At 48.6% G+C, this 144179-nt stretch overlaps 4 protein-coding genes across 23 annotated transcripts; all 4 read right to left on the bottom strand.

The window, feature by feature from the left end:
* Positions 1-18792: 18792 nt before the first annotated feature.
* On the bottom strand, positions 18793-20712 carry LOC121868908 (sporozoite surface protein 2-like). Its single transcript, XM_042369926.1, has 2 exons — positions 19395-20712; positions 18793-19290 (listed from the first exon to the last, which is right to left on the bottom strand). Exons 1-2 carry the CDS (start codon positions 20710-20712, stop codon positions 19007-19009), a joined length of 1602 nt encoding a protein of 533 aa, XP_042225860.1. The 3' UTR covers positions 18793-19006.
* Positions 20713-28086: 7374 nt separating this feature from the next.
* LOC121868909 (collagen alpha-4(IV) chain-like) lies at positions 28087-33871 on the bottom strand. 20 transcript variants are annotated; one of them, XM_042369935.1, is made up of 8 exons: positions 33618-33871; positions 32512-32708; positions 31423-32367; positions 31194-31242; positions 29812-29906; positions 29270-29449; positions 29107-29196; positions 28087-28974 (listed from the first exon to the last, which is right to left on the bottom strand). In XM_042369935.1, exons 1-8 carry the CDS (start codon positions 33797-33799, stop codon positions 28232-28234), a joined length of 2481 nt encoding a protein of 826 aa, XP_042225869.1. In that variant the 5' UTR covers positions 33800-33871; the 3' UTR covers positions 28087-28231. The 20 variants fall into 20 exon arrangements, with proteins under 20 accessions (XP_042225869.1, XP_042225874.1, XP_042225876.1 ...); XM_042369940.1 differs by having other exon boundaries at positions 31194-31728; positions 32047-32367; XM_042369942.1 differs by having other exon boundaries at positions 31194-31773; positions 32143-32367.
* Positions 33872-33975: 104 nt separating this feature from the next.
* On the bottom strand, positions 33976-45951 carry LOC121868911 (muscle M-line assembly protein unc-89-like). Its single transcript, XM_042369949.1, has 10 exons — positions 45870-45951; positions 42261-42347; positions 41725-41841; positions 40713-40892; positions 39797-40096; positions 38542-38820; positions 37169-37600; positions 36929-36994; positions 34509-34657; positions 33976-34171 (listed from the first exon to the last, which is right to left on the bottom strand). Exons 2-10 carry the CDS (start codon positions 42283-42285, stop codon positions 34040-34042), a joined length of 1680 nt encoding a protein of 559 aa, XP_042225883.1. The 5' UTR covers positions 42286-42347; positions 45870-45951; the 3' UTR covers positions 33976-34039.
* Positions 45952-45953: 2 nt separating this feature from the next.
* LOC121868907 (titin-like) lies at positions 45954-85065 on the bottom strand (the record flags this gene model as incomplete). Its single annotated transcript, XM_042369925.1, has 9 exons — positions 85055-85065; positions 76482-76520; positions 69882-69974; positions 64150-64362; positions 57643-63867; positions 57302-57509; positions 54932-55366; positions 46369-46560; positions 45954-46072 (listed from the first exon to the last, which is right to left on the bottom strand). Coding segments are annotated over exons 3-9 (7479 nt in total), but the record flags the coding sequence as incomplete, so codon positions are not given.
* Between the last annotated feature and the right edge of the window lie 59114 nt (positions 85066-144179).

The raw sequence follows: 144179 nt of genomic DNA, 5'->3' as shown, positions 1-144179 counted from the left end.
TGCCACCATTCTTATGGCCTCCCTGTCATTGCGACCGCTGTGAAGGCGTTACGCCACTCATTCTTTTGGCTCCCCATACTGCGACCCAGCCGTAGGCGATTGCCGCCACTCATTCTTATCGCTTCCCTGCCGCCGTTAATCGTTCAGAAGACCATTGCCGCCACTCATTCCTATCGCCTCCTGCCGCCGTTAATCGCCCGTAAGATTCCGCCACTCCTTCTTATCGCCCCCTGTCACTGCTAATCGCCCCAGAAGGCGATTGCCGCCACCAACCTTATCGACTCCTGCGTTAATCGCCCTCAGAAGGCGATTGCCGACCACCATTCTTATGGACTCTCTGTCACCAAGTTAATCGTCTCAGAATGCACACTGTCACCCACCATTCTTATGGCCCCTCAGCCGCCGCTAATCGCCCGTAAGGCGATTGCCGCCACCATTTTATCGCCCCCAGCCGCCGTTAATCGCCCGTGAAGGCGATTGCCGCCACTCATTCTTATGGCCCCTGTCGTTAATCGCCCGGCAAGGCGATTGCCGCCACTCATTCTACCTTGTCACGTTAATCGCCCATAAGGCGATTACCGCCAATTATTCTATGGCCCCTGCTGCCATTAACGCCCGTATAAGGCGATTGCCGCCACTCATCCTATCGCCCAGCCGCCGTTAACGCCCGTAAGGCGCATTACGCCACCATTCTATGGCCCCCACCACCGTCAATCGCCTGCAGGCGATTGCCGCCACCATCCTATGGCCCCTGCCACCGCGCACCCAGTTCAAGGCGATTGCCGCCACTATTCTTCCGCCCCTGCCGCCAAGAGTTCGCCCAGAAGGCGACTTTCGCCGCCACTCATTCTATGGCCCTGCTGCCCAATCGCCCGTAGGCGATTGCCGCCACTCATTCTATGGTCCCTTTGCCGCCGTTAACGGCGTAAGGCGATTGCCGCCACCTTTCCCTATGGCCTCTCCTGTCCGCTGTTCGCCCGTAAGGCTATATTGCCGCCACCATTCTATGGCCTTTGCACAATCGCCCGAAGGCGATTGCCGCCACTCATTCTGGCGGCCTCCTGCCGCCAAGTAATCGCCAGTCGATTTCGCCACTCATTCTTATGGCCCCCCTGCCGCGAACGCTCACAAGGCGATTGCCGCCACCATTCTTATGGCCCCCTGCCGCCGCGTTAACGCCCGGTGATTGCCGCCATCATTCTAAGGTCCCCCCTCAAGCCGCCGTTAATCGCCCGTGAAGGCGATTGCCGCCACCATTCTTATGGCCCCAGTCGCCGTTAATCGTCTGTGAAGGCGATTTCGTCGCCAATCATTCTTATCCATCCTCCACGTTAATCGCCCAAGCACGCAACTATTCTATGGCCCCCGTCGCCGCGAATCGCCCAGAAGGCTACATTTTTCACGCCACTCATTCTTATACCCCCGCCGTTAATCGCCCGTAAGGCGATTACGCCACCCATTCTATGGTCTCTACCAAGCGGTCGTCTGTGAAGGCGATTATTGCCGCCACTCATTCTATCGCCTCGCCGCCGTTAATCGCTCAGAAGGCGATTGCTTCACCATTCTTATGGCCTCCTGTTTCGCCGTTAACGCCTGTAAGGCGATACTGGCTAATGCGACACTCGACAACGTGACACCGATAAGACCTGACACTGCTGACGACACTGGCTGACGTGAGACTGCGCTAACGTGATACCACAACCCGACATTGGCTGACGCACACTAAGGACAAGGAGCAAAATGATCCATTGAGGAGGTGATTTTATTAATGAGCCTTAACCATGACTGAACACCCCCTCTCCCACACAACACAGCACACGGTGTGGCTACACTAGGCAACACATGTGGGCTACAATCAGGTAACACATGTGTGGCTACACTAGGTAACACACGTGGGCTACACTAGGTAACACATGTGTGGGCTACACTAGGGACGCAGGTGTGGGGCTACACTAGGTAATACATGTGGGCTACACTAGGTGACGCAGGTGTGGGGCCACACTAGGCAATACATGTGTGGCTCCACTAAGGTAACACAGTGCGTACACACTCAGGGTAACACATGTGGGGTACACTAGGTAACATGTGTGGGCTACACTAGGCACACATGTGTGGGCTACACTAAGGTGACGGTGTGGCTACACCAGGGTAATACATGTGGCAGCACTAGGGTGACGCAGGTGTGGGCTACACTAGGCACATTAGGAGGGCTACACCAGGCGATACAGGTGTGGGCTACACTAGGCAAACATGTCCACACTCAGGGTGACGCAGTGTGGGCTACACTCTGCACACAAGTGTGGGCTACACTAGGGACGCAGGTGTGGGCTACACCAGGGTGAACAGTGTGCACACACTAGGTCCGCAATGTGTGGGGCTACACTAGGTAATATGTGTGGCTACACTAGGTGACGCAGGTGTGGGCTACACTAGGGTTACACGTAAGGGCTACACTAGGTGACGCAGGTGTGGGCTAACTAGGTAATACATGTGTGGGCTAAGCACTAGGAATACAGGTGGGCTACACTAGTGACGCAGGTGTGGGCTACACTAGGTGACACATGTGTGGGCTACACTAGGTGACGCAGGTGTGGGCTACACTAGGTAATACATGTGTGGCTACACTAGGGTGACGCAGGTGTGGGCACTAGGATGCCACATGTGTGGGCTACACTAGGGTGACCAGGTGTGGGCCACACTAGGGCAATACATGTGCATACACTTAAGACACATGTGTGGACACTAGGCACACATGTGGGCTACACTAGGGTGACGCAGGTGTGGGCTACAACTAGGTAACACATGTGGCTGGCACTAGGGAAACACATGTGGGCTACACTAGGTAATACATGTGTGGGCTACACTAGGTGACAGGTGTGGGCTACAACAGGGTAATACATGTGTGGGCTACACTAGGTGACTAAGTGAGGGCTACACTAGGTAATACATGTGTGGGCCACACTAGGCAGAGAGGTGTGCACACTAGGGTAATACATGTGTGGGCTACACTAGGTGACGCAGGTGTGGGCTACACTGACACAGTGGGGGTGACACAGGTGTGGGCTACACTAGGGTACACATATGTGGGCTACACTAGGGTGACGCAGGTGTGGGCTACACTAGAACACATGTGTGCTTACACTAGGCGACGCAGTGTACACACTAGGTAATCACATGTGCTACACTAGGTGACGCAGGTGGGCAACACTAGGAAATATGTGGGCTACACCAGGTGACGCAGGCACACCAGTGCAATACATCACACCAGGGTGACGAGGCTACACCAGTAATACATGTGGGCTACACTAGGTGACGCATGTGGGCTACACTAGGTAAGACTGTATAAAATCACTCAGCGACGCAGGTGGGCTACACCAGGGTGACGCAGGGCTACACCAGGTGACACAGGTGGGCCACACTAGTGACGCAGGTGTGGGCACACTAGGGAACTGCAGGTGTGGGCTACACTAGAGTGACATGCAGTGGGCCACACTAGGGTGACGCAGGTGTGGCTACACTAGGGTGAAGCAGGTGGGCTACACTAGGGTGAGACGCAGGTGTGGGGTTACACTAGGGTGACACATGGGCTACACTAGGTGACACAGGTGTGGGCTACACTAGGGTGATACATGTGTGGCACTAGGTGACGCAGGTGTGGGCTACACCAGGGTGACGCAGGTGTGGGCTACCCTTAGGTGACACAGGTGGGCCACACTAGGGTGACGCAGGTGTGGGCTACACTAGGGTGACGCAGGTGTGGGCTACACTAGGGTGATAAATGTGTGGCCAGCACTCTAGGTGACGCAGGTGTGGCTACACTAGGGTGACGCAGTGGGCTACACTAGGCAATACATGTGGGCTGCACTAGGGTGATACATGTGCTGGCTACACTAGGTGACGCAGGTGTGGGCTACACTAGGCAGTGTGGCTGGGCACTAGGGTGACGCAGGTGTGGGCTACACTAGGGTGATACATGTGTGTGGCCACACTAGGGTGATGCAAGGTGTGGGCTACACTCAGGTGACGCAGGTGTGGGCACCAGGGTGACGCAGGTGTGGGCTACACTCAGGGTGATACAGTGTGGGGCTACACCAGGGTGACGCAAGTGTGGGCTACACAAGGGTGATACATGTGGGCCACACTAGGGTGACGCAGGTGTGGGCTACACTAGGTGACGCAGGTGTGGGCTACACTAGGGTGATACATGTGTGGGCTACACAAGGGTGATAAATGTGTGGGCTACACTAGGTGACAGGTGCTGGCACTAGGCATGCAGTGTGGGCTACACTAGGATGACACAGGGGCCACTCAGGGTGACGCAGGTGTGGGCTAACAGTAGTGAGACGTGTGTGCACTAGGGTGACACGTGTGGGCTACACTAGGGTGACCCAGGTGGGCTACACTAGGGTGATACATGTGTGGGCTACACCAGGGTCGATGCAGTGTGGGCCAAGAATGCGTGGACAGGTGTGGGCAAGCACTAGGGGCACACAAGTGTGTGGGATACACTAGGGTGACGCAGGTGTGGGCTACACTAGGTGACGCAGGTGTGGGCTACAATCAGGTGACAGTGTGGGCTACACTAGGGTGACAGGTGTGGGCTACACTAGGTGACACAGGTGTGGGCTACACTAGGGTGACCTCAGGTGTGGCTACACTAGGGTGACGCAGGTGTGGGCTACACTAGGGTGACGCAGGAAGGCCAAGCACTAGGGTGACGCAGGTGTGGGGCCACACTAGGTGACGCAGGTGTGGGCTACACTAGGGGTGACACAGGTGTGTGGCTACACTAGGTGACGCAGGTGGGCCACACTCAGGGTGACAGGTGTGGGCTACAGTAGGGTGACACAGGTGTGGGCTACACCAAGGTGACCAGGAATGGGCCACACTAGGAAGAAGGTGTGGGCTACACTAGGGTGACACAGGTATGGGCTGCACTAGGTGACGCAGGTGTGGGCTACACACAAAGGCATAGTGTGGGGTTACACTAGGTGATGCAGGTGTGGCTACACTAGGTGACGCAGGTGTGGGCTACACTAGGGTGACACAGGTAGGCTACACTAGGGTGACACAGGTATGGGCCAAGCAACACGTTAGGGTGGGGTGGAGGACAGGACTTCTACCAGCCTCGGTGGCGCCCATGCGTGAGAGGATGCCGGTGATGCCCGTCACTTTAGTACGGTCGTCCAGGAGCTGCGTCCCTCCTTCATGCGTGTCGACGTCCTCAGTGATATGCCTGCCTGCCCGCCTTTGAGATGTGGAAGGTCGCCCTGACGACTGATCGGACGTGGCGCTGGAAGAGGAGTGAACCATACGAGAACTCAGCAGGAGAGGAGGAGAGAAGTAGGGATTAGTTAGGTGGCAGTGTACTGCGGACCCAACATTATACAAAGGTTCGTATGTCTGATGGCTCTTACTATCAAGATATCCCCACCAGTACTATAACGGCGTCGAAACTTCCTGAAGACGGTAACTTTATTTATGTTCAGTTATTGGAGGAGAGAAAATGTGAAATGAACCTTTGGTAATGTGATCCACTGCTGGTCTAACACAAGGCGCCTGTGTGTGTGTCGCGGGGACAACTATTCGACTTAAACAACTATAATATCAAGATTTGTGTAGTGTCTTATCTGTAGTGTGGTACTCTTAACTGTAGTGTGGTAGAGTGGTGCTTTTAACTGTACTTGGTAGTGTGGTGCTCTTAACTGTACTGTAGTGTGCTCTTAACCGTACTGTGGTAGTGTGGTGCCTAACTGTACCTGTGGTAGTGTGGTGCTCTTAACTGTACGTGGTAGTGTGGTGCTCTAACTGTACTGTAGTGTGGCACGCAGAAGACAACGTGGCTGCCTCAGACACAACAGAGGGAATATTTCATCATAAGATCTCAAGGTCGGGAAGGTTACACAGAGACACACGTATATGTTATGGTTACATCCGATACCAAGAACCCCGTGGCGACAGTATACTGAAGAAACACTCACGACGTTCTCCACGGTCAGGGAAGTGTTCCTGGTCACTTATAAGTACTGGAAACATCATTAAGTATTGGTCACACACACACACACACCCTGCCCACCGTATATTGTCCACATACGTCTGGGTAATTCATTATATCTATATAAGAAAAGTCAGGTGATGGGGGCAAGAGTTGTTTGTAGTGTGTAAATAGAGTACAAGAATCCAGGTGTTGGGAGAATATATTATTATTCTGATACATCGGAATTATTGCCTAAAGATACACCATGAACGTCTTATTTATTTACACACACACACACACACACACACACACACACACACACACACACACACACATCAACCAAACTTGACCAAATTTTTCCCCAAAATAATTTAACACCATTAAGTTAGGTTTGGTGGGTTCATTTTGTCTACGACCAGCACCCAATCGTCTACACAGGTCAACACAGGTCAGCGCAGGTCAACACAGGTCCCTTAATACTGAGGTGAAGCAATAAACCAAGGTACGAAGCCCTGTGTATTATTAACCCAACTTAACCAATTAAACTAACCTAACTTAACCTAACCTAAACATTCTACCGAACTTAACTTAATCAAAAGGACTTGATCTGATTCACCAGTCCGTAACCGATCCAAACCTACGTCATTAACCTACCATACAATAATCTACGTCATTAAACTAGCTTACATTAATCTACGCCATTAGTCTTATCTAACCTACTGTAACCTAAGTCAGTGACCTATCAACCAATGTCGCTTGACCCAGGGGGAGGACCGAGCAGTTATGGCAGAAGGAGATGCTGTGTAAGGTAGTGGGTGTTGATCACAATAGACGGGAGGGTGGTGGTGTAACAAGCAGAACAGGAGGTAGGCAGGAACCACGACACCCACCTACTCACCCACAACAATGGTGCGCGCGCTCAGTGACGTAAAGGAAAGAGTTCTGTCCATATACCGTCAAGCCCACTCCATGACATTACAACCACGCTCACATGACCCCAACGCCCACGTAACCCCTACACGCCCACCTTTGTCACATCAAAAGTGGTTAATTACACAACTCCTGTCTACCAATCAAATTATCTATTCACAGCTTCCCTGGTGGTCAGAGAGAGAGAGAGAGAGAGAGAGAGAGAGAGAGAGAGAAAGAGAGAGAGAGAGACCCCTGGACGAGCGCAGAAGGACACGGGCAGAGGAACGTAACACACACACACACACACACACACACACACACACACACACACACACACACACACACACACACACACACACACACACACACACACACTTTGTGAGAGTGATAGAGATGACACAGCAGGTGAATATAACATGAGGGTGTGTAGTAACAGGTCGGTAACTCACTGTGAGATGAGTGACGGTAACTCAGCTAAATGATGTTAAGTGTTAGCCAGTCAACACAAGTAACTTAACCTAACTTATCGCAGCAATCATAATTTAGCCTAACCAAATCTAACTTAACCAAACCTAAAATAACCTAACCTATCTCATGAAACGTAACCTAAAGTAACTTAGCCTAACTTACCTCAAGAATCATAACCTCTAACCGAGCCTAACCTAACCTGGCGGTGACTCACACCTAAACTGGTGCATGAATATAGTGGTATCTCGGTGTGGCTTCCCTGTGTGTTATATTATCACACACACACTACAAGAACACCCTTGACCTTTTACACGACTAAATGACCTTCATCTGGTAATGGACGCCCTCCCCCCGTGGTGACCTGACCTCCCTTATTAACATCTCTCTATTTATGTATCTAACGAGTGTGTGGCTGTGAGGGGTAACACGGAGGACAGGTACAGTAGCTATTACAACATCCTGTGTTAACATGAGACAACGGAAACTTAACTGAGAACACACACACATAAAGTTCACTCTCAAGGTGTTAACACAAATTATTTCCTCAGAAGCCAGTAAACAGTGGTGTTGTAATAGGAAGTTTAATATGGAAATATTTTTACAGAATTCATGGTACTATTAAACAGGAACTGAACACGGAAATATTGCATCCTAAACCTTATATTTGTCACTCAATTTTATGTTTAAGGAGTAAAGTAATCATTGTTTTATCTCAAGAGGCAAATGCCCAGAGAGCAGAGGTTGGCAGGAACAACATACCAGAGGGATAACATTACTACGCCTGAGTTATTAGGTTAAGTAAGTCTTAAGGCAGGTGATGGTTGTGTTGACATGTAGGTTACCAAGTTAGTCGTATAATGTTGAGATGACTATACCTGTACCTTATACCTGTACTTTATGTCTATACCTGTACTTTATACCTGTACTTTATACCTGTACTTTATGTCTATACCTGTACTTTATACCTGTACTTTATACCTGCATTTTATACCTGTACCTTATACCTGTACTTTATGTCTATAATTTTATACCTGTACTTTATACCTCACTTTATGTCTATACCTGTACTTTATACCTGTACTTTATGTCTATACCTGTACTTATGTATATCTGTACTTTATACCTATACTTTATGTCTATACCTGTACCTGCATTTATGACTATATCTGTATTTATATGTACTTTATGTCTATACCTGTACCTGTACTTTATGACTATATCTGTATTATACCTGTACTTTATAACTATATATGTACTTTATACCTGTACTTTATGTCTATACCTGTACTATATACCTGTACTTTATACCTGTACTTTATTATATCTGTGCTTTATAACTATATATAGCTTTATAATGCATTTCTTTTATGTCTATACCTGTACCTATATATCTGTACTTTATACCTGTACTTTTTATGACTATATCTGTACTTTATACCTGTATCTTTATAACTATATATGTATTTATACCTGTATTCTTTTAGTCTATACCTGTACTATATACTGTACTTTATACCTGTACTTTATGACTATATCTGTACTTTATACCTGTGCTTTATAGCTATATCTGTACTTTATACCTGTAATTTTATCAACTATATCTGTACTTTATACCTGCACTTTATAACTATATCTGTACTTTATACCTGTGCTTTATGACTATATTCTGTACTTTATACCTGCATTTATAACTATATCTGTACTTTATACCTGCACTTTTGAACTATATCTGTACTTTATACCTGTACTTTATAACTATACCTGTACTTGCACTTCATGACTATACCTATATTTCATGCCCATATCTATATTGATGTAGAGAGAGGCCGACAGTGCAGGCGGATGTGTGACTAGTGATTACCCGTTAATCTTACCTAAGAAGATAATCAACATTATACGGTAAGTGAAGCCACACTCTTCACACACGTCCACACCTCCACACACGTCCACACTCTCCATACACGTCCACACACACACACACACTCCATACACGTCCACACACACACACACACACTCCATACACGTCCACACACACACCACACACACACACACACACTGCAGAGGTACTACTGGTGACAAAGGTATGGGTTGCGTGGTACACTTTACCTGTGTGCTGGGGTGGAGACAGGTGAGGTAAGGTGTTCCACGCGATAAACACACAAACACAAGTCCTCAGATGGCAGCGTGGCGAGCAACACTATATATGTACGTGTCAGTCAAGCTTCCAGGCAGAACTGGTGCGGGAGTGTGGAGTCAGCGGCTGCCTGGAAGATGGTTGAGTGAGCGTGTGCGTACGTGTGTGTGTGTGTGTGTGTGTGTGTGTGTGTGTGTGTGTGTACGTGTGTGTGTGTGTACGTGAGCGGACCAACGGCTTGTCGTCATCCAGCTGATCTGCCGCACTGCTGACCACAGTTTCTTCCTTCCTTCACCTAACTCTCTCACTGCACAGTATCTCCTCACCGGTATCCCTCACCGTGTACACTCTCCCTCACCCTCACTGATAACTCATCCCCCAACATCACAATACAACACAGTCATACTAAAGAAGACCCGGGGAGTCAGAGAAATAACACCACCAGCAAGTGTGAACGATACTATAAGAGAAGGTATGAACCGCGGGAACAATTTAGGCAACACTACACCAGGCAACGTGGGGGCAACACTACATATTATACTTAGGAACACTTCACCTTGGAACACTACTATTACTGGAACACTACAATTGGAATACTACAATTTGGAACACTACACCATGAAATACTACACCTTGAACACTACACCTTGGAACACTACACCTGGAACACTACACCTTGGAACACTACACCTTGGAACACTACACCATGAAATACTACACCTTGAACACTACACCATGAAATTACACCTTGGAACACTACACTTGGAACACTACACCATGAAATTACACCTTGGAACACTACGCCTTGGAACACTACACTGAACACTACACCTTGGAACACTACACCAAAATACTACACCTTGGAACACTACACCAAAAATACTTCACTTTGGAACACTATATTGAACACTACACCTTTAACACTACACTTGGAACATTACACCCTTAACAATACACCCTTAACAATACAACCTTTAACAATGCACCTTAAGACTACACCTTTAACACTAACCTTTAACACTACACCTTTAACACTACACCTTTAACACTACACATTATACCAGAAGCACAACACCTTATACTGTCTTTATCAACCCAGAGAATAACTACCATGTTCTGGATGTAGTCACCACAGAGGGTGTAGTCACCCACAGAGGCAGTCACCACAGAGGGTGTAGTCACCACAGAGGGTAGTCACCACAGAGGGTGTAGTCACACCACGAGAGGTGAACACCACGAGAGGTGTAGTCACCACAGAGGGTGTAGTCACCACAGAGGGTGTAGTCACCACGAGAGGTGTAGTCACCACTGAGGTGTAGTCACCACAAGAGGTGTAGTCACCACAAGAGGGGTGAGTCACCACGAGAGGGTGTAGTCACCACGAGAGGTAGTCACCACGAGGGTGTAGTCACCACGAGAGGGTGTAGTCACCATAGAGGTAGTCACCACAGAGGGTGTAGTCACCACGAGAGGGTGTAGTCACCACTGAGGTGTAGTCACCACAAGAGGGTGTAGTCACCACTGAGGTGCAGTCACCACAGAGGGTGTAGTCATCACGAGAGGTAGTCACCACAGAGGGTGTAGTCACCACTGAGGCAGTCACCACAGAGGATGTAGTCACCACAGAGGGTGTAGTCACCACAGAGGGTGTAGTCACCACGAGGGTGTAGTCACCACTGAGGGTGCAGTCACCACAGAGGGTAGTCATCACGAGAGGTGTAGTCACCACAGAGGGTGTAGTCACCACTGAGGGTGCAGTCACCACAGAGGATGTAGTCACCACAGAGGTGTAGTCACCACAGAGGTGTAGTCACCACGAGAGGGGTGTAGTCACCACTGAGGTGTAGTCACCACGAGAGGTAGTCACCACTAAGGTAGTCACCACTGACGGTGTAGTCACCACGTGAGGTGTAGTCACCACTGAGGTGTAGTCACCATGACGGGTGAGTCACCACGAGAGGTGTAGTCACCACTGAGGGGTATCACCAGAGGTGTAGTCACCACGGAGGTGTAGTCACCACTGAGGTGTATCACCACGAGGTGTAGTCACCACGAGAGGGTGTAGTCACCACGTGACGGTGTAGTCACCACTGAGGGTGTATACACCACTGGAGGGTGTAGTCACCACGTGACGGTGTAGTCACCACTGAGGGTGTGACACCACTGAGGTGTAGTCACCACGAGAGGGTGTAGTCACCACTGAGGGTGTAGTCACCACGTGACGGTGTAGTCACCACTGAGGGTGTAGTCACCACGAGAGGGTGTAGTCACCACGAGAGGGTGTAGTCACCACTGAGGGTGTAGTCACCACGTGACGGTGTAGTCACCACTGAGGGTGTAGTCACCACGTGACGGTGTAGTCACCACTGAGGGTGTATACACCGTCCCCGGTAGTGAGGGAGATACACACACAGCAGCCAACAGATAACGCGACACTTGAGGAACAAACTTCACAAAAATCCTCCTTTTGTCTTGTGTTATCGGGAGTAATGGCGACACCCTGCCCGTACACCTCTCTCACAGGTGTACTTTAGGTGTTCTCTAACTCATGTAGGCGATAGCAGGTGTAGGTTGGGTGTAGGAGTATAAATTTCTCAACAAGTGTATTAAGCGGTGTGTAGCGTCGCCTCAACGTCTGGCCGGATTCTGTAACCGTTGAAATGTGGACGACCTTGTGTGTGTACCGCCTACCACACCTACTTACCTACACTTGCCTACTCTCACATCTGCCTGCACGCACACTTGAATACACTTACACCTGCATACACTTAAATCCACACCATCCACACCTATGGCCACACCTCTACCGGCATACACCTACCTACACCTACACCTTCTCAACACTTAGGGCTATACAAGACGGAGAGTATCCTGCTAGGCCCATGACATTGGTTGGATAGATAATGGTTGGGTGTAAACATGGCTGCCTCACACATATCTGCGGTTTCCTTCATTCTTATGATCTTTATGTCTGCAAGTATGAATGTTTGTACGTAAGTGAAGAAAAAATACACGCACACACAGGGAGAAATTACTACACTTGTACAGATGACCATCACACACACACACACACGAACGAGGGTACACAACATAAAAGGTCTCTCTGACGTCACCAAGAAAGAGAAGAATGGCTTGACGGAGATCCTACACCCGGGGAGGTCCTACACCCGGAGGAGGTCCTACACCCGGGGAGGTCTTATACATAGGGAGGGTCCTACACCCTGGGAGGTCTTATACACGGAGGAGGTCCTACACCCGAGGAGGTCCTACACTGGGAGGGTCCTACACCCGAGGAGGTCCTAGACTGGGAGGGTCCTACACCGGGGAGGTCTTATACAAAGGGAGGGTCCTACACCCTGGGAGATCTTATTCACGGAGGAGGTCCTACACCCTGGGAGGTCCTACACTGGGAGGGCCCTACACCCGGGGGAGGTCTTATACAAAGGGAGGGTCCTACACCCTGGGAGGTCTTATACACGGAGGAGGTCCTACACCCTGGGAGGTCTGATACACGGAGGAGGTCCTACAACCGAGGTCCTACACTGGGAGGAGGTCCTACACCCTGGGAGGTCTTATACACATAAGAACATAAGAACATAAGAATGGAGGAAACTGCAGCGGGCCTATTGGCCCATACTGGGCAGTCCCGTTTACACCCAACCCCTATTGCTCATATAAGCATCCAACCTATGTTTGAAGCTATTCAGCGTATTCGAGTTAATGATGATATTTGGTAACTTGTTCCATTCATCCACTACTCTGTTTCCAAACCAGTGTTTACCTATTTCACGCCTAAATCTAAATTTGTCTAATTTAAAACCATTGTTACGAGTTCGCTCCTGGTTGATAGTTTGATGTCTCTCGAGGGAGTGCAATTAAGATGCTTTAGCCTGTCTCTATATTCAAGGTTCCTAATACACGGAAGAGGTCCTACACCCGAGGAGGTCCTACACAGGGAAGAGGTCCTACACCCGGGGGAGGTCTTATACATAGGGAGGGTCCTACACCCTGGGAGGTCTTATACAAGGAGGAGGTCCTACACACGGAGGAGGTCCTACACCTGGGAGGTCCTACACCCGAGGAGGTCCTACACCCGGAGAGGTCCTATTCCTGGGGGAACTTTATGAGGAGGAGATCCTATACACGGGGAGGGTCCTACACCAGGGGGAGGTCTTACATCCTGGGGAGGTCTTATACACGGGGGAGGTCCCCACCCGGGGAGGTCCAACACCCAGAGGAGGTCCAACACCGGGGAGGGGGTCTTATACACGGAGGAGGCCCCATACAACGGGGTCCTACACCTGTAGGTCTTACGCCCGGGTGAGGTCCTATACACGGGGAGGTCCCATACCCGGGAGAGCTCCCACACCTGGAGGAGGTCCCACACCAGGGGAGGTCCTCCACCCGGGAGGTCTTACGCCCGGGAGGTGTCCTATACACGGGGTGGTCCTCACCCGGGAGGTCCTACACCTGGAGGAGGTCCCACACCAGGGAGGTCCCACACCTGGAGGAGGTCCCACACCTGGAAGAGGCCCTCCACCCGGGAGGTCTTACGCTCGGGGAGGTCCTATACACGGGGAGATCCTACATTTGGCGAGGTCCTATACACGGGAGGTCCCACACCTGTTGGAGGTCCTACACCAGGGGAGGTCTCACCTGGAAGAGGTCCCACACCTGTTGGAGGTCCTACACCTGTTGGAGGTCCCACACCAGGGGGAGTCCTCACACCTGGGGGAGGTCCCACACCAGGGGAGGTCCCACACCAGGGGAGGTCCCACACCTGGGAGAGGTCCCACATCTGAGAGGAGGTCCTACACCAGGGGAGGTCCCACACTGAAGAGGTCCTCACCCGGTGAGGTCTACGCCCGGGTGAGGTCCTACAGCGGGGAGGTCCTCTACCGGGGAGGTACTACACCTGGAGGAGGTCCCACACCAGGGGAGGTCCCACACCTGGAAGAGGTCCTCCACCCGGGGAGGTCTTACGCCCTGGGGAGGTCCTACACAGGGGAGGTCCCTCACCCGGGAGGTGCATTCACACCTGGAGGAGGTCCCACACCTGTTGGAGGTCCCACACCAGGGGAGGTCCCACACCAGGGGAGGTCCTACACCTGTTGGAGGTCCTACACCAGGGGAGCTCCACACCTGGAAGAGGTCCCACACCTGTTGGAGGTCCCACACCTGTTGGAGGTCCCCACCAGGGGAGGTCCACACCTGGAAGAGGTCCTCCACCCGGGGAGGTTTAAGCCTCAGGAGGTCCTATACACGGGGGAGGTCCCACACCTGTTGGAGGTCCTATACACGGAAGAGGTCCCACACCAGGGGAGGTCCCACACCTGGGGAGGTCCCCCAACACCTGGGAGGAGGTCCTATACACGGGGAAGTCTTTCAGGATGAGGTCCTATACACGAGGAGGTCCTACACCCGGGAGGTCCTATACACAAAGAAGATCCTACACATGGGAGGTCCTTCAACGGGATGGTCCCACACCAGGAAGTCCTATACACGGAGGAGGTCCCACACCTGGGGAGAGGTCCCACACCCGGGGAAGTCTTTCACACGGAGGAGGTCCTATACACGGGGAGGTCCTATATCCGGGAGGGTCCTACACCAGGGGAGGGTCGTAAGCCCGGGAGGGTCGACACCCGGGAAGGGTCCTACAACTGGGGAGGGTCCTACACCAGGAGGTCCTATACACGGGGAGTCCCTACACCCGGGAGGTCCTACAACAGGGAGGGTCCTACACCCGAGAGGGCCCTAAACCGGAAGGTCCTACACCCGGGAGGGTCCTCCCGGGAGGGTCCCACATCCGGGAGGATTCTACACCCGGGAGGTCCTATACACGGGGAGGTCTAAACCGGGGATGTCTTATACCAGGGGAGGTCCCACACCCAGGAGGGTCACTACACCCGGGAGGGTCCTACACCCGGGGAGGGTCCTACACCCGGGAGGGTCCCACACCGGGAGGGTCCTACACCCGGGAGGATTCGACACCCGGAGGTCCTATACACGGGGAGGTCTTAAACCGATTTTATACCAGGGAGGTCCCACACCCAGGAGGGTCCTACACCCGGGAGGGTCCCACACCCGGGAGGGTCCCACACCCGGGAGGGTCCTACACCCGGGAGGATTCTGACACCCGGGAGGTCCTATACACGGGGAGGTCCTATATGCGTGAGGGCCCACACCCGGGGAGGTCTTATACCCAGAGATGGTCCCACACCCGTTGAGGTCCTAATCCCGGGAGGGTCCCACACCCGGGAGGGTCCTACACTGGGGAGGTCTTATACCCGGGAGGTCATACACCATGGAGGTCCCACACCTGGACAAGGTCCTACATCCGGGTGGGGGGTCTTACATGCGAGGAGGGTCCTATACATGGGGAGGTCCTATACACGAGGAGGTCGTCTACCCGGGGGAGATCCTACACCCTGGGGAGATCCTACACCCGGTGGGACATCCTACACCCGGGGAGGTCCCCACACCCGGGAAGGGTCCCACACCAAGGAGGTCCTATACACGGAAGGTCCTACACCTGGGGAGGATCCTAAACCCGCGGAGGGTCCCACACCCGTGGGAGGTCTTACACCCGTGGGAGGTCCCACACCCGGGGAGGTCCCTACACACGGGGAGGTCCCACACCTGGGGAGGTCCCACACCCGGGATGTTCCTATTCCCCTGGGGGCCCTATACATGGGAGAGGTCCTATAATGGGGAGGTTCTCTATACACGGGAGGTCCCACACCTGGGGAAGGTCCCACACCCGGGAGGTCCCACACTGGGAGGTCTTACACCCGGGGAGGTCTTACACCGGGGAGGTCCCACACCCGGGGGTATCCCACATCCGGGCGGGGCCCACACGCGAGGAGGGGTCCTACACCCTGGGTGTTCCTATACCCGGGGAATGTCCTATACCCGGGGAGGGTTCCCACACCGGGGAGGCCTATACCCGGGGTGGTCCACAACCGGGGAGGTCCCATACCTAGTGGAGGTCCCACACCTGGTGGGAGGTCCCACACCTGGGGAAGGTCCCACACCCAGGAAGAGGTCCTTCACCTGGGGTAGGTCCCACACCTGGTGGGAGGTCCCACACCTGGGGAAGGTCCCACACCTAGGGGAGGTCCCACCTGGGGTAGGTCCCACACCTGGTGGTAGGTCCCACACCTTGGGAGAGGTCCACATCTGTGGGAGGTCCTACACTTGGTGGTAGGTCCCACACCTGAGGAGGTCCTACGCCTGGGAGAGGGAGTCTGGGGAAGGAACCGTATAGTTGTGGTGGTCACAGATAAACTTGGACAACATTGTGAGCGTCGTGTCGTGACAGTATACCGTATAAAGAACTTATTTGCAACACACACACACACACACACACACACACACACACACACATGGCGGCATCTTAGAGAATATGGACAGGTGGGAGGGCAAACGAGACACCTGCTAACACCTATGACCTCCAGCTGCTAACACCTGCTAACACCTGTTCATCTCCTAGATGGTGGTCAAACAGGCTTCTTGCCCATGTGTGCACGCTGAGGACTGAGCAAGTCAGGGTGAAAGCAGTAGGTGAGGATGAAGGCAGTAGGTGAGGATGAAGGCAGTGGGTGAGGATGAAGGCAGTGGGTGAGGATGAAGGCAGTGGGTGAGGATGAAGGCAGGTGAGGATGAAGGCAGTGGGTGAGGATGAAGGGGTGTGGGTGAGGATGAAGGCAGGGGTGAGGATGAAGGCAGTGGGTGAGGATGAAGGCAGTAGGTGAGGATGAAGGAAGGGTGATTAGTAATGTCATGGTGAAGACGAAGTCAGTGGTGAGGACGAATGCAATAAGCAAGATGAAATGCCAAGTATATCAGACGAATGAAGTAAGATGATCGACGAACAAATAAAACCCTGTGAACAAGTCACAGCATGAAGACTTACAGTGGAAGTGATGACTTAGTCACAGCGATGAAGACCATGATGAATTTAAATGTTTTATGATGACGTTAAATATGATGACAAGATGATTCTTAGTCATGAAGAACGTGATTTTGTAATGCCATATATTCCAGAAGAAATGATGTTATAACGTGATTTATCGCAATTATGAACCGTTGAACCCGATCAACCAACCGTCAAAGACCATTTGACACTACCGTTGCCATATAAGAAAGGCATGGTGATGGTGTGTTGACTATATGTTGATAGTCATGGATTTTAAGTAAGGGGTTTTGACCCAAACCAGTTTGCCTAGCTACCAAGAACCCTGCTGCCATAAACCCATTTTATGAAAAACGCCCATAAATACAAAATGACGTAAAGGCAAATGACGGATGCCAACCCAAAAACCCTGATCAGTCCCCATGATCAAAACCCACTGCCAAACGAACCAAAGTGTCATATGACAAAGGAGCCATCAACTACATCCAATGCACAGCCCCACACCCAAACACATTTACATGAGTCAAATTGTGTAAGGTGGTTAAGATTGTTCTTGTGGTAAATGTCAGTGTTGGAGGCGACCCGCAACCTGGAGCATACAGTACAATACAGCAGCCACAGGGAGGTGCCACAATGTACACCCACAGTACACCATCACTTAGTATTAAAAAGTTTGAGTATTACCAGTAATATACACCTGGAGGAGCTACTCCACGTCTGTAACAATGGAAGAAGTTAAAGCTTAAGGTGGAGTCACAGCGTCGCTGTTGGGGGAAAGTAACTTATCATTAGTTGTACCACATCATGTACCTGTGGTCGTCACTTCCACCAAGGACAGATTCTCAAGGTTTGCTAAAGGCAGTTAGGTAACGTGAAAAGCAGTAATGGCGATGCAGAGAACGGTGGCAGCAGGTGAGGGCGGCAACACCTTCCCGCTACAACAGGTGACCGACCACTTACGACGCTCACTAGTGGCTGATCGCTGCTGCTCCTGTTCCCAGCTGCTGGACGACAGCTGGGCATCACGGCGGCCGCCTACGACACGCCACGACCCCTCGCCATCATACCAGACCTGACGTACCCAGCAGTGTCGTGCGTGGGTCGTCCGTCAGAAGTCATTACTGTGTAGTCACCCGCGACCCGGCTGTCTCCCTCCAGCCTTCTACTACCTGTACTGTCACGCTGGAGGGTGATGTAGTCCCCACGAGTAATGCTGGTGGCGGGCTGTGTGTCCCCCGCCACTCTGGTCCAGCTGGTGGCCAACCGCCTCACCACCACCGTCTGTGGCACACGTGGAGGTCATCGTGTTGGTGGAGTCAAACACTCCTGATTCATATTGGTTTGTCTTATCAGTCTGTGTAGAGATTTTCATCCTGTAGTGACGATGAGATATGGTGTGGCGCGGGTCGCTCTTCCCCGCTACTAACGTGGGGACGCTCCTGTATGGGGCCTTCGTCACGACCCACACTTGTCCGGTAGATAATAGGTGTTATGTCCTTGTGTGCCTCAGAGTGATGTGTGGAATACCTGTGTGTACGGCGCGTGTCAATACTACCGCGCACGTCAAGCCTTCGGGTATAGTGGTCGTGCACGGCGGAGTCTACGAGTCTGATGGTTCACTTGGTCGACGCTCTGATGGTTCACCTGGTCGACGCTCTGATGGTTCACCTGGTCGACGGTCTGATGGTTCACCCGGTCGACGGTCTGATGGTTCACCTGGTCGAGGGTCTGATGGTTCACCCGGTCGATGGTCTGATGGTTCACCCGTTCGAGGATCTGATGGTTCACCTGGTCGACGGTCTGATGGTTCACCTGGTCGACGATCTGATGGTTCACCTGGTCGATGCTCTGATGGTTCACCTGGTCGATGGTCTGATGGTTCACCTCCATACACAATCCAATCACATGGTTGACGATCTGATGGTTCACCTGGTCGACGATCTGATGGTTCACCTGGTCGACGGTCTGTCGATGGTCTGATGGTTCACCTGGTCGACGATCTGATGGTTCACCTGGTCGACGGTCTGATGGTTCACTCATAAACAATCCAATGACCTGGTCGACTGCCTGATGGTTCACCTGGTTGACGGTCTGATGGTGCACCTGGTCGACGATCTGATGGTTCACTTGGTCGACGGTCTGATGGTTCACCTCATAAACAATCCAATCACCTGGTCGACGATCTGATGGTTCACCTGGTCGATAATTTGATGGTTCACCTGGTCGACGGTCTGATGGTTTACCTCCATAAACAATCCAATCACCTGGTCGACGATCTGACGGTTCACCTGGTCGACGGTCTGATGGTTCACCTGGTCGACGGTCTGATGGTTCACCTGGTCGACGGTCTGATGGTTCACCTGGTCGATGGTCTGATGGTACACCTGGTCGACGATCTGATGGTTCACCTAGTCGACGGTCTGATGGTTCACCTGGTCGAAGGTCTGATGGTTCACTTGGTCGACGGTCTGATGGTTCACCTGGTCGAAGGTCTGATGGCTCACCTGGTCGATGGTCTGATGGTTCACCTGGTCGACGGTCTGATGGTTTACCTGGTCGATGGTCTGATGGTACACCTGGTCGACGATCTGATGGTTCACCTAGTCGACGGTCTGATGGTTCGCCTGGTCGAAGGTCTGATGGCTCACCTGGTCGATGGTCTGATGGTTCACCTGGTCGACGGTCTGATGGTTTACCTGGTCGATGGTCTGATTGTTCACCTGGTCGACGATCTGATGGTTCACCTGGTTGACGATCTGATGGTTCACCTGGGCGACGATCTGATGGTTCACCTGGTCGACGGTCTGATGGTTCACCTGGTCGACGGTCTGATGGTTCACCTCCATAAACAATCCAATCACCTGGTCGACGATCTGATGGTTCACCTGGTCGACGGTCTGATGGTTCACCTGTTTGACGATCTAATGGTTCACCTGGTTGACGGTCTGATGGTTCACCTGGTCGATGGTCTAATGGTTCACCTGGTCGACGGTCTGATAGTTCACCTCCATACACAATCCAATCACCTGGTCGACGGTCTGATGGTTCACCTGGTCGACGGTCTGATGGTTCACCTGGTCGACGGTCTGATGGGTGGTGTGGTGTTTCCCGGGAAGGTGATGGTCGAGTGGCAGATTCTGCAGGGACAGGTCCTTCCTTTGGACCAAAGTAAATGGAGGACCCACCACTCACCACCACCACCCACCACCAGCAGTGTCCATGACGGTGTACGTGTAGTGATAGGTCACGCGGGCTTGGAGATCTTCTTGGTGCAGCGGATGTATTGATAGGCATTAAGAAGGGCATTCTCTACTTCGTGAATATCTCTCTCAGGAGTATGGCGGCGGCAGCTGCACGACTCCCCCTTTGGCCTCATGTAGCTGGGGACAGAGCTGGTAGTGGAAACGCCTGATAGTGACTGCATGCTGTGTGTTCTCGTGTCCATGTCCACACTAGGTGTTCTTCGACGGACACGACTGTCGTCGATGGATGACTTCCTGGGTGTAGAAGTTCTGCAAGCGGTGTTTAGTGTCGTCTGGTTCTGGGGTCGAGTCCCTTCCTGAGAACGGTGACCTTCTGCTTGTGATAACATCAGTCCTGTCAATACTTGTGCTGCTTAAACGCTTCTCAGTTCTCTTGACACGGCTCGGTTTCTCTCTCCGGTTCTTTGTCGAGTGGTTTACCAGGTTTGGTGATGGATTTAACAGGTTCTGGATCCCCTTGTCGAATTGGCTTTCTACAATTGGTTTCCGGCTCTTTGTCGTTCAGTTTACTACGTCTCCTGACAGCTGTCTTCTCGGGAAGGTCATCACTGGGTTTCTGCGGCCTCCTGCTGGGGTACTCCGGCATTGTAGAACCAGGTTTGCTGGACTTTCTACTGGGTGTCTTCATGTTAACATCGGACTCCCTACTAATAGGCCTAACGATTCTTCCTGTTTCATCATCACTTGTCCTACCTGGCCTCCTCTTAGTGGCCTCTGGTTCATGATCACCTGACCTGCCTGGTCTCTTCTTAGTGGACCCTGGTTCATGATCACCTGGCCTGCCTGGTCTCCTCCTAGTGCCCTCTGGTTCATCATCACCTGGTTTGCCCGGTCTCCTCTTCGTGGCGTCTGGTTCATCATAACCTGGCCTGCCAGGTCTCCTCTTAGTGGCCTCTGGTTCATCACCTGGCCTCCTCCTGCCAGTGTCTGGTTCATCACCTGACCTCCTCCTCACAATCTCTGGTTCATCACCTGGCCTCCTCCTGCCAGTCTCCGGTTCATCACCTGGCCTCCTGACAATCCCTGGTTCATCACCTGGCCTCCTTCTGTCAATCTCTGGTTCATCACCTGGCCTCCTGACAATCTCCCATCACCTGGCCTCCCTATCAGTCTCCGGTTCATCACCTGGCCTCCTCCTGAGAGTCTCTGGTTCATCACCTGGCCTCCAATGACTCCGGTTCATCACCTGGCCTCCTCCTGCCAGTCTCTGGTTCATCACCTGGCCTCCTCATGACTGTCTCTGGCTCATCACCTGGCCTCCTAATGACTTTCTCTGGTTCACCACCTCCTCAGTCTCTGGTTCATCACCTGGCCTCTCATGACTGTCTCTGGTTCATCACCTGGCCTCCTCCTGACTGTCTTTGGCTCATCACCTGGCCTCCTAATGACTTTCTGGTTCATCACCTGGCCTCCTCCTGCCAGTCTCTGGTTCATCACCTGGCCTCCCTCATGACTGTCTCTGGTTCATCACCTGCCTCCTCCTGACTGTCTTTGGCTCATCACCTGGCCTCCTAATGACTTTCTCTGGTTCATCACCTGGCCTCCTCCTGCCAGTCCCTGGTTCATCACCTGGCCTAGTTGGACTCTTCCCTGTGTCTGGTTCATCACCTGGCCTCCTCCTGACAGCCTCTGGTTCATCACCTGGCCTCCTCCTGACAGTCTCCCGGTTCATCACCTGGCCTCCTCCTGACAGCCCCTGGTTCATCACTCCCTACTTGGACTCCTTTCTTCCTTGCTTCTGGTTCATCACCTGGCCTCCTCCTGACAGTCTCCGGTTCATCACCTGGCCTCCTCCTGACAGTCTCTGGTTCATCACCTGGCCTCCTCCTGACAGTCTCTGGTTCATCACCTGGCCTCCTCCTGACAGCCTCCTGGTTCATCACCTGGCCTACTTGGAATCTTCTTCATTGGTTCTGGTTCATCACCTGGCCTCCTCCTGACAGTCTCTGGTTCATCACCTGGCCTCCTCCTGACAGCCCTGGTTCATCACCTGGCCTACTTGGACTCTTCTTCCTTGCTTCTGGTTCATCACCTGGCCTCCTCCTGACAGTCTCTGGTTCATCACCTGGCCTCCTCCTGACAGTCTCTGGTTCATCACCTGGCCTCCACCTGACAGTCTCTGGTTCATCACCTGGCCTACTTGGAATCTTCTTCATTGGTTCTGGTTCATCACCTGGCTTCCTCCTGCCAGTTTCTGGTTCATCACCTGGCCTCTTCTTCCTTGTGTCTGGTTCATCATTTGGCCTAGTTGGACTCTTCTGCCTTCTGTTAGGTTCATCACCTGGCCAGTCTGGTCTCATCTTACTGATCTCTGGTTCGTCAAGATTTCGTTCATGTGGTTCAAGAGCACCAGTAACACCAGAAGTTTTCCTGATTGACCCAGAAACAGGTATAAGAGATTTCTTCCTCGGAGTTCCACTTTCGGGAAGATTATCTTGAAGAACCACTGATGACTCTCAGTTGGTTCATCATCACCTGGCCTGCCTGGTCTCCTCATAGTTTCTGGTTCATCATCACCTGGCCTGCCTGGTCTTAGTGGCCTCTGGTTCACCTGGCCTGCCTGGTCTCATCCCAGTGACTCTGGTTCATCACCTGGCCTACCTGGTCCTCTCTAGTGGTCTCTGGTTCATCATCACCTGGCCTGCCTGGTCTCCCTGTTAGTCCTCTGGTTCATCACCTGGCCTGCCTGGTCTCCTCTTAGTGACCCCTGGTTCATCACCTGGCCTGCCTGGTCTCCCAGTGGCCCCCTGTCCATCACCTGGCCTGCCTGGTCTCCTCAGACCCTGGTTCATCACCTGGCCTGCCTGGTCTCCTCTTAGTGACCTCCTGGTCTCATCACCACCTGGCCTGCCTGGTCTCCCAGTGTCCTCTGGTTCACTCAACTGGCCTGCCTGGTCTCCTCTTAGTGGCTCCAGGTCCATCATCACCTGGCCTGCCTGGTCTCCTCTTAGTGGTCTCTGGTTCATCATCACCTGGCCTGCCTGGTCTCCTTAATGGCCTCTGGTTCAACATCACCTGCCTCCGTCTCCTCTTAATGGCCCTGGTTCATCATCACCTGGCCTGCCTGGTCTCCTCTTAGTGACCCTGGTTCATCATCACCTGGCCTGCCTGGTCTCCCTCTAGTGACCTCTGGTTCATCATCACCTGGCCTGCCTGGTCTCCTCTTAGTGACCCTGGTTCATCATCCACCTGGCCTGCCTGGTCTCTTCTGTGACCTCTGGTTCATCATCACCCCTGCCTGGTCTCCTCTTAGTGGCCAGGTTCATCATCACCTGGCCTGCCTGGTCTCCTCTTAATGGTCTCTGGTTCATCATCACCAGGTGCCTGGTCTCCTTAGTGGCTCAGGTTCATCATCACCTGGCCTGCCTGGTCTCCAGTGGTCTCTGGTTCATCATCACCTGGCCTGCCTGGTCTCCTCTTAATGGCCTCTGGTTCAACATCACCTGGCCTGCCTGGTCTCCTCTTAATGCCCCCTGGTTCATCATCACCTGGCCTGCCTGGTCTCCCAGTGACCCCTGGTTCACCATCACCTGGTCTACCTGGTCTCCTACTAGTGGTCCCTGGTTCATCACCACCTGGCCCGCCTGGTCTCCCAGTGTCCTCTGGTCTCATCACCTGGCCTGCCTGGTCCCCTTAGTGGCCCTGGTTCATCATCACCCGCCCACCTGGTCCTCCAGTGGTCCTGGTTCACACACCACCTGCCTGGTCTCCCAATGGCCCCAGGTCACATCACCTGGCCTGCCTGGTCTCCCTCTAGTGACCAGGTTCATCACCCTGGCCTGCCTGGTCTCATCTCAGTGACCTCTGTCATCACCTGGCCTGCCTGGTCTCCTCTTAGTGGTCTCTGGTTCATCATCACCTGGCCTGCCTGGTCTCCTCAGTGGCCCTGGTTCATCACTCACCTGGCCTGCCTGGTCTCCCCAGTGGTCTCTGGTTCATCATCACCTGGCCTGCCTGGTCTCATCTCAGTGACTCTGTCCATCATCACCTGGCCTGCCTGGTCTCCTTAGTGGTCCTGGTTCATCATCACCTGGCCTGCCTGGTCTCCCCAGGCCTCTGGTTCATCATCACCTGGCTTCACCTGGTCTCCTCTTATGACCTCTGGTTCACCTGGTCTGCCTGGTCTCCTCAGTGACCTGGTTCATGATCACCTGGCCTGCCCTGGTCTCCTTAGTGGCCTCTGGTTCACTCACCTGGCCTGCCTGGTCTCCTCTTAGTGGTCTCTGGTTCATCATACCTGGCCTGCCTGGTCTCATCTCAGTGACTTCTGGTTCATCATCACCTGGCCTGCCTGGTCTCCTCTTAGTGGTCTCTGGTTCATCATCACCTGGCCTGCCTGGTCTCCTCTTAGTGGCCTCTGGTTCATCATCACCTGGCTTACCTGGTCTCCTCTTAGTGACCTCTGGTTCATGATCACCTGGTCTGCCTGGTCTCCTCTTAGCCTCTGGTTCATCATCACCTGGCCTACCTGATCTCCTCTTAGTGACCTCTGGTTCATCATCACCTGGTTGCCTGGTCTCCTCTTAGTGACCTCTGGTTCATCATCACCTGGCCTGCCTGGTCTCCTCTTACTGGCCTCTGGTTCATCATCACCCTTACCTGATCTCCTCTTAGTGATCTCTGGTTCATCATCACCTGGCCTGCCCGGTATGCTCTTAATAGCCTCTGGTTCATCATCACCTGCCTGCCTGGTCTCCTCTTGTGGCACACTGGTTCATCATCACCTGGCCTTCCTGGCCTCCTCTTAGTGACCTCTGGTTCATCATCACCTGGCCTGCCTGGTTTCTTCTTCGTGACCTCTGGTTCATCATCACCTGGCCTGCCTGGTCTCCTCTGAGTGACTCTGGTTTATCATCACCTGGCCTGCCTGGTCTCCTCTTAGTGGCATCTGGTTTCATAATCAACTGTCCTGCCTGGTCTCCTCTTAGTGGTCTCTGGTTATCATCACCTGGCCTGCCTGGTCTCCTCTTAGTGGTCTCTGGTTCATCATCACCTGGCCTGCCCGGTCTGCTCTTAATGGTTTCTGGTTCATCATCACCTGGCCTCCCTGGCCTCCTCCTCTGTGATTTGTGGTTCATCATCACCTGGCCTCCTCCTGACTGTCTGGTTCATCACCTGGCCTCATCCTGACCGCCTCTGGTTCATCACCTGGCCTAGTTGGACTCTTCTTCCGTGTGTCTGGTTCATCGCCTGGCCTCCTCCTGACTGTCTCTGGTTCATCACCTGGCCTAGTTGGACTCTTCTTTCTTGTGTCTGGTCCATCACCTGGCCTCCTCCTGACTGTCTCTGGTTCATCGCCTGGCCTCCTCCTGACTGTCTCTGGTTCATCACCTGGCCTAGTTGGACTCTTCTTCCTTGTGTCTGGTTCATCACCTGGCCTCCTCCTGACTGTCTCTGGTTCATCACCTGGCCTCATCCTGACCGCCTCTGGTTCATCACCTGGCCTAGTTGGACTCTTCTTCCTTGTGTCTGGTTCATCGCCTGGCCTCCTCCTGACTGTCTCTGGTTCATCACCTGGCCTAGTTGGACTCTTCTTCGTGTGTCTGGTTCATCACTGGCCTCCTCCTGACTGTCTCTGGTTCATCACTGGCCTGTTGGACTCTTTTCCTTGTGTCTGGTCCATCACCTGGCCTCCTCCTGACTGTCTCTGGTTCATCACCTGGCCTCCTCCTGACTGTCTCTGGTTCATCACCTGGCCTAGTTGGACTCTTCTTCCCTTGTCTGGTTCATCACCTGGCCTCATCCTGACCGCCTCTGGTTCATCACCCCCTTCCTCGACTGTCTCTGGTTCATCTGCCTGGCCTCCTCCCTGACTGTCTCTGGTTCATCCTGGCCTAGTTGGACTCTTCTTCCTTGTGTCTGGTCCATCACCTGGCCTCCTCCTGACTGTCTCTGGTTCATCACCTGGCCTCATCCTGACCGCCTCTGGTTCATCACCTGGCCTCCTCCTGACACTCTCTGGTTCATCACCTGGCCTCCTCTGACTGTCTCGTTGTCCTTAGCCCTAGTTGGACTCTTCTTCCGTGTGTCTGGTTCATCACCTGGCCTCATCCTGACCGCTCTGGTTCATCACCTGGCCTAGTTGGACTCTTCTTCCGTGTGTCTGGTTCATCGCCGGCCTCCTCCTGACTGTCTCTGGTTCATCACCTGGCCTAGTTGACTTTCTTTTCTTGTGTCTGGTCCATCACCTGGCCTCCTCCTGACTGTCTCTGGTTCATCGCCTGGCCAGTTGGACTCTTCTTCCGTGTGTCTGGTTCATCGCCTGGCCTCCTCCTGACAGTTTCTGGTTCATCACCTGGCCTAGTTGGACTCTTCTTTCTTGTGTCTGGTCCATCACCTGGCCTCCTCCTGACTGTCTCTGGTTCATCGCCTGGCCTAGTTGGACTCTTCTTCCGTGTGTCTGGTTCATCCTGGCCTCCTCCTGACTGTCTCTGGCTCATCACCTGGCCTCTCGTGACTGTCTCTGGCTCATCACCTGGCCTCCTCGTGACTGTCTCTGGCTCATCACCTGGCCTCCTCTGACTGTCTCTGGCTCATCACCTGGCCTCTCGTGACTGTCTCTGGCTCATCACCTGGCCTCCTCGTGACTGTCTCTGGCTCATCTTGGCCTCCTCGTGACTGTCTCTGGTTCATCACCTGGCCTCCTCTGACTGTCTCCGGTTATCACCTGGCCTAGTTGGACTTTCTTCCGTGTGTCTGGTTCATCACCTGGCCTCCTCCTGACTGTCTTGGTTCATCACCCGGCCTGTTGGACTCTTCTTCCGTGTGTCTGGTTCATCGCCTGGCCTCCTCTGACTGTCTGTGGTTCTTCACCTGGCCTAGTTGGACTCTTCTTCCGTGTGTCTGGTTCATCGCCTGGCCTCCTCCTGACTGTCTCTGGTTCATCACCTGGCCTCCTCCTGACTGTCTGTGGTTCATCACCTGGCCTAGTTGGACTCTTCTTCCTTGTGTCTGGTTCATCGCCTGGCCTCCTCCTGACTGTCTCTGGTTCTTCACCTGGCCTCCTCCTGACTGTCCTTGGTTCATCACCTGGCCTAGTTGGACTCTTCTTCGTTGTGTCTGGTTCATCGCTCAACCTGCCTGGCTTGACCTTAATTCCTTCTGGTTTCTTGTCTGACCTTGAAGGTGTTTTCCTGGTAGTGTCTGGCTTATCATGAAATCCAGATATCTTTTTGAGTGGCTCTGTTTCATCACGTGGTTTTCTCATTATTACTTTTGGTTTTTCATCGACAGGCTTTTTAATATTTTCTGGTTGACCGTGTGGTCTACTTCTAGGTTTCTTATTGGTTTCTGCTTCAAGATCGTCAGGTCTTACAGGTTTCAAATTTGTTTTTTCTGGTTCAGAGACATCGGGCTTACCTGGTTCTCTCTTAGTTTTCTTTGGTTCTTTATCACCTGGTGTTTCTGGTCTCTTTAATGAGGCTTTAGGTTCTCTGGCAGTCCTCTTCACCTTGTGGGGTTCATCTACAGTTCTTTTCTTTTCTGTGCTCTCTGGCTCACTCTTACGAACTCTCAATTTTATTTTATTTTCCGAGTCTTTCACCCTTTTCTTGGTTGTACTTTCACTTATTTCTTTTGGTTCTCACCAACTTACTCACTTTTTTCTTCTGATTTTTCTTTTTCTTTTCTTTGTCACTCTTGCCCGAATCACTTGTGTCAGACTCACTACTAGAACTACTTGTACTACTCGAAGACTCGCATGTCTCATAGTAACAAGCTTCTTCCTTAACAAAAGAACTTGACATATTGCACGACAAATCAACTGTTGCGCTAGTCACAAAAGTCTCATGATATGTACTTGACATTTCACTGTCAGTAACAGTCAACACAGACTCCTCAGTTGATTCTGGTTTATTATCATCTGGCCGGCCTGGTCTCCTCTTAGTAGCCTCTGGTTCATCATCACCTGGCCTACCTGGTCTCCTCTTAGTGGCCTCTGGTTCATCATCACCTGGCCTACTTGGTCTCCTCTTAGTGCCCTCTGGTTCATTATCACCTGGCCTACTTGGTCTCCTCTTAGTGCCCTCTGGTTCATCATCACCTGGCCTAGCTGGTCTCCTCTTAGTGGCCTCTGGTTCATCATCACCTGGCTTGCCTGGTCTCCTCTTAATGGTCACTGGTTCATCATCACCTGGCTTGATCCTCTTAGTGGTCTCTGGTTCATGATCACCTAGCTTGCCTGGTCTCCTCTTAGTTGTCTCTGGTTCATCATCACCTGGCCTACCTGGTCTCCTCTTACTGGCCTCTGGTTCATCATCACCTGGCCTGCCTGGTCTCCTCTTAGTGGCCTCTGGTTCATCATCACCTGGCTTGCCTGGTCTCCTCTTAGTGATCACTGGTTCATCATCACCTGGCTTGCCTGTTCTCCTCTTAGTGGTCTCTGGTTCATCATCACCTGGCTTGCCTGGTCTCCTCTTGGTCTCTGGTTCATCATCACCTGGCCTACCTGGTCTCCTCATAGTGGTCTCTGGTTCATCATCGCCTGGCTTGCCTGGTCTCCTCTTAGTGGCCTCTGGTTCATCATCACCTATTTTCTCCAGTCTGGTTCATCATCGCCTGGCTTCCTGGTCTCCTCTTAGTGGCCTCTGGTTCATCATCACCTGGCCTACCTGGTCTCCTCATAGTGGTCTCTGGTTCATCATCACCTGGCTTGCCTGGTCTCCTCTTAGTGGATGCTGGTTCATCATCACCTGGCTTGCCTGGTCTCCTCATAGTGGTCTCTGGTTCATCATCACCTGGCTTGCCTGGTCTCCTCATAGTGGTCTCTGGTTCATCATCACCTGGCTTGCCTGGTCTCCTCTTAGTGGGCTGGTTCATCATCGCCTGGCTTGCCCGGCTGTTTAGAGCTTATCTCCTTTCATTGGCATCTTCTTTGGCTCATCTGTTACCTCTTCTGTTTCAATGTATCGACTTCGTCAGCATCTTGGTTGTGCTTGTAAGGTGACTCACTGTCGAATGTTTGATCACACTAGTTTGGTAAGTTTCACTTAGGTTTCATTAATACTAACCTTTTCTCTTTCATCTGTTGTTGTCTTTACCATTAATTCTGGCATCATATCGACTGGTCTGAATGATTCTGGTTCATCATCACCTGGCCTGCCTGGTCTCCTCTTAGTGGCTTCTGGTTCATCATCACCTGGACCTGGCCTACCTGGTCTCCTCTTAGTGGTCTCTGGTTCATCATCACCTGGTCTGCCTGGTCTCCTCTTAGTGACCTCTGGTTCATCATCACCTGGCCTGCCTGGTCTCCTCTTAGTGGCCTCGGTTCATCATCACCTGGCCTTCCTGGTCTCCTCTTAGTGACCTCTGGTTCAGCATCACCTGGCCTACCTGGTCTCCTCTTAGTGGCCTCTGGTTCATCATCACCTGGCCTACCTGGTCTCCTCTTAGTGGCCTCAGGGTCATCATCGCCGGGCCGCCTGGTCTCCTCTTAGTGGCCTCTGGTTCATCGTCACCTGGCATACCTGGTCTCCTCTTACTGGCCTCTGGTTCAACATCACCTGGCCTACCTGGTCTCCTCTTAGTGGTCTCTGGTTCATCATCACCTGGCTTGCCTGGTCTCCTCTTAGTGGTCTCTGGTTCATCATCGCCTTGCCAACCTGGTCTCATCTTAGTGGCCTCTGGTTCATCATCACCTGGCCTACCAGGTCTCCTCTTAGTGGCCTCTGGTTCATGATCACCTGGCTTGCCTGGTCTCCTCTTAGTGGTCTGTGGTTCATCATCACCTGGCTTGCCTGGTCTCCTCTTAATGGTCTCTGGTTCATCATCACTTGGCCTACCTGGTCTCCTCTTAGTGGTCTCTGGTTCAACATCACCTGGCTTGCCTGGTCTCCTCTTAGTGGTCTGTTTCATCATCACCTGGCTTGCCTGGTCTGCTCTTAGTGGCCTCTGGTTCATCATCACCTGGCCTACCAGGTCTCCTCTTAGTGGCCTCTGGTTCATCATCACCTGGCTTACCTGGTCTCCTCTTAATGGTCTCTGGTTCATCATCACCTGGCCTACCAGGTCTCCTCTTAGTGGTCTCTGGTTCATCATCACCTGGCCTACCAGGTCTCCTCTTAGTGGCCTCTGGTTCATCATCACCTGGCTTACCTGGTCTCCTCTTAATGGTCTCTGGTTCATCATCACCTGGCCTACCAGGTCTCCTCTTAGTGGCCTCTGGTTCATCATCACCTGGCCTACCTGGTCTCCTCTTAGTGGTCTCTGGTTCATCATCACCTGGCTTGCCTGGTCTCCTCTTAATGGTCTCTGGTTCATCATCACCTGGCCTAACTGGTCTCTCTTAGTGGCCTCTGGTTCATCATCCCTGGCCTACCAGGACTCCTCTTAGTGGCCTCTGGTTCATCATCACCTGGCCTACCTGGTCTCCTCTTAGTGGTCTCTGGTTCATCATCACCTGGCTTGCCTGGTCTCCTCTTAATGGTCTCTGGTTCATCATCACCTGGCTTGCCTGGTCTCCTCTTAGTGGTCTCTGGTTCATCATCACCTGGCCTACCTGGTCTCTCTTGCCTCTGGTTTCATCACCTGCCTGGTCTCCTCTTAGTGGTCTCTGGTTCATCATCACCTGGCTTGCCTGGTCTCCTCTTAGTGGATGCTGGTTCATCATCACCTGGCTTGCCTGGTCTCCTCATAGTGGTCTTTGGTTCATCATCGCCTGGCTTGCCTGGTCTCCTCTTAGTGGATGCTGGTTCATCATCACCTGGCCTACCTGGTCTCCTCATAGTGGTCTCTGGTTCATCATCGCCTGGCTTGCCTGGTCTCCTCTTAGTGGCCTCTGGTTCATCATCACCTGGCCTACCTGGTCTCCTCATAGTGGTCTCTGGTTCATCATCACCTGGCCTACCTGGTCTCCTCTTAGTTGCCTCAGGTTCATCATCACCTGGCCTACCTGGTCTCCTCTTAGTGGACGCTGGTTCATCATCGCCTGGCTTGCCTGGTCTCCTCTTAGTGGTCTCTGGTTCATCATCGCCTGGCTTGCCTGGTCTCCTCTTAGTGGTCTCTGGTTCATCATCACCTGGCTTGCCTGGTCTCCTCTTAGTGGTCTCTGGTTCATCATCACCTGGCTTGCCTGGTCTCCTCTTAGTGGTCTCTGGTTCATCATCGCCTGGCTTGCCTGGCTGTTTCACGGGCTTATCTCCTTTCATTGGCATCTTCTTTGGCTCATCTGTTACCTCTTCTGTTTCAATGTATCGACTCGTCAGCACATCTTGAGTTGTGCTTGTAAGGTGACTCACTGTCGAATGTTTGATCACACTAGTTTGGTAAGTTTCACTTAGAGTTTCATTAATACTAACCTTTTCTCTTTCATCTGTTGTTGTCTTTACCATTAATTCTGGCATCATATCGACTGGTCTGAATGATTCTGGTTCATCATCACCTGGCCTGCCTGGTCTCCTCTTAGTGGTCTCTGGTTCATCATCACCTGGCCTACTTGGTCTCCTCTTAGTGGCCTCTGGTTCATCATCACCTGGACCTGGCCTACCTGGTCTCCTCCTAGTGGCCTCTGGTTCATCATCACCTGGCTTGCCTGGTCTCCACTTAGTGGTCTGTGGTTCATCATCACCTGGCTTGCCTGGTCTCCTCTTAGTGGTGTCTGGTTCATCATCACCTGGCCTGCCTGGTCTCCTCTTAGTGGTCTCTGGTTCATCATCACCTGGCCTACTTGGTCTCCTCTTAGTGGCCTCTGGTTCATCATCACCTGGACCTGGCCTACCTGGTCTCCTCCTAGTAGTGGCCTCTGGTTCATCATCACCTGGCTTGCCTGGTCTCCACTTAGTGGTCTGTGGTTCATCATCACCTGGCTTGCCTGGTCTCCTCTTAGTGGTGTCTGGTTTATCATCACCTGGCCTGCCTGGTCTCTTCTTAGTGGCCTCTGGTTTATCATCACCTGGCCTACCTGGTCTCCTCTTAGTGGCCTCTGGTTTATCATCACCTGGCCTACCTGGTCTCCTCTTAGTGGCGTCCGGTTCATCATCACCTGGCCTACCTGGGCTCCTCTTAGTTGCCTCAGGTTCATCATCACCTGGCCTACCTGGTCTCCTCTTAGTGGCCTCTGGTTCATCATCACCTGGTCTGCCTGGTCTCCTCTTAGTGGCCTCTGGTTCATCATCACCTGGTCTGCCTGGTCTCCTCTTAGTGGCCTCTGGTTCATCATCACCTGGCCTGCTCATTGTCTTTGGTTCAACCACTGGTTTTGCCTTGCCCACCTTCGTTTTATTCGACTTGGGTTCATCAGCTTGCCTTCCTGGTTTCTTCTTTGTCACCTTCACATCTTCCTCCGTACTTCTCGGTTTCTTTGCTGTATCTTTGGGTTTTTCCTCACCTAGCTTTCCTTCCTTTTTCACTGGTTTCTCAGGCTTAAGGGTATGTGGCTCGCCAGGTTCTAACGTTTCCCGGATATTAGCAGTAGTGGTAATGAGGTGATCCTCATGGAAAGACTCTTCAGCTCTCAATGTCATGGTGGTGTGTGACGTGTGCCTCACAGTACTGCTTTGGAATGATTCACTCGACACTTTCCTACCATAGATTCTCTCATCTACATCATATGATCTTTTCACGGTTACTTCTGCTTCATCATCACCTGGCCTACTTGGTCTCCTCTTAGTGGTTATTGGTTCATCATCACCTGGCCTGCCTGGTCTCCTCTTAGTGGCCTCTGGTTCATCATCACCTGGTCTGCCTGGTCTCCTCTTAGTGGCCTCTGGTTCATCATCACCTGGTCTGCCTGGTCTCCTCTTAGTGGCCTCTGGTTCATCATCACCTGGCCTGCCAGGTCTCCTCTTAGTGATTTCTGGTTCATCATCACCTGGCCTGCCTGGTCTCCTCTTGTGGTCTCTGGTTCATCATCTGCCTAGTGCTGCCTGGTCTCCTCTGGCCTCAGTTAATATGCCTGTATTTGCCCAGTCTCCTGCTAGTGATTTCTGGTTCACATCACTGTTTCTTGGTCTCCTCTTAGTGGTCTCTGGTTCATCATCACCTGGCCTGCCTGGTCTCCTCTTAGTGACCTCTGGTTCATCATCACCTGGCCTACCTGGTCTCCTCTTAGTGGCCTCTGGTTCATCATCACCTGGCCTACCTGGTCTCCTCTTAGTGGTCTCTGGTTCATCATCGCCTTGCCAACCTGGTCTCATCTTAGTGGCCTCTGGTTCATCATCACCTGGCCTACCAGGTCTCCTCTTAGTGGCCTCTGGTTCATCATCACCTGGCCTCCTCCTGACAATCTCTGGTTCATCACCTGGCCTCCTCCTGACAGTCTCTGGTTCATCACCTGGCGTCCTCATGACAGTCTCTGGTTCATCACCTGGCTGCCTCCTGACACTCTCTGGTTCTTTACTTGGCCTCCTCCTGACAGTCTCTGGTTCTCACCTGGCTTAGTTGAACTCTTCTTCCTTGTGTCTGGTCATCACCTGGCCTCCTCCTGACCTCTGGTTCATCACCTGGCCTCCTTCTGACAGTCTCTGGTTCATCACCTGGCCTCCTCCTGACTGTCTCTGGTTCATCACCTTGCCTAGTTGGACTCTTTTCCCTTGTGTCTGGTTCTGGCCTCCCCCTGACAGTCTCTGGTTCATCACCTGGCCTCCTTCCTAACACTCTCTGGTTCATCATCTGGCCTCCTTCTGACAGTCTGGTTCATCACCTGGCCTAGTTGGACTCTTCTTCCTTGTCTGGTTCATCACCTGGCCTCCTCCTGACAGTTTCTGGTTTCATCACCTGGCCTCCTTCTAACAGTCTCTGGTTCATCACCTGGCCTCCTCCTGACACTCTGGTTCATCACCTGGCCTCCTCCTGACACTCTCTGGTTCATCACTGGCCTCCTCCTGACTGTCTCTGGTTCATCACCTGGCCTAGTTGGACTCTTCTTCCTTGTGTCTGGTCCATCACCTGGCCTCCCTTGACAGTCTCTGGTTCATCACCTGGCCTCCTCCTGACACTCTCTGGTTCATCACCTGGCCTAGTTGGACTCTTCTTCCTTGTGTCTGGTCCATCACCTGGCCTCCTCCTGACACTCTCTGGTTCATCACCTGGCCTCTCCTGACTGTCTCTGGTTCATCACCTGGCCTAGTTGGACTCTTTCCTTGTGTCTGGTCCATCACCTGGCCTCCTCTGACAGTCTGGTTCATCACCTGGCCTCCTCTGACAGTCTCTGGTTCATCACTGGCCTCCTCCTGACAGTCTCTGGTTCATCACCTGGCCTCCTCCTGGCACTCTCTGGTTCCTCGCCTGGCCTCCTCCTGACACTCTCTGGTTCATCCACCTGGCCTAGTTGGGCTCTTCTTCCTGTGTCTGGTTCATCACGGGCCTCCCTCCTAATCTCTGGTTCATCACCTGGCCTAGTTGGGCTCTTCTTCCTTGTGTCTGGTCCATCACCTGGCCTCCTTCTGACAGTCTCTGGTTCATCACCTGGCCTAGTTGGACTCTTCTTCCTTGTGTCTGGTTCATCACCACCTGGCCTCCTGCTGACAGTCTCCTGGTTCATCACCTGGCTGCCTCCTGACAGTCTCTGGTTCATCACCTGGCCTAGTTGGGCTCTTCTTCCTTGTCTCTGGTCCATCACCTGGCCTCCTTCTGACAGTCTCTGGTTCATCACCTGGCCTAGTTGGACTCTTTCCGTGCCTGGTTCATACTGGCCTCCTCCTGACAATCTCTGGTTCATCACCTGTCCAAGTTGGACTCTTCTTCCTTGTTATGGTTCATCACCTGGCCTCCTCCTGACAATCTCTGGTTCATCACCTGGCCTCCTCCTGACAGTCTCTGGTTCATCACCTGGCTGCCTCCTGACAGTCTCTGGTTCATCACCTGGCCTGCTCCTGACAATCTCTGGTTCATCACCTGTCCTAGTTGGACTCTTCTTCCGTGTGTCTGGTTCATCTCCTGGCTTCCTCCTGACTGTCTCTGGTTCATCACCTGGCCTCCCTCCTGACAGTCTCTGGTTCATCACCTGGCCTCCTCCTGACAGTTTCTGGTTCATCACCTGGCCTAGTTAGACTCTTCTTCCTTGTCTCTGGTTCATCACCTGGCCTCCCTCCTGACAGTCTCTGGTTCATCACCTGGCCTCCTCCTGACAGTGTCTGTTCATCACCTGGCTCCTCCTGACAGTTTCTGGTTTCATCACCTGTCCTAGTTGGACTCTTCTTCCTTGTGTCTGGTTCATCACCCCCTCCTGACTGTCTCTGGTTCATCACCTGGCCTAGTTGGACTCGTCTTTCTTGTCTGGTTCATCACCTGGCCTCCTCTGACCTCTTGTTCATCACCTGGCCTCCTCCTGACAGTGTCTGGTTCATCACCTGGCTTCCTACTGGCAGTCTGGTTCATCTGGCCTACTCCTGACCTCTCTGGTTCATCACCTGGTCCCCTCCTGACAGTCTCTGGTTCATCACCTGGCTAGTTAGCTCTTCTTTCTTGTGTCTGGTTCATTACCTGGCCTCCTCCTGACAGTCATTGGTTCATACCTGGCCTCCTTCTGACAGTCTCTGGTTCATCACCTGGCCTAGTTGGAGTCTTCTTCCTTGTGTCTGGTTCATCACCTGGCCTCCTCCTGACAGTCTCCTGGTTCATCACCTGGCCTCCTCCTGACTGTCTCTGGTTCATCCTGGCCTCCTCCTGACTGTCTCTGGTTCATCACCTGGCCTCCTCTGACAGTCTCTGGTTCTTCACCTGGCCTCCTCCTGACTGTCTCTGGTTCATCACCTGGCCTAGTTGGACTCTTCTTCCTTGTGTCTGGTTCATCACCTGGCCTCCTCCTGACAGTCTCTGGTTCATCACCTGGCCTCCTCCTGACTGTCTCTGGTTCATCACCTGGCCTCCTCTGACAGTCTGGTTTATCACCTGGCTAGTTGGACTCTTCTTCCCTTGTGTCTGGTTCATCACCTGGCCTCCTCCTGACAGTCTCTGGTTTTATCCACTGGCCTCCTCCCTGACTGTCTCTGGTTCATCACCTGGCCTAGTTGGACTCTTCTTCCTTGTGTCTGGTTCATCACCTGGCCTCTCTTGACAGTCTCCTGGTTCATCACCTGGCCTCCTCTGACAGTCTCTGGTTCATCACCTGGCCTAATTGGATTCTTCTTCCTTGTGTCTGGTTCATCACCTGGCCTCCCCTCTTGACAGTCTCTGGTTCATCACCTGGCCTCCCACAGCAGTCTGGTTTATCACCTGGCTGGTTGGATCTTCTTCCTTGCGTCTGGTTTATCACCTGGCTAGTTGCTCTTCTCTTCCTTGTGTCTGGTTCATCACCTGGCCTCCTCTGACAGTCTCCGGTTTACCTGGCCTCCTCCTGACAATCTCTGGTTCATCACCTGGCCTCCTCCTGACAGTCTCTGGTTCATCACCTGGCCTCCTCCTGATTGTCCCTGGTTCATCACCTGGCCTAGTTGGACTCTTCTTCCTTGCTTCTGGTTCATCACCTGGCCTTCTCCTGCCAGTGTCTGGTTCATCACCTGGCCTCTTCCTGACAGTCTCTGGTTCATCACCTGGCCTCCTCCTGATTGTCCCTGGTTCATCACCTGGCCTAGTTGGACTCTTCTTCGTTGTCTCTGGTTCATCACTTGGCCTACTTGGACTCTTTTTCCTTGTGTCTGGTTCATCACTTGGCCTACCTGGACTCTTTTTCCTTGTCCCTGGTTCATCACTTGGCCTACCTGGACTCTTCTTCCTTTTCTCTGGTTCATCATCACTTAACTTGTGAGCGATTTTTTTCTTTCCTGGATCACTATCATTTGGTTTGTGAGGTTTACCCTCGGTTGGTTGTGGTGGTTTTGACAACTCACCAACCCTCAAGCCTGATACAGATGTTGTTTTCCTAACACTACTTTCCCTAGAGGACTTAGATATCACCTGTGAAACATGTCTGCGAGTGTCTATTTTGTCATGCTGTGTTGTTTGTCTTTTGTCATGGTCACGATGTTCATGATCGCTGAGATCATCATGACGGGTACCTGGGATTTAACAGACTCAAAGTAAAATTTATGACAAATATATGATTATTTACTACTCACCTTAACATTGAAACTCCGCAAACGTTTAAGGGGTTCCTTATTAATCTAATGAACTATTTACAAGACAAGTTGCCTATTGGGCATGCATTCTAAAAGTCAAACATACACACATACCCCAACTCTGTGATATGCATCAACTATTACACTTTCTTTCATAATTCATCAATTAGAGGGAGACTACTGTATATATCAGCTCTTTACTGGTTATAATACAATTTGTACTGAATAACTTAAATATCTTTCTCTTAAATATTTGTTTGAGTCATTTTTGGTCTCAAGGATCACTAGATGATTTCATGTCTTGAGGGATTATTTGGGGAGCCAACAAAAGTAAGTAAACATGTTCGGGGAGCCAACAAGAGTAAGCAAACATCTTAGGGAGCCAACAAGAGTAATTAATATCTTAGGGAGCCAACAAAAGTAAGTAAACATATTCGGGGAGCCAACAAGAGTAAGCAAACATCTTAGGGAGCCAACAAGAGTAAGTAAATATCTTAGGGAGCCAACATGACTAAGTAAACATCTTAGGGAGCCAACATGAGTTAGTAAACATCTTAGGGAGCCAACAAGAGTAAGTAAACATCTTAGGGAGCCAACATGAGTTAGTAAACATCTTAGGGAGCCAACATGAGTTAGTAAACATCTTAGGGAGCCAACAAGAGTAAGTAAACATCTTAGGGAACCCAAAAGAGTAAACATCTATGGATATTAGAAGAAAAACTTTCAAACAAGTGAAAAGGGGTTAAGTATTGAAGTTATTCAGTACTGTACAACACAATGACAGCCTCTCTACCTACACTGTACTAATATTCATCGATATAGTCAACTCGATGCACAACACAGAATCAGAGCCACAAACTTTACTCCAGGTGGTCACTTACCCTCCTCAGTGCTAGGCTGCTGGAGTTTGATCTCAGTGTATGAAGTTTTTCTCACAAATTTTGAACCATCTGTATGATCCTCCTCCTTCCTGGAAGTCACTTGGTACCCACCACTCAATTCCTCCATCGACTCCTCCTCTGTCTTGATCACTCCGTCATCTTGCGCCCGGAGGTCAAACTCCTCAGAGAGTCTGGTGATCTGATCCTCAGTGAGTGTGTCCAGGATATCATCTGTAGAGTTCAGCTGTTGTTTGACGGTCACATCCTCTTTAGTTTCACCTAAAAGGTCAACTATTTTGAGAAATACAATTTAAAATAAAGCTACTGTATATTAATAAAAAATATATAAACAAAAGTGTAATGGAGCAGTACCCCATGATACCCCATAGCCTGACCTTGATGTTCTCCTTACCAATGCAAATATGTGTTTGAATCTTTTACATGTAAATGTGTGCATGACAACACCATGTGCGAGCTCATTCAAGATCAAATTTCACTAACAATGGCATAGGTACAAATTCATTCTGCAGCCAATACATGCCCAGTACTTCCTAAAAAAAATTAAAGGAGAAGTGACAGATCACCCGATCAGCTAACAGGTTAATCAGTGGCAAAGAAGATGAAGAAAAGTAAAAATTTATTTCCTCACATTTTGTTTCTTGACATCAGGTAATATGTGAATATTAGAGAACATACACATATGAGCTGGGCCTATCACAGTTGGTTCATATCTGCTGCATGTGTCTGGCAGCCATCCACACCTCTTACTTGTCCCAAAGTTCACACACTCTTGGATGAACTTTATGTGTTTGCAAATATCTCTCCCATTTTTTTTATTATGGATTTGTTCTCATACTTTAATATAAAATGATATCTTAATGAACAATTTTGATGGCATAGAAAAATATAAATCCTCAACATAAAATATGTGTCAAATGTCTGCTACATAGTGATGAGAAGTTCTGGGTTTAAAGGTGCTCGAATGTATCTGATCATGTTGTGTTTGTCAAGTCTGGACTTAAAGCTCACAGTTGGTGCTAATAAAACATTCCCTTGCAGGTTATCACAAAAGCTCCCAACTATTACCCAAAAGTGTTAGCTGTGATCGTTTTCTGTACAGATTAAATCTTTAACTTACCAGTAAAAATAGAACGAATGTATTCGCTTTATTTTATTATGGTCATCCTGTGCTATATCATGTAGTGGGAAAGGCTTAAAAGAGTAACAAAAAATATTTTGAGCACCACAAACTCACTGTCTGTAGTAGTTTCAGCAGTAACTGAGGAACGTGTCTCTATGCTCAGAATGTTCGAACTTGATGTTTTCTTCAGGATCCCAGTCAGTTTCTTAGGCTTGGGTGTGTCATCTGATGTGATAGTCTCGTGCTGGGCGATAATGTTCTTCATGTTGAGTGACCTGGTACTGAGGTCAGTCTGCATGTCCCAGGTCTTGTGGACGCGACTCTCCTGTTTCTCAGACGTTGTCTCAAAGTTCTCCCGGAGCCTCTGCTTGGGCTTGAGGCGCGGGGACTCCTCCGCAACTGCTGGTTCTTGCACTGAAATAAATTAGCATTGCAAAAAGGTTGGATACATTCCTGGGTTTGGTTAGGTTAGGTTACATTAGGTTTGATTATGTTACAGGTTGATTACAATACTGGGTTAAGTTAGGTTAGGTTACATTAAGTATGATTATGTTCGTATTTGATTATATTTCTGGGTTGTTAGGTTATATTAAGCTTGAATAGTTAGTTGGTTAGAGTAAGTTAAGTCAGTATGTTGATTAAATTTCTAGGTTAGGTTAGATTAGGTTAAGTTAGGTTTGGGAAGGTGTGGCCTACTTACATTTCCAATACACGAGTTTTATTCTTATCTAGGATATAAAACCGACTTTATGCTGCATTCATAAATAAAGATACAGTAGTACATTAGTTAGCAGCAACTCCGTTTAACAATGCATCATGGAAGTCTATCGAGGTAAATTTTATAATAGATATAATTCTTGTGCAGGAGCTTTTAAACTATGAGTAACAGTATAAATCTGTGAGAATCAAGATCTAGAACATAATTGGTTTATTCTGTTTATCATACATTTGGAAGACAGTACTGTACTGTACTGTGCTGAGTAGTGAGCTGACCAGGAGTGAAGATGATAAAATAAAGTGAAGTACTGACCTTTAGATTCATGGAGTTTGAGAATGTCTCTGAGTGGCTGTGACCTTCTGCCGATGACCTCATCATCTGGTGACTGACTGGTCGTGGTGTCTTTAGGCCGTGATGTGACCTTTGTTGTGGGCTGAGGTTCCTTCTTAAAGGAATCTCTGAAGTTTTTAACTAACCCAGGAGAAGTTTCTTCTGTGTGAGGTGGAACTGAGACTTAGGAGAATATCTTGAAATTTTTAGCAAGTAGTTTCCATACTCTTTCAAGATTAAGACCAAGTTTAGTAGAGCAACAAGTAAAGATGATACAAAATAATGTATTTAAAGCAAAATTAGACAACATGTATAGTAAGCATACACTTTTTATAGAGTATAATGATTAAGTAGTTTGTTTAAATCTAGAATAAAACATTAATTACACAGTGAACATAGGGGACCTCTCACACTTGCATTGTATCACACATCTAAATCTGTCCTTTACTTAGTTTCATAACATTTGGTTGTGATCTTGTGGAATAATAGACCAAGAAATGTGGCAACACCAAATGTTAACTCTTTAAAGTCCAGGCTAGACCAGCAAGTTGGGGTACAGTCTCGTTCAAGATTCTTCGAAAACTGTGGGAGACAGCTGACAACCCAAGGCCGTTTCTTTACTATAGTACATAGTACAAGATAATACGAAACAACAGAGCCCAACCATTAAATTAAGCAACAGGGAACTAAGTAACCAATCACCGATCACTTTTACATTTATTCATAATTTTTACTATACAGTATACTATCGTAAACAAACGGCCTCAAGTTTCCAGCTGTTTCCAGCAGTGTTTGAAGAATCTTGAATGAGATTGTACATCCAGACCTTGTGTAGTGTGCATACCCAGTTCCTGCCAGCAAAGAACTGACGGCTAGTAAGCTGACAAATAGCAAAGGGATTAAGTAAGTAAATTAATCTGAGTATTGTGCAGTATAGTGACTTCCAACGTGAGCTGCTTCTTGAGCTGATGTGAAGGAGAACTGTTAGTGTTACCTTCATCAGAGTAATGTTGGAGAGCTTCCTCATCTTCCTCACTATCACTCTCCTGGTCCTCCTCCTCGGTCTCCAGACTGTCAGAGTCGTGGGGGGACTCTGTGCTGACCACCTCAGCTAGCATGTGTGGTAGTGGGTAAATATCATGTGTTGACTACACTGTGTCTGACCTCATTAACTCCATTATATTACTAAACGCTGATTTTTAGAAAAGCTTGTAGAAATGGTAATGTATATGATGTATTAAATTCTTTGTTAAAAGTTTTATAAAAGCATCATTAGAGTAAATTAAGTAAAAAGGCATTGTTTTGGAGATGATATAAGTAAGCCTTATCATGGAAGGTTAAAAAGCACAATATAGTAACTATATTAAAATGTTTTCATCAAACTGTATAGTGGGTAATAACTGCTGCCCCACATCAAGTATTGGCGAAGACAGTTCTATATCCCAGTTAGTAATTACTCTGTTAAATAATTAAATATAGGTGAGACAGTCGTCTCTCTCAAAAGAGTTAAAATAAGTAATAAAGACATACTTGCATGAGTAGCACGCTGAGACATGACACTAGACACCAGACGGCTGCTCTCCACCACAGATGAAGCAGTATCCCGTCTCTCAACAACTGCCAGAAGAAAATGGATCACATTGAGGTAACACCTTCTCTGGGGTGACTACAGTACTGAGGCTAACTTAGCATTTATTACAAATTTACCTATAACTAATTAACTAAAGATATAGTTAGCCTCCAGGTATCATTCAGATGAAATATCCTGGGTGGATAATCTTCATGAGATACTAAAACATATTTTCCTTGATACAGGTAGAGAAGATGGGTGGCACCTTGTTACTAACAATTTCTTTGTGGGATCCTGATCATGTGATCACTTACAGTTCCAATGTTGGAAAAAGAGGTGAAAATTTAAAATACAGAGAGTCTACATTACTGAACATACTGAATGGCTACCAATGCGAGGTATGCCTTTTGGGCCTTTATCAAAACCTTAGTTCGTGGTGTCATTTTGTTTCACAAGATTTGTATAGATAGTTTTTTACCGGGTGTACCAGTGAGAGCCTTACATACTGTGTTACCAGTGTAGAGCCTTACATACTGTGTGTACCAGTGTAGAGCCTTACATACTGTGTGGAAGCATTACCTGTGTGCCAGTGTGAGCCTTACACACTGTGTGTACCAGTGTAGAGCATTACATGTGCCAGTGTAGGGCCTTACATACTGTGTGTACCAGTGTAGAGCATTACATACTGTGTGTACCAGTGTAGAGCCTTACACTGTGTGTGCAGTGTGAGCCTTACATACTGTGTGTGTACCAGTGTGGGCTTACATACTGTGTGTACCAGTGTAGAGCATTACATACTGTGTGTACCAGTGTAGAAACCTTACATGCTGTGTGGTGTAGAGCCTTACATACTGTGTGTGCAGTGTAGAGCCTCATACTGTGTGTGAGTGTGGAGCCTTACATACTGTGTGTACCAGTGTAGAGCATTACATACTGTGTGTGCCAGTGTGGGGCCTACACGTGTGCTAGTGTGGGCTACATACTGTGTGTACCAGTGTAGAGCCTTACATACTGTGTACCAGTGTGAGCTTTCTGTGTGTGTCCAGTGTGAGCATACATGCCTGTGTGTACCAGTGTAGAGCCTTACATACTGTGTGTACCAGTGTAGAGCATTACATACTGTGTGTACCAGTGTGGAGCCTTATACTGTGTGTGCCAGTGTAGAGCCTTACATACTGTGTGTACCAGTGTAGAGCATTACATACTATGTGTGTACCAGTGTAGAGCATTACATACTATGTGCCAGTGAGAACCTTACATGCTGTGTACCAGTGTAGAGCATTACATACTGTGTGTACCAGTGTAGAGCCTTACATACTGTGTGTACCAGTTAGGCCTTACATACTGTGTGTACAGTGTAGAGCCTTACATACTGTGTGTACCAGTGTAGAGCCTTACATACTGTGTGTACCAGTGTAGAGCCCACATACTGTGTGTGCCAGTGTGAGAGCCTTACATACTGTGTGTGCCAGTGTAGAGCCTTACATACTGTGTGTACCAGTGTAGAGCCTTACCTATGTGTGTACCATGTGGAGCCTTACATGCTGTGTGTACCAGTGTAGAGCCTTACATACTGTGTGTGCAGTGTAGAGCCTTACATACTTGTGTGTACCAGTGTAGAGCCTGTGTGTGTACCAGTGTGGGGCCTTACATACTGTGTGTCCAGTGTGAGCCTTACATACTGTGTGCAGGTGAGCCATACTGTGTGTACCAGTGTAGAGCCTTACATACTGTGTGTACCAGTGTGGAGCATTATACTGTGTGTACCAGTGTAGAACCTACATGCTGTGTGTGTGCAGGTGAGCCTTACATACTGTGTGTACCAGTGTGAGCCTTACATACTGTGTGTACCAGTGTGAGCACATACGTGTGCAGTGTGAGACCTTACATGCTGTGTGTACCAGTGTAGGGAGTCCATATAGTGTGTGTACCAGTGTGGGGCGTGTGGTAGACCTTACATGCTGTGTGTGCCAGTGTAGAGCCTTACTGTGTGTGACCAGTGTAGAGCCTATACATACTGTGTGTACCAGTGTGAGCCTTACATACTGTGTGTGTGTACCAGTGTAGAGCCTTACGCTGTGTGTGTACCAGTGTAGAGCCATACTGTGTGTGTTGACCAGTGTGAAGCCTTACACACTGTGTGTGTACCAGGAACCTCACATACTGTGTGTCCAGTGTAGGCCTTACACACTGTGTGTCCAGTGTGGAGCCTTACACACTGTGTGTACCAGTGTAGGGCCTAACACACTGTGTGTACCAGTGTAAGACCCTAAACTGTGACCAGTAGACCCTTGTGTATGCAGGGCCACACTGTGTGTAACCAGTGTAGGCCTAACACTGTGTGTACCATTAGTAGAGCCTTACACACTGTGTGTACCAGTGTGAAGCTCACTGTGTGCAGTGTAGAGCCCTAACACACTGTGTGTACCATTGTAGAGCCTTACACACTGTGTGCAGTGTAAAACCCAACTTGCACTACAACTCTGCCATTGGTACCCACACAGTATGCCTGTTGTAAGCCTAACACACTGTGTGCAGTGTAGAGCCTAACACACTGTGTGTGTGTAGAGCCTAACACACTGTGTGTACCAGTGTAGAGCCTAACACACTGTGTGCCAGTGTAGAGCCTAAACACACTGTGTGTACCAGTGTGAGCCTCACACTGTGTGTACCAGTGTAGAGCTATACGTGTGTACCAGTGTAGAGCCCCACACTGTGTGTACCAGTGTAGAGCCTTACACACTGTGTGTACCAGTGTGAGGCCACACACTGTGTGCAGTGTGAAACCTACACACTGTGTGTACCAGTGTAGAGCCTAACACACTGTGTGTACCAGTGTAGAGCCTAACACACTGTGTGTACCAGTGTGAGCCTAACACTGTGTGTACAGTGTAGAGCCTTACACACTGTGTGTACCAGTAGAAACACACTGTGTGTACCAGTGTAGAACCCTAACACACTGTGTGTGTACCAGTGTGAGCCTAACACACTGTGTGTACCAGTGTGAGCCTAACACATGTACCAGTGTAGAGCCACTAACACACTGTGTGTACCAGTGTAGAGCCCCACACTGTGTGTACCATTGTGAGCCTTACACTGTGTGTACCAGTGTAGAGCCTAACACACTGTGTGTACCAGTGTGAAGCCCACTACATACTGTGTGTACCAGTGTAGAGCCTTACACACTGATCACAGTTATAAACAAGTGTCACTGCTCCACCCCTTCAGTGGTCTCTCTCTCTTAACCTGTTTACCAGATTAATGAATACCATTCAAGACTACTGTAGTTAGGTGACTGGTTGAATGAACGGGTGACTGACTGGGTGACTGGCTGGTTGATCAAATGGCTGACTGATTGGCTGAATAAACTGTTGATTGACTGTATGATTGGTTGGTTGAATGAAAAGCTGATTAACTGGATGATTGGAAGGTTGTATAAAAGGTTGGATGACTGTCTGGTTGACTACTGTATAAACTAAAAAGGATGGCTGTAAGGCTGAGTGACTGGGCGAGAGCAGATTATAACTAACATGTAATATCTATTTTATTTTTACTACACAAGAACCTACCTGATGTGGCTCTCTCAGGTGCTGACTCTGTGGTGGTCAGGGCAGTGGTGACAGGCGGTGACTTCTTCAGAGCTCGAAGACCAAGAAGTGTAGAGGAGTCCTTAACACATCCTCATTGGGTTCATCTACTTCTGAGGTAGGCCGAGGTTCCTCCTGGGGTTTTGATTCTTCAGCAGGAGTTGATCCTCTAGGAGTGGTCACACCTGCAGCAGGAATAATACTACCATGAAACACTTGTGGTAAGTAATAACAGTAATACCATGACACACCTGTGGTAATAACAGTACTACCATGACACACCTGTGGTAATAACAGTACTACCATGACACACCTGTGGTAATAACAGTACTATAACATACTTGAGGAACTTGGCCAAAAAGGAGATCCTGGGGGGAGGGTCTTGACAAATTAGGGGCATCAGTTACGGTCACCTTGCATTAAGAACCTCAGATAAATATGCCATTAGTTAAAGAACAAGAAAGATGTGTTCAATTCTCACATGTGGTGGGAGGTGAGCGTCTCTTCAGAGCTCTGAGACCAAACAGAGGTAAGCCATTCTCATCTGTGGGTCCAACACCGTAAGCGCTGACGATCTTGTCCACGTCGCTCTGTTCTGTGGCAGGTTTGGACGGGGTGCGGCTCTGTCCTTTCTGGTACCGCAGTGGCTCTGAGTACGGCTCATTCGATGGTGCTGGGGGTGAGGACGACAGAATGAGACACACAGAGAGATGATAGAGACACAGAGCGGCAGCAGGCATCCAAACAGGGAGCATAATGTATTGTCTAATGGTAGACCCTGCTGCTATATGGCATCACGAAAATTGTGACACACAATTGCAGGGTCTCAATTATTTCTCTAACTATTGACAACACAACCTACATATATTGTTTCTCACTTTTGATCTTTTTTTCGTTTTTGTATTTATGGTTCTTTAATAATAATAATAATAATAATAATAATAATAATAATAATAATAATATATATATAATATAATTAATAATAATATATATATAATAATAATAAATAATAATATTTATATCATTATGTGTCTTATTATTATTACTTGAGCCGATGTGGGTCAGTAACCTGTGCCCGGGTGGGCTAATACTAAAAAAAAGTGACACACAGGGTGACAAGGGAAATAGTGACACACAGAGATAGTGACACAGTGATAGTAACACATAGACAGTGACACACAGAGACATAGTGACACAGGGAAATAGTGACACACAGGACATAGTGACACAGGGAATAGTGACACATGAGATGACACAGTGATAGTAACACATAGACAGTGACACAGAGACATGACACAGGAAATAGTGACACACAGAGACATAGTGACCAGGGAAATAGTGCACACAGAGATAGTGACACAGATGATAACACATAGACAGTGACACAGAGACATAGTGACACAGGAAATAGTGACACACAGAGACATAGTGACACAAATAGTGACACACAGAATAGTGCACACAGTGATAGTAACACATAGACAGTGAACATAAACACAGAGACATAGTGACACAGGAAATAGTGACACACAGAGATAGTGACAGTGATAGTAACACATGACACACAGAGACATAGTGACACAGGGGAAATAGTGACACACAGGATAGTGACACAGTGATAGTGACAACACATAGACAGTGACACACAGAGATAGTGACACAGGGAAATAGTGACACACAGGACATAGTGACACAGGATGTGGAGATGATAGTGACACAGAGACTAGTGACACAGGGAAATAGTGACACAGAGTGAATAGGCACAGGGAGACAGTGACACACAGGACAGGAATAGTGACACACAGGACATGTGACACAGGGAGCACACAGAGATGGTGGTAACACATAGACAGTGACACACAGAGACAGTGACACAGGAATAGTGCACAGAGACATAGTGACACAGGGAATAGTGACACACAGAGATAGTGACACAGTGATAGTAACACAGACAGTGACACACAGAGACATAGTGACACAGGAATAGTGACACACAGGACATAGTGACACAGAATAGTGACACATAGTGATAGTAACATAGACAGTGACACAGAGATAGTGACACACAGGATATAGTTGCACACAGAGACATAGTGACACAGGAAGATGTGACACACAGAGATAGTGACACACAGTGATGGTGACACACAGTGATAGTGACACACAGACAGTGACACAGAATAGTGACACACAGATATAGTGACACAGGAAGATAGTGACACACAGTGATAGTGACACAGAGACATAGTGACACAGATATATAGTGACACAGTGATAGTGACACAGGAAGATAGTGACACACAGAGATAGTGACACAGTGATAGTGACACAGAGATAGTGACACACAGACAGTGACACAGGAGATAGTGACACACAGTGATAGTGACACAGGAAGAAGTGACACACAGTGATAGTGACACACAGACATAGTGACACAGGGAATAGTGCAGATATAGTGACACAGGAGATAGTGACACACGTGGTGATGACACAGAGACATAGTGACACAGAATATATAGTGACACAGTGATAGTGACACACAGACATAGTGACACAGGGATATAGTGACACACAGATATAGTGACACAGAGACATAGTGGACACAGATATATAGTGACACAGTGATGACACACAGAGACATGGTGACACAGGAAGATAGTGACACACAGTGATAGTGACACACATAGAGACATAGTGACACAGGGAAATAGTGACACACAGTGATAGTGACACACAGACATAGTGACACACAGATATATAGTGACACACAGTGATAGTGACACACAGACATAGTGACACAGGGAAATAGTGACACACAGAGACATGGTGACACAGGAGAATAGTGACACACACAGTGATAGTGACACACAGACATAGTGACACAGGGAAATGGTAACACACAGATAGTGACACAGGAAGATAGTGCACACACAGAGACAGAGTGACACAGCGAGATAGTGACACAGAAGATAGTGACACAAAGAGATAGTGTACACAGGGGAAGAGAACACAGGAGAGTGTCAATAGGAGATTGTGCCACATTGGGAGAGTGTACACATAGGGAGAGAGTGTCACACGAGAAGAGTGTCACACACAGGGTGAGTGTCAAACAGGGGAGAGAGTGTCAAACAGGGGAGAGCACACAGGGGAGATGTCACACAGGAGTGAGTGTCCAAACAGGGAGAGAGAGTGTCAAACAGGGAGGTGTCACACAGGGAGAGTGTCACACAGGAGGGGTCACACAGGGAGAGAGTGTCACACAGGGAGGAGGTCAAACAGGGAGAGAGTGTAACAGGAGAGGTTAAACAGGGGAGAGTCACACAGGAGAGTGTACACAGGAGAGAGGTCAAACAGGGAGAGGCACGGGGGAGGGGGAGAGAGTGTAGGGAGAGTGTCACACAGGAGAGTCACACAGGAGGTGTCACACAGGAGAGTGTCAAACAGGGAGAGAGTGTCACACAGGGAGTGAGTGTCAAACAGGGAGAGTGTCAAACAGGAGAGTGTCACACAGGGAGAGTGTCACACAGGAGGTGACAGGGAGAGAGTGTCACACAGGGAGGAGTGTCACACAGGAGAGTGTCCACAGGGGTGATGTCAAACAGGGAGAGTGTCAAACAGGGAGAGAGTGTCAAACAGGGAGGTGTGCCACAGGGAGAGGTGTCACACAGGGAGTGTGCACACAGGGTGTCCACAGGGTGTCACACAGGGAGAGGTTAGCACAGGGGAGGAGAGTGTCACACAGGGAGAGAGTGTCGCACAGGGGTGTCACACAGGGGAGAGGTGTCCAGGGGAAGGAGTGTCACAGGGGAGAGAGTGTCACACAGGGGAGAGTGTCACACAGGGGGAGAGTGTCAAACAGAGGTGTCACACAGGGGGAGGTTGGAGTGCCACACAGGGGAGGTGTCAACAGGAGAGTGTCACACAGGGGAGAGTACAGGGGAGAGAGAGTGTCACCCAGGAGAGTGTCACACAGGGGAGAGGTACAGGAGGGCCCAGGGAGAGAGGTCAAACAGGAAGGGGAGCACACAGGGAGTGTGTACAGGGGAGAGTGTCACACAGGGGTGTGTCTGCAGAGAGTGTCACCCAGGGGGAGAGTGTCACACAGGAGAGAGTGTCACACAGGGAGAGAGTGTGTCACAGGGGAAGTGTCCCCAGGGAGAGTGTACAGGGGAGAGTGTCACCCAGGGAGAGAGTCTCCAGGAGAGTGTCACACAGGGGAAGAGAGTGTCACACAGGGAGAGAGGAGTGTCACACAGGGGAGAGTGAAACAGGAAGAGAGTGTCACCCAGGGAGAGAGAGTGTCACACGGAGGTGTCACAGGGGAGAGTGTCACACAGGGAGAGAGTGTCACCGAGGGAGAGAGTGTCACACAGGAGAGGTCAGGGAGAGGGTCACACAGGGGAGAGAGTGTCACACAGGAGAGTGTCACACAGGGAGAGAGTGTCACACAGGGGAAGTGTCAAACAGGGAGAGAGTGTCACCCAGGAGAGTGCAGGAGGGTCACACAGGGAGAGAGAGTGTCACACAGGAGAGGTCAGCAGAACAGGAAGAGAGTGTCACCCAGGAGAGTGTCACACAGGGGAGAGAGTGTCACACAGGGAGAGTGTCACACCAGGAGGTGTCACCCAGGGGAGAGTGTGCACACAGGGAGAGAGAGAGTGTCACACAGGGGAGAGAGTGTCACACAGGGAGAGTGTCACACAGAGTGTCACCCAGGAGAGAGATGTCACAGGGGAGAGTGTCACCCAGGAGAGAGTGTCACACAGAGGGAGAGGGGGTGTCACACAGAGGTCACAGGGAGGTGTCACCCAGGGGGAGAGCGGGGAGAGTGTCACACAGGGAGAGAGTGTCACACAGGGGGAGGTCACCCAGAGAGAGTGTCACAGGGGAGAGTGTCACCCAGGGAGAGAGTGTCAAACAGGAGAGGGGAGGTACGGGAGAGAGGGTCACACAGAGGTGCCACAGGGAGAGAGTGTGTCACAGGGGGAGGGAGAGTGTCACAGGGGAGGGGAGTGTCACCCAGGGGAGAGGGTCACACAGGGGAGAGAGTGTCACACAGGGAGAGAGAGGTGTCACAGGGGTGTCCCCAGGGGAGGTGTCACAGGGGAGAGAGTGTCACACGGGGAGAGTATACACGGGAGAGAGTGTCACACAGGGGAGAGTGTCACACGGGGGAGTGTCCAGGGAGAGAGAGAGTGTCACACACAGGAGAGTGTCACCCAGGGGAGAGTGTCACAGGGAGAGAGTGTCACACAGGAGAGGCACACAGAGAGAGTGTCACGGGAGGTGTCAGGAGGTGACACACAGGGGGAAGTGTCACACAGGAGGTGTCACACAGGGGGAGAGGTGTCACACAGGGAGAGAGTGTCACACAGGGGGAGAGTGTCAAACAGGAAGAGGTGTCACACAGGGGAGGCGTGTCACACAGGAGAGTGTCACCCAGGGGAGAGTGTACACAGGAAGGTGTCACCAGGGAGAGAGTGGCACACCAGGGGAGAGTGTCACACAGGAGAGAGTGTCACAGGGGAGGAGTGTCACACAGGGGGGTGTCACACAGGGGGGAGAGTGTCAAACAGGAAGAGTGTCACACAGGAAGAGCACAGGAGCAGAGAGGACAGAGAGCCAGGGGAGGTACACGAGGAGAGTGTCACACAGGAGGTAGCACGGGGGAAACAGGAAGAGTGTCACACAAGGAGGTTCACAGGGGGAGTGTGTAAACAGGAAGAGTGTTACACAGAGAGTGTCACACAGGGGAGAGAGTGTCACCAGGGGAGAAGTGCGCGGGAGGTGTACCACACAGGGAGTGTCACACAGGGGGTCACACAGGGGAGGTGCGGGAGAGTGTGTGCCACACAGGGTGTCACACAGGGGGAGAGTGTCAGGAGGTGTGCCACACAGGGAGTGTCACACAGGGGGAGGTGTCACACAGGGAGAGGTACCACACACAGGGAGTGTCACACAGGGGAGAGGTGTCACACAGGGAGGTGTCACAGGGGAGTGGCACCACACAGGGAGTGTCACAGGGGAGAGGTGTCACACAGGGGAGAGAGGTCACACAGGGAGGTGTCACACAGGGGTCAGGGGAGAGGTGTCACACAGGGAGTGTCACAGGAGGTGCACACACAGGGAGGTGTCACACAGGAGAGTGTCACACGGGAGAGAGGTGTCACACAGGAGGAGTGTACCACACAGGGGTGTCACACAGGGGAGAGAGTGTCACACAGGGGAGGGTCAGGGGTGTACACACAGGGAGGTATACACAGGAGGTGTCACACAGGGGAGAGTGTCACGGGGAGGTACACAGGGGTGTGCCACACAGGGGAGAGTGTCCAACAGGGAAGAGTGTCACGGGAGTGTCACAGAGGAGGTGTACACACAGGGAGTGTCACACAGGAGAGTGTCACACAGGGGAGAGGTGTCACACGGAGTGTACAGGGAGAGAGAGTGACACACAGGGAGAGAGTGTCACACAGGGAGAAGTCACAGGGAGGTGTCACACAGGGAGAGAGTGTCACACAGAGTGTCACACAGGAGAGAGTGTCACGGAGGTGTCACACAGGGAGAGAGTGTCACACAGGGAGAGTGTGTCACAGGGGAGAGAGTGACACACAGGGAGAGAGTGTCAAACAGGGATAGAGTGTCACACAGGAGAGTGTCACCTAGGAAGGTGTCCCAGAGGAGAGAGTGTCACCAGGAGAGAGTGTCGCACAAGGAGAGGGTGTCACACAGGAGAAGTGTCAAACAGGGATAGAGTGTCACACAGGGAGAGAGTGTCACCTAGGGAGGAGAACATGCACAGGGAAGTGTGACAGGAGGTGTACAGGGGAGAGAGTCCGACGGGAGAGGGTGTCACACAGGGAGAGAGTGTCAAACAGGGATAGAGTGTCACACAGGGAGAGAGGTGTCACCGGGGAGAGGGTGTCACACAGGAGAGTGTCACACAGGGATGAAGAGTGTCACACACAGGGAGAAGAGGTGTCAACAGGGGAGAGGGTGTCACACAGGGGGAGAGTGTCAAACAGGGATAGAGTGTGGGAGAGAGAGAGTGTCACACTAGGGAGAGAGGGTGTCACACAGGGGAGAGTGTCACCAGGGAGAGAGTGTGTCCGGGGAGAGAGAGAGTGTCACACAGGGAGAGGGGTACACAGGAGAGAGTGTCACACAGGGGGAGAGAGTGACACGGAAGAGTGTCACACAGGGAGAGAGTGTCACACAGGAAGAGAGTGTCACACAGGGAGAGAGAGTGTCACACAGGGAGAGTGTCACACAGGAAGAGGTGTCACACAGGGGAGAGTGTCACACGGGAAGAGAGTGTACACAGGGAGAGTGTCACACAGGGGAGGTGTGTCACAGGGAAGAGTGTCAGGGGAAGAGTGTGCACGGAGAGAGTGCTAGGGAGAGAGTGTCACACAGGGGAGAGTGTGCAGGGAAGAGGTACACAGGGAGAGAGTGCAGGAGGAGAGAGTGTCACGGAGAGAGTGTCACACAGGGAGAGGAGTGTCACCAGGGGAGAGAGAGTGTCACACAGGGAGAGAGAGTGTCACAGGGGAGAGTGTCACACAGGGAGAGGTGTCACACAGGGAGAGAGAGTGTCACAGGGAGAGAGTGACACAGAGGGAAGAGTGTCACACAGGAAGAGGTGTCACACAGGGAGAGAGTGTCACACAGGGAGAGAGGTGTCACACAGGAAGAGAGTGTCCACAGGGAGAGAGTGTCACACACAGGGAGAGAGTGCACACACAGGAAGAGTGTCACACAGGGAGAGGTGTCACACACAGGGAGAGAGTGTTACCCAGGGAGAGTGTCACACACAGGGAGAGGTGTCACACAAGGAGAGAGGTGTCACACAGGGAAGAGTGTCACACAGGGAAGAGAGTGCCACAGGAGGGAAGTGTCACACAGGAGGTGTCACGGGGAGAGAGGTGTCACACAGGAAGAGAGAGTGTCACACAGGGAGAGAGTGTCTCACCCAGGGAGAGTGTGTCACCCAGGGAGAGAGTGTCAAACAGGAGAGTGTCACAGAGGAGGAGGTGTCCACAGGGAGAGAGTGTCACCCAGGGAGAGGTGTCACACATGGAGGTGTGTCACAGGGAGAGGTGTCAAACAGGGAGAGTGTCACACACAGGGATAGAGTGTCACACAGGGAGAGAGTGTCACCTAGGGAGAGAGTGTCACACATGGAGAGTGTGTGGCACACAGGGGAGGAGTGTCACACAGGGAGAGTGTTACACAGGGAAGGTATACAGGGAGAGAGTGTCACACAGGGAGAGAAATTTACACAGGGAGAGAGTGTCACACAGGGAGAGAGTGTTACACAGGGAGAGAGGTCACACAGGGAGAGAGTGTTTCACAGGAGAGAGTGTCACACAGGAGAGAGGTTTCACAGGGAGAGGTCACACAGGGAGAGAGTGTTTACAGGGAGAGTGTTTCACAGGGAGAGAGGTCACACAGGAGAGAGGCAGTCACAGGAGAGAGTGTCACACAGGAGAGAGTGTTTCACAGGAGAGAGTGTCACACAGGGAGAGAGTGTCACACAGGGGAAAGTGTCACAGGGGGAAAAGTACCCAGGGAGAGAGTGTCACACAGGGAGAGAGGCCACAGGAGAGTGTGTCACACAGGGGAAAGTGTCACCCAGGGAGAGAGTGTCACACAGGGAGAGAGTGTTACACAGGGAGAGAGTGACACACAGGGAGAGAGTGACACACAGGGAGAGAGTGACACACAGGGAGAGAGTGACACACAGGGAGAGAGTGTTACACAGGGAGATAGTGACACACAGGGAGAGAGTGTCACACAGGGAGAGAGTGTCACACAGGGAGAGAGTGTCACACAGGGAGAGAGTGTCACACAGGGAGAGAGTGACACACAGGGTGTCACAGAGATAATGACTTCGTGAAATATTGAGATACCTCATGATTACAGACACCTGAGGATTACACACTCCTCGTGATTACAGACAAACTTTTAAAAACGTAAGTGATCATAAAAGTGTTGGTGAGGGACCCTGGCTGACTCACAATTACAGGTTTAAACAGGAGACTCACCTGCTTTCTTAGGTTCCGTCTGTATCCTTCCGAATCTGCTGGGCTCCGGAGTCTTAGTTGTAGGCTCCACTTTCTTCGGTTCATCAGGTTTGGTAGCTCGGCCAAACCTTCTAGGTTCCTCAGGCTTTACTTGTCTGTCAAACTTCCTGGGTTCCTCAGGCTTTACTTGTCTGTCAAACTTCCTGGGTTCCTCAGGCTTTACTTGTCTGTCAAACTTCCTGGGTTCCTCAGGCTGCTTATGCCTCTCTGGTACTTCTTCCATGTATTTCTTAGGTGATCTTGCAGGATCCTTATCCTCCACAGTTGGTTCTCTAGAAGACTCCCTGTAGGAGTCTCTAGAATGCTTTCGGGAAGGCTGCGTGGTGGTGGGTGTTGTGTTAGGGACGGGTTCCTCCTGCTCCTCGGGTTGTCGCGGAGCATCTTCAGGCTCGTCGGCTGTCGGGGTGAACATCAAGTCATAACACCGAACATACAGTGACAATGATAGTTTTATTAAAAAAATTGCACATCAGCTGATAAGGAATAACACTTCAGATTTATAATAAGAGTATATTTTTGGGGCTCTAACATGCAATTAATATGACGCATCATGTCTTGTAGCTAACTATTTCTTATGTCCAATTCAATATGTCACAACTGACCAACTTCAGTATATGAATCTAAATTCTATTATATAAACAGTGCTTTAATGCTTTCTAATTTCATCTTAATCACACATCATTAATAGTTGCTTCTGTCAACACAACTGCCAATATTATTTAAGGCTAGGCTTTTATATTACTGGTGCATGAGGGAAACTTTGTTATTATTATATCCATCATTAACAATATGATTTTTCCATTACTGTTTTATTTTTTGAAAGAATGTAACAAGAGGTGAAGGTAAGCATAGTACTCCATACAGGACACTGCAGCCTGACAATGTCTCTGTACTCAAGACAAAGTGAACCTCATCTGACGTTTACCATTATTAACATCACAGTTAACAGTAACGAGCATAAGCAGAGTAAAGGCATGCAAGCAGGAAGCCGCAGGCAGCATGACAAGCACACCCACCAAGAGAACCACAGCAACACCATCTTGGCGATATGGCAACAACCTCTGAATGTTGGTCACACACTTACAGATACAGCAGTATATTCTGAGAATTACAGAAACACTTGAAAGTTACAGCAACACCTTCAGTTACAGCAGCACCCTGGCTATGTGGAAGGTTACAGTCTGGCTATGTTCCTCATGCACCCACCAGTATCTAATGTGGCCATCTCACACACACACAATCACGCACGCACGCACGCACGCACAAAGAGACCAACCTGTTTTACATGCTGTGGGTCTTTTTGACTTGATCATCATGAACAACCAACACATTACGTTGAAGCACCTAATTGAATTGTCTAAATCTTTAATTAAAGATTACATTTCCTAATTATCCCAACAGTTTAACTCAAGAATTCATCTCTCATATGGCGAGATTTATTTGATTTTCTTAAATAATGTATTAAGGAGATGAAGACAGATAGGTGTACAAGCTCTGAGACCACATCTTCAACAACACTTTCTATCATACAACATTGTGATCGTTACCTTGATAAACTCGTCTTAAGCCTCACTAGAGGACAAGACCTAAAGTACATTCGAACTATATGTTGCCTTAAGTTGGTACTTTACTACTATAACTACAGGCACTTGTTCTCTCCTTCTACTGTTTTACCACATGTTGCCCAAATCTCTCTACAGAAGAAGGTATCCTCGGGACAGTCAGGTGGTGCAGTACTCACACTGAAATATTTTGATCTTATGTGTGATTCCCTTCACTCCCACCATGGGGTTGCCATCTTTATCTCTCACGGGAGACAAGACAAACCCGTCAGAGTCAGTTCGTGAGTTTTGCCTCCTGAAGGGACGTGGATGCCTGGGGTTTGGGTGTCCCTCACTGGTGGAGGAGGTGCCTGAGGAGGTGATGTCCGCGTTCGAGACAGTAAGAGAGGTCTTGAGGTCGGAGGAGGTGCTTATGGAGAACAGTTTGTTGGCGTGGGACAGGATAGACAGCGAAGGGAGTGCTAGCGTGGACCAAAACTTGTGTGTTAAAAAGTTAGTTTGAGAATTGTTTTAGTTCTTTCTTTTATTAGTATTAAGTGTTCCTGTTTTGGGATAAACTTGAGAAAGGTATCAGAATTTAGATAAATACCTGCAGCTTTCTTTAGCAGAACAGATTGCAGACTTTAAACTTTCATCTTACATTGAAGATAAAACAAGAACGTAATGAAGCTTAAATAGGCTTAACGATATTAGTGACAATAAGTAAGCTGTTAGACATAAGCGACACCCGAGCTTTATCTTACAACACACTACAACAAATTCAACTTACATTTTGAGAGAGGTTTTCGTGTAGTATCACCAAGACTCAAGTCCTCAGACACCACAGGTCTGGTTGGCCTGGGTGCTGCAGGCTGTGCCCGGGTGGTGGTGGTGGATGGTCTGGATGGTGTGGTAGTTTGGTGAGCTCCTGGGCGTTTTGCTAGCCTTAACTGGCCTCGGATAAGACGACGTTCCTCATAAGACTCGGCCTTCTCCAACTGTAAATTAACAAAGACTTACATAAGAGTGCCCCTAGAACTTATGTCCTATGTCCTTTTAAATCCTCAATTCAACTCATATCTGATAAATACATTACAGGAAATATTTACATCAAATGGCAAGAAAACATACCAAATTTTCGAGAATTGTGACGTCAAAAATGGTCTCAATAGTGGAGAGATAGTGCGGCAAACTCTCTCGTGATACCTCGAGGTCCTCCAGGAGCTTCTTGTTGCTACCAGTACGCTCAATGCGGCGGATTTTGTTGGAGTTGATCCCACTATCTATTGGTTTCCCTGTAACAAACCTACTGGGGGATCCTTCTTTTGAGAACGGTGCAGGAGACGACTCCTTGCTACGTGGAACAGGGGATCCTTCCTTACTACGTGGTGTGGGGGATCCTTCCTTGCTGCGAGGCGCTGAAGAGCTCTCCTTCATGAAGGGTGAAGGAGATCGATCCTTCTTCAGTGGCACCAGCGTATCACTTTCTTCTGGCCTATCTTCGTCAACAACATACGGTGTGTAAGTAGTACTTTCCTTACGCACCTCTGTCGTGCGAGTCTGGTTGGATGTGGCCATGGCACTCATTACAAGCTTGCTGGAGGTCATCTTAATGTCTTCTTTCACTGGTTCTGAGGCAGGTTGTTCTGCAGGTTCATCTTCATCATCACCAAGTGGGTAGATATGCTTGGGCACAATAATAGGTTCCTTGACAGGTTTCCGCTCTTCTGGTCTCTTAGGTTTGTCGTCCTTCTTGGTTGTGGTTTTAAGTAGAGGTCTTCTGGTGGGTGACGGGACTGGCTCTTGTTTGGGCTGCTCAAACAGTGACCTCTTAGAGAACACGGATTCTTTCATTTCATAAGACGGTTTTCTTGAAGGTTTGTCTTTCTTGTTGTCTGGCTGGGGGGTTCTATAGTTGAATGCTGACCTTCTAGCTGTGATGTCTGACGTGGTAATGTTTTTCTCGTTCTTCTCTGTGATGATCTGAGAAGTAACCGACTTTTCCCAGTCACTTAGTTTTGTAGTTATTTCTCCTGTCTTCTTTGTTGTTGGCTTGTCGTCTTGAGGAGCCTCGTGAACAGGGGCTTCATGAACAGGGGCTTCATGAACAAGGGCTTCGTGAATAGGGGTCTCGTGAACAGGGGCCTCGTGAACAGGGGCCTCGTGAACAGGGTCCTCGTAAACAGGGGCCTCGTAAACAGGGGCCTCGTGAACAGGGGCCTCGTCCGTGGTTATTTCTTCCGGAGCTCCATTCTCCTTACTCTCACTATCACTTGGTGAATCACTTTCTTCAGTGGGAAGAGTTTCTGATGGTTTTTCTTGCTTTAGTTTTTTAATTGGTTCTTCCTTTGGTTTCTTAATTGTTTCTTCACTAGGTTTTCGCTCATATGGTTTCTTTCTCTCAGTCTTCTTGTCATCATTAGGTTTCACAGGTGATAACTTATGTTCACTTTGTCTCTTTTCAAATGAGTTACGTTTCTCTGTAAGCCATGGTCTGTCTCTTGTTGTTCGTCTCGTCTCTGGCTGTTTCCTTCTTGCAGGTTCACTGTCTCTGGGAGAAAGAGATTTGTCACTTGGCCGACTTTCCAAAGGTTTAGTTTTTCTTGGCTTGCTGACATCTTCTTTTACTGGTGATGTTTCTTTTTCCTGCGGCTTCTTGCTGCTCTTCCTCTCTGGCTTTGTGTCTTTTAGCTCAGTGTCAGATGGTTCCTTGGAACGCTCAGGGGAAGAGTCTGACGCCTCCTCCTGAGAGTCAGGGGCGTGATACTCTGATGGTTCTCGGACAATAGAAGGCCTGTGAATAGTGTGGTAAGGCAGGTCTGGCTCACAGGATACATCTTCAATTACAGGTCCAACTTCGTTGTCATCAGGAAGAGGCTTTATGTCCTCTGTCATGGGAGTTTCAGGAAGTGTGATCACAGGATCTTTTGATTCTGGGACAGACAAAGTTGATTTGGGTTTTTCTTTGGGTTCAGAATTTGGAGACCTACTCTTAGGACTCTTCTCAGAGGGTTTAGTTGGACTTTTTCTGTCAGTCACCCTGGAGGATAATGGCCTTGTTGGCTCCCTCTTATCGGGTGATCTTGCTGTTGGAGTTTTCCTGGGAGTCTGTGAGAGCCTTGATGGTCGCACAGCAGGTCTTTCTGGTTCACTTGGCTTCTCTACTGTCCTCCTTGTCCTTGGAGCCCTGTCCTCTGGCTTCCTGTTTATATCACCATTCACTCTTGGCTCTGCTGGAGTACGGCGGACATCACCATTCATTCTTGGTTTTCCCTCGGGAGAAGTTGTCTTCTTGGCTGATGGAACAGTTGATCGAGGCGTTGTCTTTTGTGTTCTAGTTGGACTAACAGGTTCTGGTTCATTTGCTTCCCTGTGTTTCTTACAGCACTGACGATCTGTCGGTGTCACCTCCCTCGGGGTCGACACTCCTGACCTGTTGGGTGAACGTCCGCGGTGGGGAGAGCTTGGCACCCGCTGTGGGGACGTGTTGGGTTTGGGAGCACGCCTTGTAGAATCCCTAGTTGGGATGGGTTCCCTCTGGGCTGGAACACGACGAGTTGGAGAGTCATCCTTGCCTGGCAGTTTCCTAGAAGCAGGAGCTCTACGCGATGGTTCCTCGGTCTCAGGTTTCTTCCTTGGGCTTACTTCACGCCTCTTCCTTGGTTCTTCTGTTTTCTTCCTTGGTTTCTCTTCTGTTCTCTTTGATGTTGTTGGCGTTTTCTTTGTTGCTTGACGCTTCTTCTGTCGGGGCTCTTGAGGCTCTTCTTCTGATGGTGATGAAACCTCTGCTTCAATCTCTACTTCATCAGGTGAGACTTCGTCTTCAGGTTCTTCTGTACCTTCTGGTTGTCCCTGTCTGTAGCGCTCCTTCTCCTCCTCTTCCAGCTTTGCTATTTCTGTTTCTAGATCTTTAATGTCCACATTCTTTGTTTCAGCAACACCATCAAGGTCTTCAGGCTCTTCCTGTGGGGCTTCATCAGCATGGTAAGTCACTTTGTGTGTCTCAACATTTTCAACAGTTGCCTCATCTTTTTCAACACGAAGTTTTACTTCAATTGAAGCCTTATCGTCTGAAAATGCAGGAAGTAGATCTCTCTTAGCGTCTCTATCAGGTTCTCGAGGTCGATCTTTGGGTTCAGATTTTCTGGGCGATGTCTTGGAACTCGGGACAGTTACTGCTGAGGTCTTAGCTGCATCTTCAAAGAATCTCTTCTTGTTTAGTGTGTTTGCACGGTCAGGCTTGCCAGTCTTATCACTTGACTCTGGCTTCTTAGATGGTGCAGGAGCAAACCTATTCTTCAGGGCTGAGACAGACCCATAAGGTACATCGTCCTGATCATCCTCTGGCTCCTCAGTAGGTTTGTCAGGCTTCTTGCTGCCGGGAGCAGGAGCAATGTTGGCAACTAAAGTGGATTTCATTACTGCCTTTGGAATCTCCCTTTCTCCTTCCTCGGTCATAACGACATTGGTAGTGTGAACCCTCTTGGTGATGTTGTATTTCTCCCCAGTAGTTTTACTCTGTCGAGTCTCGATAATGACGGTGATAGGTTGTCCATCTTCACCAATTTCCTCTTTCTTACGTGTGTAAACAACTTCATCATCAAGTGAAGGGAAGAAGCCAACATCCTCATCCTCATCTCCTCCTTCAGGCTTGATAACCACGTAACTTGTTTCTCGCTCAGGGACCAACACAGGCGTGGACCTTAACACTGTCTTGGTGGTGTACTCGGTACTGTCTACCCTGCGTCTGATCTCAACAACAGTCTTAACGACTGTGCCGTCCTCCTCCTCGTATTCATTCTCTTCACAACTCACTACAGTGTCATCTGGACTTCCGACCTGAACAACATCTTCTGGTTTCTTTGAACGATCATTGCCACTAAAAGTGATGTGAACTTCTGGACCAAATTTGGATGTTTTCTCTGTTCGTTCCACAGTATACTGCATCCCATCAGCTCTCCTGCGTGTTTCTGTCACCGACTTGATGACATAACCATCTGCAGTTTCCTGTTCATCAACAGACTGGTCGACAAGTTCATCATTTTCAGTTCCAACAAATGTTACAGGAGCTGGTGAGCTGAACGTCCTGTGGATGTTGTGAGTTGTGTACACGGAGCCATCAGGCCTCTGGTAGCGCTGTATGACAGTCTTGACCACAGTGCCGTCATCTGTTTCTTCCTCAGTAACATTCTCGTCCAGGATCTCGTCTTCAGAGGACTTGGGATGATGTGTCGGCTGCTGGTAAATTTTAGACATTCTACGGAGTGTATACTGAAGGCCAGACACGCTGCTACGGCGTCGTTCCGTAACAGCCTTGTAGTGTGTGCCGTCATTAAGAGTTTTCTCCTTCACCTCCTCCTGCAGTACTTCATCCTCAAGGTTGGCCACCTGTAGCACAGGCTCTGGCATCTTGGGAATCCTCATGATGCGGTGACGTAAGTATTCAGTGCCATCCTTAGCACGTCTTCTCTCAATAATGGTCTTTACTGTTGAGCCATCTTCTTGAACATCTTCTTTTATTTCTTCATTAATAAGTTCGTCATCAGCACTGACGGCAATATTAGAAGACTTGGAACCACCTACAGGCATCTTCTTCACATCATCTTCTGTGCCCTGGAAGCTGCGGAGTACATATTCGAAGGAGTAAGTTGATCCATCCTTCCTGCGGCGAGTCTCGGTGACAACCTTGATGGTCATGCCACTATCATCCATCTCCTCCTTTTCATTCTTATCTATCACCTCATCATCATTGTGGATGGTGGGGAGACCCCTCTGGAGATCCACACCTGATAATGTCATCCTACGAGACCTAAACACCTGCCTGTGGGTGTACTCCTCGCCTGTCTTGGTTCGACGAATCTCTATCACTGTGCGAATAATTGAACCATCGTCTTTCTTCTCTTCAGTTTCTTTGGTGTCAATCACTTCATCATCGTCAGAAGGAGTAATGTGTGTGCTCTTAACCTTAGAGGTCTTGTACACCTTCTTCGTTGTGTACTCCATGCCGCTGGGTTTTCGCCTCGTCTCTGTAACAGTTTGGATTGTAATTCCATTTTCATCAGTTTCCTCAGTTTCATTAGTGGAAATAAGTTCATCTTCTTCATTATAAGCAACATCTTCAGGATGGTCATAGTCAAAGATCTTTGAAGTTTTTAAGATGTTCTTAGTAGTATAGGTAATGCCATCAGGTCTTTGTCGAGTCTCAGTAATTATTTTGATTTTGTTGCCATCTTTATCTTCTTCTTCAGCCACTTCTCGTTCAAGCACTTCATGGTCTGGATTGCCAATAAGTATTTCATCAATCTCACTCTCACTGTTGACTACCTTGGTCGACCTGGCCACTCGACGAGCTGTACACTCTGTACCATCCTTCTTACGACGTGTCTGTACCAACATCTTCACCACGTTGCCTGCCTCATCCACACAGTCCTCTTCCTCTTCCATGATGACCTCGTCATCATCGTTAACACTCGCACTCAAGTAAGAATCCAACTTGTCTAACTCAGACATGATAGAAGTCTCCATCTTTGACTCAACTTCAGCCAATTTTGATTTCCTTGAGGATGGTACAGCCTTGGTACCTGTCCTTGTAGGAGACTTGGCGGGTGAGGTAGGAGCCTCCTTCTGAGCTCCTGTCCTCCGTGGCATGTGGCTTCTGGAGGAACTCTCACCTGGGGTACGTTTTGTGGGTGATGTTGGCGATGATTTATCTCCACTAGTACGTTTAACTGAGCTAAAGTCTAATTCCTTGGAAGTTTTTCTCTCACTAACTTTACGAGATGATGAAGACTCTTTACGGACCGGTATTTCTGACTGTCTGGATTTTGTGGTTCTTGTTGTTGTTCTTTCATCCCTTGAAGTCTTTCTGGAGGAGGATGTCTTGGGCGGTGAGGTCTGTAGAGCCTCTATCACATGTTCACTTTCAGCTTTGAGTGCCGCCTCGTCGTCAGAGGTGAGACGCCCCTCGTTGGCTGATGTGTCGTCCTCAGCAGACGACCTTCGCTCTCTCATAATGCGGGTGGGAGACACGGAATCTCTGACTTCTTTATTCTTCATGGAGAGATAACCTTCACCAGCAAGGGCGTTGGACTGAATAGAGTATGTAGACTTTGTGATGGATACGACCGAATCGCCCTCATTATTGGCCTCCGTGTCAGAGAGCTCACCGATGATGCGCTGGAACCTGCTGGGGCGGTCCTCACTGGCCTTACGGATACGTTCTTGTATGACGTCCCCTGGCTGGAGACCCTCAACGGAGATATTGTCCACCCCACGCATGGTGAGGCCACCTAGGCGGACATTCTGAGTAGAGATGGACTCCGTCACGGCCGAGTCTCCGTCCACATGCATCGTCACCTATACAGACAAACCAACATATAAAGGTTCCCAATAAGTGCTTCACGTGTTGGGTGACATTGTTAACTACTAAGTTGTTGAGAGAGAGATATTAGATGAGTTATCAGCTAAGTTCTACACTAATATACATGACTGTCTATGCGTTACCACCGTTAACTACAACAACGGCCGAAAATGAGAAGAGTTATATACAAACAAAAAATAAACAAACAAACAAACAAACTAACTAACTAACTAACAAACAAATAAACAAACAAATACACAAAGAGAAAACCAATTGACCTGTATGTTAGAGGAGCGTCGTGAGGTGTTATTACCGTCACCACCAACAGTGATGGTGGAATACTCGGTGAGGCCGCCGCTGTCATCAGTAACGTTGAGAGTACCAAGGGCCTCTTCGTCGTTCTGCATCATCTCTCTCAGTCGTTGCTCCCGTAACTTGTACATCCTCGCCCTGATGCGCCGACGCTCTCCGAAGTCCTCCGCTTGTTGCCACTGTAGGTACGTCAGGTGTGTTACTTCTGGTACTGGCATAGTGTGGCTGTGGTACTGGCATGCGTGGTTGTGGTACTGGCATGTGTGGTTGTAGTACTGGAATAGTGCCGTTGTAGTACTGGCATGTGTGGTTGTAGTACTGGCATGTGTGGATGTGGTACTGGTATGTGTGGCTGTGGTACTGGCATGAGGTGTGGTTGTAGTACTGGCATGATGTGTGGTTGTAGTACTGGCATGATGTGTGGTTGTAGTACTGGCATGATGTGTGGTTGTAGTACTGGCATGATGTGTGGTTGTAGTACTGGCATGATGTGTGGTTGTAGTACTGGCACGTGTGTGGTTGTGGTACTGGCATGATGTGTGGATTTGGTACTGGCATGTGTGGTTGCGGTACTGGCTGTGTGGCTGTGGTACTGGCATGAGGTGTGGTTGTGAGTACTGGCATGATGTGTGGTTTATTAGTACTGGCATGACGTGTGGTTGTAGTGCGGCATGATGTGTGGTTGTGAGTACTGGCATGATGTGGTTGTAATGCTGGCATGATGTGTGGTTGTGGTACTGGCATGATGTGTGGTTGTGGTACTGGCATGATGTGTGGTTGTGGTACTGGCATGACGTGTGGTTGTGGTACTGGCATGATGTGTGGTTGTGTACTGGCATGATGTGTGGTTGTGGTACTGGCATGAGGTGTGGTTGTGGTACTGGCATGACGTGGTTGTAGTACTGGCATGACGATGTGGTTGTGGAACTGTGGCATGACGTGTGGTTGTAGTACTGGCATGATGTGTGGTTGTGGTACTGGCATGATGTGTGGTTGTAGTACTGGCATGATGTGTGGTTGTAGTACACTGGCATGACGTGTGGTTGTGGTACTGGCATGACGTGTGGTTGTAGTACTGGCATGACGTGTGGATTGTGGTACTGGCATGACGTGTGGTTGTGTACTGGCATGGCGTGTGGTTGTGGTACTGGCATGAGGTGTGGTTGTAGTACTGGCATGACGTGGTTGTGGTACTGGCATGACGTGTGGTTGTAGTACTGGCATGGCGTGTGGTTGTGTACTGGCATGATGTGTGGTTGTAGTACTGGCATGGGGTGTGGTTGTGGTACTGGCATGGCGTGTGGTTGTAATGCTGGCATGGCGTGTGGTTGTACTGGCATGATGTGGTTGTAGTACTGGCATGAGGTGTGGTTGTAGTACTGGCATGATGCGTGTGGTTGTAGTACTGGCATGACGTGTGTTTGTGGTACTGGCATGAGGTGTGGTTGTAGTACTGGCATGACGTGTGGTTGTGGTACTGGCATGACGTGTGTAGGTACTGGCATGACGTGTGGTTGTGGTACTGGCATGATGTGTGGTTGTAGTACTGGCATGAGGTGTGGTTGTGGTACTGGCATGACGTGTGGTTGTAGTACTGGCATGACGTGTGGTTGTAGTACTGGCATGATGTGTGGTTGTAGTACTGGCATGAGGTGTGGTTGTGATACTGGCATGATGTGTGGTTATAGTACTGGCATGACGTGTGGTTGTGGTACTGGCATGAGGTGTGGTTGTAGTACTGGCGAGTGTGTTGTGGTACTGGCATGAGGTGTGGTTGTGGTACTGGCATGACGTGGTTGTAGTACTGGCATGATGTGTGGTTGTAGTACTGGCATGATGTGTGGTTGTAGTACTGGCATGACGTGGTTGTGGTACTGGCATGAGGTGTGGGTAGTACTGGCATGATGTGTGGTTGTGGTACTGGCATGACGTGTGGTTGTGGTACGGCATGACGTGGTTGTAGTACTGGCATGACGTGTGGTTGTGGTACTGGCATGATGTGTGGTTGTAGTACTGGCATGAGGTGGTTGTGGTACTGGCATGACGTGTGGTTGTAGTACTGGCATGACGTGTGGTTGTGGTACTGGCATGAGGTGTGGTTGTAGTACTGGCATGAGGGTTGTAGTACTGGCATGACGTGTGGTTGTAGTACTGGCAGACGGTATGGTACTGGCATGATGTGTGGTTATAGTACTGGCATGAGGTGTGGTTGTGGTACTGGCATGACGTGTGGTTGTAGTACTGGCATGACGAGTGGTTGTAGTACTGGCATGACGTGTGGTTGTAGTACTGGCATGATGTGGTTGTAGTACTGGCATGACGTGTGGTTATGGTACTGGCATGACGTGTGGCTGTGGTACTGGCATGACGTGGTGGTTGTGGTACTGGCATGACGTGTGGTTGTGGTACTGGCATGACGTGGTTGTGGTACTGGCATGATGTGTGGTTATGGTACTGGCATGACGTGTGGTTGTGGTACTGGCATGAGGCATGACGTGTGGTTGTGGTACTGGCATGGCGTGTGGTTGTGGTACTGGCATGGCGTGTGGTTGTGGTGCTGGCATGATGTGTGGTTCGTGGTACTGGCATGATGTGTGGTTGTGGTACTGGCATGACGTGTGGTTGTAGTACTGGCATGACGTGTGGTTGTGGTACTGGCATGACGATGTGGTTGTGGTACTGGCATGACGTGCCGTGGCTGTAGGTATGCTGGCATGATGTGGTTGTGAAGTACTGGCATGATGTGTGGTTTAGTACTGGCATGACGTGTGGTTGGCAAATACTGGCATGACGTGTGAGATTTGTAGTGATGCTGGCATGACGTGGTTGTGTGCTGGCATGATGTGGTTGTAGTCCTGTGATGTGTGGCTGTGGTACTGGCATGATGTGTGGTTGTAGTACTGGCATGATGTGTGGTTGTAGTACTGGCGTGACGTGTGGTTTGTAGTACTGGCATGAGGTGGTTTGTAGTACTGGCATGATGTGTGGTTGTGGTACTGGCATGATGTGTGGTTGTAGTACTGGCATGATGTGTGGTTGTAGTACTGGCGCGTGTGTGGTTGTAGTGCTGGCATGGCGTGTGGTTGTAGTGCTGGCATGATGTGGTTGTGACCTTTGGCACGGTGTGTGGTTAGCCAGCCTGGCGCGACGTGTGGTTATGTGCTGGCGCCAGTGTGTGGATTTTGTGAGCGCTGGCACGGTGGTTGTAGTACTGGCATGATGTGTGGTTGTAGTACTGGCATGACGTGTGGCTGTAGTACTGGCATGACGTGTGGTTTGTGGCCACTGGCATGATGTGTGGTTGTAGTACTGGCATGATGTGTGGTTATGATACTGGCATGATGTGTGGTTGTGTTACTGGCATGATGTGTGGTTGTAGTGCTGGCATGATGTGGTTATACTGGCATGATGTGTGGTTGTGGTACTGGCATGATGTGTGGTTGTGGTACTGGCATGATGTGGTTGTAGTACTGGCATGACGTGTGGTTGTAGTACTGGCATGACGATGTGGTTGTAGTACTGGCACTGACGATGTGGTTGTAGTACTGGCATGACGTGTGGTTGTAGTACTGGCATGATGTGTGGTTGTGGTACTGGCATGATGTGTGGTTGTGGTACTGGCATGATGTGTGGTTGTATAAGTGCTGGGACATAACTGTAGTTACTTAAACGATATGCACAGACATTATAAGTGATATAAGTAAGTAAGTTCTGTTACATGATACTTTTAACATGATCTAATCTATTTCACATGACCACTGTTACTTATGACTTAACCTCATTGTATTACCTTATTTAACATGACTTTATTTAATCAAATAATGACCAATCTTACTTATAATGTGTCGTATCTTACTTAACGTGACTTATCTTACTTTGGCTTAACCAAACTTGCTTACAACATGACTAGACTTACCTAACATGACTTACTTACTTACAACAGATTTGTTATAACATGCTATATCTTACTTAACATGCCCTAACTTACAACAAGACATAAAAGTACATTCTAAATTCGAATATATATATATATATATATATATATATATATATATATATATATATATATATATATATATATATATATATATATATATATATATATATGCACTCAATAGGATGTAAGAAGATATATAAAGTGCAAATTAAGACTAGGTAAGTACACTTGAGAACACGTAGATGCAGGTAAGTAGAATATAAGTGCATATTAGAAGATTTAGGGATATATAAACAGATAAAAGTACATGTAAGTATAAAAATGAACAGATATAGAAGTTTATATAAAACCACATAGGTGTATATAGCATCTATAAATGCATACAGGATACATGCTCAAGTGCATATACGTATAAATGTGTGTATATCTGAGAGCACATAGCTGTGTATAAACACATACATACACATGCAAAGTGTTTTAGAGAAAGAGACAATGCAAGTACGTAAATGTTAATGCGTGCATGTGTGTAGGTGCGCATGACTGCATACAAGACCAAGGGGGAGGGGGGAGAGGGATGGGGTTGGGTGGGAGGGAGAGGGGAAGGAGGGAGGGGAGTGGATGGGAAGGGAGTGGAGAGTGGAGAGGAGAGAGGTTAGGTAAGGTTAGTTTTGGTAAGGTTAAGTTAGGTAAGACTAGGTCGGGATAATTTAGGTTAAATTAAGTCAGGTTAAGATTAGATTAAACGAGATTAGGATTGGGTTAAGTTAGATTAAGTTAGGTTAGTAATAGATTGGGGTAGGTTAGATTAAGGGTCAAATCAGGCGAGGTTTGATTAAGTTAGGTCACGTTAAATTAGGTTAGATTAGGTTAGGTTAATTGGTTTCAGTTATATTCTCTGCCACTGATTTTCAAGGTGAGGAAGAAAGAGATGACCAGGTGAGCAGACTACGGAGATACGGACACAAGTATAGTGACTGACTGGTTCAGGTGGTCATCAGATTAATATTTCCTTAACCACTTACTGCACAATATTGAAATAAATGCTAATGGTTTATTGCCAGCAAGTATTACCGGTATCTAATCCTAACCTAACCTAACCTAGCTTAACTTAACCTAACATTAACCCACCAAGCCCAACCTAACCTACCCTAACCTACCCTAACCTACCCTACATTACCCTACCCTAACCTAACCTAACCTAACCTACCTTAACCTAACCTAACCTAACCTAACCTAACCTAACCTAACAAAACATAACATAACCTAACATAGCATAACCTAACCTAACATAACCTAACCTAACCTAACCTAACAAAACATAACCTAACCTAATATAACCTAACCTTAGCAATCCTAAGAAAATCTGACCCAGTTTAAGGTAATGCTAGTTTGGTTTAGTTGCAACTTAAGATTTTAAATATCTATCAATTCCTTCACTATTAAACTTCTGCTGAAGAAAGAAAATCCTTGCGGTGTATAAAACTGATTTCTAGAAGTTGTATTGTGAGACATTTGACTGACTGATGTATAACAACCCTGGTAGTTGTAGCACTTGAGACAACACCACCACAACCTGATTCTTGCTTGTGATCAACTTCCTGCCTGGTCTGTTGGTAAGGGTTTATATTTGGTGCCTTCAGGGGTTGAGGGGATGTAGGGTGTGTTGTAGGGAGAGGGGTGGTCTAGAGGGAGGGAAGGGGTAATGGGTGATCAAAGGGGGGAGGGGTAAGAAGTGATCCAAAGGGGAGGCGGTTGACTCACCATGATCCTCAGTCGCTCCTCATCTGTGATAGCGTCGAGGTCGGCCAGGGCGGTGGTAGCCCCGAGGGGGGCCGCCACTGAGCTCATCCCCGCCTGCGGGAGACATGACACCTCATCTCACTGTTCTCATCTTGTTTAACTAACCTATATAGTCTTACATAGATGAAGAGGCCAATTTGACGTGACATATGAAGGTATACACAGTCCGCGTCAGTCATTTGTTTAGGTAACATGCCTGTCCATAAAAGCGCTTCTACAACCGAACACCCTTGGCTAACTGTCCCGTCTGTTTATAAACGCATTGTAAACTTTACAAGTGTTCCTACACAAAGAATCCAGATTCTGATTTTTTGTGTATTTCTCTTACGGTTCACTCCAGCTGAGGAGAGCCAGTCAAACATTACACACAAACCAGAATGGTTACTCCGTGTTACTCCAGCTGTCAATAACTGTTTTGGTGTTGCAACACTGACTGGTAGTGCTAACGGTACCCCAGACAAACACCATCACCAGGATTCGTTGTAGAAATCCAGATTTAGTCTCCCAGCGGTACTCATCCACGCTAAGCTTCTCTCTAATTCAAACATAAAGTTCTATCTCTTATATTTTCTGATTGTTGATGGTTATACAATGACTAGCGACCTAGTTATTGAAGGTCAGTAATAACGTCAAACTCAACACCAACACCTCAAAATTCCTTACCGGGTTGAGATACAAACCTCACATCCCAAGACCTCGTGTTTTCCATCTCCCAGGATTAATTCCCGAGACGGACTGTACAATAACTGTGTCCCGCCCAGACTCACGGAGACCTATGGGGGCATCACTCCTCCCGAGATAAGATGCATCAACACCTCCAACTGCTTCACTTTAAAAAAAAAGTAAAATAAATAAATAAATTGCCAAACAAAACACTAACAATAAGACACCACCATAACTCGATAGGTTCCATTTACCATCAGCTAAAAGACACCATTTGGTGAGGATATCTGTCTGCCTGGTGTGAGTTGAAGGTTAAGGAAGCCTCGAGTTATTTGTTTGCACTGATTTCACACATTAGTTTATGTGGAGCAGATACATGTGTCTCCTCTTACTTACAAGAAGCATTATCTGATATACTGGAACACAGTTCCCGCCACAGGAGGAAGACTACACCAGGTGACTCTCGCGTCCTGCAGCACCACCAACTTACATCACAGCGGTAATGAAATTAATCATTTATATTGTTGACAGGTTTTAGGCGAGCGCGTGCACACACACGCGCACACACAATAGTACAGGTGAGTGGTGGAGGGGAGACAACTGTACGGGTGTGTGGTGGAGGGGAGACAACAGTACAGGTGTATGGTGGAGGGGAGACAACAGTACAGGTGTGTGGTGGAGGGAGACAACAGTACAGGTGTGTGGTGCAGGGGAGACAACAGTACAGGTGTGTGGTGCAGGGGAGACAACAGTACAGGTGTGTGGTGGAGGGGAGACAACAGTACAGGTGTGTGGTGGAGGGGAGACAGCAGTACAGGAGTGTGGTGGAGGGGAGACAACAGTACAGGTGTGTGTGGTGGAGGGAGACAACAGTACAGGTGTGTGGTGGGAGGGGAGACAAATAGTACAGGTGTGTGGTGGAGGGGAGACAACAGTACAGGTGTGTGGTGGGAGGGAGACAGCAGTACAGGAGTGTGGTGTAGGGGAGACAGTAGTACAGGTGTGTGGTGGAGGGGAGACAAGAGACAGGTGTGTGGTGGGAGGGGAGACAGCAGGCACAGGAGTGTGGGGTAGGGGAGACAGTACAGGGTGTGTGTGGTGGAGGGGAGACAACAGTACAGGTGTGTGGTGGAGGGGAGACAACAGTACAGGTGTGTGGTGGAGGGGAGACAACAGTACAGGTGTGTGGTGGAGGGGAGACAACAGTACAGGTGTGTGGTGGAGGGGAGACAACAGTACAGGTGTGTGGTGGAGGGGAGACAACAGTACAGGTGTGTGGTGGAGGGGAGACAACAGTACAGGTGTGTGGTGGAGGGAGACAACAGTACAGGTGTGTGGGGTGGAGGGGAGACAACAGTACAGGTGTGTGGTGGAGGGGAGACAACAGTACAGGTGTGTGGTGGAGGGGAGACAACAGTACAGGTGTGTGGTCTCAAGTGATTCACAATCCACTTTCACCTGTTGGGTACTTTTTTGCTCCCTCCCGTCCTCCCTCACCTCCTCTCCCGTCACCACCTCTCCCTTCCCCTCCCCTCCCGTCCACTTCCCTCCCGTCGACCCTCCTACCCGTCTGTACCTTATGGTCCCATCTACCTTTACTCTCACTCTCTATGTCTGTCTGTCTGTCTGTCTGTCTGTTGCACTATCAAACAAGACATACCCTTTAGTGTAGTTTAGTGGTGGTGGGCTGTGGTCAGGTACATCAAGCAGGTGTAGGTCAGGTCAGGTACATCACAGGTGGTGTAGGTCAGGTCAGGTACATCATGAGGTGGTAGGTCAGATCAGGTACATCACAGGTGGTGTAGGTCAGGTCAGGTACATCACAGGTGGTGTAGGTCAGGGTCAGGTACATCACAGGTGGTGTAGGTCAGGTCAGGTACATCAAGCAGGTGGTGTAGGCCAGGTACATCACAGGTGGTGTAGGTCAGGCCAGGCACATCACAGGTGGTGTAGGTCAGGTCAGGTACATCACAGGTGGTGTAGGTCAGATCAGGCACATCACAGGTGGTAGGTCAGGTCAGGTACACAGGTGGTGTAGGTCAGTAACATCACAGGTGGTGTAGGTCAGGCCAGGTACACAAGCAGGTGGTGTAGGTCAGGTCAGCATCACAGGTGGTAAGTCAGGTCAGCACATGACAGGTGGTGTAGGTCAGGTCAGGTACATCACAGGTGGTGTAGGTCAGGTCAGGCATATCACAGGTGGTGAAATGGGGGTCAGGTACATCACAGGTGGTGGGTCAGGGTCAGGTACATCACAGGTGGTGTAGGTCAGGTCAGGTACATCACAGGTGGTGTAGGTCAGGTCAGGTACATCACAGGTGGTGTAGGTCAGGTCAGGTACATCACAGGTGGTGTAGGTCAGGTCAGGTACATCACAGGTGGTGTAGGTCAGGTACATCACAGGTGGTGTAGGTCAGGTACATCACAGGTGGTGTAGGTCAGGTCAGGTACATCACAGGTGGTGTAGGTCAGGTCAGGTGTAAACTGTGACCGTCAAATCCTCCTCGGAACACACGCTCATTATGTGGCTCCCTTGTTCTACTAATACAGTTTCTTAATGGAGCACTATTATACGGTGTTCCGTGCTCCCTGTGTACACTTGAGGTGTAGTACGAGTGTATGGTAGTGGCAATTGTGGTGGAAGGCGTCGTGGTGGTGGTAGGGGTCGTGGCGGCGGTGGGGCTCTTGGTGGTGGTAGTGGTAAGGATCATAGTGAAGGTAGTAGTTGGGGTGATGGTAGGGGTGGTAGGGATAGTGGTGGTGGTGGTAGTGGACAGCACTAGGTGGCCCAGGTAGAAGGAACACGGCACATGTGTTCGTGCCTCAGGGTAGTGCGGCCGATTACATGGTGGTGATGGTGAGGCCACGCCTCTCACCACACCTCTCACCACCACCACAACAACACCTCCTCATAGGGAGAGAGGTATCATCACACAGGTAAACAGCTGTTGTTATTGCCGCAATCACCTTCACGGCCGCACACCTTCACTGCCGCCCATCTCCCTCCACACGCTCAAGAAATTCTTACAGAATGTTATTTTTCCTCCTGGCGAGAAGAGTCGAGTCACAGCATAATTCTGACGCTATAATGACGACCATCTTTGTACTGTAGGTTGAGAGTCCAACCCAGTTAGATGAGTTCTCACGCCACTTAAGTGGAGTTCTTACGCCAGTTAATGAGTTCTTACGCCAGTTAAGTGAGGTTTTACGCCAGTTAAAGAGTTCTTACGCCAGTTATAGTACCTCCTTCTTTCCTCACACATCCAAACTGTGAAATGCTCTGCTTTCTTCTGTGTTTCCATACTCATACAATCTGTCTCACTTCAAAAAGCTGGTTTTCCGGCATCTTCGTGGTGTAGATTAATATAATCATTTTATTTTCTATTTATAATTTCTTTTTACCCCGTCACTAGTTATAGCAATCTCTGTCTCTCTCACTGTTCGCTAGATTAATCTATTTTCTCCTGACTGTTCACTTAATAACACTCGCTATGGATAAAACAGTACATGACCGCATAATATGACAACTCATGGTGAACTGCGGTCATGAGAGTTGACCTTACCGTTTGTATGGTTCCGTCCGTTCGTCCGTCAGTTAATCAGTAGCCGTACTTCCCACGTACAGCTAGTACATCAGTGGCCTTAACACAAAGATAAGATATCGTATTACTGCCCCACACCCCTGTATGCCCCCATAACCCCCGTTCGCCCCCACCCCCCACACACCCCTCCCCATACCCACACCCCATACCCCCCACTCCCCACACCCCCCACACCCCCCACACTCCCCATACCCATCACACCCCCCACAACACGTCATAATGGTGTGTTGTGGGTCAGTATGGTTGAACGGAACTTTTCTGTTCATCACTGTTGATAGTTTATACTTGTTGTCACAGGTGAGTGGTGTCACGGGTGAGTGGTGTCACGGGTGACTGGTGTCATGGGTGAGTGGTGTCATGGGTGAGTGGTGTACAACAAGCGTGACACTCTTAGGACAAGGGCAGCCTGTTCACACCCTTAATGGTTGCGTTTCTCTCGGATTGATCGATTGTTATGATGGTCTTATCAAAAAAGATTGTAATTGGTTGATTTCCAAGACGTTATTGTCAATGAGAGATATGACTGGTTGCTTCCTGTAATGTTATTGTACCTAATAAACCTAAACTGATAGAAATTACAGATGTTGAAGAACAAGATGTTAAGATGTTATTATTAGGAGTTACTACACCCACTGTCTTATACCGCAGAACTCCTCCATTACAGCTGGTGCAGCTGCTAGTGGCGGCTCACGTCCTCCAAACAAGTTAATAATTGTCAAATATTAGTGAAATAACTAACCCAGCTACTAAGCTCCGCCCACTTAACCACCATCACGGTTGACGGTTACTAAGAGACGCGACGCAACACGGCAAATTCACAGCTTTTTTTTTTATTTAACAAAACTTTTTTTTCGTGTTATTTGATTGATTCGCTTAAATATCGTAACATTAAACACCCAAGCTAACAATTTTTACCGTGAATTTACCGATGAGGCGTCACGACTCTGTATCCACTCAACTTTACGAATTGTTATGGTTATCATGGAAACCAAAAGTGGGCGGGCTCAGCCGCTGACCGTTGGCCAATCAAAAATTACCCAAAATACCACAAGCGTCCAAAAAGAGAAATATGGTCCGAATTCTGTAAGGTTCGTAAGTGAGAATAATACGCACATGGCGGCCTCGGTCACTAACACAACTTTTGTTTTGAAGTAAAAATGATCTTACGAAACTGTTGGAATCCGGAGCCACATCTCAGACCCTCACAAACACGTAGGTTAAACTCCCCCTGAACACCTGTGGTTAACCTTACAACACCAAGATGGCGTGCTAGAGACTACAGAGTTCTCTCGGCCACTACTGTCGGGGAATATAACCTACGAGTAACTGAGCATCTACAAGTTGGTTAGTCACTTTGTTCCTCGTATTAACTGAAGCTATCGTCTGTGTCTGTTTGTCTGTGAGTATTTTTTCCTAGTATTAGGTGTGTGTGTGTGTGTGTGTGTGTGTGTGTCTGTCTGTGTTCCCCGTATTATCACTGTCTGTGTATGTCTACCAGAATCGGTGTGTGTATGTCTGTCAGTGTGTGTGTATGTCTGTCAGCGTCTGTCTGTGTATGTCTGTCAAGGTCTGTGTCTATCTTTCTGTCTGTTTGTATTTACAGAATATCGTGTCTTTTAAGATATTATGTTAAATACAGCACACTGTAATATGCGTCTTAATACAGTATACTGTGTCATGGTACAGTATACACGACATACAGTATACCGTGTCTTAATATAGTATACAAGCCATACAGTATACCATGTGCCTTAATACAGTATACACGACATACAGTATACTGCACTGTTTCTCAGAGTGTACAAGAGTGTGAATCAAATGTATCGTGTATTTTAGTCATTACATCAAATACAGTGTAAATGTGATGAGTTTTATTCATAACTTAGAAAATATAAGAAATAATTCATCGTCTCTCGGTCATTACAGGAAATACAACACTGTAATATGTCACTTAGAATAGGAAAAAAATATGAGACTAATTTATCTCTTCTCTGTAACCTATTAATACATTAAATACAGCAAATTGGGAAGGTCTCATATTTAATACATCAAAGTCAACATACTGTGATTAATACCTTGTGTATAATAATTCAACACGGACACAAAATATAGTCAACTAAATGGAATATTTAGACTAACAGGACCTAAGTTGTTGAGGTAGTGTGTGTGTGTGTGTGTGTGTGTGTGTGTGTGTGTGTGTGTGTGAATCATAGTAACATTGTGACTCACAGTAAGGTTGACTTTGACCTTGTCTGCCCCACACAGTACAGTACGCTGCTCTGGTGTTAGAACAAACCTGTGTTGTTTCCCGCTGCTCTGCCCTGCCAGGTCACTTCTGTAACAACAATTACCTATATTAGTAAAGTAAACACGTGTATAAAGAAATTAAGTAAACACGTGTATAAAGTAATTGAGTAAACACGTGTATAAAGTAATTAAGTAAACACGTGTATAAAGTAATTAAGTAAACACGTGTATAAAGTAATTAAGTAAACACGTGTATAAAGTAATTAAGTAAACACATGTATAAGTAACACTAAAGTAATGAAAGTAAGTACAAGTATTAAGTGAGAGCAACATAAACTTTCAAGTATACAAACATATATATGTATGTATGTATGTACAGAATGTGTGTGTGTGTGTGTGTGTGTCGTACATGCTAACACACACATGTAATGCAAATGTTTTTATCACACACACACACACAGATGCCAAATTAAGACAAATTAGTTTTAATTAACATTACTACAAACTACCATCACTTCCTGATTCTCTCTCTCTCTCTCTTTAATTAAGGGTGCCATCAACTAGATCACACACACACACACACACACACACACACACACACACACACACACACACACACACACACACACTAACCTAACCAAGGAAGGTAGTTGGGATTTATGGTGTGGACAGGTAGAAGGTGGGGATCTACTACGTCATCAACACTAATTACTACATCAATAGGTCCCTCTGGTGAGTAACAGGTCTAGGAGGATCCCAGCAGAGCAACAGGTCCTATGAGGATCCCAGTAGAGCACAGGTCCTAGGAGGATCCCAACAGAGCAACAGGTCCTATGAGGATCCCAGTAGAGCACAGGTCCTAGGAGGATCCCAACAGAGCAACAGGTCCTAGGAGGATCCCAACAGAGCAACAGGTCCTATGAGGATCCCAGTAGAGCACAGGTCCTAGGAGGATCCCAACAGAGCACAGGTCCTAGGAGGATCCCAACAGAGCAACAGGTCCTAGGAGGATCCCAGTAGAACAACAGGTCTCACAAGTGAGTAATCAGGACCAGACTGGGCGATGATGTAACTCAACTCAGGTAAAGATACTGACAACTCTCTCTCTCTCTCTCTCTCTCTCTCTCTCTCTCTCTATCTCTCTCTCTCTCTCTATCTCTCTCTCTCTCTCTCACAACCATATTTTGAGGTTACATTTGTGTTTTTAGCTCAAGTTAACCAGTTGAGAGAGAGAGAGAGAGAGAGAGAGAGAGATCTTACGAACCTCTGTGACTGTAAGAGCCGGTCCGTCCCACACACAATACCTGTACCAGCACCCTCCCTCTCCTCGCCCTCTCACTTAACCTTCACCCTCTGTCTGTCTGTCTGTCTGAGCTTCCCTTCTAACACCACTACGATTGTCTGTCTACGTCTGTCTGTCTTCTAACACTTCCATAACTGTTTGTCTGTCTGTCTGTCTATGCCTCCCTTCTAACACTACTACATTTCTGTGTGTGTGTGTGTCTGTATGTGTGTGTGTGTGTGGTGAGTCATCATCGTACCCCCTCCCCCCCTCCCCATAACTGGTGATGAGAGAGACGGGGTTTAGTTACGAGTCTGTGTGTGTGATCGTCTACCTCTTCTCACCTCACCAGGTAAGTGTGCGTGTGCGTGTGCATGTGTGTGTGTGTGTGTGTGTGTGTTTGTCTCGACACCCACGTCGGGGCTCCTGCAAGAGCTGGTCATTAATGTGAGGCGGTGCAGGTAAGGACGATCACACCAGCTGTACCGGGAGACTATTGGTCTTGTCTACGTCATGCCTCCGTCCTGTAGGTAGGTAAGTAGATAAGTAGGTAAGTAGGGTGGTAGAGAGGAAAGTTGAAAGGGAGGGAGGGAGGTAGTAAGATAGATAAGGAAATTTGTAGGTAGTTTAGTAGATGGGTAGGGGGTAAGGGAGACAAGGGAGCTTTGTAGGCAAGTAGGTAGATAGTTAGTTAAGTAGGTAGGTAGGGGGGAAAGGGAAGAGGTGTAGGTAGGTAAGGGGACGGGTAGGCACAAGGTCAATCAGTCAGTCAGGTAGACTTAACCAGCCTCCCTCCACCCTATCCCGACGTAGAGGGAGGTGGAGGACTGTGGAGTGATAGCTGGCGTATTACAACACAGAAGAAAGAAAGAAAGAAAGTTAGGTGAGCAGAGGTAGTGGTAGTGTAGTGTGAAAACATCGCCTCAAAACATCTTAGGAAAGGATCTTGTCTCACGGTATCACGTCCTGTGTGTGTGCGTGTGTCACACACAGGGTGGTGAAATGCGTCTTGTGTTGCAGCACTATGTTAGTGTTAAGGTGCAAGCACCGCTTGCTCCCTCTCGCTTTCAGCTGCCGCCGCTGGCTAGCCATAGTGGCGAACAGGGAAGCAACATGCATAAGTCTTCTCCTGCCAGTACACAGCCTCTTCACCATCAAGACTCCTGCTATGCCTCCTCGTGGCAACACACGGTAACTGGGTGCCTCGTGAGCCCAGGCTAGACCAGCAGGGGATCTCGGAGTAGCAGTGGGCCCTAGAAGGATGGCGCATAGGCCCACTGGCATGTGGACACGTTCTGGAGCCTACCAGCCATTGCCCCGCTGCCTTGCGGATTAACCTTGGTAGGTATAAGGCTACTGGGGTAAACCCCGAACGAAAAATCTGTGGTGGAGCCCCGCATCAGGCAGACATGTTTACAGAGCTCCAACAAGCCCCCAACGGCGGTATAGGCGGAAGAGGTCACCACCGTGGAAACACAACGACTACAACGGAGGACGAAGGCAATGCCTGATGACAGGCATCTAAGGCGAAACCCAACAAACTGGGCTATCGACAGTCCATAGCAACTCTCCCTCTTCCTAGTCGTTGCAACACTTGCACCAATGGATCAGGAAAAGGGAGAGCCAAAATGTGTGGTTGCAGCCTGCGCTCCTGCCTCACCACATAAATCAACTCACGTGCAGCCACCATCATACCTATCATCATCATCAAAACCCCTATACCGCCATAAGTCCTACGGCGACAGACGAATGGCGACGGGAACAGGCAGAGATGACTGCCGGGATTCTCTAGTCACAACTCTGCCCAATGGTGACACGGATAAGATGGTCGTTTATGCACTGAGATCTAGGCAGCAGTTCAATCCGGTCCTGTTTGTGCGACTGAGCAGCCCTTTCGAGGAGCCACTCTGTTCACCCAACATGGGGAGAGGGCTAGAAAAGGTCCCCTAAACATAGCGTGCCTAAAAATCCAACCTGACTTGGCAACCGCACCCAGTAAGGTCATCCTTATGCGATCGAAAACAGTCAAAATCACAGATCCAAACAAAAACAAACCGTACAACCTCTTATGGTTGCTGCATGGAATGTGAGGATCCTTCTGGATACTAACACAAATGAGCGCGTCCTGAAAGAAGAACTGCCTTTGTGGCTAGGAATAACATCGACATAGTGAGTCCCGGCTCCCAGATGAGGGCCAGCCTGCTGCGGAGAGAAACCGCATTTATGGAGTTGGCTTTTCCATCCGCCAACGCATCCTACACAGGCTAACTGAAATGCCTATTGGGATCAACGAGCGCCTCACGACACTTTGAGTCTTACTGAATCACTCACGTCATGCCTTTTTCATCAGTGCATATGCCCCAGCACTGGATGGAGGATGACATCAAGGAGGCCTTTTACGCCAAACTTGACAGAGTGCTAACCTCTATCTCCAGAGAAGACAAGGTTGTGCTCCTTGGCGACTTCAATGCCAGAGTTGGCAGAGATGCTAGCATTTGGCAGTGGACCATAGTGAGAAATAGACTAGGCAAGTGTAATGCCAATGGCCTACTCCTCCTCAGCAAGTGTGATGAGCACACCTTCACTATCACCAATATCTTGTTTCGGCAGGCCGACAAGTTCAAGGGTTCGTGGCAACACCCACGATCCAAACACTGGCATCTCATTGACTACATCATTCTCAGAGAAAGAGATCGCCGAGATGTCCTCTCACCCGTGCCTTGCGTGGCTCAGACCACTGTGACAATGATCATCGACTTGTTAGAGCCAAGCTCTCACTTCACGTCGCCCCAAAACGGCGAAGGCAGCAAGCCTCCAGAAGAGGTTTTAATTCTAAGCGTCTGGAGCAGCTCAAACATGGGCTTATAAGCAATCCAACCTTAAACAATGTGAATCCAAGTGCCGAATGGGATATTCTTAATACTGTTATGACAAAGACCTGCAGAGAGACCCTAGGCCAGTTCAAAAGAATACACCAGGACTGGTTTCATGAAAATGACCTGGCAATCAAAATACTCATCAATGATAAAAGTGCTGCTTTTACTGACTGGCAGAACAACCCTCAGTCTTGGACCAAAGCTGATACCTTCTGCAAGGAGAAAGCGGCAGCCCAGTGGGAACTTTGCATTCTAAAGAATGACTGGTTTAAAAATAAAGCATGTGAAATACAAAAACATGCAGATCAGCACAAGATGCGTGAATTTTTCAATTCCATTAAAACATTTTATGGGCTAACCACTCGTGGTGTAGCCCCCTCCTCTCATCTCAAGGCCCCCTTCAGCGCTGGAAAGAGCACTACCATTCATTGCTCAACCGAAACACTCATGTGGATGTCCTGACTACCCAGCAGGTCCCTCAACATTCATAGCTGAACCACCTCGGCTATCCTCCATCCTTGGATGAGGTAGTTACTGCCATCAAACAGATGAAAAACAACAAAGCCTCAAGGCCTGATGGAATCCCAGCCGAGGTTCATAAAGCAGGAGGACCTCTACTTACCAGCTGTCTCCACTCTCTCCTGGAGAATATATTGGAAAAGGAAGAAATCCCCCAAGCTCTTAAAGACGATTCCATTGTCAATATTTATATGAACAAGGGAGACCGGCCAGACTGTGGTAACTACCGTGGGATAGCTCTGCTCTCCATAGCTGGCAAGATTAACACCCGAGTCCTCCTAAACAGACTCCTTCCTGAGGCGGAAAACTTCCTCCCAGAATCTCAATGTGGTTTTAGACCATCACGTGGCACCACTGACATGATCTTTGCTGCCCGCCAGATACAGGAAAAGTGCAGAAAACAGCGTCGTGACCTGTACATGGCTTTAATTGACCTAACCAAGGCCTTGGATTCGGTCAACAAGGAAGCCCTCTGATGGACCCTCAGCCGTTTTGATTGCCACCAAAATTCATCGCCGTTGTGAGGCAACTCCAAGATGGCACGAATAGCAGTGTCCTGTACAACGGAACCCAGTTTGAGTTCTTCCCCATCCAAACAGGGGTTAAACAATTGTGTGTAATGGCACCAACTCTCTTTTCCATTTTCTTGGCTGCCTTCCTTACTTGTGCCAGTGACAATTTAGGCGGCAGGGTGGACATCGAGCACCGGGTGAGGGGGGTCTTTTCAACATAAGACAACTCCAGGCAAGAACAAAGGTGTTGGCAGCTTCCATTACTGAACTTCAGTATGCAGATGACATCACCTTTGTTGCTCACACTAAACACAACCTACAGGAAATCCTAAACACCTACGCAGATGCGCATGCGCACTTCGGCCTTGAGGTGAATGTACATAAGACTCACATTCTCTTGCAACCTGTCCCAGGGTCAGACACACTTCCACCATCCATCCAGCTTAACGGTACTACCCTCTCTATGTTACCCACTTTCAGTATCTCGGCTCCCACCGGTCCACCACTGCAGACATCGATGAAGAGATTCAGCACCGGATCAGATGTGCCTCTCAAGCCTTTGGGGGACTCCGAAACCGTGTCTTCAGCTGTAGGGAGCTGAAATTATCTACAAAGCTGCATGTATATATAGCCCACCTGGTCTTCCTCCCTAAATGCCACACAACGTAAACACCTAGAAAAAGTGCAAAAGAGGGCATGCAAGATTATTCTCTCCCCTTCCTACTCCACATATCAAGAAGCGCTCAACACACTGACCCTTTCGACTCTCACTGACCATCACCACGACCTCATCCGCAAATTTGGTAAGAAGCTTCTACACCATCCCCGACACCGGCTCCTACTACCACCTGAGATCCCTTGTCCGAGAATTGCTGTTCGACACCACAACCGCATCCAGCCCATACGTGCACGAACTGATCGCTATAAGAACAGCCCAGTCCCAACCATTGTAAAAATTATCAATAACTTGTAATAAATCAGTGTATTCACTCCCAGTAAACACTGCTCCTTACACTGTCACTATGTTGAAATGAACTGTAGTTTGAGCTTTTCCCCATCTAGTTATTATATGTCTTATTTGTGTCACTTATGTTACTTGTATATTATTTGTAATTCGTAACCCATTCCCCAAATATGTAACTGTATATTTTCAGCCTTCTGGCTGCCAAGCTCTTTCAATAAACCGTTAATTATTATTATTATTATTATTATTATTATTTCACACGAGAAGGTGTCAATACTTTCGAGTTAGCCCAACTGCAAACGGAGGCAGACAAGCGCCAACGCCGGAAAGACGCTGCCACCGCCCCTCCTGCACTAGATGCAGCCCTCCACATGTGTAACGAATGTGGACGACCCTGCGGGTCCCGTATCGGCCACTTAAGTCACCTCTAAACTCACCAACCTAGGTGACATCCCTAATAACTCATATCATTCTATCATAGCTGGATGATCGTCATACTCTATTCCGAGTGACAGCAAAGTAGTACTAGTAGTGTGTGTGTGTGTGTGTGTGGGAATGGTGATGAAAAAACGCCCCAGCACAAGTACAAATATCCACACATACTAGTTCATATCCTCAACTTGCACACACGCACGCACAGTATACATAGTGTAGAAAGTGACAGTAAAGTGCTAAGACAACAAGTACAATTTTTTACACAAACTTTTTAGTACTGTACACTTTTCTTAGAACACAAGAGTACACGTGTAAGATGTATATGACCACGGACAGTCATAAAGCTGTAAGCAAATGTATTTATGTGTTGTCATAAAATACAGTACAGCCTGTCTTGTCACCCTTCCCCTACCATCACCACCACCACTACAAACCCAGCCACTATTACTACTACTACTACTACTAACACTAATATTTTTTTTCGTTTTTTTTTAAACGTGGCCTCCAGCCTTCGCTGCCATTTTATTACCTTAAAATTAATTATCCTAATGCATAAGTAGCTACCCCGGCTGTGTTGAGTTAGTTGAGCCGCATTCAGTGACTGTTGCCTCATAGTCAATATCTGCAACTGTTGTCGGCTTTGGGGTCGATGCTCTCGTTCCTCTGAGGCAGAGCAAAGCAGACCTAAAGAGAGAGAGATGGACAGTCGACATCTCATCCAGGCTGCAACATAACTTCTGGGCTGCTGCTTCTGTTCGGATAGCACCTCCGCGAGTCTGGCATAAAAGCATCTTGCACTTGGTCCCATCCCACCAGAGGTTGTGAACACCAGAGGAGTGAAGCTGCCTTGATCGACGTTCTGAATTCTCTCCCTGTATGCCCTTATCTTGTCATTCTCATTCCTCCTGTGTGCAGCATTGAGAGCTAAGTTATGGTGACATGCGGCCATGGAATAAAAAATCCTGATGTCGAAGAAGGCTCGCTGTCCCCGCGTCCAGAATTCTCGAGCACTGACGTCAACATGGGCTTCATTGGATGTGTTTGAAGTCCTATGTTGGAAATTCTCACCTACCAATGGAAGGAGAGTCGGTTCTACCCTGACATCACGACAGATTTCCTTCAACATATTTGCTGTGAGATCCCTTACTTCGTCATGCCTCATGCATATGAAGCCCCCTTTCTTGCACACCATGGCGTGATCAACGTCATAGGAAGAGCCACACACGCAATGGGAGGGCAAACCTTCTACTGGCCTACCGTACCTTAGAGCAATGGCATCTGTATATTCTTGTTTATTGAGACTGAAATCATTTGACCTTCTTGGTAATGTAGTTAACCAGTTCGAGGCGCCCACCTCCTGTGCTATAGCTACTTTTGTTTTCAAATTCTCTGGTACTTGCAACATCAGTTGCTTCAACTTATCACTTTGGCCGTACTGTCATTCTGTCGTAATGGACCGTCGAATCTTGTTTACTTCGCTGGTATCCACCTCACCTGATGCGTTCTGAGCTATTATGTGGTCGGTGAGGGCTGCTGTAAGCTTAACTGAGTTTTGATGTTCGGTGGCAGCAATCTCCTCTGGATTGGTCAATTCCATTCCTCCCAGTCTTGGTGGTAATGCAATGAGTGATTTTTCTGCTGGGGTTAAGTGAAGATGTTTCACTAACTTGGGAATGAAATTGACGCTGATAGCTTCTTCCAGAGGGTGGACGAGGGGTCTTATATCAGGGATAGTGCGCATCTGGTAGTTCCAGCGATGCTCGACTCCATGGGTGAATGCCGCAAAAGCTGCATGTGGCTCTGTGTTAGCAATCTCAGACAGAGCTTGGATTTCCCTAACCCACTCATTCACCTTTCCCGTTACGTACTCGGTCTTGAAGTCCGTCGTGCCAATTATTGCGCCTAGGTGTCTTTGGCCATCCTTTGTTATTTTGACATCACTTCCACCGAACGCCTCCATTGCCCGTTCATAATGTTCTGGCTTCATAATGAGGAAGGACTTGCTGGCGTTTGAGTGGTACCCTATTTGTGGACCTCGTGATGTTATCAGGTCCCACCACTTTTTGATGTCCTCCACTTTTCCTGCTCCTGTAAGGTCGTCAGCATACTCCACTTCCTTGACCTCGGTTGTTTCAAATTTTATTGTGTGTTGGAGCACGGATAGGCCTATTGCGCACATTGCCATTGCAACAGGGTCCCCCTGCATTGTTCCCTCAGTTGACTGTATGATGGTATCACTTCTTAGAGCCATGGTGTTTACTATATAGAGGTCTGATGGATTCCTATAGGTGTTTTCTACATACATTGCAAAGCTTGGACACTTGATCTTGATGTTGTGCAGTGCGGCATTGCGGTTAAGTATGTTGAATGCGTTGGAAGCGTCAACCAGGAGAATGGCCTCACAATCACGCTGCTCAAATATCGTTCTCATGGCGTGAATGACAGCATCTCCTCCAGCCTGGTGGCCAGCAAAGACTTGCAGGTTCCCTGCTGCTGCCCTGACATCATCCCTTACCACCTCCATTATGCATTTTCCGATGATCCGTCTCAGCCACTCCCCCACACCTATTGGCCTACATCCTGGATTCTTATCCAGGGGAATGATGCGGCAGGCTGTCAGAGCATGGAGGTGATGGCAGCACGAGGATGCTAGTTTTCTTGCAAGGGCAGCGATGGCATTGCTACTACTACTATCACCATTAACATGATTACTACAACTACTACTAACACTACCACTCCTACAACCACTACCAATACTACAACTACTACCAATACTACTACCACTATTACTGCTATCGCTATCATCACTATCACATCACCACTAATATCAATATCACACCATCACCAATAATACTCTCACCTCCATCACCACCATCACTAGTGATGATGATGATGCCAGCAATGATGATGATGGTGACAGTGATAGTGAGTTACAAGTGATGGCGACAGGTGATGGCGACAGGTGATGGTGACAGATGACGGTGATAGTAATGCTGATGACGGCAGTAATGGTCATGATGGTGACAGTGACAGATGATGGTGACAGGACAGATGATGGTGACAGGACAGATGATGGTGACAGGACAGATGATGGTGGCAGGACAGATGATGGTGACAGGACAGATGATGGTGATAGGACAGATGATGGTGACAGGACAAATGATGGTGACAGTGACAGATGATGGTGACAGTGACAGTGATGATGGTGACAGTGACAGATGATGGTGACACAGATGATGGTGACAGGACAGATGATGGTGACAGGACCAGGTTCAAGTTTGTGACGCTGGTTGTCATTCCTCCTGTCTATTACAAACAAGATTAAAACACACACACACACACACACACACACACACACACACACACACACACACACACACACACACACACACACACACACACACACATTACTGCAGATGTTGAGGGTGAGGTGTGAGAGGTGAGGTGAGGTGAGGAGAGATGAGGAGAGGAATGGTGATGGTGGCGACAGGTGGTGGTGACAATACCCCAACTTCTCCCTTACCTCCACCTCTACTCCTCACCCCCCCCACCCCCACCTCCCCCTCACCCCACCTCCCTCACCTCTACCCCTCACCCCCCACCTTCCTCACCCCACACCCTACTCCCACCCCTCCTTCCCCACCTCCACCTCCATCCCCCCACCTCACTTCCCTCACCCATCCCCTCCCTCACCCAATCACCTCCCTCACCTCTACTCCTTCTCCCCCACCTCCCTCACCCCACCACCTCTTCCCTCACCCCACCTCCATCACCCCCACCTCCATCCCCCACCCATCCCCCCAACTCCCTCACCTCCCCATCACCCCCACCTCCCTCACCCTAATCTCTACTCCCCTCACCTCCACCTCCCTCACCCCCATTGGCCCTGAACGGTTGAGGGAACAAGTGAGACTGAGAGCTACAGTAAGGATCTGAACTACAGCAGTGGTCAGGGACTCGCTCACCCACTCTCACTCGGTGTGTGTGTGTGTGTGTGTGTGTGTGCGTGTGTGTGTGTGCGTGTGTGTGTGTGCGTGTGTAAGTGTGTGTGTAATTCAGTGGAGTCTCTTGTTAGTGTGTGCTCTTTGTCTCTCTCTCTAACAACGTGTACAGGACTTCGTAATAAAAGTCAGGTCCACATCACAGTAAAACACACAAATACATCAATAACATCACCAGCTGCCTCTCAGTGTTGTGTCTGAGCTAAATAACACCACCACCCGTAAACCAAACGAGATATATAATGTATAGCGACCATCAGTATACTTGACCGTCATTATATCCACTGTATACTTTATCTCCTATTCACAATACAACTCCTCATTACATTGTTAAGGTTGTGATGTGGTTTTTGCTCACTACCACACTCACAGGTAAATACTCATAGGCCACACACACACATTGGTACACATACACAGGTACACATTCACAGGTACACACACACACACAGGTAGATACACACATGTACACACACACACACAGGTATACAAAGCTCACCTGGACACTCGAGTAATACCTAGCCTAACTTAGCCTAGCCTAGCCTAACCTAACCTAACCTAACCTAACCTAACGCCCAGAAGAGTGTTAAACAATCGTGTTGCTCTGCCTTCACGACCCTCACGTAGATGACGTCACATATTTCAAAATGTGTCTTGGGAATTGTGTCCACACCTGTACACTTATCTAAGACCCAAGGCTAGTATTGTCAGAGAGAGAGAGAGAGAGAGAGAGAGGTGATGGTGGATTAATAAACTGCAATATCAACATTGTACTTAAAAGTGGTGGAGGGAGGGGTGGTGGTGGAAGGAGGGAGTGGTGGTGGAGGAGGGTGGTGGTAGTGGAGGGAGGGAATTGAGTGGCAGTGGAGGGAGGGTGGTGGTGGAGGGAGGGTGGTGGTAGTGGAGGAGGGGTGGTGGTAGTGGAAGGAGGGGTGGTGGTGGTGGAGGAGGGGTGGTGGTGGTGGGGGAGGGTGGTGGTCGGGTGGAGGGAGGGGTGGTGGTAGGGGAGGGGTGGTGGTGGTGGAGGGAGGGGGTGGGTGGTGGTGGAGGGAGGGGGTGGTGGTGGTGGAGGGAGGGGTGGTGGTAGAGGGAGGGGTGGTGGTGGTGGTGGAGGGAGGGTGGTGGTAGAGGGAGGGTGGTGGTGGTGGAGGGGTGGTGGGGTGGTGGAGGAGGGTGGTGGTGGAGGTGAGGGGTGGTGGTGGTGGAGGGGTGGGGGGGAGGGGGGTGGTGGAGGGAGGGGTAGGTGGTGGTGGAGGGAGGGGTGGTGGTGGAGGGAGGGGTGGTGGTGGTGGAGGAGGGTGGTGAGTAGGAGGTGGTGGTGGTGGTGGAGAGGGGGGGTGGTGGTGGAGGGAGGGGTGGTGGTGGAGGGAGGGTGGTGGTGGTGGAGGGGAGGGTGGTGGTGGTGGAGGGAGGGGTGGTGGTGGTGGGAGGGAGGGTGGTGGTGGTGGTGGAGGGAGGGGTGATGTGGTGGTGGAGGGAGGGGTGATGAGTGGTGGAGGGAGGGGTGATGGTGGGTGGAGGAGGGAGGGTGGTGGTAGTGGAGGAGGGGTGGTGGTAGTGGAGGGGGAGGGTGGTGGTAGTGGAGGGAGGGTGGTGGTAGTGGGGGAGGGGTGGTGGTAGTGGAGGGAGGGTGGTGGTGGTGTGGAGGGAGGGGTGGTGGTGGTGGTGGAGGGGGGGTAGTGGTGGTGGAGGGAGGGAGGGGGAGGCACACGCCACAATAAGCATCTCATTGACGACAGAGGAGGTGGTGTGGTGTGGGTATACTTGTCCTGCCCGCTTCCTCTGCCCGCCTCGCTCTACCCGCTTCACTCTGCCCCGCCTATCCCTGCCCGCCCACCTGCCCCACTTCACCCCACCCCGCACTCACCCTGCCTCACCCTGCCCCGCCTCGCCCTGCTCCGCCTCGCCCTGCCCCGCTTCCACCATGCCCCGCCTCATCTGCCCCCTTCACAATGCCCCGCCTCACCTGCCCCTTCACCCCACCATGCCTCCCTCGCCCTGCCCCGCTTCACCCTGCCCCCGCCTCATCCTGCCCTGTCTCATCCTGTTCATCTGGCCTCACTCTGCCCCCCGCCTGGTACTCTCCAGATCATAGGGAGAGAGAGAGAGAGAGAGAGAGAGAGAGAGAGAGAGAGAGAGAGAGAGAGAGAGAGAGAGAGAGAGAGAGAGAGAGCGTGTGTGTATAACGTCACTACAGAACCATCACTGTCGTGCCAACATCCCCCAGGCGAATATATATCCCCCGTGTGTGTGTGTGTGTGTGTGTGTGTGTGTGTGTATTGAGTCATATTTACCTGTGTGTGTGTGTGTGTGTGTGTGTGTGTGTGTGTGTGTGTGTTTTGTGTGTGTGTATGTGTGTGTGCATTGAGGGTCATATTTACCTCTGTGTGTGTGTGTGTGCGTGTGTGTTGTATTGAGGTCATATTTACTTGTGTGTGTGTGTGTGTGTTGTATTGAGATTACAGGGGGTATGTTACTCTGTGTCTGGAGAAAGACGTCGCACAGAGGTTGGGGAGGTCAGTAAGAGGCTCTATATTAGGTCATGTGTCCCTCCTGCCTGCCTCTATGACTCACACCTACACCTCTCCTGCCTCCTCCCTCACCTACCTCTCCCTGCCTCCTCTCGCCTACCTCTCCCTGCCTCCTTTCCTCTCTCACCTCTCCTGCCTCCTTTCCTCTCTCACCTACCTCTCCCTGCCTCCTTTCCTCTCGCCTACCTCTCCCTGCCTCCTTTCCTCTCTCTACCTCTCCCTGCCTCCTTTTCCTCTCTCCTACCTCTCCCCTCCTTACTCTCCTCCTGCCTCACTGCCTCCTTTCCTCTCCCTACCTCTCCCTGCCTCCTTTCCTCTCACCTCTCCCTGCCTCCTTTCCTCTCTCCTACCTCTCCTGCCTCCTTTCCTCTCACCTACCTCCCTGCCTCCTTTCCTCTCACCTACACCTCTCCTGCCTCCTTTCCTCTCTACCTCTCCTGCCTCCTTTCCTCTCCTACCCTCCCTCCCCTTTCCTCTCACCTCTCCCTGCCTCCTTTCTCTCTCTACCACCTCCTTTCCTCTCCTCTCCTGCCTCCTTTCTCTCTCTACCTCTCCTGCCTCCTTTCCTCTCACCTACCTCTCCTGCCTCTTTCCTCTCTCCTACCTCTCCTGCCTCCTTTCCTCTCACCTACCTCTCCCTGCCTCCTTTCCTCTCTCCTACCTCCCTGCCTCCTTTCCTCTACACCTCTCCTGCCTCCTTTCCTCTCACCTACCTCTCCTGCCTCCTTTTCCTCTCACCTACCTCCTGCCTCCTTTCCTCTCTTTTCTCTCCTACACCCTTTCTCTCACCTACACTCTACTGCACTCCTTTCCTCTCTCCTACCTCCTTTCCTCTCCTCCTTTCCTCTCCTTCTCCCCCTCCCCTGCCTCCTTTCCTCTCTCTACACTCCTGCCTCGCCTCCTTTCCTACCTCTCCTGCCTCCCTTTCCTACCTACCTCTCCTGCCTCCTTCCCTCTCACCTACCTCTCCCTGCCTTCCTCCTCACCCTCCTCTCCTCCTACCCACCCTCCTGCCTCCTTTCCTCTCACCTACCCTCCCTGCCTCCTTTCCTCCTCCTCCCCTCTCCCTGCCTCCCTTCCTGCCTCTTTCCTCTCTCTCCTCTCCCTGCCTCCTTTCCTCTCTCCCGCCTCCCTTTCCCTCTCTTCCTCTCACCTACCTCTCCCTGCCTCCCTTTCCTTTCTCACCTACCTCTCCCCGCCTCCTTTCTCTCTCTCTCCCACTTCCCTGCCTCCTGCCTCCTTTCCTCCTCTCTCCTACCCTCCTGCCCTCCTTCCTCTCTCCCACCTCTCCTGCCTCCTTCCTCCTTTACCCTCTCCCCCGCCTCCTTCCTCTCACACCCACCTCTCCTGCCTCCCTTCCTCCCACCTCCCCGCCTCCTTCCCTCTCCCACCTCCTCCCCGCCTCCCCTTCCTCTCCACCTCCCCCTGGCCTCCCTCCTCCTCTCACCCACCTCCCCTCCTGCCTCCTTTCCTCTCTCCTACCTCTCCCTGCCTCCTTTCCTCCTCCCCCACCCACCTCTCCCCTGCCTCCTTTCTCTCCCTTCCTCCCACCTCCCCCTGCCCTCCCTTTCCCTCTCTCTCCTACCTCCTCCCCTGCCCTCCCTCTCCTCACCCACCTCTCCCGCCTCCTTTCCTCTCACCCACCCTCCCCGCCTCCTCTCCTCTCACCTCCTCCTCCTCACCCACCCTCCTCCTTTCCTCTCTTTCCCTCCCCACCTCTCCTCCCTGCCTCCCTTCCTCACCCTTCCCTCCTCTCCCCGCCTCCTTTCCTCCTCCCCACCCCCCTCCCTGCCTCCCTTTCTCCTCCCCACCCACTCTCTCCCCCTGGGCTCCTGCCTCCTTTCCTCTCTCTCCCCTGCCTCCTTTCCCTCTCACCCACCTCTCCCCACCTCCTTTCCTCTCTCCTACCTCTCCCTGCCTCCTTTCCTCTCTCCACCTCTCCCTGCCTCCTTTCCTCTCCCCCGGCCTCCCTTCCTCCTCTCTCCCCACCCTCTCCCCTGGCCTCCTCCCCCCTCCCACCTCTCCCTGCCTCCTTTCCTCTCTCCACCTCTCCTGCCTCCTTTCCTTCCCCACCCACCCTCTCCCTGCCCTCCCTTCTCTCCCTCCTCTCCCCCCTCCCTGCCTCCTTCCTTCCTCCTCTCCCTCCTCCCTCTCCTACCTCTCCCCCGCTCCCTCCCTTCCCTCCTCTCCCCACTCTCCCTGCCTCCTTTCCTCTCCCCCTCCCCTTTACCTCCTTTCCCTCTCTCCTCCTCCTACCTCTCCTGCCTCCTTTCCCTCTCCTGCCTCTCCCTGCCTCCTTTCCTCCTCCTACCTCTCCTGCCTCCTTTCCTCTCCACCTACCTCCTGCCTCCTTTCCTCTCTCCTACACTCTCCTGCCTCCTTTCCTCTGCCTCCCCTGCCTCCCTCTCCCTACCTCTCCCTGCCTCCCTCTCTTTCCTCTCACCTACCTCTCCCTGCCTCCTTTCCTCTCACCTACTCTCCCTGCCTCCTTTCCTCTCTCCTACTCCTGCCTCCTTTCCTCTCTCCTACCTCTCCCTCCTTTCCTCTCACCTACCTCTCCTGCCTCCTTTCCTCTCTCCCTCCCTGCACCTCCTTTCCCTCTCCTACCTCTCCCTGCACTCCTTTCCTCTCACCTACCTCTCCCTGCCTCCCTCTCACCTACCTCTCCCTGCCTCCTTTCCTCTCACCTAGCTCTCCCTGCCTCCTTTCCTCTCTCCTACCTCTCCCTGCCTCCTTTCCTCTACCTACCTCTCCTGCCTCCTTTCCTCTCTCCTACCTCTCCTGCCTCCTTTCCTCTCTCCTACCTCTCCCTGCCTCCTTTCCTCTCTCCTACCTCTCCTGCCTCCCTTTCCTCTCACCTACCTCTCCTGCCTCCTTTCCTCCTCCTCTCCCTGCCTCCTTTCCTCTCACCTACACTCTCCCTGCCTCCTTTCCCTCCCTACCTCTCCCTGCCTCCCTCTCACCTTCTCCCTGCCTCCTTTCCTCTCTCCCTACCCCCTCTCCCCTGCCTCCTTTCCTCTCTCCTACCTCCCCTGGCCTCCTTTCCTCTCTCCTACCTCCCTGCCTCCCTTTCCTCTCTCCTACCTCTCCCTGGCCTGCCTCCTTTCCCTCTCCCACCTCTCCCTGCCTCCTTTCCTCTCGCCTACCTCTCCTGCCTCCTTTCCTCTCGCCTACCTCTCCTGCCTCCTTTCCTCTCATACCACCTCTCCCCTGCCTCCTTTCCTCCTCTCCCCACCTCTCCCTGCCTCCTTTCCTCTCACCCTCTCACTCCTCCTGCCTCCTTTCCTCTCTCCTACCCCTCTCCCTGCCTCCTTTCCTCTCCTACCTCTCCCTGCCTCCTTTCCTCCCCTACCTCTCCCTGCCTCCTTTCCTCTCGCCTACCTCCTGCCTCCCTTTCCTCTCCTTCTATCTCACCTCCCCTTTCCTCTCGCCTACCTCTCCCTGCCTCCTTTCCTCTCTCCTGCCTCTCCTGCCTCCTTTCCTCTCCCCACCTCTCCCTGCCTCCTTTCCTCTCTCCTACCTCTCCTGCCCCTTCCTCTCCCACCCTCCTCCCCCTGCCTCCCTTTCCTCTCTCCTACCTCTCCCTGCCTCCTTTCCTCTCCCACCTCCCCCCCCTCCTCCTCCTTTACCTCCTCCCTGCCTCCTTTCCCCTCTCCCCTGCACCTCTCCCTGCCTCCTTTCCTCTCCCTCTCCCCTCTCCCGCCTCCTTTCCTCTCGCCTACCTCTCCCTGCCTCCTTTCCTCTCTCCCCCCGCTCCTTTCCCTCCTCCCACCTCTCCCCTACTCCTTTCCTCTCCTACCTCTCCTGCCTCCTCCCTTTCCCTCTCTCCTCCTCCTCCTGCCTCCCTTTCCTCTCACCCACCTCCCCCTGCCTCCTTTCCTCTCTCCCCGCCTACCTCTCCCTGCCTCCTTTCCCTCTCCCTCCCACCTCCTCCCTGCCCTCCTTTCCCCCTCCTCCCACTCCCCTCCCCGTCCCTCCCTTCCCTCTCTCCCACCTCCTCCCTCCCTTTCCCTCCTCCCCCTTCCTCCTCCTCTCCTACACTCCCCTGCCTCCTTTCCTCACCTACCTCTCCTGCCCTCCTCTCCCCTCTCCCCTTTCCCTCCCACCTCCTCCCCTGCCTCCTTTCCTCTCGCCTACCTCTCCCTGCCTCTTTCCTCTCCTACCTCTCCTGCCTCCTTCCTCTCTCCTACCTCCCCCTGCCTCCTTTCCTCTCGCCTACCTCTCCCTGCCTCCTTTCCTCTCTCCTACCTCTCCCTGCCTCCTTTCCTCTCTCCTACCTCTCCCTGCCTCCTTTCCTCTCTCCTACCTCTCCCTGCCTCCTTTCCTCTCTCCTAGGTCTCTTCCCCCACGTCTCTGCCTTGCAAACGATAGTAATCTCTATGCCAGCAACTCAGTCCTCCATTCCTTGATGAGAACTATGAACACTGAATTAACTAAAGTCAGGACCTGGGTAATGCGTTATAAACTGACCTTAAAACCTTGAAAAAACCCACTATACGATCTTTCACAGAAGGAAAAACTTACCCCCAGACTTGGACCCCCTGTACCTTGGTAATACAGTCCTCAAACGCGAACAAAATACTAAATTCCTCGAAGTTATTGTTGATGAGAAACTTAACTGGAGAAACCACATACAAGCCATTCACAGTAAAGTCAATAAACAGTGTGGTATCATGTATCACACTCGACAGTCACTTACTCTCACAGCAATAAAAGAAATCTATCATGATCTTGTTTACCAACACCTGATGCACTGTCACACACTATGGGGCGCCTCTGGCTCTTCAAAAACACAATCCCTGGTTACTGCACAAAAGAGAGTTGTACGGACAATGACCTACTTGAAAAAAAAACAGATCACACAAACGAAAAATTTGCTTTATTGAAAATGTTAAAATTCGAAGATATTAACACCTACTGCTGTGCCCTCTTTGTTTACAAATCTATCAATCACTTGCTTGACAATAATTATTTCCAGTTCCGGAATAATCAGAGATACAACTTAAGGCACCCAGAGCTACTAAGACCACCCCCCATGCGCTCCTCTCAGTCCCAGACCTCCATAAAATATCACGGTGTGAAGGTGTGGAACAACTTACCACCACCCATCCCAGCAAAGACTACGCTCCTTTCCTTACAATCATCTCTTAAAAAATATCTATTGTCTAAGTATTAATATTTCTTGTAACAACTACTATATTTACAGTACCTGCTTATATTGTACCATCAAAACCGTTTTAATGGAAATTATCATGTAAATAGATAAGTAATTATCATTGCAATAAACATAATTGCCAACTAGACATAATCCTGACAGCTCTGTCCTCTTGTTCAACCTTATTACTGTACAACCCAGGTTGTACTGCTCCCCCATTATACTTATGTTTTCAATTCCAGTGTAATTTATGTATATATAAAAAAAAATAATAAATAAATAAAATTAATAAATATTGAAGTGATAACCGTGGTAACATTATGAGATGTTCTTATTACCACCATGCTATTGTACTATTCCAGATGATACTAAATGTTACATAACATTTCCCTGATATAAATGTATAGTATAAATCAGGTGCCTAAAAGAGAGCTCAGGTTCTCAACTGGCTCAGCCATGTTAATATTGTTATTATTATCCACTCCGTATCTGTTTTTTCTGGCTAAATATACTGTTTCAGTTCAATTCCCGGCCTCACTACAAACTCTCTCTCTCTCTCTCTCCTTCCTTCCTTTCTTCACTCCTACCTCTTCCTTGTTTCCTCTCTACCTATCCTCCTCCTCTGCCCACTACGCCTCCCTTCCTCACTGCAATTTCTTCCTCCACCTCCGCCTCTCCTCTGCCTAGTCATCCACTACCCATCAATCTACACACTCAGTCCACACCGTGTAGAAAGTGACAGTAAAATGATAAGGCAACAAGTACAAATATCCACACATACTTGTTTATATCTTCAACTTACACACACACACACACACACACACACACACACACACACACACCAAGAACTACTACAGTATTTGTACCACCACACCACAGCACAAGAGAATTCAACCCGCTTGGACAGTCTTGTCATGTATAATACGTGTGACTGAACACATCCAGATATGGTAAGTGAGCGAGCCTAAACACCTGCCCAGGGACAATTAACACACCTGACTGTCGTAATACTTTTGTGGTACCTTTATGGGGATTGTATGTGGTAGTTCAGGTGTGTGTTACTTCAGGTGTGTGTGTGTTACTTTTGGTGTGTGTTGCTTTAGGTATGTTATAGTTCAGGTGTGTGTTACTTCAGATGTGTAACTTCAGGTGCGTGTTACTTCAGGTATGCGTTACTTCAGGTGTGTGTTACTTTAGGTGCGTTACTTCAGGTGTGTCTTACTTTAGATGCGTTACTTCAGGTGTGTGTTACTTTAGGTGCGTTACTTCAGGTGTGTGTTACTTTAGGTGAGTTACTTCAGGCGTGTGTTACTTTAGATGCATTACTTCAGGTGTGTGTTACTTTAGGTGCGTTCCTTCAGGCGTGTGTTACTTTAGGTGCGTTACTTCAGGTGTGTGTTACTTCAGGTGTGTGTTACTTTAGGTGTGTGTTAATTCAGGTGTGTGTTAATTTAGGTGTGTTTTACTTCAGGTGTGTAACTTCAGGTATGCGTTACTTCAAATGTGTAACTTCATGTGCGTGTTACTTCAGGTGTGTGTTACTTCAGGTGTGTGTAACTTTAGGTGTGTAACTTCAGGTGTGTGTCTTACTTCAGGTGTGTTACTTTAGGTGTGCGTAACTTCGGGTGTGTGTTTCTTTAGGTGTGTTACTTTAGGTGTGCGTTACTTCAGGTGTGTGTTACTTCAGGTGTGTGTTACTTTAGGTGTGTGTTAATTCAGGTGTGTGTTAATTTAGGTGTGTTTTACTTCAGGTGTGTAACTTCAGGTATGCGTTACTTCAAATGTGTAACTTCAGGTGTGTGTTACTTCAGGTGTGTGTTACTTCAGGTGTGTGTAACTTTAGGTGTGTAACTTCAGGTGTGTGTCTTACTTCAGGTGTGTTACTTTAGGTGCGCGTAACTTCAGGTGTGTGTGTTTCTTTAGGTGTGTTACTTTAGGTGTGCGTAACATCAGGTGTGTGTTACTTCAGGTGTGTGTTACTTCAGGTGTGTGACAGTTCCTTCTGTAATTACTACTACTGGTAATGTTATAATACTGTTCAACTATATCATTACACACACACACACACACACACACACACACACACACACACACACACACACACACGAGAGAGAGAGAGAGAGCAGCAAGAACGTGGGTAAGTTAGTGGTGTTGCTCCAGGCAGAGGTCTGCCTTAGGCTGTGTGTGTGTGTGTCTCTATGTCGCTGCTGCCTGGCACTAATACACACCCCGCCACCTGACTGTCTCTAACTCTCTCTCTCTCACACCACCAGTCACTCACACACCACCAGTTACTCTCACACTCACTTGAGGTAAGGTAAAGTCTTAGTGTTGATTTGACGCCCTCATCCATAACAGTTTTAGTCAGCCAGTTATATACAGTCTCTTCTACAGTGAGTCATGTCATAGTATTGTACCCCGTGTGTGTGTGTACATAATATTATGGTGTGAAAAGCCTGAAGGAATTCTTGGAACACGACAAAAATCCTTTATCTTTTGTCCCCAAGACTGTGTTATGTGTGAGGCTAACCACATCACTGTCACACTACTGCCATACTACCGCCACACTACTACCACAACCACACTACCTAACTACTGCCACACTATCTAACTACTGTCATACAATCACACCTGACCAACAAACGTCATACAGGTGGTGACGATGATGATACCTGACCAACACACGTCATACAGGTGGTGACGATGAGGTGTGGGGCACTAACAACAACATTCTTGAAGACGATGTCCTTGAGGCAGCCACAGGTTACACACACACACACACACACACACACACACCTGTCATACGAACCTAGCAGAGACGTGGTATGACAAAAGGGCATCCATCTGTCACGACGGTACGGCTGAGGTAAGGTAAGTTAGGTTAGGTTAGAAACTGATGACAACGCAATACCAAGCTCACAGCAACCTGGTGACCTGCCTGGTGCGTGGGAGGAGGGTGCCGACGGACTGACAGACTGACACACAGACACATGGTTCTGAGGTCCGCCTGACAGATGGCGCCACCAGAGACGCCATGTTTGTTTATTACCTCATCATGCACCTGGTACCTCCCTCACCATCACCCTCCCTCACCATCACCCTCCATTACAGGCCAACCGGCCCTTGCAGACTCCTTATTGTTCTTATGTCACCTCTCCCTCCCACCATCACCCTCCCTCACCACCACCCTCCCTCCCTCACCATCACCCTCCCTCCCCCTCCCTCCCTCCCCATTCCTCCTCCCACCCTTCCTCCCTCCCTCACCATCACCCTTCCTCACCATCACCCTCCCTCACCATCACCTTCCCTCTCTCATCATCAACCTCCCACCCTATCACCTTCCCTCACCATCACCCTCCCTCTCTCATCTTTAACCTCCCTCACCATCACCCACCCTCACCATCCCTCACCATCACCCTCCTCTCTCATCATCACCTCCCTCCCTCACCATCACCCTCCTCACCCCTCCTCACCATCACCCTCCCTCACCATCCCTCTCTTTCATCATAACCTCCTCACCATCACCTCCCTCACCATCACCTCCCTCACCATCCCTCCCTCACTCCCACCACCTTCCTCACCATCACCCTCCCTCTCTCATCACCCTCCCTCACCATCACCCTCATCAACCTCCCTCACCATCACCCTCACCATCACCCTCCCTCTCTCATCATCAACTCCTCACTCACTCACCTCCTCACCATCACCCTCCTCACCATCACCCTCCTCTCTCATCATCAACCTCCCACCATCACCTCACCATCACTCCTCTCTCATCATCAACCTCCTCACCATCACTCCCTCATCATCAACCTCCCTCACCATCACCTTCCCTCACCATCACCCCTCCTCACATCACCTCCCTCACCATCACCCTCCCTCACAGTAATTGTTCGCATATTATATATTTAAACACATCCTACACTGCCCGCCCGCCCGCCCGCCCCTACCAAGGTCTACCAGCAGGCGCCCAGCGTACAATAGTGGTGTAGGCCTCTTGCGCACAGCATCATTACATCCTCAAGGTGATCAACCAACATGAGAGAGGTGCACTCCGTGTATCTCATAACACTGTTTACCCTTAACTCTGATTCCTTATGACTGTTTGTCCTTAAATGTGTGTCTGTCTTTAACTGCGTGTCCTTAGTGTGTCCCTGTGTCATTAACTGCGTCATATGAGTGTCCTTAACTGTGTCCGTAACTATGTGTCATGTAAAGTTTCGTTTATATTATATCCATTTATATTTTACCCGGAAAAGAGTTCAACTTATAGAAAACTCTTAGTGCAATTTCGGGGCCACCTAGCCTGGCCTGACTGGCCTGACCTGACCTGACCTGACCTAACGTTACCTGACCTTACATAAACTAATCCCTAGATAACATGGTATGACGTTCTCAGCCTCACGTTGGGGGAAAATTAACTTCAGTAATTGGCAACCCAACCTGGACCCACCATCACATAAACAAGAGAATTTCTTTCCTCCGCCAAAACTAAATTAATTATTTCTGTAATGTTATATTATTATCTGATATACGAACTCTCTCTCTCTCTCTCAACTAACAAGCCCGGGACAGGGAGACAACAGCGCCTTGTTTACCTCACAGTTGGTGCTGGAAGTAAAGCTCCATCAGTGTAATTATTCACTGGCAGAGCGCCAACCTGCAATGAAAGGCGGTGGGCGGTAGTGGGTGGTGGGCGGTAGTGGGTGGTGGGGCGTAGTGGGTGGGGGGAGAGGGGTGGGGGTGGTGGGTGTGATAGTGGGTGGGCAGTGATGGTGTGTGTGTGTGTGTGTGTGTGTGTGTTTTCTCATTCTGTAATTGTTTCTCATGCGGTGTGTTTGTTTCTCATGCTGTGTGTTTGTTTCTCATGCTTGTGGTTGTTTCTCATGCTGTGTGTTTGTTTCTCATGCTGTGTGTGTTTGTTTCTCATGCGTGTGTGTGTTTTGTTTCTCATGCTGTGTGTGTGTTTGTTTCTATGCTGTGTGTGTTTGTTTCTCATGCTGTGTGTGTTTGTTTCTCATGCTGTGTGTGTTTGTTTCTCATGCTGTGTGTGTTTGTTTCTCATGTATGTGTGTGTTTGTTTCTCATGCTGTGTGTGTTTGTTTCTCATGCTGTGTGTGTTTTTCTTGTTTTCATGCTGTGTGTGTTTGTTTCTCATGCTGTGTGTGTTTGTTTCTCATGCTGTGTGTGTTTGTTTCTCATGCTGTGTGTGTTTGTTTCTCCTGTGTGTGTGTTTGTTTCATGCTGTGTGTGTTTGTTTCATGTGTGTTTGTTTCTCATGTGTGTGTTTGTCATGCTGTGTGTGTTTGTTTCTCATGCTGTGTGTGTTTGTTTCTCATGCTGTGTGTGTTTGTTTTCTATGCTGTGTGTGTTTGTTTCTCACCCTGTGTGTTTGTTTCTATGCTTTGTGTTTGTTTCTCATGCTGTGTGTGTTTGTTTCTCATGCTAGTGTGTTTGTTTTCTCATGCCGGTGTGTTTGTTTCTCATGCTGTGTGTTTGTTTCACTGTGTTTTCATGCTGTGTGTGTTTGTTTCTCATGCTGTGTGTGTTTGTTTCTCATGCTGTGTGTGTTTGTTTCATGCTGTGTGTGTGTTTGTTTCTCATGCTGTGTGTTTGTCATGTGTGGTTTGTTTCATGCTGTGTGTGTTTGTTTCATCTGTGTGTTTTTTATCCCATGCTGTGTGTTGGTTGGTTTGTCATGCTGTGTGTGTTTGTTTCATGCTGTGTGTGTTTGTTTCTCATACCGTGTGTGTGTTTGTTTGTCATGCTGTGTGTGTGTTTGTTTCTCATGCTGAGTGTGTTTGTTTCTCATTCTGAGTGTGTTTGTTTCACGCTGTGTTTTTTCTCATGCTGTGTGTGTTTGATTTCTCATGGTGTGTTTGTTTTCACGCTTCCGGTGTGTTTGTTTCTCACCTTGCTGTGTGTGGTTTGTTTCATGCTGGTGTGTTTCCTGCCGTGTGTGTTTGTTTCATACTGTGTGTGTTTGTTTCTCATACTGTGTGTGTTTGTTTCTCATGCCTGTGTGTTTGTTTCTCATCTGCAGTTTGTTTCACATGCTGTGTGTGTTTGTTTTCTCATGCTGTGTGGTTACTGTGTGTTTTGTTTTCATACTGTGTGTGTTTGTTTCTCATGCTGGTGTGTGTTTGTTCTCATGCTGTGTGTTTTTTCTCATGTGTGTTTGTTTCTCATGCTGTGTTTCTTGTGTGTGTTTTTCTCTCATGCTGAGGTAAGTGTTTTTTCTCTCATGCTGTGTGTTTGTTTCATGCTGTGTGTGTTTGTTTCTCACGCTGTGTTTTTCTCTCATGCTTTGTGTGTTTTGTTTCCATCTGTGTGTTTTTCTCTCACGCTGTGTGTTTTTTCTCATGCCTTGTGTGTTTTTTCTCATGTGTATTTGTTTCTCACTCTGTGTGTTTGTTTCTCATGCTTTGTGTGTTTTTTTCTCTATACTGTCTGTGTGTTTGTTTCTCAACTGTATGTGTTTGTTTCTCATGCTGTGTGTGTTTGTTTCTCATGTGTGTGTTTGTTTCTCAGCCTGTTTGTTTCTCATGTTTCATGGTTTGTGTGTTTTTCTCTTGAGCTGGTATCATGTGTGTTTCATGCTTTGTGTGTTTATCATGCTGTGAGTTTGTTTCATGCTGTGTGTGTTTTTTCCTCTATGCTGTGTGCTTGTTTCTCACACTGTGTGTTTGTTTTCTACCGTGTGTTTCACCATGTGTTTGTTTCTCATGCTGTGTGTGTTTTCTGTATCTTTGTGTGTTTGTTTCTATATCCGTGTGTGTTTGTTTCTCATGCATTTGTGTGTTTGTTTCTCATACTGTGTGTGTTGTTTCTCATAATTTGTGTGTGTTTGTTTCTCATGTTTTTGTGTTTGTTTCTCATGCTTTGTGTGTTTGTTTCTCATGCCGTGTGTGTTTGTTTCTCATGCTTTGTCTGTTTGTTCTCATGCTGTGTGTGTGTTTCTCATTTTGCGTGTTTGGTTTCAATGTTGTGTGTTTGTTTTCCATGTTGTCTTGTGAATCAAGATTTAGGTGTGGTATGAGAGAGAGAGAGAGAAGTTTCAAAGATGCAGATGAGTGAAGGGATGATGGGCGTGTTGTGGTTGGGTGGAGGAGGAAGAAGGCGTGTGGGCGCGGTTGTGATTTGATCTAGGAAGGAAGAGGCGGGCGTGTAGGCGTGTTGTAGGTAAAGGGAGGAATGGAGGAAGAAGGAGGCGGGCGTGTGGGCGCAGCGATGGTGGTTAGCAACTGATGCAGGATAGGTGGCGCAGTGGAGGCAGGTCTGAGCCAAGGACACCTACCTACCTCGTCCACACACTTGACCCAACACAACACATAGACAATAAATTAACAAAAAATGAATAAATATACGTAAAAAGAAGAATTATTAATTGTAGAACTGAGTCTTGTGTGTTAACATTAAAGGAATAAATAATAGATAAATGAACGGAAAGTTATTATGAACAAACAGAAACACCAATAATAAACAGCACGGAAACAACACCTCCTGCACAACCCTTCTCCCCCCTCCCACTAGCATAAAGGAGTGACTGTGGGTTTTAAAGGACGGGCAATTTGCCTGAGGAAGCATTCATAATCATGTCATTGCGGGGGTAAAGGGGAACGCCAGACGATGTATATATCTCGTACTGGCGTTGTGGGGGTTTGTTGGGTCTCCAGAAGCACGACCACAGTATAGGGCGAGACGACCCTCACTATCTTACCAGGAAGACGACTTGATGCTAGCACAAGGTAGAATTGCTGCAGCCCCACACACACACACACAAGTCAGGTTCCACCCAACCACCAGTCCAACAACCCAACCATCCACCCACCCACTATCCATCTCTCCGACCATCCATCAACACACGATAAAATTTTCTACACGTGTAAATCATTTTACATGGCGACACAAGACTTAATATGGCCGACTGGTAACCATTCCTTCATCAGTAAACAGCTGGAGGTGGTAGACCTCAAGTGTATCTTTACTTAATCTCTTTATCTAATTTACGGCTCATTATTGTTATAGTTCAGTGCCTCTATGCACACACTGTATATGTGATCCATCTTCTATCTCTCACCTTTCTTTCAGTTATATATACAAGTTTATTGATGTTTAGTAACGAGTGTGGTAGGTAATTAGTGTCACCTCAACCTACACTCTCAATACAATAAATCATATTCAAAGATTTATTAATTATCTATGTATATCTGTTCATGTATAACCAATGCCCCTCCACTCCCTCCTCCACTCCCTCCCTCCCTCCCCTCCCTCCCTCCCCCCTCCCCTCCTCCCTCCCTCCCCCTCCCTCTCCAGCAAAGACTAATATACCTCACACACCTCCGAGCAAGTGCACCCGGACTACACACACACCCACTACCCAGAGTACACACCCCCACACACCCACACCTACCTTATTCACTGCACATTCAGCCTTATTCTGTCGCCCACACACCTGTCAGTGTGCCGCCCATTCAGCCTTGTTCACGCCGCCCCACACACCTGTCTTAGTGTGCCCCATACAGCCATTCTGCCACCAACACACCTGCCTTACTGTGCAGTCCATACAGCCACTTGTCTACCCCCACCCCCACCCCAACACCCCCAACCCACACACCCCACCCCACCCACCCACCCAACCCAATCCCACACACCTGCCTTACCATGCCGCCCATACAGCCTTATTCTACCGCCCACTGGCTGCGCCCAACCCTCATTCTACCGCCCACACACCTGCCTTAATGTACCGCCCATACAGCCTATTCTACCGCCCACTGCTGTGCCACCCTACATACAACATTATTGGGCTGCCCACATTCCCAACCTTGCCCCCCACACACACCAGCCACCGCCCACGTGGAGCAACACACAAAGGTCAAGACTAGGGAGAGGGGGCAACAGGCACCTGGGGAAGAATGAAGGAGAGAGAGAGGGAAGAAGGAGAAGGAAGGAAGGGATGGTGGACCATCAACAGCATTGGGTGTGTGTGTGTGTGTGCTGTGTGTGTGTGCGTGTGTGTTGTGTGTGTGTGTGTGTGTGTGTTATGTGTGTGTGTGTTGTGTGTGTGTGTGTGTGTTATATGTGTGTGTGTTATGCGTGTGTTGTGTGTGTGTGTGTGTGTGTGTGTTATGTGTGTGTGTGTTATGTGTGTGTTGTGTGTGTGTGTGTGTGTGTGTGTTATGTGTGTGTGTGTGTTATGTGTGTGATGTGTGTGTGTGTGTGTGTTATGTGTGTGTGTGTGTGTGTATGTTTTATTCCACGTAACTAGTGCCAGTTTCATGAAGGTATTGTGGCTGTATCTGTAGTACCGCCTCTCTGTGGTCAAGTGTATCTGCTGGGCCTGTGCTGCTGGGCCGTGTGGCTGCTGGACCGTGTGACTGCTGGGACGTGTGTCTGCTGAGCCCTGTCTGCTGGCCAATAAAATCCATCTACTTGTCAATCTATTATTACCCTAACAACCGATTTGTTTGTCTGGTTAACTTGGTGGCTGTGGAGATACCTAACCTGGGTGGAACCTTAGTTGATTGGTTCATTCGAGACATATTTTAACCAATCACCGTTGTGGGTTCTTAGGTTGAGAAATATACTTTTTCATCCCAACAGTGATGAGGAAGAGTAACAGACAGACGCTACACACACTTCCTAGTGGCGAGAAAAAATGCGCGCAGATACGATGCAAGAATAGGAACAGAAATGTGAGAGTGTACAAGGAGAGCAAGGAATGGATGTCAAGCCTCACAACTATACACCTCTCTCTCCTCTTCTACTCTCTCTCTCTCTCTCTCTCTCTCTCTCTCTCTTATCAGGCAGCAGTCTGGGTCAAATCATCAAAACTTCCAAAATACACAAAACAACATTTCCACCTGTGGAGAAAGAAGACCAAAGGATTAATTACAAGGTATATCATAAAACAGGATTAGCAGGGGTTAACACCCAACAACCAACAGAATTTAATGATATCACTAACACTATAGAACAAAGCAACCCTAACCAACATACCATCATATATAATTAACCTAATCTAACCTAACCTATAACAAACTATATACTAAGCCAACCAAACAAACAACACCCAACATAACAATCATAACAACACAACCAAACCTAACCTAACTACATACGTTACTTATCAATAAACTACATACACCATACACAATAATTTTAGGTGAATTGTGTGTGTGTGTGTGTGTGTGTGTGTGTATGTGTGTCAAAATCTACTCCCAGCAACTCAAGATAATTTTGTCTCCTACTTGAAGAAGTGATCATAGTGAATCAGAATAACCAGGTGGTGAGTGGTGATTGACCAATTGAGTGGTGGTGGTGGTGGCAGTGCTAGATGGATCAGTGCTGGTGAGGTGGGTGGTGAGGTGGAGTGTGGAGTGGGTGGTGGTGAGGTGGAGGTGATGTGGGTGGTGGTGGAGTGGTGGTGGTGGGTGGTGGTGGTGTGGTGGGTAGGTGTGGTGGTGGAGGTGGGTGGGTGGGTGGGTGGGTGGTGGTGGGGTGGTGGAGTGGGTGTGGTGGTGGTGGTGGGTGGAGTGTGCCGGTGGTGGTGGTGGTGGTGGGTGGGTGGGTGGTGGTGGGTGGTGGTGGTGGTGGGTGTGGTGGTGGGTGGGGTGGGGCTGGGTGAAGGTGGACTGGGTGGTTGGTGGTGGGTGGTGGTGGGTGGTGGTGGGTGGTGGGTGGTGGGTGGAGTGGTGGTGGTGGGCCAGGTGGTGGGTGGTGGGAGTGTGGGTGGTGGGGTGGTGTGTGGTGTGGTGGTGGTTGGTGGTGGGTGGTGGTAGGTGAGTGGTGACCAGGTGATGGTGACCACCATCCTTCCTCATTCTTTCTCTCTCTCTGTTTCCTCTCTCTCATCTCCTCAGCAACTCACCTGCCAGTGACTCGCCACAAGACGCCACACTCCACAACTAACCCTAACGACAAGCAAACCTAACCTAACCTAACCACAAGTCAACATAACTGGTGGTGCGGTTTCTATGATTTACTAAAGATTGGACAGAAGAATCACCAATAACACTACTCCCGGGTGTGATTCAGGGAGCAGGAGGAGGAGGAGGAAGAGAAAGTAGTACAGAAACAGATCATACAAACTTTCAACTCCTCAGACCCAGGATTCAAGGTGTGTGTGTAAAGTGGGTGGGGGGCAAGGGTACTGAAGTAATGACACATACACAAGTAGGCACTTCCATGGTGAGGCGAGGAGCAGCGTCCGTGACACAGTTCATTCGTCAGTATCAGGAAGACGACCACCACCGACGTTCACTGCCACCACAACACCCCCTCCTTCACCCGCCGCCGCCAGATTCAAATTCAATCGACAACTCATTCAGCCCGACGACTACTGCCGCTCTTAAACCACTAAGGCTGTGGTTGTGATGCTGCTGAGGTGCTGCCCTTGTTACTGCTAGGGAGAGCTGTATCTAGTAGCCTGATACTGTAACTTAGCCTGATACAACAACAATGCATAGTCGATACAACAACAGCCTGATACTGTAACCAGCCTGATACATAACAGCCTGATACTGTAACTATTCTGTAACCCAGCCTGACTGTAACCAACACAATCCTATAACACACCTGCACTAACACACCTGACACACACACACTCCCATCACTCCAAAGTGAAAAACAACAGGTGAAATAGCAAATGTCACCCTATCACCTTCCCTGACCTTCACCTTACAGTGCTCTCTCTCTCTCTCTCTCTCTTCATTCCTCCTCTCATTTGTTCCCACACACCTCCTCCCAAATTCCACCACCCTCCTCCTACACCATACCACCCCCCACTCCCCTGCCATATACACCCCTCCCTCCCCATCCATATTCCACCCCCCACACCCCTAACAAGACATAAAAACTGTGAAAAGTTGTTACTACCAATATTAAAGTAATAAAATTAGCCGGATACACACACACACACATCTCACACACATATAAGTCATTCAGAAGAGCAGCACTTCACCCCCCATTCATACCCATACTGACACACACAACACCAATAAACAATAGGACCATATGAAAATAGCAACCACGTCCTGCCCGGTGCCTCATACCACTGAATGTTACGTGTTGATACTCTGACATCAGTAATACCACCAGCACCTCCACTGAATAAGCATATACCACTGAATACTTGTTGATACTCGACATCAAATACCTCAGTGCCTCATTCCACCAAATATTACGTGTCGATCCTCCGTTGTCAATACATCAGGTGTTTATAAAGTCCCAATCATTTCATTGAAATAAAGGTTTAATATAGTTTTATTGAAATTCCATGAAGATGAAGAGTGCAAGAACGTGTACTGAAGAACACGCATATTCAAGAAAAGTAAAAAAAAAGTGAAAGTTTCAAAAAATTTCACTAATACAGAATCCTCAGACAAGACCAATACGCGTAATCTATAATGGGATCTAATATGATGAACCAGATCTGGATCCATCGTATATAAGAAGATGCCTCAATAATGCAGTAAAATAGATATTGTCTTATCTGTTTAGGAGGACTGACGATCTTACCCATCTACGGACCAACAGATCACAACCACACCCCCCTAATTACTAAATATTGACAGTGGCATCTTTACAAGAGAGAAAGTGGAACCAAAGCTTCAATAATAAGTCCTCCTCACACCACCACAACAACACATACATACATACATACATACACATATGTACACTACATGTATCCACTCTGTAAACCCCCCACACACACACACACACACACACACACACACTACAGGATGTTATTCATCACATCACAAAATCAAAATCCTCCATTAAAATCCAAAATGTAATCTTTTCATCCATTACCCAGAAAAATTAATTGTAAAAAACCCAGTCACCGTGGCCCACCCACCGTTGCTGTGGCCACACCTGTTGCTTTCCAAGCCCACCCACCCCTGTGAGCCACCCACCTGGACTGTGTCCCAGTGAGGCTAAATACTCAGGTGCCTGACCTCTTGATCCACACATACACTGGGCAGGTGGGCACGACTGGGGGGGGTGGGCACAGGTGGAGTGGTGGCAGGCACCAGAGGTCGCGGCTGCAGGAGAGACGGGCACAGGGAAGGTGGAGCAGGGGAGGGGGTGGGCACAAGGAAGGTGGAGGCACAGGGGGGTGGCAAATTAATGAGAACTGGATGGCACTGAGGGGAGGGTGAGCGTGTGGAAGGGATGGGTGGTAGGGCAGGTGGAGGACAGGTATGTGGAGCAGGTGGAGGGACGGGTAGTGGGCAGGTGGAGGTACAAGTAGTGGGCAGGAACTGGAGGGACAGGTATTGGGCAGGTGGAGGGACAGGTGGTGGGCAGATGGAGGGATGGAGTGGTGGGCAGGTGGAGGGACGGAGTGGTGGGCAGGTGTGGGGTGGAGGGGGACAGGGTGGTGGCTGGAGTGGAGGAGGATGGGTGAGTGGGCAGGTGGAGGGATGGAGTAGTGGGCAGGCAGGTGGAGGGGACAGGAGGTGGGCAGGTGGGGGATAGGTGTGGAGGGCAGGTGGTGGGCAGGTGGAGGGACAGGTGGTGGGCAGGTGCTGGAGGACCGTGAGTGGGCAGGTGGAGGACGGGTAGTGGAGCTGGAGGGATGGGAGTGGAAGGTGGGACTGGTGGGCAGGTGGGGTGGCCAGGTGGAGGGACGGGTGAGTGAGCAGGAGGAGGGACAGAGTGTGGGCAGTTGGAGGGATGGGTAGTGGGCCGCGTTGGAGAGGATGGGCAGTGGGCAGGTGGAGGGACGGAGTGGAGAGTGGGCAGGAGTGGAGGGACGGGTGAGTGGGTAGGTGGGCAGGTGGAGGGACGGGTAGTGGGCCAGGTGGAGGGGATGGGTGAGTGGGCAGGTGTGGAGGGACAGTGGTGCAGGGAGGACGATGGTGGGCAGGTGGAGGATGCAGTGAGTGGGCAGGTGGAGGGGATGGAGTGAGTGGGCAGGTGGGCAGGAGGAGAGGGACAGGGTGAGTGGGCAGGTGGGGGGACGGGTGGGCCGGGTGGGGATGGGCAGTGGTAGGCAGGTGGAGATGCAGGTCAGGGACATGGTGGGCAGGTGGAGGAAGTGGAGTGAGAGCCGGTCAGAGGCAGGTGGGCAGGTGGAGGGACGGGTAGTGGGCAGGTGGAGGGATCTATGGGCAGGTGGGCAGTGGAGGGACAGTGGGCAGGTGGAGGGGACAGGGTGGTGGGCAGGTGGGGATGGGTAGTGGGCAGGTGGAGAGGGACCGGAGTGGTGGGCAGGTGGAGAGGAATGGAGTCAGTGGGCAGGTGGAGAGATGGGTGAGCTGGGGCAGGTGGAGGAGGACGGAGTGAAAGTGGGAGGTGGAGGGACGGAGTGAGTGGGCAGGTGGAGGGCAGGAGACCTGGAACAGGTGGAGGGACGGAGTAGTGGGCAAGGTGGAGGGATGGAGTCAGTGGGCGGGTGGAGGACTGGGTAGTGGGCAGGTGGAGGACGGAGTGGTGGGTGGAGGATGGGTGATGGGCGTGGAGGGACAGGCTGTGGCCAGGTAGAGGGATGGATAGTGGGCAGGCCGAGCAGGTGCAGGGACCAAGTGGTGGCAGGTGGAGGGATGGGTAGTGGGCAGGTGGAAGGATGGGAGTGGGCAGGAGGATCTGGACGGTGGTGGGCAGGTGGAGGGACAGGTGGTGCAGGTGGAGGGGGATGGTGGTGGACTGGGGCAGGAGGGACGGAGTGTGGGCATGGTGGAGGACGGAACAGGGCAGGTGGAGAAACAGGCAGGTGGAGGAACAGGTAGTGGGCAGGTGGAGACATGTGACAGTGGGCAGAACTGAAGGAAAGAAAGAGTAAATAAACTAGGAAAGAGAAGACGCACTTATAACACAGGTTCGAGAAAGGAAAGTCACCTACACACACACTCACACACACACACACACACACACACACACACACACACACACACACACTAATATAAACACACTATATTCATCAACACTTCAACACTGACCTAAATAACACATTACACCATCCTACACACACACACACTATAACACAGCAGTACCACCAACTTAAAGACCACTGTGCCAATAGACACAGAAGACCCCACAACCCCTCCCCACAGAGTCTCACCACCCGTCACCCCCAACACACAGCATCACCCCTCACCCCTAACATACACCCTCACTCCTCCACGCAGCCTCACCTAACACACACACACACCATGTTTGGTCAACTCGACAACAAGCTTCCACCCAGCCCTCCCTGCCCTCCCAGCTCCTACCAGCCCTCCAGCTCCTACCAGTCCCTCGATCCAGAGAGATTTTGGCGTCGAGAAATGAGCAGAAAGGTGCTGCACAACAAGTGTCATATATAACTGACCACGAATCAAATCTCAACGACCAAGACAAAGAACCCATATTCAGGGACATCGGAGAACATCTTCCGAATCACAAATGAAAGAAGAACAGGGATTTGATGATACCACGAGCAAGCAATCCTTCATAAACTCCAGGGCCAAGCACACCACCCTCAGCCTTCCCTGAAATCATATGGGAGAGATCTAAAGTGGACAGACCACTGCCCAAACCAATCACATCAGAAGAACTCAAAACAGCCATCTCAATACCAAAAATAAAGCCCCCTGGCTATTCAAACATCACCAAGAGAACCTCAGCCAGCTACTAAGACCACCCCATGCACTCCATCTCAATCCCAGACCTCCATAAAATATCACGGTGAAGTGGAACAACACCACCACACACACCCGACAAAACCACATCACTTCCTTTAAATCATCCCAAAAAAAAATATCTCTATCAAGTAATATTTCTTGTAACAACACTATATTACAGTACATGCTTTTACTATACCATCAAAACCGTTTTATCAGAAATTATCATGTAAATAAATAAGTAATTACCATTGCAATAAACATAATTGCCAACTAGACATAATCCCGACTATACAACAATGTACTACTCCCCTACACACCCATGTTTTCAAATTCCACTATAATTTATATATATATATATATATATATATATATATATATATATATATATATATATAAACAACCCAGCCATGGAAGACAGAGACCACAATGAATGTTTGCCTGGCCTCCAGGTTGCCAAACTAAATTCAAAGAGGCCATTTTACCTAACACCAAAACAAGGAAAAACCACACAATCACACTAACTACAGACCGATCTCCTCCTCAAGTACCTCAAATATCCTAGAAAAAATCATCAATAACAATCAGAAAATCACACTGACAACAAACAGAAACAACCACACAAAACAATTCAGATTTGAGAAAGGAAGTCACCACAACAGAAATAGCCCTGGCATGTGAAAAATAAGCCCAGAACACGACAGTATTAAACAAATAAATCAACTCTGGGATCTCTGACAAAGTCTGGCATGAAGGTCTAAAAATAAATCCTCCAACTCAGTCTTCCCACCAACCATTAAAAGTTAGCTTTGCAACTTTCTTGCAACAAAAAAGCCAGACTGAGGTGAGACAACACACAGGAAGACCTTCCCACTCGCAGCATCCTCAGAGACAAATCCACCTCCCCCACCTATATATTATCTACAAGTGACACCCACCTCCCACTAAAAATAGTAACGAAATATTATGTATGCAGATGACATCCACTCAATAACAACATACAAGGAAAATCGCTGGCATTACAGGTCAAACGCTACACCAGGCAAGAATTAAAAAGGGTAAATAATTACGAAAAAACAATAAATCAACAAAATCTCCAATCACAGTGATACCACTATATACAAAAGAAAACACCATACGTAACCAACAATGCCTAATAAAATACAAAAAAAGAGGCACCCTCCTGAATATATCCACACCAAGAAGAGAAAAGGCCAAAAGAGCTGAAAAAACTATACATAAAAAAAAGAAAATAAAACTCCCACCTAAAGAGTGACATCATTTATCACAAATATAATATACCTCCTCTTACAATGAAACATAATAAAACAACAGGTTAAAAATAAACCCTAAGATTATACATCTGAAAAAATGCCTTCACAGAACCACAGCCAAGATACATAAGAGACCTGAGAATACAAACCCCATCAACAAACAGCTGCACAAAACTGACAAAAGATAGAAATCAGAGGCAAAAACTCTTCAAAACACTCCACCGAATAACATAACAACATAGTTACAAATCTCAAAAGATCTATACCACCCCGATCTGCTGACCAGGCAATAAACAACCTACCTAAACCAGCATCTTAATCAAGATACAGGAATATAAAATAAAACCATAAAAACACACTATAGGACAGAGTAAAGTCTATTGCCTGTACCGACAGAACTATACTATGACACAACCTAACACACCATTAGCAGCTAGGCAGCCCAGCCCCTTCCTCTTACCTCCTCTAAATTTCTTCAATTTCACTTAACCCTAACTACACCCCACCTCTAATCTTCTTTACCCTTTCCCTTCTCCAAAAAACTCCACCAGCCCACTCACCAGCCTCAACTCCCAGCTCATCCCCCCCATTTCCCCCAGTCTTTCCTTCCTCCAGCTCACCAGCTCCTACCAGTCTGGCCTAGCAACCATTTGTTGCTGAAGACTTAATAATACTGTGACATGATTAACAAACTATTATGATGTCGGTGCTCTCAAGATAAGTGTAGCAGAATATGTAAAAAAAGAGTATGAAATCTAATAAAAGAAATGTGAAGCTAAAGAACATGAAATATGCTGAGGTGCTTCAAGAATAACAAGGAATGAAAGTGTAACAGGGTATACTGTGAGGAGTTGTAAGTGTGATGAGGTGTAGTGTGTGAGGGGTGGCAAATGCATGGTGTAGGGCACACCAGGGTTCCTTAGGTGTGAGGGTTGTGGTGTGTAACAGTGTAAACAGTGAGGGCAAATCAACCAACAGGGGTGTGGGTGTAGCAAGGGTGTAGGAAACATGGGGTTGTGATGTGAGGGGTGTATGTAACAGGGGGTGTAAGGTGTGAGAGATGTGGGAATATGGCAAAGGTTCTAGGTGTAGGGGTACAAGGTATGAGGATTCTAGGTGCATATGAGGTTATGTGATTGTGGCAAAGGGGTGTAGGTGTGTAGGTTGTAGGTGTAACACTTAGAGGGTGCCAGGTAGCAGGGGTGTGGGTGTAGCAGGGGTGTAGGTGTAGCAGGGGTGTGGGTGTATGGGTGTGAAGTGTGGGGGTGTGGGTGTGTGGGGTGTGGTGTAACAGGGGTGTGGAAGTGTGGTGTGGTATACAGGGGTGTGGGTGACAGGGGTGTGAGGTGTGTAGCAGGGGTGTGGTGTGCAGGGGTGTGGGTGTGTGGTGATTGTGTGCATGGGGTGCAGTGTGAAATTCAGGTGTAGGGGTGTAGGTATGTAAAGGGTGTAAGTGCTTGAGGTGTAAGTGCAGCATGGGTGTAGGTGTGTGGGGGTGTGAGAGTGTGTTCACTGAGACATAGCAGAAGTGTAGGTGTAGCAGGGGTACCCAAGTATGGCAGGGGGTGTGTGGAATTAACCACTTTGGGGGGTGTAGGTGTGGCAGGGGGTGTGGAATATGAGGGTGTGAGTGCACTGGGGTGTGGGAAGTGCTGCAGGGGGTGCTGGAGTCACTACATGTATGATCCTCTCAACCTCATAAGTAGTGTTGTGGGGCTGAGCCCTTGGGCCTCTCCTCGTCCCCGCCCCTTACTCCCTTACCTCCCTTACAATGTGTGTTTATAAAACAAAGGCTGTAATAAAAAGGTTCACATACAAGGTGTTAGTTACAAGACTGTGAGGTGCATCCTAAGACTCTTGCTTTGTGAGACCTCTTGGATTACGCAATTCCATTCTGTTCACCATGTTGAAAGCCACACACCCTCGAGAGACAGCCAAGTGAGGGGCAGGCCTCAGGTGTAAGAGAAATGAAAGTCAGGAGTTAAACAAAAAGAGTAATATATAAAAGATTTACTTAGAATATCGAATGGGGCGAACTCAATAATGGTTTAAATTAGACCAATTTACGTTGGGCGCAGATAATTAAACATTGGTTTGGAAATAAAGTATTAATTAGGATGAAGTGGAACAAGATCTAAAACATCATCATTAACTTGAACACGCTGGATAGCTTCAAACAGGACTGGGGTGGATATGAGCAATAGGAGTTGAGTGTAAATGGGACTGCAGTAGCAGACTAATAAACCCTTCAAAACTATCCATTTCTTATGTTCTTATGTTTATACCTCCCTCTGCCTTACCTCCTCTGCCCTTACACTCCTCTTACCTCCTCTACCCCTTACACTCCCTCTCCTCTACCTCCCTCTGCCCTTACCTCCTCCTACCTCTACCTCCCTCTGCCCTTACCTCCCCTCTACCTTTACCTCCCTCTACCCCTTACCTCCCCTCTCTCTCCCTCTACCCTTATCCCTCTGCCCTTCTCCCTCTACCCTTCCTCCCCTCTGCCCTTACACTCCCTCTACCTTTACCTCCCTCTACCCCTTACATACTCCCCTCCCTCTGCCACCACCTCCCTCTACCCTTACTCCTACATGCCTCCTCTACCTCCCTCTACCCACACTACCACTCCTCTGCCCCACTTACCTCCCTCACCCACTCCTCTCTACCCATACCTCCCTCTACCCCTTACCTCTCCCACCCACCTGCCTCTCTCCCTCCCTCTCTACCCTGCCCCCTCTACCCCTGCCTGCCTACCTCTGCCCACTACCTCTCTCTACCCACCCACCTCCTCCTGCCCATCTCCACTCTGCCCCTCTCCTTGCCTCTATGTCTCCCCCTACCCCATTTCCTCCCTTTGTGTCCCTCTGCCATACATTAACACCGAGATCCTCTGCTGAGAGGGACTCACCTGTGATCCTGTTTAGTGAGCAAACCAACATCTTAAAGTCCTCACACATCTCATCAGATACCAAAGTGGCAAAGCAACCATAGTACCAAAGATATAGCATGCCATAGTATAAAGATAACACTGTACCATAAAGTATAAGATATAACTGTACGATGAGCAAGATAATGCTGTACATAGTATAAAGGGATACACAGTATGGGATAACACTGCTGCCATGGTATAAAGATATAGCACAGCACCTGGTATAAAGATAATACTGTACTTATAGTATGAGTACCCCAGCTATATAAGATAACACTGTGCCATAGTATAAGGTACACACATTTCAAGAATAATACTGTACCATAGTATAAAAATTGCCACAGTATAAAAATAACACTGTACCACAAGTATAAAATTTTCCAACATACTGTACCATATGATATAAAATTTTACACAATATAAAATAACACACTTACTGCATAATACATAAAAAGATACCCACAGTATAAAACCAACACTATACCCATAAACTGCCACACCCACAAGTACTTAAATCACTACTGTACATAAACATTTTCCCGTATATGAATAACTTGCATACATAAAGTACAATATAAGATAACACTGTACCATAGTTTAAATGCTATACCATAGTATAAAAAATAACACTATACCACAAGTATAAAGTACTACAATATAGGATATACATACCACTGGATTTAAAATATAACAACCATAGTATAAATAACACTGTGCCATAGTATAGTGCCACAGTATGGGAATAACACTGTACCATAGTTTGAATATATAACTGTGCCATAGTACTAAAAGATAAACACTTGTGTACCATAGAGTACTAAAGTACACAGTATAGAATAACACATAGTAGCAGTACTTACAGTATAAGATAATACTGTACCATAGTATAAGGTACCATGTATAAAAGATAATACTGTACACTTATAGTATAGTATACATAGTAGGATATACTGTATATAGTATAAAATACTGAGTATAAGGATAATACTGTACCATAGTATCAGAATAATACTATATAGTAAAATAACACTGTACTGCAAATATAAAATTGCCCCAAGTATAGAATAACTTACATAGTTTTTAAAATACTCACTTTATACATAGTATAAAATAAAATACTGTACAGTATAAAAAATATAACATGCCATAAAACATAAAGATAATACCCAACACTTACTTAGTATAAGGTACCACGACAAGAATAACACTATGTGCAAAATACAGTACCATAGAGTAAGAATAATACAGCGTCATAAAAGATATAACTTTATATATAGTATAAGATAATGCTGTGCCACATGCAAAAAATTACCTGATATGAGATATACTGTACCCATAGTTTAAGATATAACTGTACCTGCTGTATATAGAATAACACTGTACCCATAGTATAAAGGTACTGATGTAAATAAACACTGTACCACTGAGTTTAAGAATATACTTGCTGCATAGTATAAGAATAACACTGTACCATATAAAAGGTACCACAGTATATGATAATACTATACCCATAGTATAAGATAATACTGTACACATTATAAGAGGACACCTGATGAGAGAATAACACTGCCATATAGTACACGTATAGGGAATAACTTTTATATAGTACCACAAGTATGAGATAACACTGTACCATAGTATAAAAATACCACAATATGAATAACACTGTACCTGGAATTTAGAATATACCATAGTATAAGAGACCAACACATATAGTGAGAAGTACCACAATATGAATAACACACTGTACCCAAGTATAGTACCACAATGTAGATAATACATGCCATAGTATAAGTACCACAGTATAGAATAACATATAGTGCAGGTACCCACAGTATAAGATAATACTGCATAGTATAAGGTACCACAATTATAGGATAACACTTTTATAGAGTATAAAGTACCTGAGTATAGAGATAACCTGTACCATAGTATAAAGATACCACACAGTATAAGGATAAATACTGTACCATAGTATAAAATTACCTACAAACATAGAGATAACACTGTACACCATAGTATAAAAATTTTTATTATGGGGATAACACTGTGCCATGGTACTAAAGAATCTCTTCACCATGGTATGAATAATGCTGTACCATGTATAGTGCCACAGTATAAGATGCCTGTACCCATAGTATAAGTACCTGATAAGACATACATGCCATAGTACTGGTACCACACAGTATAAATAACTCTATACATCTAAAATTACACAGTATAATTATACCACAAAATATAAGTACCACAATGCATAAAATAACACTGTACCCATATTATAAAATTACTGTATATAATCATCTATACACAAATATAAAACTACACGGTGTAGGATAAACCTTATGAATTGTAAGGGTGCAGTGTGAAGGATAACACAGGTGTAAAGATTGCCACAGTGTAAGATCAAATAACAGTATGCATGGTGTCAAAGATCGTCTTGTTATGAACAACAAGATTGCCACAGTTATAGGGATGAAAATGGCAAAAATGTGGTGTGAGGTTGCCAGGTGTGGATAATGCTGTGCATAGTGTGAGATCAAATAACAACATGAACATAAGTTGCCACAGTGTGAGACAGTGCTGACACTTGCATGAATTGGCAGTTTTTGGTGTAAGATGACAATGTATGGGGTGCACAGTTGTAAAGGATATGTACAGCACACGTTATGAAAGATTTACAGTTATGGGATGAAAGCATATAGGGTGTGAAAGTGTAAGATGATGCTGTATGAATATGAGACACAGTGTAAGATCAATGCAACATATAGATATCAAGATAATGCTGCATGAACTATGAGATTTCCTGATTGTAAGATATATTATATAGGTATAAAAGGTGCACACAGGTACATAGGACAAGCATGCCATAGTATAGTGCCACAGTGTAAGATATGCTGTACCATATTGTGAGATATAACAACACCCCAATTATAGGATAACTTGCTGTACGCATTGTAATGTGCCACAGTATAAGATAATACTTGTACCCATAGTATAAAAATTGCCTGAAGTATAAAGATATTACTATGCCATAATTATCAAAATTACCACAGTGGCAAGGATAACACTTATTGCCATAGTATAAAGGTACCACACGTGTAAGATGTATAACATAGTACAAAAATTACTAAGTATAAAGATAATGCTACCACAGAGTATAAGGTACAGAATATAAGATAATACATAAAATATAAGAATAACATGCCACAGTATAGAGATAACCTGTACCATAGTATAAAATTTACTTACAGTATAAAATAAATACTGTACATAATTATAAATTGCAAAATAATACTGTACCATAGTATAAAATTACCACAGTATGGGGAATAACACTTTAGCACCCATAGTACTGAGTACCCCACAGTATGGGAATAACACTGTTACTAGTATAAAATTACTGAGAATATGCTACCCACAATACTCATTACCACAATATAAATATACTATACCCACTTAATAAGTCACACACAGTATAGATAATACTGTGCCATAATATAGAGTGCACACAGTATAAGATAACACTGTATCATAGTATAAGGTACCACAGTATAAGATAACACTGCACCATAGTATAAGGTACCACAGTATAAGATAATACTGTACCATAGTATAAGGTACCACAGTATAGGATAACACTGTATAATAGTATAAGGTACCACAGTATAAGAATACCACTGCACCCATAGTATGGTACTACTTAAAATAATACTGTACCATAAATATACATTATAAGAATAACATTACTTTACAAGTATAGTACCACAGTATAGAGATAACAAGTATACCACTGTACACAGTATAACACATAATATAAAGTACCACAATGTAAAAGATAATAACATATATATAAGAGCACACAATATAAAAATATACATACCATAGTATAAAAATTTAAAATATAACACTGTACCATAGTATAAAATGCCACAGTATAAGATAACGCTGTACCATAATTATAAAGAATTGCCTGATACTTGGGATGTGCACCACTATGATGTAGGGCACCCACAGTATAAAGAGATACATATATGAACCTAGTACCACAGTATAAATTAACAGTATGCCATATTTTAAGGTACTACAGTATAAGATAACGCTGTACCATAGTATAAAAGATTGCCACAGTATAAGATAACCTTTCTTTACCATAGTATAAGGTACCACAGTATGAAATAATACTGTACCATAGTATAAGTACCACAGTATAAGTCTAACACTGTACCATAGTATAAAGAGTACCACAGAAATATAAAATACTTTTACATAACGATATAAGTATTTACTACTATAGTATAAGAGTACCACAGATACAGGAATAACTTTACTTTATAGCTAAAATGCCAAAGTATGCAGTAACACTCCAAGAATGCCAGCCAGCTTACGCTCAATTTCACCTATATTTTCTTCATCAGGTGAATCGTTAATTAAATACGATCTGTGTGTGTGTGTGTGTGTGTGTGTGTGCATCGATCTGCCTCCCGCACGCTCTGCGTGCCCAAACTAACGATGAAAGACTAAGGAGGAGGGAGGGAGGAGGTGTGAGAGGGAGGGAAGGAGGTGTAGAATGAGGGGGAGGAGGTGTGAGAGGAGGGAGAGGAGGGAGGAGTGAGGGAGGGAGAGGAGGAGGAGTGAGAGGGAGGTGGGATGAGGTGTGAGGAGGGAGGGAGGAGGCAGTGGTAGGGAGGGAGGGAGGTGTGAGAGGGAGGTGGGATGAGGTGTGAGAGGGAAGGGAGGGCAGTGAGAGGGAGGGAGGAGCAGTGAGGGAGGGAGGGCAGTGAGTAGGGAGGGGGAGAGGTGTGAGGAGGGAGGGAGAGGAGGAGTGAGAGGGGAGGTGAGGGAGGTGTGAGAGGGAGGGAGAGGAGGAGGTAGAGAGGGAGGGGGAGAGGAGGAGTGAGAGGGAGGTGTGGGGGAGGAGGAAGGGGAGTGTGGGGGAGGAAAGGAGAGAGGGGTGTGGGAGGAAGGGGGTGTGGGGAGGAAGGGGTGTGTGGGGGAGGAAAGAGGGTAAGGAGAGTGTGGGAGAAGGAAAGAGGGGTGTGTGGGGAGGAAGGGGTGTGGGGAGGATGGAGGGTGTGGGGGAGGAAGGGGTGTGGGGAGGAAGGGGGTGTGGGGAGGGAAGGGGTGTGGGGAGGAAGGGGTGTGGGGGGGAGGAAGAGGGGTGTGGGGGAGGATGGAGGGTGTGGGGAGGAAGGGGGTGTGGGGGAGGATGGAGGTGTGGGGAGAGGGGTGTGGGAGGAAAGGGGAGTGTGGGGAGGAAGGGGTGTGGGGAGGATGGAGGTGTAGGGGAGGAAGGGGTGTGGGGAGGATGGGGGTGTGGGGGAGGATGGGGGTGTGTGGAGGAAGGGGTGTGGGGAGGATGGGGGTGTGGGGAGGATGGAGGTGTGGGGAGAGGATGGGGGTGTGGGGAGGGGGATGGAGGGTGTGGGGAGAGGATGGAGGGTGTGGGGGAGGATGGGGGTGTGGGGGAGGAAGGGGGTGTGGGGGAGGATGGGTGTGGGGGGAAGGATTTTGTGGGGAGGATGGAGGGTGTGGGAGGAAGGGGGTGTGGAGGAGGAAGGGGGTGTGTGGGGAGAAGGAGAGTGTGGGGGAGGAAGAGGGTGTGGGAGAGGAAGGGGTGTGAGGGAGGATGGAGGGTGTGGGAGAGAGGATGGAGGGTGTGGGAAGGAAGGGGTGTGGGGCGGGAAGGGGTTGTGTGGGGAGGAAGGGTGCAGGGGAGGATGGGGGTGTGGGAAGGATTTGTGGGGAGGATGGAGGGTGTGGGGGAGGAAGGGAGGGGTGTGGAGGAGGGAGAGGGTGGTGGGGAGGGAGAGTGTGGGGAGGAAGAGAGGGGTGTGGGAGGAAGGGTGTGAGGGAGGATGGAGGAGGGTGGGAGAAGGATGGAGGTGTGGGGAGGATGGAGGCGTGGGAGGAAGGGAGGTGTGAAGGAGGAAGGGGAGGTGTGGAGGAGGAAAGGGAGGTGTGGGGGAGGAGGAAGGAGGTGTGGAGGGAGGAAGTGGGGTGTGGAGGGAGGAAGGAGGTGTGGGGAGGAAGAGGGGTGTGGGGAGGAAGGGGTGTGGGGAGGAAGGGGTGTGGGGGAAGGGGTGTGGGGAGGAAGGGGTGTGGGAGGAAAGGGGTGTGGGGAGGGAAGGGGTGTGGGGAGGAAGGGTGTGGGGAGGAGAGGGGTGTGGGGGGAGGAAGGGGGGTGTGGAGGGAGGGAAGGGAGGTGTGGAGGAGGAAGGGAGGAGGTGTGGGGAGGGAAGGGGGTGTGGGGAGGAGGAAGGGGGTGTGGGAGGAAGGGGGGTGTGGGGAAGGGGGTGTAGGGAAGGGGTGTGGGGGAGGAAGGGGTATGGGAGAAGGGTGTGGGGAGGAAGGGAGGTGTGGGGGACGAAGGCACGGACTCTATTCAGAGATAGTGAAGAAAACAAATTAAGTGAGATAGTAGTGACTAGTAACGATGACAAACTAAAGCCTAATAAGTCACCTGGTCCCGATGAGATATTTGCCAGAGTATTAAAGGAATGTAAGGAAGAGCTTAGTATGCCCTTAGCAAAGTTGTTTAACATGTCATTAAAAACAGGTGTAGTGCAGAATCCTGGAGGATAGTGAATGTAATACCGATTTTTCCAGAAGAGGGGATAGATCACTATCCTCTAACTACACTTAATCAGCCTAACATAAATAGTAGGCAAAATTACTGGAAGCAATCATTTCAAAACTCTATTCAAATCACCTGGAGAAGCACCGATTGATCAATGATTCCCAACATGGCTTCACAAGCGGACGTTCTTGCCTAACTAATCTATTAACATTCTTTTCATCAGTTTTCGAATCGGTGGACGAGGGGCACAATTATGATGTGGTATATCTCGACTTTAACAAAGCCTTCGACAGAGTCCCCACGAAAGACTAATGGCATCAAGGTGACATCCTTAAATGGATTAGGGAAGCGTGGTTACAGGACAGGAAACAGCGAGTGAGCATTAGCGGCACTAAGTCCCATTGGAACAACGTCACAAGTGGAGTTCCCCAAGGCTCAGTACTTGGACCATTATTATTTATATACACACAAAACGACATAGATATCGCATTGACAGCAACATAAGTAATTTGCTTATTGATGACACTAAAATAGGACGTGTTATCCAAATCTGATGAGGACTCAGCAAAACTACAGGAAGACCTAAACAAATTTTTCGAATGGTCTGAAAAATGGCAGATGAAATTCAACGTCGACAAATGTAAAGTACTCAGTATAGGAGATGTAAACAGGAAACCAGATACTAGATGAACAACGATGCCATAGAAATCCGACTGCGAGATTTAGGAGTAATGATAAGTAGGACATAAGCCAAGTAAACAATGTGTTTTTTGCTCGTAACAAGGCTAATAAAGTACTTGAGGTTCATACAAAGAGTGTTAGTTACAAGACTAGCGAGGTCATCCCTAAAACTGTATCTTGCTCTTGTGAGACCACACCTGGATTACGCAGTTCAGTTCTGGTCACAGTATTAGAGAATGGATATAGAATCTTGGAAAGAATTCAGAGAGAATGACAAGACTAATCCCGGGCATTAGGAACCTTGAGTATAGAGACAGGTTAAAGCATCTTATGCACTCCTTGAGAGACGAGGCGAGGGCGACCTGATAGAGGTGTATAAGTGGAAGGCAGGGCTAAACAAAGGGACATTACAAGGTACTCAAACTATCCAACCAGGAGGCGAACTCGTAGCAATGGTTTTAAATTAGACAAATTTAGATTTAGGCGTGAAATAGGTAAACACTGGTTTGGAAACAGAGTAGTGGATGAATGGAACAAGTTACCAAATATCACCATTAACTCGAATACGCTGAATAGCTTCAAACACAGGTTGGATGCTCACACATGAGCAGCAAGGGTTGGGTGCAAACAGGACTGCCAGTATGGGCCAATAGGCCCGCTGCAGTTTCCTCCATTCTTATGTTGTGTGGAGGAAGGAAGGGGTGTGGAGGAGGAAGAGGGGTGTGGGAAGGAAGGGAGGTATGGGGAGGAAGGAGGAGGTATGGGGAGGAAGAGGGGTGTGGAGGGAGGAAGGGGTGTGGAGGAGGAAGGGGGTATGGAGGAGGAAGGGGTATGGAGGAGGAGGAAGGGAGGTGGGGAGGGAAGGGAGGTGGGGAGGAAGGGGTTGGGGAGGAAGGTGGGTGGTGGAGAGGGGTGGGAGGAAGGGTGGGGAGAGGGGTGTGGGAGGAAGGGGTTGGGGAGGAAGGTGGGTGGTGGAGGAAGGGGGGGTGGGGAGGGAAAGGGGTGTGGGAGGAAGGGGGTGTGGGGAGGAAGGGGTGTGGAGGAAGGAAGGGGTTGGGAGGAAAGGGGGTGTGGAGGGAGGAAAGGGGGTGTGTGGGAAGGAAGGGGGTATGGAGGAGGAAGGGGTGGGGGAAGAGGAAGGGGGTGGGAGGAAGGGAGGTGTGGGGGAGGAAGGGGTTGGGGAGGAAGGGGTGTGGAGGAGGAAGGGGGTGTGTGGGAGGAAGGGGGTGGAGGAGGAAGGGGTTGGGGAGGAAGGGGTTGGGGAGGAAGGGGGGTGTGGAGGAGGAAGGGGTGTGGGAAGGAAGGGGTGTGGGAAGGAAGGGGTGTGGGGAGGAAGGGTGTGGGAATGAAGAAAGGGGTATGGAGGAGGAAGGGGGTGGGAGGAGGGCGCCACACTATGGACAAAAACCTTATTAGCAAAGCATCTTCCTGGACAAAATGAAACATAAGTGGACAAAAGAGAGAGAGAGGAGAGGAGAGAGAGGGTACGCAGGTATAATATTACCTGTGTGGTCGGCGGCCAATATTGACTTCCACCTCCACCAGCCACCCACTGACCTGACCTCCTACCCCACCCCCCTGCCTCAGCCATGCCTTCTGATGTCTTGTTTTGTTCCTCCTCTTCCTTCTCCTTCTCCTTCTTCTTCTCTTCCCCCTTCCTTCCTCCCCTCTTCCTCTCTTAACGAAACTCTTAATGTGAGAGACTTCAAAGATCACCTCGTTTATTCTCTCTCTCTCTCTCTCTCTCTCTCTCTCTCTCTCTCTCTCTCTCTCTCTCTCTCTCTCTCTCTCTCTCCTCTACACATATTTAATGTAATTAACCAAGGTGACAGGTGGTGTTACTGTTACCTAATTAACCAAGGTGACAGGTGGTGTTATTGTTACCTAATTAACCAAGGTGACAGGTGGTGTTATTGTTACCTAATTAACCAAGGTGATAGGTGGTGTTACTGTTACCTAATTAACCAAGGTGACAGGTGGTGTTACTGTTACCTAATTAACCAAGGTGATAGGTGGTGTTACTGTTACCTAATTAACCAAGGTGACAGGTGGTGTTACTGTTACCTAATTAACCAAGGTGACAGGTGGTGTTACTGTTACCTAATTAACCAAGGTGATAGGTGGTGTTACTGCTAATTAATTAACCAAGGTGACAGGTGTGTTATGTTTAATAACTACTTTCTACTAAAAATGTTAATGTTTATTTAGTATCTGTTTATGTATGTTGATAGTTGTAGTGGTGGTAGATAGTTGTAGTGGTGGTAGATAGTTGTAGTGGTGGTAGATAGTTGTAGTGGTGGTAGATAATTGTAGTGGTGGTAGATTGATAGTTGTAGTGGTGGTAGATAGTTGTAATTATGGTAGAATTATAGTTATGTGGTAGTATATAGTTGTAGAATGGCAGTAGCTAGTTGTAGTTGTGATAGCTAGTTGTAGTAATGGTGGTAGATTGTTGTAGTGGTGGTAGCTAGTTGTAGTGGTGGTAGATTGATAGTTGTAGTGGTGATAACTAGTTGTGGTGTGGCAGATTTGATAGTTGTAAGTGATAGCTAGTTGTAGTGGTGGGTAGATTGATAGTTGTGCAGATAGCTGGGGTTGTAGTGGTGCAGATTGATAGTTGTAGTGGTGATAGCTAGTCAGTGGTGGTAGATTGATAGTTGCAGTGGGTGATAGCTAGTTGTAGTGTGGTGGTAGATTGATAGTTGTAGTGGTGATAGCTAGTTGTGTGGTGGTAGATTGATAGTTGTAGTGTGGAGCATAGTTGTAGTGGTGGCAGATTGATAGCGTAGTGGTGTGATAGCTAGTTGTAGTGGGTAGATTATAGTTGTAGGTGGTATAGACTGATAGTTGTAGTGGTGGTAGATTGATAGTTGTAGTGGTGATAGTTAGTTGTAGTGGTGGTAGATTGATAGTTGTAGTGGTGGTAGATTGATAGTTGTGTAGTGGTGGTAGATTGATAGTTAGTGGTGATAGATTGATAGTTGTAGTGGCGGGTATATTGATAGTTGTAGTGTGGTAGATTGATAGTTGTAGTGGTGATAGCTAGTTGTAGTGGTGGTAGATTGATAGTTGTAGTGGTGGGTAGATTGGATAGTTGTAGTATTTGAGGAAGGTTGTAGTGGTGATAGATTGATAGTTGTGGTGGTATATTGATAGTTGTAGTGGTGGTAGATTGGATAGTTGTCGAATAAAATTGTATTGTAGGGAATAATGCAGAATTGAGGAGGAGGGAGGGGAGGAGGAGGGTGGTGAGGGCCTGAAGGAGGGAGGGAGCGACTGAAGGAGTATGGGGGTGGCCAGAAGGAGGGAGGGAGGGGGATACAGAAGTAGGTAGGGGGAGGCTGAAGGAGGGAGGGAGGGACTGAAGGAGGGAGGGGGAGACTGAAGGAGAGACGGGGAGGCTGACCTCAATGTCCTATGGGGCGAGACGTATCCTACCAAGGAAGGAGTGACAGTGTAGTGAGGCAGAAGGTCCTGGGAGAGGGGGGGAGGGGTGGGTGGGGGGGTGGAGGGAGCAACAGTGGTAGAGGTCGCCTAGGTGAGCAGTACAGGTCACCACCAAGGGCTCTAAGTCACCTTATATGACAACACCTGTACAGAGGTCAACAGGTGACAAGTTCCCACCAACACAGATAAACAGTAAATACACCAAGAAATACAGTCATGTTTTTAGCCTTGACAGAACCTTCACATTCACGACACAGCCTTGACAATCATGACAGCCTTGACACAGCCTTGGCATTCATGACACAGCCTTGAAATTCATGACACAGCCTTACCGGTCATGACACAGCCTTAACATTCATGACACAGCCTTGACAGTCTTTTCACAGCCTGGACTCAGCCTGGACAATCATGACATAGCCTTGACACAGCCTTGAAATTCATGAGACAGCCTTGACACAGTTTTGACACAGCTTGATATACATAACGCAGCCTTGAAATTCATAACACAGCCTTGACTGTCTTTTCACAGCCTGGACACAGCCTGGACTAAGCCTTTACACAGCCTTGACGATCATGACACAGTCTTTACAAATTATTAGCACCTGTTACTGTCAACAGTGACAGGTGTGGTGATGACTTCACCTGTGTCCAGGCTCCCCACCAACACTTACCGTGGGTGTTGTCTCCTCACAGCACAGCGTCAACAACAACAAGTACCAACCTCTGGAAGGAGAAAATAATCATTATTAGTAAAGTCATTAATACTGTACAGGTATACTTCTACAGGTTCATTGATTTATTGCATAACTCTATGATAATATGCAAAACGTATACATGATAACTGATACATAGTGCGGTAAATCTTTATGGTAATTAATACAACAAGTCATTAATACAGGTCAATTACCCCAATAATCTTCTTTACTATTTTAAACTTAACTGTAGTTTAATTTTCATACTTATTGAGCTTAAAGTTAACACTAGTGACAGTTAACACCACCAGTGACAGTTAACACCACCAGTGACAGTTAACACCACCAGTGACAGTTAACACCACCAGTGACGGTTAACACCACCAGTGACAGTTAACACCACCAGTGACGGTTAACACCACCAGTGATGGTTAACACCACTAGTGACAGTTAACACCACCAGTGACAGTTAACACCACCAGTGACAGTTAACACCACCAGTGACGGTTAACTTTGTCAACTTCAATTGTTTTATTGTTAATTGTAATGTTAATTTATCGTTAAATATATTAGTAATGTATTGTGTACATTACTGTGTTTTTATTGACAATATATTGTGAATTTGTTGAAATATATTTACGCGTATGTTTGTTATGTTGTGACAACAGTTTATGTACCGTAACACTTTGTTAACAAGTATAATGAATGAGAGGCTCTTATGTGTCACCGCCGGCTGTGTTGTCACGTGATGTAACAGGTGTTGTCACGTGTCCTCTGTCAAGTGTACGCAACCTGTCACTTCTGACATGCCACACCATGTCACCTGACTGTAACCTAACGCTAACTTAACCTGACTCTAAATTAACCTAACAACCTAACCTGATGCTAACTTAACCTAGCCTAACCTAACTATTACCTAAAACAAACAAGCGCGCGCGCGCGCACACACACACACGCACGCGCACACACACACACACACACACACACACACACACACACACACACGCACGCGCGCACACACACACACACACACGTGTCTATGTCATCTTTTACAATTATTCAATAAGAGGAAATATCATTTTAACACCTTAGTTGGGTTGGTTAGGTTAATCTTTCGGTGAAATATACTGGTGTGTAGATTCTTCAGATGATCCTCTTAATGTGTTGTAATATATCTTGTTTAGGGGAAATATTACCGTAAGAACCTTTATGAAAACATATTTGTATCGCCACTTTAGTGAACCAGATACAGGCGGTGTTATGTCATCAGTTAGGAGGAAAAAGATGAACACGGAGTCTTTCAGGATGAGAACCTTGAACCAAGCCCGGCGTCCACTTGACACCTACAACAAGAACCTCCGTTTTCTGTAAGGTTTCCGGCCGACGTAGGGAAAACTACTCCAGTCGGCGAGGAACCTAACTTTCTATGTATACTTTCTCGGCGTGACTTGTTAAGGCGGCCATAAAATTGTGTCTGGTAGCGCGAAAGGGTCACCCAGACAGGTGTGTGGCTCATTAACATGGACGAGACACTCAGGTGAGATGTTGCCACGGTGACAAGGTGTTGTACTGTTGTTGCTGGCAGATAATGTTGTGATCTCTCTCTCTCTCTCTCTCTCTCTCTCTCTCTCTCTCTCTCTCTCTCTCTCTCTCTCTCTCTCGCTCCTTTTCGTGTACGTTTCTGTCTCTGTCTCCTACTCCCTCCTTTCTCTCCTTCTCTTTAGTTCTCTCTCTATTCTAAAGTCAACGTGTGTGTGTCTCTCTAATACTCTTATCACTTTTTCTTTGTCTCACTCTCTCTCACTCTCTCTCCCCAGTCCTCCTACACATCTCCTGCTTGACCTCTCCCCAGCAACACAAGGAGGGAGGCTGACTCTACCCCTGCCCTGCCCACCACTCGCCCCCCTTGCCCCAGACACATGAATACTTGCCCCACCCCCTTGCATCCCCTCCTGCCCTACCACCAATACTATCCCTTGCCCCACCACCACCAACCCCTCCTTCACTTGCCCCACCACTAACCCCTTTCCTACCCCTCCACCCTGCCCCACCACACCCTCCCCGTCATCCTGCCACACCCTCAACCCTGGTGTCCCGCAAGAGCAGTGAAACTTTCATTGCCTTACAAGTCCCTGTGGCCGACCTGCCTCCACCACTACGCCCCTCCCTCCGTCCGTCCGTCCGTCCCTCCGCCTGAGTGTCTGGTCGTCAGATCGCCAGGTCACTCGCTCTAAGGATTACTCACTTGTTACCTAGGTCACTCACTCGCCATGTTACTCACTCCCTAGGTCAATCGCCAGGTCACTCATTCGTTGCTGGGGTCATTCCCATGCCAGGTCACTCACTTGCCAGGTCACTTACTCGCCAGGTCACTCACTCGCCAGGTATCCCACTTGCCAGATCGCTGAAGAAAGCGGCTAATGTCTGTCCGTGAGGCAAAACTATTACCCAGAACCGATCCCGAATTCCTGTTCATCGAGGTAAAAGTTGAGCTTGACCAAGGGTATTTAGTTTAGTTTAGTTAAGTTAAGTTAGGTTAAAATCAAATTAATGTAAGTTATGATAAATCAGTTTAAGTTAGAATAGATAAGTTATGCTAGACTACGTTATGTCAGGTTAAGTTATGTCAGGTTAAGTTATGTCAGGTTAAGTTATGTCAAGTTAAGTTATGGTGATTGATATTCTGGGTCCGGGTCCTGGCGGGTCTCTCAGCGGGTAAGTTAACAGACCGGGGAGCAAGTTTGTGTATAAAGTGCCTTATATGTAAACTCGTAAGGCAGGGTGATATGTGGAGTATGTGTGGGTGGAGTATGTGTGGGTGGTGAAGGGAGGAGAGAGGCGTGTATGAGTGGAGAAAGGTGAAGGAGTGTAATAATAATAATAATAATAATAATAATAATAATAATAATAATAATAATAATAATAATAACAATAATAATAATAATAATAATAATAATAATTAACGGTTTGTTGAGAGAGCATGGTAACCAGAAGGCTGAAAATATACAGTTACGTAATTGATGAATGGGTCACTTGATTGACAAATAATATACAAGTAACATAAGTGATACAAATATGATCTATAATAACAAGGTGGGGAGAAGCTCAAACTACAAGGCATTTCAACATAGTGACAGTGCAAAAAGGTGAGATTGACTGGGAGTGAATACACTGGTTGACTATTAGTTGATAATTTTTACAATGATTGAGACTGGGCTGCTCTTACAGCGATCAGTGCGTGCTCGTATGGGCTGGATATGGTTGTGGTTTCGAACAGCAATTCACGGTGTGTGGGTGGAGGTGTGTGGGTGATTAATGGTGAAGAAGAATGTGGGAGTGTGTAGGAGTGGTGAAATGAGGAGAGGGTGTGTGTGGGTGGAGGAATGTGTGGGTGGTGGGGGTGTGGCGGTTTGTGGGTAGATGGGAGTGTAAAGTTATGGGAGTGATAGGGTACATGTGGGTGGGGAAGGGGGGTGTGGGTATACTTGTACCAGCACCTACACCCACACCTACACCCACACTAGTACCCACACCTGTCCTTGTCTTCACTAACGCACCAATATGAAAGATGTAGTGTAAACAATGGGACAAAGAAGCGACCTGAGGGAGGAATCTATGATGGCAACAGTGATGATGCAGCGGGAATGAACCAACAGTGGGATCCAACAGGTGTACAACTGGTAGTGAGCAAGTATACAACAGGTAGTGGAGAAGTATACAACAGGTGTACAACAGGTAGTGGAGAAGTATACAACAGGTGTACAACAGGTAGTGGAGAAGTATACAACAGGTGTACAACAGGTTTTTCCTGTACACGGTGTTCTGAGGGGCGGAATGTACATGTGGGCGGGCATGTGGGCAGGGGAGGGTCCCAGAGTTCAGTGGCTGGGGAGGGGGTGGAGGTGGTGTGGGCGGATGAACAAACTTGGAGAGAGAGAGGTTGAGGAGTGATACTGTACATGTGTGTGTGGGGAAGAGAGATGGTGTGGGCGTGAGAGGGAAAGAGAGGTGGTGTGGGCGTGAGGAGAAAGAGAGAAGTGTGAATGTGGGCGTGAGGGGGAAGGGGGGTAGTGTGGGCGTGAGAGAAAGAATAGTGTGGGCGTGAGAAAGGAAAGAGAGTTGGTGTGGGCGTGAGGAGGGAAGAGAGGGGTAGTGGTGGGGAGGGAAGAAGTGGTGTGGGCGTGAGGGAAGAGAGGTGGTGTGGGCGTGGGGAGGGAAGAGAGTGGTGTGGGCGTGAGAGAAAGAGAGAGTTAGTGTGGGCGTGAGAGGGAAAGAGAGAGTTAGTGTGGGCGTGAGGAGGGAAGAGGTGAATGTGGGCGTGAGAGGGAAAGAGAGAGGAGTTAGTGTGGGCGTGAGAGGAAAGAAGGGTAGTGTGGGCGTGAGAAAGAAAGAGATAGTGTGGGCGTGAGAGGGAAAAGAGGAGTTGCATTATTGGGCGTGAGAGAGATGAAAGAGATAGTGTGGGCGTGTGAGGAGGGAAAGGGGGATTGGTGTGGGCGTGGAGGGAAGAGAGAGGTAGTGTGGGCGTGAGAAGAGTTAGTGTGGGCGTGAGGGAAAGAGAGTTAGTGTGGGCGTGAAGGAGGAAAGAGAGAGAGTTGGAGTGTGGGCGTGAGAAAAGAGATAGTGTGGGCGTGAGAGGGGAAGAGAGAGAGCTAGTGTGGAGTAGAGAAAGAGATGGTGTGGGCGTGAGAGGGAAGAGAGGTAGTGTGGGCGTGAGAGAAAGAAAGAGATAGTGTGGGCGTGAGAGGGAAGAGAGAGAGGTCGTGTGGGCGTGAGAGAAAGAAAAGAGATAGTGTGGGCGTGAGAAGAGAGGTAGTGCGGGCGTGAGAGAAAGAGGTAGTGTGGGCGTGAGAGGAAAGAGAGAGGTAGTGTGGGCGTGAGGAGGGAAAGAGATAGTGTGGGCGTGAGAGGGAAAGAGATGGTGTGGGCGGGGAAAAAGTTAGTGTGGGCGAGATAGAAAGAGATGGTGTGGGTGAGGAAAGAGAGTGTTAGTGTGGGCGTGAGAAAGAAAAGAGATGGTGTGGGCGTGAGAGGGAAGAGAGAGGGTGTGTGGGCGTGAGAAAGAAAAGAAGTGGTGTGGGCGTGAGGAGAGGGAAAGAGAGAGTTAGTGTGGGCTGCCAGAGAAAGAAAGAGATGGTGTGGGCGTGAGGAGGGAAGAGGTGTGGGCGTGAGAGGGAAAGAGATGGTATGGGCGTGAGAGGAAAGAGATGGTATGGGCGTGAGAGGAAAAGAAGGTAGTGTGGGCGTGAGAGAGATAGAAAGAGATAGTGTGGGCGTGAGAGGGAAGAGTGTTAGTGTGGGCGTGAAGAAAAGAGATGGTGTGGGCGTGAGAGAGGGTCGTGTGTGGGCGTGAGAGAAAGAAAAGAGATGGTGTGGGCGTGTGAGAGGGAAAGAGAGGTAGTGTGGGCGTGAGGGGCGTGTGTAGGTCAGTGTCTTGTCAGCCATAACAAGCTCTTATATAAATGCAGTGTGTTGTGTGTGTGTGTGTGTGTGTGTGTGTGTGTGTGTGTGTTTGTGTGTGTGTGTGTGTGTGTGTTTTACCAGTGCGAGTTATGATAAAATAGCCCTAATTAAACTGTCCAGGTACTATATAAACTTCTGCCTACGTCGTAATTACCATCAACATTACAACCACCATTACCACTACCACTATAACCATCACCACCATTACTACTAACTACCACCACCACCACCAACCAACCACCAACACCACCAATACTAACACCACCATCATCATCATCACCACCACTACTACTACTACTACCACCACTACCACCACCACCAGCACTACCACTACCACCATCCTGAGGTGAACACAACAGGCTGGTGTCGACTTACCTGGTCACAAAAAGAAAAAAATTAACAGGTAAGATTCGAGATGATGAACCACAAGTGTTGGCTTACCTGTATAAGTGTGTGTGTGTGTGTGTGGTAGGTGTGTGTGTGTGTGTGTGGTAGGTGTGTGTGTGTGTGTGTGGTAGGTGTGTGTGTGTGTGGTAGGTGTGTGTTGGGTGTGGGGTGGAAGGTGTGTGGGGTGGGTGTGTGTGTGTGTGGTAGGTGTGTGTGTGTGTGTGTGCGTGTGTGGGGTGTGTGTGTGTGTGTGTGTGTGTGTGTTGGGCTAAGTGACACACACATAAACCCTCCTCACCAGTTCAACAAAACTATTTACATCAACAACAATCTGAGAATTTATATTTAAGTCATAGAGAAAATATTCAGCTCTCATCTAACAGTTAAAAAGGGGTATTATTTATCATAAGAGGACTGGGAATGTGGTTGAGGTCAAGGTCACACCGCTTAGTTATCTGAGGTTATTAACTAACACAACAATTAAAGACAATTAGTCCAATAACCTTGCCAGAGAGAGAGAGAGAGAGAGAGAATTTTCGATGTAATTTTGTAAACCATCTGTTGAATAGCAGGTTAAATTGTACCAGTTAGATACATCCTCACACCACCAGTTAGATACATCCTCACACCACCGATTAGATGCATCCTCACACCACCAGTTAGATGCATCCTCACACCAGTTGAATGCATCCTCACACCACCAGTTAGATACATCCTCACACCACCAGTTAGATACATCCTCCACACCACAGTTAGATACATCCTCCACACCACCAGTTAGATACATCCTCACACCACCAGTTAGGTATTATACACCTGATTGATACACATCACCTCCACACCTGATTAGATACATCCTCACACCGCAGGAGTTAGATACATCCTCACACCACCAGTTAGATACATCCTCCACACCACCAGTTAAGATACATCCTCACACCACCAGTTAGATACATCCTCACACCACCAGTTAGATACATCCTCACACCACCAGTTAGATCCATCCTCACACCACCAGTTAGATACATCCTCCCACACCACCAGTTAGAGTACATCCTCACTTACCAGTTAGATACATCCTCACACCTGATTGAATACATCCTCCCACACCACCAGTTAGATACATCCTCCCACCACCAGTTAGATACATCCTCCACCCACCAGTTTAGATACATCCTCCACACCACCAGTTAGATACATCCTCCACACCACCAGTTAGATACATCCTCACACCACCAGTTAGATACATCACCTCACACCACCAGTTAGATACATCCTCACACCACCAGTTAGATGCATCCTCACTACCAGTTAAACACATCCTCCACACCACCAGTTAGAATACATCCTCTCACACCTCCAGTTAGGTACATCCTCACACCACCAGTTAGATACATCCCTCCCACACCACCAGTTGATACATCCTCACACCACCAGTTAGATACATCCTCACACCACCAATTAGATACATCCTCACACCACCAGTTAGATACATCCTCCACCACCAGTTAGGCCATCCTCACACCACAGTTAGATACATCTCCACACACCAGTTAACACATCCTCTACCACCACCAGTTAGATACATCCTCACACCACCAGTTAGATACATCCTCACACCACCAGTTAGATACATCCTCACACCACACCAGTTAGATACATCCTCCACACCCTGTTCAGGTACATCCTCCACCACCAGTTAGACCATCCTCACACCACCAATTAGATACATCCTCACCACCAGTTAGATACATCCTCACCACCAAGACAACACATCCTACCACCAATTGAATACATCCTCCCACCACCAGTTAGAGTACATCCTCACACCACCAGTTAGATACATCCTCACACCACCAGTTAGATACATCCTCACACCACCAGTTAGATACATCCTCACACCACCAGTTAGATACATCCTCACACCACCAGTTAGATACATCCTCACACCACCAGTTAGATACATCCTCACACCACCAGTTAGATACATCCTCACACCACCAGTTAGATACATCCTCACACCACCAGTTAGATACATCCTCACACCACCAGTTAGATACATCCTCACACCACCAGTTAGATACATCCTCACACCACCAGTTAGATACATCCTCACACCACCAGTTAGATACATCCTCACACCACCAGTTAGATACATCCTCACACCACCAGTTAGATACATCCTCACACCACCAGTTAGATACATCCTCACATCACCAGTTAGATACATCCTCACACCACCAGTTAGATACATCCTCACACCACCAGTTAGATACATCCTCACACCACCAGTTAGACACATCCTCACACCACCAGTTAGATACATCCTCACACCACCAGTTAGATACATCCTCACACCACCAGTTAGATACATCCTCACACCACCAGTTAGATACATCCTCACACCACCAGTTAGATACATCCTCACACCACCAGTTAGATACATCCTCACATCACCAGTTAGATACATCCTCACACCACCAGTTAGATACATCCTCACACCACCAGTTAGATACATCCTCACACCACCAGTTAGACACATCCTCACACCACCAGTTAGATACATCCTCACACCACCAGTTAGATACATCCTCACACCACCAGTTAGATACATCCTCATGATAAGAACTTTTTAGAATCCATTGTCTGTGTCTAAGTGAGTCTCTTGGTTAAGTCTACAGACCTTCACTTAGGAAGGAAATTATAAGCAAGGTGTTTGGAGACAGGGATGTGATGTGTTGTTGTGGTGTGTTGTTGTGATGTGTTGTTGTGGTGTGTTGTTGTGATGTGTTGTTGTGATGTGGTGTTGTGGTGTGTTGTTGTGGTGTGTGCTGTTGTGGTGTGTTGTTGTGGTGTGTGTTGTTGTGATGTGTTGTTGTGGTGTGTTGTTGTGATGTGTTGTTGTGGTGTGTTGTTGTGATGTGTTGTTGTGATGTGGTGTAACCTTGGAGAACTGGCCAGCCCTGCCTCCTATTCGTCATGTTGAAGGGTTCTCAGAGGTTCCTAAGACAAAGTTTCCTCCTCTCGAGTGAACCCCAGACTGCCAGCGTGGTCTCTTTAATAACCCCCAGGTCTGAAGACTGTCCATGACCCTGTACTTTTTCCAGTGTTTACGGAGGAGGAACTCACCGGACTGATGAGGGAACCTGTGTATAGAAATCCTACTGGAATAAGGGCCGTGAGGTGCATTATCAAGAACACCAGAGGTGAAGAATTTGAAATGGTTAACTTATTGGTCAGGTTGATCTATGAAGCCAACGCGCGACTCTATACTAAATTCAAGGTGGGACGAGTAACACGAACGCTTAGGTTCATTTCATGGAACATCCGGAGTGTTAACCGCAGAATTAATGACCTACAATGGTCTGTTAAAGTTTTTAACATTGATGTAATTGGTTTATAAGAACCTTACACGTCCAGCACCCAGAAGAAAGTTGCACCCAGGATAGTTGGGTTTACAGCATATAATAGTGGAGCAGGAAGTGGCCTGCTCACATATGTAAAGAATGATCTGGTCTGTAAATGCATTAAAACTCACAATGATGAAAGTATTCACTATCAACAATTTACAGTAAAGACAGCAAACAGTCAATTTTCGCTGTATAACATCTATGTTCGGTGTAATGAACTGCGAGCGGACGTGTTACCAAAGCCATCAGGTAACAATGCTATGCTGTGTATGGGTGACTTTAACTCTCGTCACACTGTCCTCGGTGATGTCCAGTGTAACTCTAATGGGAGGGTGTTCGTGAATTACATCAATAATCATAATATCACTGTATACGACACAGACAAAGTGACACATCTGATGGGGGGCAGAACTGATTATGTGATTGGGTATAACCTAATAGACAGTAATGTCAAGGCTAAGGTCATCTGAGACCACCTAGTCAGTGATCATTATGCAATACTTAATGAGTACACTGTTGCCGATGTCAAGTGTGAATCCCATCCTAAGCTCAGACTTAACATCACAGATAATCTTAAACTGCACTTCAAGGCCTACATCCACAGATGGTATGCTGGATATACACCTGGGTCAGTGGATGAATTTTGCTGTGATCTTGTAAATGTCATTACCACATATTATACCACTGGGTTAAGTCAAGGAGGAAGGGGGGCACCTCTGTGGACACATGACCCCATCCTCACCAAAGAAGGAGAGAAGGTAGAACAGCTTGCCAACACTTATAAGCAAAATAAAACTAGTGATAACCTTTTGGCATTCCTCAAAGCTAACAGAGAATTTCGTGAACTCAAAGGTCAGGTGAGAAACACCTATTGGGAACAATTCTTACAGGGGATTAATAGAATAACCACTCTAGCAGAAGTGTGGAACAAAATTAGAGCCATTACCAAGTCACCCACCCCAGTCCAGCTTCATCACAGCCCTGCAGAATATGCTGACATGCTATTAGACCAATGGTCTAGTGTGTCACGAATCACTTCCCTGCCTCCTGACATAAAACAATATCTTAAAACCACACACATTAATAGGGGTTTCAATATTGAAATAGCCTGTTCCTCACTAGACCTTACCGACCAGTTTCCTATAACGCACTACGAACTAACAACAGCACTAATAAAAGGTGAGTCATCCTCCCCTGGTGAAGATGGCATAACCTATAACACCCTGAGATTGTTGAATGAGATCCCTAACCATCCACTGCTTGACCTGTATCAAATGAGCCTTACACAGGGTATTCTGCCTAAGACATGGACTCATGGAAACATAGTACCAATCCCTAAAGCTAATTCTCCAAACTTCAGGCCAATTTCACTCAAATCCTGTATGTGTAAAGTCCTTGAAAGAGTTGTTCTCAACCGTCTCATGTTTCAAGTCAAAGACAAACTGGTCCCTAATCTGTACGGGTTCATGCCCGGGCGTAGCACACAGACATGCTTTGCAGAATATCTTGTTCACTCAAAAGATAAGACACAAACAGCCTTCATAGACCTTAAATCAGCCTTTGATGTAGCTAATAGAGACATTATACTTGAGCAACTAGCTAATTTTGGCGTCCAAGGTAACCTCCTGACATGGATAAAGGGTTATCTATCCAACAGGTATGCCAGTGTTCTGTTTAGGGAGTTAAAAGTGCCAGAATGAGATCATTTGAGCTTGGCACGCCTCAGGGAGGAGTGTTAAGTCCTATGCTCTCTAATATACAGTACTGATGCACAAGCTTATTGATGACATTCCATTCCTATAAATATCTTGGAATTTGTGTGAATGATGCAAACTTTGTCAGCAACCTTCGTGACAAACTAATGCAGTACATTAAACCCCTCAGAACCCTTGTTGGCAAGGGCTATGGAATTAACATCACCTATGCTCTTACTTTCTATCTTCACTTCATTCGTTCTGTAGTTGACTATCATGCTCTCCATCTTGTGACTATTCCGCCTAAACAACTCAACAGCCTTGAGGTAGTGCAAAATGAAGCCATGCGCATCATTCTAAGTTGCCCAAAATCAACCAGAATTGTAAACATGAAGAAAGAGCTCGGACTGCCATCCCTATCTGAGAGGATAGCTCTACTCAATACCATGTTTTGTGTCAAAATTTGAAGAACAATAGTCCCCAAACTACAGCTCATTTCTGAGTTGATGTTCTATCTAAGTAATCCAGACTATCTCGCTAACCTTCCACAAAAGACTCTCTTTGGGGCGTGGCTTCATAAAAGTGTTGCAGATCTCTTGAAACTGAATGTCCCAATCACCCCAGACGAACCTATTAATGCCATTCCTTCTTGCCTGGATATATCAGTTCCTATTAATTACACTCCTGTTGGTAGTAAGCAAATGTTAAACACCGATGTGGTGAGATGTGTCACACTAGAAACTATTAACAGACACAGAGAGTATTAAATCAAGTGAATGTTATGCTTTTACTGATGGTTCTGTGCAGACAAACACAGGTAGAACAGGCTGTGCAATTGTAATATATAAAGAAAAGAGATGATAGTGTCAAACAAACAAAGGCTGAACAACTGGGCCAGCACAACACAAACTGAACTAACTGGAACCTACTTAGCCACAGACTACCTCAAAGAAAATGGAGGTGGGGTGATATTCTGTGACTCTCAAAGTGCTTTGAAATCAATGAACAGCCCGTCAGGCTCTATGTCTAAAGTTGTATGTGATATTAAAAGGAATGTGATAACTGCCAATGAGAACAACTTTCGTATCGAATTTGTGTGGATTCCGTCCCATGTTGGAATCAGGTATCATGACCGTGCTGATAGACTGGCCAATGAGGCATGTAAGAAAGAAAATGTTGACCGTGACCTTGGTCTGTCCAATGCTGTAATTAAAAACATTCAAGTCAGAATCATGAACTCTGATCTAGAAGAAGTGAGAAATGCAGAGAGACCTGACAGTTGTAGCATTAGTAAATATGACAAATTTTGTGACAAGAGGTACCGGTATGGCCAGCATAAGGACAGAACCAGACAATGTGATGTAGTCGTGGCCAGAATTAGGCTAGGATAGACACATCTGGCAAGTTAGTAACGCTGTACCCATACCGGAACACTCAGCATGAAAACTTTGTAATAAATCTTTAAAGCATACACTTGAACACTATATTATTGAATGTGACACTGTCAAAGACTTCAGGCCACCTGGCTTATTGTATCTTGAACTTTGTAATTACTACATTGAATCGGGGGTGCTTGAGGACATTCTTGCTGTTTATCCCAAATTTGCTAGCCCACACCGATTAGTCTTCAATTAGAATATGACGTCCAATGTATGTGAACCACTGACCTATACATACTGCTAATGAACATGATGTATTTCTTTGTGTATGAACCTTTGTCCTGCATGGCAGTGAACAGTGACATTACCCACATGAATCTGACCTATATATAGTGTCAATGAATACGATGCATTTCTTTGTGTACGAACCTCTGTCCTGCATGGTAGTGAGAAGTGATACCACCCTCAGTGTCAAGACTTGACTGAATTACTCAGAATAGGCGAACTGTACTACAAGCTTTGTCAAAAATTTGTTAAGCTAAATTAAAAACGCCTCTCCTCCTCCTCCTCCTCCTTCCTCCTCCTCCTCCTCCTCCTCCTTCTCCTCCTCCTCCTCCTCCTTCCCTCCTCCTCCTCCTCCTTCCTCCTCCTCCTCCTCCTGCCTGGAGATAAGAGGAGCGCCTCTGTCTGCCTTATTTAAACTACAACACAAATATGGATTCGCAAAAATTTCCTACATTAAAATGTCCTCCTAAGTGGAGATAACGCCTCTGACTGATCAGCTACGACACAACAGGTAATTGAATCGTTAATTAGATTTTAGATAGATTTTTTCAGATTGCCCCCGAGGGGGCTAGTTTATTGGGCACCCCCTTACATCGTGTGCAAGGTGAAGCGCAGAAGCGTTTACAGCGCCCATCAGGGAAGCATGCTAAGTTCATGCTTGCCTTTATGTCTCATGCATTAAGGGCGCAAAAGCCTGAAGGGTCATAGTTTTTGTCAACAAGTTACATAAAGTAACAGAATGATGCGTGTGTAGGGGGAAAGTTCCCGGTACATTTCATCTGTTTATGGCAAAGTGTGGCAGATCCCTAATAATGTCAAGTGCCAGGCCTGTCACTAGGAGGAGGGATATCTGGTTAGGGAGGGAAGAGATGTTGGTAACGGCTGGGGACCTGTAGGAGGAGGTCATAGGGCAAGTGAGGATTTGGTGAGAGAGGGTGTGAGAGTCGGGTTGGCCACAAAGTTTACAAACAGTGCGGCCAGGCTCAGGGTTGCCAATGTACTCCCATAGGTACCTGTACCCTAGGCGCAGTCTCATGTATATAATCTGTTGAGATCGAGTCAGAGATTGATACTCTTTGTAGTGGCGGTTGGAGTCACCGGTTACAGCGTCATAGTGGCATAGTGTGACGCTGCCCCTTTGTTTCAGGTGTGTCCATTTTACGTCGAATGCTTCTCGTTGTGTGGCGTGTATGCGAGATTTGAGATGATTCAGGGAGAGGGCGAGGGTGGCTTCAATATCTTCTTCTTGTGTCGCTTCTTTGGCAAGTCGATCAACAGTGTCACAGGCAGTTATTCCTATATGTGACGGGATCCAAAAAAATTGACACGGATATCATCAGTTTGTTCTAGCCCGGCAACGGCGGCTTGGATGTGTTGGGCGGCAGGGGAGGAGGGGGAGGGTGATTTGAGCCTCGCTAGCGCAGAAGTGCTGTCACCACTTTCACCAACACCATCATCTTCACCAACACCATCACCTTCACTAACACCATCACCTTTACTAACACCGCCACCATCACCAATCACCAGTATCACCAACTTCACCATCATCATCACCCCCTACCTTCTCCATCACAAAACCTTCACCATCACAACACCATCACCTAAGTGTTAACGTCAGTGTAATGGAGGTGTGGTGGGGAGGAGGTGTGGTGGGGAGGAGGTGTGGAGGGGAGGAAGTATGGAGGGTAGGAGGGGAGCAGGTGTGGAGGGGAGGAGGTGTGGAGGGGAGGAAGTGTGGAGGGGAGGAGGTGTGGAGGGGAGGAGGAAGGTTAAGAGTGAGGTTATTGTGAAGGAGGTAATGTAACTAAGATGAGGAGGAGGCAAGTTGAGGGTGGTGGGGGGGGGTGAGTTGGGAGGGACGAGATGGCTGAGGGCAGGGTAGGGTGTGAGGGGCGAGGTAGGGTGAGAGGGGAAGAGGTAGGGTGTGGAGGGGCGAGGTAGGGTGAGAGGGGCGAGGTAGGGTGAGAGGGGCGAGGTAGGGGTGAGAGGGGCGAGGTAGGGGTGTGAGGGGCGAGGTAGGGGTGTGAGGGCGAGGTAGGGGTGTGAGGGGCGAGGTAGGGGTGAGGGGCGAGGGTAGGGGTGGGAGAGGGGCGAGGTAGGGGTGAGAGGGGCGAGGGAGGGGTGAGAGGGCGGAGGTAGGGGTGTGAGGGGCGAGGGTAGGGGTGTGAGGGGCGAGGTAGGGGTGAGAGGGCGAGGTAGGGGTGAGGAGGGGCGAGGTAGGGGTGAGAGGGGCGGAGGTAGGGTGTGAAGGGCGAGGTAGGGGTAGGGGCGAGGGGGTGAGAGGGGCGAGGTAGGGTGAGAGGGGCGAGGTAGGGGTGAGAGGGGGAGGTAGGGGTGTGTGAGGGGCGAGGTAGGGGTGGAGAGGGGCGAGGTAGGGGTGAGAGGGCGAGGTAGGAGTGGAGAGGGCGAGGTAGAGTGAGGGGGTAAGGTAAGGAAAGGTAACATCAAAGCCTAGAGCCAGAGTATACCATCTTACACTCCCCCGGGACAACCACCGGCCGCCCACCTGTCCAATTAACCACTTTAAATCCCCCATTTGATATAGGTGCAGAGGTCTTAGATACACCTGAGCCCCTCCCCCCCATGACCCACGTACTTAAAATAGTCATTCCTTATTGAGAAAGAAAACAGTAAGGTAAGCAGGAGGAACTGGATACTCCACCTCCTCCGCACAGTTAAAATCATCTCCAGGGTTGAAGGGTGGAGTGAGAGCGGCTGAGGTAACCACTCTTGTTTTGGTTTGATCATTTGATTTGTATTTTTGTTTTTTTTGTTTGGCAGCGTAATGGAGGAATGATAACTGGTTTAAGTTAGGCGAGATGTGAATGTATGTGGCATGATCACTACCACCACTAGTACTACCATCACCATCACTACTACCACCACTACTACCACCACTACTACTACTACCATCACCACCACCACTACTACTACTACCACCATCACCACTACCACTACCACCACCAACACCACTACCACTATCAGTACCACTATTACTACCCTCACCACCACTACTATCACCACAACAGACGTAGCTCACATCAAATGGGATTAGATTTTTTTAGATTGCCCCGGAGGGGGCTAGTTTATTGGGCACCCTCTTACATCCTGTGCAAGGTGAAGCGCAGAAGCGTTTACAGCGCCCATCTGGGAAGCATGCGGAGTTCATGCTTATGGGCGTTCGTCAGGTCATCGGCCAGGAAGGTGTTCTCGCCTCCACAAATAAACACAGAAACGCTCCATCAACTTCCATCCTGTTATCGATAAGCTAGAGTATATCACCCCCCGCACAACACACTCCAGGCGGGCTGTATCAAGGCTCAGTACCCCGCACAACACACACTCAGGCGGGCTGTATCAAGGCTCAGTACCCCCGCAAAACACACTCAGGCGGGCTGTATCAAGGCTCAGTACCCCCCCCCCGCACAACACACTCAGGCGGGCTGTATCAAGGCTCTGCACTCCCGCACACAACACACTCAGGCGGGCTATCAAGGCTCAGTAACCCCCGCACAACACACCCAGGCGGGCTGTATCAAGGCTCAGTACCCCCCCGCACAACACACACTCAGGCGGGCTGTATCAAGGCTCAGTAGTCTGTCTGTTACACTTGAGGAATTTCTCTCATAAACCTGATCTAGAGATAATTTAAATACAGTTTCCGTAATGAGGAGATGACTGACTCTTTTCTTGTATTCTCGGTACAGATGTTGACTGTACCTGTGTAGGGGAAGAGTGACCTGCCAGGACATGGTGTGAGGTAACTATACTGTGCTCACATCTCTCGTACTGTTCAGTGTACATACAGTACAAATCATGAATCACACACACACACACACACACACACACACACACACACACACACACACACACACACACACACACACACACACACACTGACTAATGAATCAGGCAGGTAAGCCAGACCATTGTTAATATTCCACGCAGAGGTGTAGTGAAAGGAAGGAGGTGGTTGGAAAAACGAGTGGAGGGGAAGAGGTGGAAGTGGGCAGAGGGAGTGGAAGAATGGGTGGAGGGGGTGGATGTGGGCAGAGGGGGTGGATGTGAGTAGAAGTGGGTGAAGTAGTGGAAAGGAAAAGAGAGGGAATGTATATGTGGGAGGAGTGGGGAGTGGGGGAAGGAAGAGGTCATGGTGGTGACCTTGTGGGTGGAAAAAACAAAAAGAACAGCGAAAGCTCATCAATGGTGAAGAGTAGAGGGAGGGACTGTTGTGTAAGTAGGGAGACTACTCCCTCTTCAACGTCTGCTTTACCGCTACCACCATCACCACCACTACTATCACCACAACCACCATCACTACCACCATCACCCAAACTACCACCACTACCATCATTACTATCACTTATTACCACCACCGCTACTACCACCATCACCACTATTGCAGCCACCACTGCTACCACCATCGCAACCACTACTCCCACAACCTCCTCAACTACCACAACCTTCACCACCACTACCACAACCACTTTTTAATGGAGGAGATATCGTAGTTACGGTTAACAAATTTATTGACAAAGCTTGGAGTACAGTTTGCCTATTCTGAGTAATTCAGTCAGGTCTTGACACTGAGGGTAGTATCACTGTTCACTGCCACGCAGGACAGAGGTTCATACACAAAGAAATAGATCATATTTATTGGAGGTAAAATAAGGGAGGAGGCAGAAGCATGGGCGGGTAAGAGGTGGGCGGCCTTGCACACCACACTGAGGGGCAGCTCGAGTCTATTACCTGAGACAATAGTGAGTGTGAGGAGAGGCCCTGGCCCTACTTCACCTCTAGTGACCCTGACTCACCCCCTGTACCTACTTCACCTATCGTGACCCTGACTCACCCCTGGCCCCTTCACCTCTCCTGACCTGACTCACCTCTCCTGACCATGATTCACCTCCTCTGACTCTACTTCACCTCTCCTGACCCTGACTCACCCCTGACCCAACTTCACCTCTCCTGACCCTGGCTCACCCTGACTCACCCTCTGACCCTGACTCACCCTCCTGACCCTACAGTCACTTGCAATGTACAGCCCTGGTTACTGCACAAAAGAGAGTTGTACAGACAATGACCTACTTGAAAAAAACAGATCACAAAAACGAAAAATTTGCTAAATTGAAAATTTTAAAATTCGGAGATATTAACATCTACTGCTGTGCCGTCTTTGTTTACAAATCTATCAATCACTTGCTTGACAATAATTATTTCCAGTTCCGGAATAATCACAGATACAACTTAAGGCACCCAGAGCTACTAAGACCACCCCCATGCGCTCCTCTCAGCCCAAGACCTCCATAAAATATCACGGTGTGAAGGTGTGGAACAACTTACCCCAACCATCCCAGCAAAGACTACGCTCCCTTCCTTTAAATCATCTAAAAAATATCTATTGTCTAAATATTAATATTTCTTGCAACACCTACTATATTAAAGTACCTGCTTTTATTGTACCATCAAAACCGTTTTATCGGAAATTATCAAGAAAATAGATAAAAAATTACTATTGCAATAAACATATTTGCCAACTAGACAGCTCTGTCTTCTTGTTCAACCTTAATACTGTACAACCCATGTTGTACTGCTTCCCAATTATATTTGTGTTTTTCAATTCCACTGTAATTATGTATATACTTATAA

Source organism: Homarus americanus, unplaced genomic scaffold (genome assembly GCF_018991925.1).
Source record: "Homarus americanus isolate GMGI-L3 unplaced genomic scaffold, GMGI_Hamer_2.0 scaffold50773, whole genome shotgun sequence".
Classification (NCBI taxonomy): domain Eukaryota; kingdom Metazoa; phylum Arthropoda; class Malacostraca; order Decapoda; family Nephropidae; genus Homarus; species Homarus americanus.
This window is presented reverse-complemented; position numbering and strand designations above follow the sequence as displayed.

What these genes read in the sequence shown, in the direction of transcription:
- LOC121868908 (XM_042369926.1), bottom strand. Translation starts at nt 20,712, where the DNA reads ATGCCCTTCTTAATGCCTATCAATACATCCGCTGCACCAAGAAGATCT. An exon ending in ACCATCAGATCGTCGACCAG is followed by an intron (nt 19,291 to 19,394) that starts GTGAACCATCAG and finishes TTGTGTATGGAG; the next exon opens with GTGAACCATCAGACCATCGA.
- LOC121868909 (XM_042369927.1), bottom strand. Translation starts at nt 33,799, where the DNA reads ATGAGACCAGGTTGGCAAGGCGATGATGAACCAGAGACCACTAAGAGG. An exon ending in ACTAAGAGGAGACCAGGCAG is followed by an intron (nt 29,907 to 31,193) that starts GTGATGAAACCA and finishes GAGACCAGGCAG; the next exon opens with GCCAGGTGATGATGAACCAG. An exon ending in GAGGAGACCAGGTAGGCCAG is followed by an intron (nt 29,197 to 29,269) that starts GTGATGATGAAC and finishes TGGAGAAAATAG; the next exon opens with GTGATGATGAACCAGAGGCC.
- LOC121868911 (XM_042369949.1), bottom strand. Translation starts at nt 42,285, where the DNA reads ATGTCTCAGCGTGCTACTCATGCAA. An exon ending in CAAACTCCATGAATCTAAAG is followed by an intron (nt 40,097 to 40,712) that starts GTCAGTACTTCA and finishes AATTTATTTCAG; the next exon opens with TGCAAGAACCAGCAGTTGCG. An exon ending in GAAGAGTCCAACTAGGCCAG is followed by an intron (nt 34,172 to 34,508) that starts GTGATGAACCAG and finishes CAACTAGGCAAG; the next exon opens with GTGATGAACCAGAGACAGTC.